General features: G+C 44.2%; 2 protein-coding genes across 4 annotated transcripts in view; one reads left to right on the top strand and one right to left on the bottom strand.

Moving 5' to 3' along the window:
• Positions 1 to 49,146, top strand: part of NDRG1 (N-myc downstream regulated 1) — a 59,478-nt gene extending 10,332 nt beyond the window's left edge. For 2 of the 3 annotated variants that reach the window (XM_050941064.1, XM_050941063.1), the window contains 15 exons: positions 3,099 to 3,177; positions 12,437 to 12,472; positions 25,611 to 25,716; positions 28,046 to 28,166; positions 34,179 to 34,241; positions 35,913 to 35,973; positions 36,420 to 36,506; positions 39,138 to 39,194; positions 40,506 to 40,609; positions 40,966 to 41,022; positions 42,469 to 42,520; positions 43,340 to 43,387; positions 46,181 to 46,216; positions 47,112 to 47,163; positions 48,464 to 49,146. In XM_050941064.1, coding sequence (XP_050797021.1) covers positions 3,115 to 3,177; positions 12,437 to 12,472; positions 25,611 to 25,716; positions 28,046 to 28,166; positions 34,179 to 34,241; positions 35,913 to 35,973; positions 36,420 to 36,506; positions 39,138 to 39,194; positions 40,506 to 40,609; positions 40,966 to 41,022; positions 42,469 to 42,520; positions 43,340 to 43,387; positions 46,181 to 46,216; positions 47,112 to 47,163; positions 48,464 to 48,729 — 1,209 coding nt within the window. In that variant the 5' untranslated portion in view covers positions 3,099 to 3,114 and the 3' untranslated portion in view covers positions 48,730 to 49,146. The remainder of the gene's footprint in view (positions 1 to 3,098; positions 3,178 to 12,436; positions 12,473 to 25,610; positions 25,717 to 28,045; positions 28,167 to 34,178; positions 34,242 to 35,912; positions 35,974 to 36,419; positions 36,507 to 39,137; positions 39,195 to 40,505; positions 40,610 to 40,965; positions 41,023 to 42,468; positions 42,521 to 43,339; positions 43,388 to 46,180; positions 46,217 to 47,111; positions 47,164 to 48,463) is intronic. The other variant, XM_050941065.1, reaches the window with a different exon arrangement.
• An 18,338-nt stretch (positions 49,147 to 67,484) lies between these two features.
• On the bottom strand, positions 67,485 to 120,782 carry CCN4 (cellular communication network factor 4). Its single transcript, XM_050941144.1, has 5 exons — positions 120,632 to 120,782; positions 74,593 to 74,872; positions 71,955 to 72,212; positions 69,641 to 69,834; positions 67,485 to 67,861 (listed from the first exon to the last, which is right to left on the bottom strand). The coding sequence occupies exons 1-5, from the start codon at positions 120,677 to 120,679 to the stop codon at positions 67,562 to 67,564; spliced, it is 1,080 nt and encodes a 359-aa protein (XP_050797101.1). The 5' UTR covers positions 120,680 to 120,782; the 3' UTR covers positions 67,485 to 67,561.
• Between the last annotated feature and the right edge of the window lie 23,397 nt (positions 120,783 to 144,179).

The following is a 144,179-nucleotide window of genomic DNA, read 5'->3' as shown; positions in this document are numbered from 1 at the left end:
AGAAGGAAAATGTACTAAATCAGATATGCCTGAGCTGATGCAGAAGCATGATCCAGTAGATTTCCAGAGATCAAATCTTGTTACACAAAGCTTTTTCTCTTTAGAGCTTCATAGAAGTAGTGGAGAAGCATGTTGGTCAGCACTTCCTAGCTTTAGATTTTACTAAACATAATGTAACAACTTTGAACTATTGTAAAAACAATCATTTCAGTGCCAAAAGATACCTAAGGTACTCTTTCTGGCATGGCTTTTTAAATCCTTTGTTTTCTGTTCTAATGTCCTGGAAGCCTAAACCATTCCATGTAAAAACTTGTGGGTATTTCTACCACAGAAATACAAGTTGTGATGTGGTTCCCACTTAATACTGGGAAAATGCAGTCTTGCATGCATGTCTTCATGAGGGACTGTGAAAGGCATTACTTTTATGAACTTGAACTGAAACTAATGGATTTGTAGCAAAGCATGACAGTTTTGTTTTGTTTTTTGCACTCTTCAGTCCATATTGTAGAATTCAGTGAAAGGTTAACTTTATTTCACAGTATCCCAGTTTTAGCTAGATTTATTTTTTGGCCATCAGACAACAGAAATGTCTCTAGCTTTTAAATAGTGCATTTATTGTGAACAGTAGCTGACTATGTATTATGGATTGCATAGATTTCTGTTCAAGGTTTCCTAACTTTCTCTTGCCTTCATTTGCTGTTGCTTGTAACTGACACTACTTTTTTAGATGAAATTTTTTATTCCTAGTCTCTGCCTTAGGTTGAAACTCTTCTGAAAAACTTAAGCAAAACTGGTAAATCCATTTTAGAGAACAAGATTGAGTGGAAAATAGTTATGCTAGTAATTTTTTTGGTCTCCTGACCACTTTGAATAGCTTTAGTATGTCAGACTGTAGACTTGGTGTCAACTCACTGTCATAAACTTGCCTAGGCTGTTTCTTTCACCATGTGTATCTTCTTTATTCCTCTGCACTTCTACATGCAGAACATAACAAGCATCTTGTAGCAGGAGCTTTCTATGCTGCCTTCCTCCGTAGCCCAGTTCTCTTAGCATCCTGTTTCTTCTACTTATGTTGTCCCAATTACATCCTTAGCCCAGTAATTACCACCCAGGTGTTCATAATTAAGGCTTTTAGTTGCAGGTATTTTTAGTAAGTCATGGGCAATAAACAAATTCATGGCCCATGACCTGTCCATGACTTTTACTATATTTCCCTGACTAAAACTTGACAGATGGGTGTAGTGGTGGTGCGGTGGGTTCCCCACTTGGCTCTGTGCTTCCCTCTGTCCACTGCAGCAGCAGACTCTGGGTGTGGGAGGAGGCAGGGGGTTGGGCACAGGATGGGGTGAGGCGGCCTCTAGGTAGCACTTATGGGGGGGCTCCCTGGAAGCAGTGACATCCCCCTTGCTGAGCTCCTGGGCAGAGGCATCGCCATGCAGTTCTGTGTGCTGCCTCCACCTGCAAGCACCACCCCCGCAGTTGCCATAGTCTGCAGTTCCCAGCCAATGGGTTATGCAAAGCCATCGTTGTGCATGCTGCCTCTGCCCAGAACAGCTTAGTCACTTCTTTGCCTAGGAGCTGAGCGAGGGGGATGTCCACTTCTAGGGAGCCCCCCCCGGTAAGCATCACCCAGAGCCTGCCTCACCCCAAACTCTGCTGCTGCTGGGGGGGATGGGGGTCACAGTGATCCAAGACTGCCCCAGCAGCAGCTGGGGTGACTGGTGCAGGGACTGCCTGAGCTGCCCCTGAGCCAGGTGCACCAGCTGTTGCAGAGGTCACAAAGTTACAGAATCTATGACTTCCGACAAACCCGCAGGCTTACTTGTAATCCCTGAATAGAAAATAGTTGGTTTCCTCCAGCTGGGCCTGCAGTTTTCATGCTGTAGAAATGTCTGACCAGAGTGCTTGCTGCTACTAGCACTTGATCATACTTGGATTGAAAGCTCCTTAGGGTGGGGCAGACCAGTGTATCTAGTATAGTGAGGTTTTCTCCTGGTGCTACCAAATACGAACGACTTAATCAGGAGTTTGGAGCAGAAAATATGGAACTGAAATTTGACAGATGGATAGTTTTCATAGAGGATACTAAGATTCCCCAAAGTCATCCAATTTGGATAATTATAATCCAGATTCCTAAATTCTAGAAACTTGCTATGCATTTGCACAGCTGAACTTGTTCAACACTTGCTGCTTCATTTTCTGGAAATCCCATCACCACTGCTCAGGGTCAAGTTTTAAACTGCCTGTACCAGCCTATTTTCCCACATCAAAAAAAATTAGCCTAGGTGTACTGGTCTGGGAACCAGATGACTTGAGTTCAGATTGCGCCTTTACCACTGTTAAGATTACTGTGCACTTGGTGTCTAATGGAATAAATCCAGAATTGTATCCACTTTTAAGATTGTGCCAAATCCATATTCTTAGCTATGCTGTCATCTAAGAACAGAAGTAGGAGACATTCCCTTTCCACAACCAGGAACAGAATGCAAGTATCCTGATTCCCACCTTTCTTCTACTGTCCAGCAAATAGCAGTGTGTTACACCCCTCTTGTGACTGTCTGCATGGAGGATTCCATTAGCTAAAGTGGTAGAGTTCTGTGCTGTGAATCTGTCCAAGATTCAAAAACTGCTAATAAGCAGGATTGCTTATACATGTACTAGATTTGGTTCCCTCCCACTCCCATAAATATAGAAAACTACATGGGTAAAGCCTAATTGGGGGATGAGGATGGACGGACAACTAGGGTTACAAAATCAAATATTTGAATTGGGACATATCAGAAGTAATTACCCCTGCCATGCAACCTTGATTCTGACTCCTTGTGCATATACTTTGATACACCCTTGAGTGACATGGACACATTCTATCTTTTGCTATAGAATCATTGCCTCACTTCTGTGCAGTGTTAATTGATTTTTTTAACCTTCATATTCTACCTAGGAAGGTGTGTGTGTGTGTGTGTGTGTGTACTTCCCAGCAGATTCACAATTTTTAATCTGCGACTCTAGGAGGTGGGAAGTGGTCCTTCCCTCCTCCCATCTGTTTAAACCTCCTTTGTATAAAATAACAAATGCTGAAGCTTTCTTGATCTTTGCAGATATCAGCTACTAACCATGTCGACAGAGCTCCAGGATGCTCGCCTCGCAGAGGTGAAACCTCTGGTAGAGAAAGATGAGGTAATTTTAACTAAACAGTTACATGCTGTAATCTGGAACTTGCTTGAATTGCATTTTTTTCTTCATAGGAAAAATCGTTAAATTCTTAATCCTTTTAGAAAAAAGCAAATGTTGGGTATATGGAAACACTGGGGGCTAATCTTCTGTCTGAAAATAATCAGAGTAGGATTGGGTGGTGTTATCCAGTCCTCTAATTAAAAAACCACATATACTCAATTTTTTTTGCCCCTGCCTCCTTTGGTGTTGGAAATGTCATACAAGTGATGCTCTGACCCACAGAGCGAGGAAGGTTGTCATTCTCTTTTCCTTTCAGCTATTCCTCATGCTTAGGGCTGGTCTGCATAATTTTTATGCTACTTTGACTATCTGTTTAGAAACTGATAATTATATTGGTGCAATCCTCTAATGTGGATGCAATTATATATTTGTATATATTTACTGATAAATTTACAGAAAGAAGCTGTACTGGTAGAAGCATTTTAAAACAGCACCAAAACTGTGTAAATGCACCCTTACTCTGTTATACCACTCTTTCTACTTTAAGAGTAGTAGTCTTCCCCCATGTATTGAAGTATTTTTCAATTTACTCTTTCGTCCACAGCATTTAAGTTTCATGGCCATCCTAATCATGAATAGCACTAGCACTCAGTGTGCTTCAGTGGCTCTGGTTCCACATTCTATTAAATATTCTAGATCACCTGTATACTTGGATGGAAAGCACCAGTATTCCTAGGACATCTCATCCCAGTGATCCAATGTCTCAAAGACATAGGCCAGATTGTTCTGTTAATCTGTGCCATTCTAGGCAAACAATTTTGCCTTCTTTTTCTGAGTGGAAAGTTTCTGTAATGGGAATACATTCTTAGCAAATAGTTTGCTATTGCCTGTGAATGGATCTCTCAAATTTGCCTTTCTTAAGGGCTTGTCTACACCATGCAACTTTTAGCAACAAACAGCCTTGTTGCTGAAAGTCAGTGTGTAAGTGCTCTGTGTCTGCACTTTTGCCAACAAAATACTTCCAGCCCAGTGGCGTAGCCAGGTTCTAACATCGGAGGAGTGAATGTATTAAAAAAGGTGCCACCCAACATATCAAATTACTAATTACATACTTCTAAATTCATTATACATATTTTGTATTAAAATAAAAACACAAGAACGATCCAGCCATGGAAGGGTTTGCACAGCTGGTATTTTGCAGGAGAACTTTAGATTATACTTTAGATTCTAGAAAGTAAATGACAGATGACAGTAGTTTATAATTGTCACAAATTTTAAAAAAATACTGACCATTTTTTCTAGTTACTTATTTCATTTTAAAATAATCAATGAAATGCACTTTAGTATTACAAGCTATTATAAATAAAGTCACCAAAAAGGCATGACGGATACAAGTTTTATAAGAATTGGTGAGCAAAAATCTCATAGCTTTTCGGGTTGGACAAAGTAGTAATTTCCCTTAAAGTAGCTTTATTCATGCATGTTCTTTTTTTTAAAACAAGACATCTCTATGACACAGGTTGGCATCTAACACTTTTGGAACACTGAATACTGAAAGTTAGGGTTGTTAACCAATTTAAGCTGTACACATGCTGCTTAATTTGTGCAAGAGTTTGCCAAGGCTGAGTCCCAGCACCTGTAGGCTTGGTAATTTGTAGCCCTGGTACCTTTGGGCTTGCTGTGTCAGTTATGAAAGTAACAAAAAAAAAAAAAAATGCTTGAGCCCTGGCACCTTTCATTACGAATTAAGCACTGATCTAGCAACTTTTATTATTCTTTTTAGAGCCTCACCTTGTAGAGGCCTGTGAGTATGAGAATCTCGGCTATCATTAATAACAAATACAAGATACTAGCCCTCATGGGAGAGGGGCAAGCTAGAAAACAGGAACCCTAAAAGCTCAAAAAGCAGAAGGCGAATAAAAAGAACCCCAGTTGTATTTTAAAATCTCATGGATTTTTAAGCCAATCTTGTGATATTTGGGGGCTTGCCTCAAGATTTTTTTTGAGTGCTTAGTATTAGCATTAGTAAGGGAATCACTTGCTTGTCAAGGCCATCCAGGATATATCCCTAAGAAAAATGGCCAACAATGGTTATTTTTTGGGAGACCTGGCACCATAAGATGTTGTGTGGTAAGTCACAGGCACTGCTCAGAAACCAGGAAGGGTGAAATCCTGCCCCTTCCTCCATTGAAGTCAATGGCAAACCTCACATTGACTAGCTCCAGTGCTTGGGGGGAGCCTGTCTGTGCTGATCAAACGCTTGATGTGCAGCAGGGTCCTAACGCACCACCTCAGTGCAGGACCTTGGGCCCCGAAGGGCATGCCTTAATATAGGCCAGGTGACCCTTTGCATGGCCCCATCAGCCCCATGCAGATCAGAACAGAGTGCTGCGGGGCCTACTTCCAGTGGGGACAGGCTGGGGGAATGTGCTTGGGTGGGGGCAGGAAGGAGGCTGCGGTGTGGGACATTGGGTCAGATGGAAGAGTACTTACCTACAGAATAACCAACGCCATATTCAGCAGCACCTACTGTAAGCTAGGCATTTGTTGGAGGTCTCCCCTATAAGTCCTGAACCTGGCCAAACCATGCTAAGGTTGAGAGAGCTGACAGGATGCCAGCCAAAGGTAGTATTGTTGTAGGCAGGCAACTTCTCGTTTGTAAAGATTGTCTTCCAATTTTTTCCCTACACTGCCCATCCTAGAAATTCCACTAAACAATTTGACTTGAGCAGAGAACAGTGAGGTGCTCTTTGGTTCTTTGAGTCTCACTTTGCCTAGTACAGAATCCCTGCACTTTGAGTCTGCACTTTGAGTCCCTGCAAACAGTGTCTCACCGCCTGCTTGGGAGTGCAATTTAAAGGAAGTTTCTTTTTAGGAAACTGTAGTATAATTTTACCACTTGACTGCTGATAAATGTGCTGCCATGTATACCTAGGGCATTCATCTTTTGTGCTGCTGCACTTAGCAGTTATGGCCCTGCATGTCACTGATTTTTGTATCAGCAGTACAGTCAAGGAGTTACAAGATGGGACCTGTTGTGAAGGGTCTAACCATATGAGATTTATACATGAGTCTATTGATTCAGAGAACTTGGGCTAGCATCACAGATTTCTCTCTTGCACGTGCGCGTTCTCTGTCGCACACTCAGATGTTGGTGACCTTATTGATTAGCATTAATTCAGACAGTCTATATAGTGGAGTTGTTTTCCATGTCCAGGATTGGTCATCTGAGTTGGGAATTAATGCCAATTCTTTGACCCTTTCTCGCACGACACATAATTAACAAGGAGAATTAAAAAACCTGGAACCAGAAGTTAATCAGTCATGTTTCTGACACTGAAAGGTAATCACCTAAAAGCCTTTGAAAAACTAGGCAGACTTATGCCCAGTATCTTTAGGGTTGCCAGCTCTCAAGGATTGTCCTGGAATCTCCAGGAATTAAATATTAATCTTTAATTAAAGATTGTCATGTGAGAACCTCCAGGAATATATGCAACCAAAACCAGCATCCCTGTGCCTTAAACCTGCAAGTCCCCTATTTCTGTTTGGAGAGTGTTAAATCTGTTTTTTTTCTGTGCCATGTTGAAAGCTTCCCCATTCATATTTTCTCCTGTTCTGCAGTGATTTACAATAATATATTAATAACAAAGACTCTGCTTTGGCAAAGCAGAAATGGTTTAATATGTGAATCACATTGCTGCAGGATAATTAAAATAAAAGGCTTTCGGACAAATGCCAAAACGTGACCTGCTTAATAACGATGGGGGAAATCAGGTCACTGATGTTCTGTGTGATGTGCATGTTATGTATATTTGTGTTAAAAGCTAGAGCTGACTTACATCGTCCAGGTCAGCTATGTAAATATAAGACTGCAATGGCTCAGGAACTCAAGATGCTTTTCCTCACAGCTTGTAAGAGCTAGTGCGGGGGGTGTGTGTGTGTGTGTGTCCGAAGCCCCCGCCAGGCAGAGGCTGCAGAGTGAGCGGGGGAGCAGGGCAAGGAGGAGCAGGGCAGGCAGACAAGGTGACCCTGCAGCAGTGCTGAGTTACCTCCACAAGCCTGCTGCTCCTCAGCACCCCCCACTGCCGTACTGGGGGTCTGCGCTGCTGCCCCTTCCCCTCCTGGCAGAGCCCACCCCTGCTGGGGCTCAGCTTAGCAAGCTGGGCAGCTGCAGGCAGGCAGGAGCTGCTGCCTCCTCTAAGCCAGGCAACCAGCCGCTGCTGCCTGCAGCCCAGAAGTGAGTCAAGCTGGGGATGGGGGCCGCATGGAGCCGAGAACCAGCCGGCAGCCACATGCAAAACCTGGCTCTGGACTCCAAATCAGGAACCCAGTGCTGGCTGCACAGAAAGGCCCTGCTTTTCGGAAATGTCCTCAGAGGAGCAGCTGCACCCCTGCTTCCCCCCAGCTACGCTACTGTTCCAGCCCCCTGAGCAGCATTAGCTTTGTCATCAGGAGAGTGCTCCTGCCAGCAAAACTGCATTCGCACTGCCACTTGAGCAAAATTTGGTTTTCGTGAGGGGCACTTTTTTAAATACCCGTGAAAGACAAAAGTTTTTTCAACAACTTTGCAGTGTAGACATACCCTGAGTCTTAACATGTGGCTGTAACTCCTGGCAACAGTAAATCTTGCACAGCTTTCTGCACTATTTTCCATGCTTGAACTCTTAATTCCTATATTTGTAACTTTCATCCACCCACCTTCATTAAGCTTAGTTACACACCTCAAACTTTGGAAATCCACTCACAAACCATTTTGTTTCAGTTGTGTTAAAATAGTTGTCTATTCTCCTTTATTACGAGAAATGCTTGCATGAAAACTATTTGGAATCTGGGTAAGAGGAGCAGCTCATCTGTTCAGGAATAAAGATCCTCTTTTCATACTTTAAATTCTCGGTTATATTTGCAAGAGGAGAAGCGCTGAGCTTTAATGTCTCACCACTGAAGTCTCACCTTAAGCATGTATTTCTAAAAGGTGTTGACGACATCTCTAACAAAACACTGCAGAACTCTCTGGATCTCTGTCATGGGCAGATGAAAAATTGGTCTTATTGAGCCAGAGGACTGTAGTACATGCTGTGACCCAAGATACTACCTTAGTTCTAAACACACAGTCTAAATAACACACAGGCTCTCTGGATGCATATTTACCTCCTTTCTAGCTCTAGAGTACCACAAAACCCTGTGGTGAATAAATGAATTAGCTATGCTTTCTAACATTAACATTTCTAGAGCTATCTGTGACATCTGTTCCTATGTATAACATTGTTCTTGGTTATAACAAAACAAAACCCATTTCCTTCACTCACTCACTCACGCCCATCACCCCAATTGGGGTATAGGCCGCCAACCACAGATCTCCAGAGCCCTCTATGCTGGGCCATTCGCTCTAGCTGGTTCCAGGTATAGCCTATGGTAATCTTCTTGCAACCAGGAGGGGTAATCGGCTTAGTGGCTTCCTCACGGCTTTTACCACCCAGCGTCATGCATCTTCGAGTTGAAGACCGTTCTTTTTCCAGGGTAAAAGTCTCTATTGTTGGCATTTCTGTAGCAGGTTGATTTTTTACAAGGTGGAGTTGCTAGCCCCATGCCCAACCCTCCTCCTTTATCCTGACTTAGGACAGGCAGATGGCCCCAAAGGACCTCTCTGGTGGAGTTGATTTCCTACAAGAAAGGACTTTTTTTAACAGGACCAGCTCTCGGAGGCTTCAGAAACGTCTTACCCTGCAGCACTAATGCTTTTTGGGTTACAAACTTTACATTATATTTTACTGCACAATGAGATTGCCTAGATACCAATATAAATATCTTGGTTCTGTAGCCCTCTTGTAATCCAGACTCAGACTTCTGATAAAGCAATCATTCCATTGAGGTCTCATTATATATTTCTAATTGATAGTTTATCATGATGCTGTTGGTCAAGACCAAAATGTTAGTCACTAAAGCAAGGGTTCTCAAACAGGGGGTTGGGACCACTCGGGGTCATGAGGTTATTACATGGGGAGTGGCAGCCTGTCAGCCTCCATCCCAAACCCTGCTTTGCATCCAGCATTTATAATTAATTTAACACTCTTTTTTATATATTTGAGGGGTGGTTTCACTCAGGCTTGTTTGAAAGGGGTCATCAGTATAAAAGTTTGAAAACTACTGCACTAAAATATCCTGCTTTAGTCTTCTGGGGCCTCATTGCCTCCTGTGGGGTCTCAGTTTGTTCTTTTTGCATGTGTATTTTTCCTTTCAGCTCTTCCCTGGTGTAGCTTCATATTCATCAAGTTCTAGATCCTGCTGTTCTTATCCATATCCTCAGCTGCCATCTCCTTCCGAGTTAAATTCTCTGTTCTCAAAATATATGCAGCTAATATGTACACGGTTTATTTTTTATTGCATGTAGAAATATTTAAGATGGCATACATGTAGCTCTTGTCTTAAGGAGGTTATAAAGCCTCTCAGCTTGCAGGTGGGGGGTGGTGGTACCATATGCCTACTTTGTGTTGAGCAGCCTTTAATGACTTGTTTAATGTTAGGTGGACACCAGGGTTAAGCATCACTATCCTGGTTTATGCTGAGGGTTAAGTCTCTCCTGCCTTATGCAGACAAGTAGTCCCATTGACTTCAGTGGAAATTCACAAATGAGTAACAGCTGCATAAACATGCACTAACATTTCACAGCTCATTCAAACATGGATTCTCAATCTTCCTCTTTTTGAGGCTCCCCAACATGCTATTAAAAACCCATAGCCCACTCGTGCCACAACTGTTCTTCTGCATATAAAAGCCAGGCCTGGCATTAGGGGGTAGTGAGCAGCACAACTGCCTGGGACCCATGCCACAGTGGCCCCTAAAGCTGAATTGCTCAGGCTTTAGCTCCAGCCTTTGGTGGCAGGGCTTTGGCTTTCTGCCCCAGACCCCAGCTGATCCTGCTTACAGCCCCCTACGGGGCCTCAGACCCCTGGCTGAGAACTATTGTTCTAACAGAATCTCTTTCCAGGGTAGGCAAGCCCTACAAGAGTGCTACCTAGCTGCTAGAACAAGCAATGAGTTAAGTATCAGAGGGGTAGCTGTGTTAGTCTGAATCTGTAAAAGCAGCAAAGAATCCTGTGGCACCTTATAGACTAACAGATGTTTTGGAGCATGAGCTTTCGTGAGTGAATACCCACTTCGACAGATGCATGTAGTGGAAATTTCCAGGGGCAGGTATATATATGCAGGCAAGCTAGAGATAATGAGGTAGCTCAATCAGGGAGGATGAGGCCCTGTTCTAGCAGTTGAGGTGTGAAAACCAAGGGAGGAGAAACTGGTTTTGTAGTTGGCAAGCCATTCACAGTCTTTGTTTAATCCCGAGCTGATGGTGTCAAATTTGCAGATGAACTGAAGTTCAGCAGTTTCTCTTTGAAGTCTGGTCCTGAAGTTTTTTTGCTGCAGGATGGCCACCTTAAGGTCTGCTATAGTGTGGCCAGGAAGGTTGAAATGTCCTCCTACAGGTTTTTGTATATTGCCATTCCTAATATCTGATTTGTGTCCGTTTATCCTTTTCTGTAGTGACTGTCCAGTTTGGCCGATGTACATAGCAGAGGGGCATTGCTGGCATATATTACATTAGTGGACGTGAAGGTGAATGAACCAGTGATGGTGTAGCTGATCTGGTTACATCCTGTGATGGTGTCGCTGGTATAGATATGTGGGCAGAGTTGGCATCGAGGTTTGTTGCATGGATTGGTTCCTGAGTTAGTTACTATGGTGCGGTGTGCAGTTACTGGTGAGAATGTTTCAGGTTGGCAGGTTGCCTGCGGGCGAGGACTGGCCTGCCACCCAGGGCCTGTGAAAGTGTGGCATCATTGTCCAGGATGGGTTGTAGATCCCTGATGATGCGTTGGAGAGGTTTTAGCTGGGGACTGTATGTGATGGCCAGTGGCGTCCTGTTGGTTTCTTTCTTGGGTTTGTCTTGCAGTAGGAGGCTTCTGGGTGCACGTCTGGCTCTGTTGGTCTGTTTCCTTATTTCCTCGTGCGGGTATTGTAGTTTTGAGAGTGCTTGGTGGAGATTTTGTAGGTGTTGGTCTCTGTCTGAGGGGTTAGAGCAGATGTAGTTGTACCTCAGTGCTTGGCTGTAGACAATGGATCGTGTGATGTGCCTGGGATGGAAGCTGGAGACATGAAGGTAGGCATAGTGGTCGGTAGGCTTTTGGTATAGGGTGGAGTTAATGTGACCATCACTTATTTGCACCGTGGTGTCTAGGAAGTGGACCTCCTGTGTAGATTGGTCCAGGCTGAGGTTGATGGGGTGGAAGCTGTTCAAATCGTGGTGGAATTTTTCCAGAGTCTCCTTCCCATGGGTTCAGATGATGAAGTTGTCGTCAATCTACTGTAGGTAGAGAAGGGGCATGAGTGGACGAGAGCTGAGGAAGCGTTGTTCCAGATCAGCCATAAAAATATTGACATATTGTGGAGCCATGCGGGTGCCCATAGCAGTGCCACTGATTTGGAGATATATATTGTCATCAAATTTGAAATAGTTGTGTGAGAGGATAAAGGCACAGAGCTCAGCAGCCAGTTGTGCTGTGGCCTCATCGGGGATTCTGTTCCTGACAGCTTGTATTCCATCTGTGTGTGGGACGTTCGTGTAGAGAGCCTCTATGTCCATGGTGGCTAGGATGGTGTTTTCCGGAAGGTCACCAATGTATTGTGGTTTCCTCAGGAAATCAGTGGTGTCACGGAGATAGCTGGGAGTGCTGGTGGCACAGGATCTGAGTAGAGTCCACATACCCAGACAGTCCTTCAGTGAGAGTGCCAATGCCTGAGATGATGGATGATGGGGCGTCCGGGATTTCCGGGTTTGTGCCTCTTGGGTAGTAGATAGAATAACCCTGGTCGGGGCTCTGAGGGTATGTTGATCAAAACTCCATAGCCCACTCGTGCCCCGACCAGGGTTATTCTATCTACTACCCAAGATCCACAAACCCAGAAATCCCGGACGCCCCATCATCCATCATCTCAGGCATTGGCACTCTCACTGAAGGACTGTCTGGATATGTGGACTCTCTACTCAGATCCTGTGCCACCAGCACTTCCAGCTATCTTCACTTGTTGAGTATAAATCCCATTGAAGGTAATCGAATTCTTACTGTATTTTGGTAGAGGGGGGGCTATTGAATTTGGTCTCTTTTGGTAAATTTGGGAGCTTTACATAAGAGTGTACTTATTTAATTCAGACTAATTTTGTAGCTACAATGAATATCTGTATTAATATGTTACAAATCTCTCTTCACAGGCAATCACTCGCCTTCTTCCAGATTTTGATGTTCAGGCAAGTGAAAACACTTTTTTCCACTCTCCCATTTGGTAAATCAAAACGTGTGCAAAATCTGATCAAAAGTGTGACTTATTCAAAAACAATGTAATTACAAAGCATGAAGCTGAATAGTATCAGAATTATTTCATAATCTTGTAAAGAGGACTAGCAGGAGAGGTCTTCAGAAACTGGTTCTGACGAAGTATCCACTTAAAGGAAAAACCATTGCATTTTGCTAAAGAGGATGTGACTGGCAACCTGGTTGAAAGTGAAATCAGTTGTTCTAAGAATTTTGTTACTACAGTGAAGTATGTGTATTTCCTCTTGGCAGGTAGGTCTTATGTCTTCAGTTGTATATAGTATCTAGTTTTCAAGAGATTCTTGGCACTTGTTAAGCAGTAAGGAGCAGACAAAGTCCCTGGTCTTTGGCTGTAAACTTGCAAATCATCCACATCCAGTTCAAAGTGATGTCTTTCCCATTAGCCACACTTCTCTTTGAAGGCCTGAGACTTCCCAGATTCTTCAATCTCTTTACTGCTTAAAGTTGTGGTGACTCTTGTGTGTTTAGTAGTATCCTCTTTCGCCAAAGATAGTTAATCAGACTAATCTAAACAAATGTCCAGAAACACTGCTTCCTATTCTTGCAGAGATGTAACTTTGAAACAATGGAAAATGAACATAAATGGAAAAATATATTTTCATCTTACACTTGTCTCAAATGAGTTTTTTTCGGAGTAAGGACTGTAAGATTGTTCCTCTGTTCATGCATCAGAATTTTCCAGAGCCCATAGACCATTTAAAAAAACCCTTACCTTTTGGTGGTGGACCTTAACTTATCATTCTTGTCCAAGGGATGCAGTTTCCTCAAAAATGAGAGGCATTAAATATGGTGTCAGACTTCTGCTGATTACTAAATTTGGGGAAGTAGATACTGGAAAGATTTGAACTTGCAAAGTACAGTATACTTTATCTGTATCCCTTTGCATTCTCACTTGAGTGCTGTGCAATTTTGCTATGAAAAATACAGCACTTAATAAACTAATTTTTTTTCTTGGAAACCAGAACCCCAAACCCTCAAGTGCATCTTCTCATGGGGGCTTGTTCCTGTGTTTTATCTACAGTAAATCTGTTTTATAGCACCCATTGAAGTCCTTTATGATTTTTTGACATTCTCTATATTAAATCTGAAATGTAGTTAGCTGAAGAATTGTTGCAAAAGCAGGCTTGGTGATTTTTGCAACAGCTGATAGAATAAACTAGTTAGCATGTGATTTCCTATTGTGTTTTTTTTAAGCAGCACATGGAAGATAAGCTTCCTGTTTGGGTCCAGATTGATCAATTGTTCCAAATTAATCTGAATCCCAGATTAAGTGTGCTAACTGGAGTTTTGCAGTATTTTGATTAAATATGACTAGAAATGACCTTTTGTGTCCTGTCTGTATTCTACTTTAATTTCAAATTTGCTTGGTTTATAAATCAGAGTATTGACTGCAATAAAAAACCAAAAATGAAAAATTCATATATCAACTTCTAATCCAACAATGTCCTGACTGTATTTAGCCAACAATAACTGTCAGCTCCTGCTCTGATCTTTCTTTGCTCTGCCTTGCAAGACATCTGCCATCTTCAGTAGCAATTATCTTTCTTTTTGAAACACAATAGTCCAGTATGTTGAATTGCTACTAGTGATAATTAGCAGCACTTGTGCTCTTTCCTTAAGGTAACTAAAATTATGTATTTAAGTAGCAATATTTTTTGAGGTGCTGAGCATCCACAAGTCAAATGTTAATGGGAGCTAATCTGATCAGCACCTCAGGGTGGGGGGAAATCATCTTATTTTTTTTCATGCCTAATTATGGTTTTGGGTGCCTACCTTCAGATTCAGAAGTGTTGTTCAAAATCTCATGGGGCTATCTAAAATATTTGTAAATTAGTGACTTTATTTCTTCCAGTTAATGAAAACTTCAACCTTTTTTCTGAGGCCCCCCAACATGCTATAAAAATGCCAAGCTTACCAGTGCCGCAGTGGTTTTTTGCATATAAAAGCCAGGGCTGGTGGTATTGGGTAGCAAGCAGGGCAATTGCCTCAGACCCTGTGCTACAGGGTGCCCTGTGGAGCCAAGTTGATCAAGCTTTGGCTTCAGCCTAAGGGCCCTGGGATTCAGTCCTGCAGGGATTTAGCTTTCTGCCTTGGGCCCCAGTGGGCCCAACACTGGTCCTGCTTGGTGACCCCCTGAAACCTCCTTGTGGTCCTCTAGGGGCCCCCAGGCTCCTGGTTGAGAACCACTGCTGTAGACTGCTTTTGCAATGAAATTTGAATTTCAGGAGACATTTTAGCTGGCAATTCAATTTATACTTGCTCCCAAATCTGTCTGTTTTTAAAAACCCACCTGAACTGTAGGACTTAGGAGAGAAATAACCAGATTATGATAGTGGAAATTAAAACAAGGGAAAAGTTGGTGACATAATTAACTCCTAAATTTTCTCATTTCTGGATCAGACATGCCAAACTTGTGGGGGGGAGGGGAGTAGAAATTGGGTTTGGTTTTGGTTTAATTGGCTTGAGTTACTTTTTGTTAATCAGCTCTGGGTAAGTGGCGGGGAGGGGGAAGAGTCAGAGGTGCACAGTGGCCTACCATGGTCCCAGACTGCATACTGGGGGGATCGAGTCACATGGTGTTGGGGTTCTTAGGGATTGGCTTGTGTTGGCCTTGTTTTTAAATGGGATTTGCTTGATTTTTTTTGTCTTCCTGTGGAAAGTCAAGGTGTGTTTGCCCTGTGAAAGCTGGCAAACGTCTGGATGTTAGTATTAGTTGGGTACTTAACTCAGGTTTTAAGGTTATCACTTGGAATTGTTAGACATAATTTCATGAGCACTGAAATTCTAGACATGAGGGGAGCTGTTTTAACACCAGTCTATGCTAAAACTGATGCAGAATAGAGCATAACTTTATGGTTTTGCATCATACATTTAGGACCTGTCAAGCTGGTAAGGGTTGGTAGACATTATTAGTCATAATTCTTTTCCTAACAATGATCACAGTTCAAAAGTAGGTTGTCAGCCATCAAACTTTTTAGTTACCAAATAACTAAGTTCAACTTTCAGCTGCACTATGAGTTGCAATCGTTTCTTAAAACTCCATGGCTATTAGCCATCATTGTTCACTGGTAAAGTGACTGTCTGTTCATCTTTCCCTACTGCTCTGTATCTTTCTTACAAAAAGACATGCCATAAATTGACAAGAGCCAATCTCCTTTTTCAGTTCTTATGGGGCAGATCCCCCAACTGGTATAAGTAGTCATAGCTACAGTGATCAGCCCCATAGCTGTGTTCTCCCAAATGGATGGATGGTTGAGGGGAGATGCATTGAAACACTATCTTGGCAAAACAGTGTAACCCATTTGCTAATTACAATGTGAACAATCACTAGCCAGAACTAGAGGGCCTGCAGTAAGGTACCAAAATGTCATCTAGACAGTGGTAATACAGAATGTTATAAATGGCCTGACAGAGGCACTGAGTAACTAGGATTGCTGTGGAAGACTGGTGCTCAGCACTGAAATCAAGCTGTTTATTAAGGTGCCCAACTCTATGCAACTGAAGTAGGGAGATGTGGACCACTAACTAAACACTGTCAACTTAAACTTAGGCCCCATGTTTAAACTTTGACCAAGCTTTTACACAGAACTAAACATCAGTAAAAAGTGGTGACCATTAAAAAAAATTCAGTGAACAGTTTCAGGCCAACATTGCCCTGCAAGTAGAGAACCAAACATTGTGTGCTAAACTAGAAGTAAAAACGCTTTGTATATCTTAAAAAAATCAATGAAAGAATATAATTAAATTAAACAGAGCATAAACAGTAGTTAGTAAATGGAATTTTAAATTTTCACTTACAATCATCCAAGAAGTTATAAGTAATATGGGTTTAAAACAAGCCTAAAGGGAGGATACAGTTTACACAAGTTTAGGTTAATAAGCCCCTTACTTTATATTAAAAAGGCTGGAAAGCTGCTTCCTTAGAATTTCTTGAAGGTGGGAGACAGTGTGTGCATAGAATGAGGGAATGGTACATTTTTAAATAAATCCAAATAAAAGCTCTTGAAAAAAATAGGGGATTAAGGATAAGCTTAAGCTTTCAAATAGTGTTGATGTAGCACTAGTTTCAGTTGAAACATCAAATATTTGGCTTCAAGCAAAATGCCTGCTTTATTTCTTTATTTTTAGTGTCTACAATGGTCTGAGCATAGATTCCAGTTTAAAAATATAAACATCCAATTTAACCATCTTCTCAACAGTCTAAGGCTACAGCTACACTATGAGGCTTTTAGTGACACAGCTGTGCCGCTACAGCTGTGCTGCTAAAAGGCACGCAGTGTGGCTACTGTTTGTCAGCAGGAGAGATCTGCTCACAAAGCACTGTTTTTCTTCAGTAAAAACTTTTGTAGTTCAGGGGCAGTGTTTAGCACCCTGAACAACACAAGTTTTGCTCTTAGAGAAGAGAGGGAAATGGGCTTCTCTGCATGCATCAATGTACAAATTGCTTCATTCTAACCTTATGACTGCACAACAATGTCATTTGATGACCAAAAAGTCTATTTTAAAATGATCACCTCTTTTCAGACTAAGCTGTCTTCTCTCAAATTGCATTTTATAGAAAGTTCCCATAACTTTCTGTGTAGCTTGTTTTCTTTTTTTGTTTAAAGAACACTCAATAAGGATGTGCCTTTTTTAAAAGCTAGAGATACAAGACCAGATGGCATGTTTCTTTTATTCTTCTATAGGATTAGTGTACCTTGGATTTTTTTCCAAGATAGTGTTTTTAATACAAATTGGTCATTGAAGAGCCTCTTAATATAACATTGATGTTGATTGGGATGTGCTGCCATCTGTTTTTGGTGCTCTGCGTTTTAAAACGCTCATACCCCAATATCACGTAGACCAATTTCTGGATCTGTAATGAGGATCAGTAGAGATTTGAAGTAGTTAGCTTTATATAAAGGACGCTGGCTTGATTTGGCCAGGTATATGAAATTCTGGAATTCTTAATGATTAAACTCTTGTGGAGAAAATAGCCTAAGTCAGGTAAAAATCTATACCATAGTCTCCTAATAAAGACTGAAGAATTGCATCTCCTGTTAAGAGCAGTCTTATTCACATCAGCCATTAGAATCTTGTTTCCCTATCCTACATATGCCAAAAATAGTTTTACACTGACGGTTGAAGTTGAGACAAATTTTAGATTGGGGAAATTGGAATAGTGAAGGGTCAGTAGGTTGCATAGGTTAAATGTCAATGTCTTTGTTTAGCTGAAGTCTAAAGATCTTTCCATCAAATGGATAAAACGAAGGAAAGAGTCTACATTTAGAATTTAAACACCTTTTTTTATAAAAGGAGTTCTTCCAGAGGCAACCACTAAACTGGAGAGAATGTGTTTACAGCAGCTACCATGCAGTAGTATCTCATACCAGTTATATCTCTAGCTAGAATAAAATAGTCCGATATGTGAGATTACTGGTATTGAAGTACAAAATCCATAAATGCTATAGTTCAGGGGTCAGCAACATTTCAGAAATGGTGTGCTGAGTCTTCATTTATTCACTCTAATTTAAAGTTTCAAGTGCCAGTAATACATTTTAATGTTTTTAGAAGGTTTTTCTGTAAGTCTATAATATATAATTAAACTATTGTAAATAAGGCTTTAAAAATGTTTAAGAAGCTTCATTTAAAATTAAATTAAAATACAGAGCTCTCAGGGCCAGTGGTCAGGACCTAGGCAGTGAGTGCCACTGAAAATCAGCTTGTGTGCTCAACACTTATGCCGTATGTTACCTACCCTGCTATAGTTCATGCCTTGTTTAGAAAACAAGTCATACATGTGCAGTGTCTGCATGTGTAACAAAAAAGTAGCCCTTCTGATCATTCCTGTTGGAAGAAAAAGTGCTATTTTAAAGTCACTGTATACCTTCAAATTCTTACTAGAAGCTTCTTCAAACTCAGTTTTTTCAGAAAAATATGTGCATCTAATTTTACATGGGGCGGGGGGGGATGTAGACTTTGAAATTAAAAGCCTTGAATTTTCTTATCTGAAATAGTTCGGTTTGGAGTTGTGCTTCCACCAGCATATGTGACACTTAACAGGAATTACATCCAAAATTATTTGACTTAAGTATATTAAGTGTGGTGGTTTCTCTTTTTGGTTTTTTGGTTTTTCCCTCAGAACAGATTGTTCAGCCTTATGTACAGTGAACAGCTGCATTTTCCCCTTTATCTGAACTGTATTGAATAGACATGTCTTCTGGTCAAACCTGACTCCAATCCTATTTAAGAATGATGTCCTCCTAAATTAGTTGGTTTTGGTTTTGTCTGTAGCATCACGGGAGCTGTGAGCTTATGCAAAATAGCAGCTTGTCTATATAACCCGGTTTTCTACAGAGTCAAACTAAAACCTGCTACTTGTTTCTGCCTGGTCACTTGTTGGATTTATATCACACTGCTGTTTCTAAAAATGGTGCTGGATTTGGAAGATACTGTTTACCTAATAAATAATGCAGTAAGTATTGAGATTTGGGAGTGTGTTAAAATACTTTTGAGACTGAATGATAACATTGAACATAGGTCAGATAAAGTGTTATCTAAGCTCACTTGGTGTTTGTGGGGCTTGTATCTGCACCAAAAATGCAACCAAAAATGTGACTAAAAAGAGAAACTTAATGCTAGAATTTGTAAGTTCTACTTTAGCTTTAGATGTCTGTACTGTATATTTTTATATTACTGAGTTGTGAATTAGATTAAAGGTGAAGGTTTTTACCCTACTTATAAGTATTTGGTATTTTGGCTTTGCACTGTAAAGGTGTTTGGATGTAGATGTGTATTCATTTCTCTGTGCAGTCCTTTATTTAATTTGAGAGAAACAGTGCTACCCTGAAAGTATGCCTTAAGGCAAAACTCTTTATTTTTATATTTAAGTATAAAAGACAATTTAAAAAGAAAATGCATGCCTGGAGCTGGCAGGGTGTCAAAACATTGGGTGTTTCTATACCATACAGTACAGTGATGGGATATCTAGGAATAAGGTTCTACTAAGCACTCTTGCTCTTACCTGAATTTCATTGCTTGGCTAGTCACTCATTACACTTGCGCATAGTCTTTTGTAGTTTACCTTTCTTTGAGGTTTTTATTTCAACTATCTTTAGTACTGATTTTCACAGAATCCTAAAAGTGTGGGGCTGGCAGGGACATTGAAGTAATCAAATCCAGCCTCCTGTGCTGAGGCAGGACCTAGTAAACCTAGACCATCTCTAGCAGGTGTTTGTCTAACCTGGTCTTAAACCTCCAATGATGGGGATTCCACAACTTCCCTTGGAAGCCTATTTCACAATTTAACTACCCTTACTACAGATTAAGCTCCTTATTTCTGGTCTTAACTCCAGTAGAGATGGAGAACCATTGATCAGTCCTCTTGATAACAGCTCTTAACATATTGGAAGACTTTCTTAGGTCGCCTTACAGCCTTTTTAAAGACTAAACATGCAGTTTTTAAACCTTTCCTCATTCATCAGGTTTTCTGAACCTTTCATCATTTTTGTTGCTCTTCTCTAGATTCTCCAATTTGTCCACATCTTAAAGTGTGGCACCCAGAATTGAACACAATATTCCAGCTGATGGCTCACCAGTGTAAAGCAGAGAGGAACAATTGCTACCTGTCTTACACCACACTTCTGTTAGTAGAGCTCAGAATAATAGCCCTCTTCCACAACTGCATCACATTGACTCATAATCAGTTTGTGATCCGTTATAGCCCCCAGGTCCTTTTCAGCAGTACTACTGCCTAGCCAGTTATGCCCATTTTGTAGTTGTACATTTGGTTTCTTTTTCCCCTTTCCTAAGTGAAGCACTTTGCACTTGTCCTTAATGAATTGTATCCTGTTGATTTCAGACTAGTTTGTCAAGATCATTTTGAATTCTGATCCATCCTCAAAAATGCTCACAACCCCTTCTAGCTTGACTGGCAAATTTTTATAATCATACTCTCCATTCCATTATTCAAGTCACTAATGAAAATATTGAGTAGTACCAGATCCGGGACTGACTCCTGTGGGACCCCAGTGGATAAGTCCTCTGTTAGACTGGGCTCTGATAGCTATTTGACTAGTCTTACAACCAGTTGTACATCTACCTCATAACTTCATCTAGACCCCACTTTCCTACTTCACATATGGGCATGTTATGTGGGACTGTCAAAAGCCTTGCTAAAATCAAAGTATGTCTGCTGCTTTGCCCCATCCCCTAACCCAGTAACCCTGTCAAAGAATCAAATTAGGTTGGTTTGGCATGATAAGTTGGCTGGCCTGTAACCCTAATATCCCTCTAGGTGTTTACAAATTGATTGCTTAATAACTTACTCAAAGATGCTGGAACATCAAAATTAGGCTGACTGGTCTTTAATTTCCCAGTTTCTATTTGTTCCCCTTTTTAAAAATAGTCTTATGTTTTGCCCTTCATCTCTGTGGGAAGCTCGCTTACCCTCATGAGTTCTTGGAGATAATTGCTAATGGTGCTGAGATTGCTTCAGCTAGTTCCTTAAAATTCATCTTAAGGTACTTATCTGGCCCTACTAACTTGACTGTATTTAACTTATCTAAATATTGGTGTAACGTTCCCCTGCTGTTATCTAGTCCAGTGATCTACTAAGCCACTTTAATCCTCAATTCTGGGAGCCAGCTTTACCCTGCTCTGCTATGAGAACCCCCACTCCCAGGCTATTCACACACAGCCTCTAGTATAAGCTGCTCCCAGCTATGTGAGTTAGCACTTTTGTCTAGCCACTACTTGGATTGTACAGCCAAATGACACTAGCCAATATCTCCAGTCCCATCTGTCTTGCAGTGTCCACTTATGCCTGCTGGACACTGTGTAAGCTTATGTCTTTGTCATTTAACAACAAAATTGATATGTACCAGGCTTGTTATTCCAAGGGGTGTCTCTGACACCCTTCAAACCAAGTGTAGAGAATTTATTTATTCAGTGCAAAAGAGATTTTAAGTGATTATAGTGAAAACAGAAGTCAGATTTGGTCAAATGAAATAAATGCAAAACAGATTCTAAGCTGCTCTTAACACTTTCAGTGCCCTTACAAATTCAGATGCTTCTCGCCACAGGCTGGCTGGTTGCCCTTTAGCCAGGCTCTGCCCTTTTGATCAGTGCGTCAGTCTCTTGATGGTGGCTGTAGACAGAGGTGGAAAAGAGCATGGCAAACATCTCTCCCTTTATCATGTTTCTTCCCTCTTGGCTTTGCCTCTCCTCTTTCTTGGCCCCACCCCCCCTCGCTTCAGAGTCAGGTGAGCATTACCTCATCATAGTCCCAAACTGACCAAGGGAAGGGGGGTGACTCACTTGAGTGTCCAACAGATCCTTTGTTGCCTAGGCCAGTGTTCTTTGTTCCTGTGAGACTGCTCTGTTTGTCCAATACATGTTGAGGTGTGAACTGCCCTGCTGCTCCTGGGCAGTTTTTGCCTGGGCTTGTTTTAAGCCATAAGGACACATTTTCAGCCTCAAATATATTTAGTAACTCCTCACTTAAAGTTGTCCTGGTTAATGTTTTGTTACATGCTCACTTAAAACAGGCAGCTGCCATGTGACATATGTTCCCTTCTTGCACTAAGAGCAACCTGTTGCAGCTAGCTCGTGGGGGGCTGGAAACCAGCATGAACCAGTAGCCCCCCATCAGCTCTCTGTCCCCTGTGAGGCAGCTGCCTAGTAGGCTCTCAATTGCTGGCAGTTCAGTTGTCCCTCCCCCCAGTACCATGTAGTGCTCCTGTCCTCTGCCCCAGGGCATCCTGCTTGCTATCCTGCTGTGCAGAAGGTGGGGACAGGGAGGCTAATGTCAGGGTGTCCCCTCCCCCTGCTCCTGCACCCACTAACATCTTTCATAGAGCAAGGGGGCACACAACAGGGCTCAGGCTGGAGGGAGCTTCCTGGCAGCAGCTGCTGGCTCAGCTTGCTGATTAACTTAAAGACAGTTTACTTAGAGTGGGGTCAGCAGAGCAATGCACATCTCTCTCACACCCAGGCTGTGTCTGTCTGCCATGCTATCTCCCCTCTCTCCATGCTGCCTTGTCAAGTGTGAGGCTACATTAACAGTCAATTAACCCTTGAGGGCTCAGCCCATTGCTAGTTCATCATTTAGCAGTAAGGCTTCCCCTGGGAAATATCCCACCCTCTGACTTCACCACCTCATCCAAGCTTCACAATCATTGCTGTGTACCATATTAAATTGTTTAAAACTTATTGTGTGTGTGTGTGTGTAAAGTGTCTTTGACTGAGAAATTTCCCTGGAACCTACCTCCTTATTTACGTTAATTCTTCTGGGGAGACTAGATTCACTTAACAGGGTTTTGATTAAAGTTGTGTTTTTTAGTAACAATTACAATATTAAGCAAGGAGTTACTGTACATGAAATTACAACCTATATCATTACTTCAATGCTGAGTGCATCATGAGCCTTCCAAAGACACCTAACGACAAACTGCATTGGATACCACATAATGATTTTATAAGGATGAATGGAGGGAGGTGCAGGGTGTTCCCCAAGGTACAGTGTCAACTGTTTAACCTGTTCTTTCCCTCTTTTGGCTTGCATTCCTTCCCCCTTCTAGTTAATATTAATTAGAGCTAGGGTGGAAGAGTGTGCCATGGGACTGAAAACATTGACATAATCTCTTAGTGTAAGTCCATATTGCTGGATAAGTATTAAGTTGACCATAATGTAGATGGCTAACATCTGAATAAAATATTTCACAAACTGCTGTATTCCCTACTGCCACCACCTCTTTTGCTACTTAAAACATAAGGAGACTTAATTGAGAATTTAATACTAGTGGTGGGGAAGGGGTGTGGGTGTAAAATTGGCTGAGAACTTCAAACTATTTTTTTAAATCATGCAGATATTAGACTTCAGTACAAGGTTGAACCACAACTTACAGCTGCTGCTGCTCCTGGGGACATTATGTAACAAATTCTGCATACAATTTTAAAATTCTGCAAATTTTCTTTGTCAAAATAACATTACATAATCACACTAGTTTCAATTTTTGGTAATTTTATTTCAAAATACCATCTGCAAGTATGTTGGTAACAATATTAATACACAAAATTCCCCCACGAATAGTATTAAAGAAACTCCATTCCTGTTTCTCTGCCTCCTCCCTCCCCTAGAGACCAGCTGGGGGTCACACATACAACTCTCTCCCCTCCCCCCAGCCAATACACCTAAACCTGTCACAGGGCCCCCCAAGCCCAGGTATCCGTGTTCTCTTCGACCAGACACCTGCCTCCCCCCATACACCAGAGCCCAGAGGGAGAAACAGCCTGATAGTTGGTCCCAGGCTTGCATGGAGTTTCTGTGCATCACTGTTTCCTTCCCTCAGGGCATGCCGGGAACTGCAGCTGCCAGGAACGGTCAAGCTCTCTCCCCCAAGCAGTGTCTTCTGTGCGATCTGGGCTCTGTTGGATCCAGTGCACCCTAGTGGTGGCCAGCAGCACTGCAGCCTATTTATGTAGGGAAAGGAAATTCTGCACCTGCTAAACTTATGCAAAATTCTGCATTGTGCTGTGGTGCAGAATACCCCCAGGAGTAAGCTGCTATCTGCTTAATGAGAAACATAGCCCCCTAACAATGGCCTTCCACAGAGTTGCTGTAAGATGTTCTAAACTTCAAACTAGTACAGTATAAGGGTTTGTCATTTCGCACTTGCAGGCATACCGAGGGGTGAGTGGCCTTTTTTTATTTGTACTACTTATTTGTATTTTGTTTTTAGTGTCTCTTCCTCTAGTGGAGTTAAGATTTAGACTACCACTGGTTATAACAACACTCATGGAATGGCTTTCTCTGGTACTGACCACAGATATATATAGAGATGATGCAGTCAGCCTGATAGCTGAGTGTGACACTCTTTTGTGTGGATGCTTACAGTAAAAAATGAGGTTAACAGGGCACTTTGCCATATTGAAGGTTATTCTTTAAAGTAAAGGGCTATGTTGTAATCATCACTAGCACCACAGTGTAGAAATTCTGGACAAATGCTATCTTACTTACCTCACATATCTTGATCAACATGGCTACAACAGCACTGCACATGACTAATTCTGACTTCTGTACATGCTGTTGAGGATTATTTATTGGCCAAGTATGCAAGGCCTAATAGTCACTTCATAGCCTTTCTCTTTGGATAATGTAACACTAACTTTTGAACACCATGTCCAGTCGATCCCAGAACTTCAGGGAGTGTTCAAGGCATTAGAGGAAAATGTTGCTTTTGGTGAAAAGTGGAAAACTAAAAGGAAGAAATAGGGTGTTGGGGGACATGATACATGTACCCCTTAGCATCTGGTTAACAGAGCTAGCAGCTTCAGCTTCCTGTTTAATTGTTTGTAGATCAAATAACCCGTTGATGGTGTCCATTAATGCATTCCAGTATAACAATACCTTTCCCTTTAGGTCTGCCCCTTTTCTCAATACATTTGAGAGATGTTGCCATCCTGAAAGATCAAAGAAAGGGGAGAAAAAGAATGATTGGGGCAGGAAGAGTGGCAGGCATGTGGGATTGGAGATGCATGTAGAACCCCTGGTGGGAGACCCACAGATCCTCTGGCATGGATGCGGGGGGGAATGAGGAGCACACAACTTGTGGCATGTGGGGAATGATCAGTTCTGGTATGGTGGGGCATCCTGGCCTTGGCATGAAAGAGGGTTGCATTAGGCCCCTAAAATAAAGGGGAATGGGAGGATGGCACATGGAACTTTGTGGTGGAGAATGGAGGAATACAAGGAACCCTTTGTGTGTGCAATAGACTTGGCCTACAGAAGCAACGAAGTGTATGAGCCCCCTCCATCTCCCCAGCCCCCATCTTATTTAGTCCAGTTTTAAAATGCATCAGACACCCATCCAGTGCTCTTGACATCTATCCCATATAAAAATGACCATGAACTTGGTGTCTGTATTAAGAATCTGAATATTGCTGTGAGTTCCTTAAGGTTTTTCCTTTCACTTTGAATGATGTTCAAATTATGCTGGATGTGCATGATGTGAAAGATCTAGTAGCATCTACTGAGTGGAGCATTAAAATAAGTAATCAATTGTTTCTTTGCAGGAGCAAGATGTTGAGACTCTGCATGGCTCTGTCCATGTTACCATGTATGGGACTCCCAAAGGAAACAGGCCTGCCATCCTAACATACCATGATATTGGACTGAATCGTAAGTGTGATCTTTCATACAACAGCATAGTGATGGTCAGCTGTAACAGCTGATCACTTTGTGGTTCTTTACCTTACAGTCTGCCATGATCCTTGCAGCACATAATTTTCAAGGGTAAAATTAGGATCCTGGTGTGGCAGCTTGCCAGTAAATTGTTGCACAGTGCAAGTCGATCCAGATTGGCCTTTGCTGCATCCCAGACTTTGCTGTGAGCCATTGTGTGCAACAAACCAACATGGAGGTACAGATGAACAAGAGGCCCAGATTTTGTTCCTGGTAGAAATGGGCTAGCTGGCAAGTTAGGAGGAGGGAAATGAGGCTGAATGCTGGCAAATATGAGTAGAAAGTGGTGCCCTTTGACAAACTTTCTAAGATAAAGGGCATCAAAAAACTAATTGTTGGCTTGTGTGGAGCCACTCTTTTTCCTCTCATAGACATGACTTTCTTAACCTGATTTAAGGGAAAAAGTGGCTTGAGTTCTGAGTGGATTTTCCCTCTTTATAAATCCTTGTATCTGTAAATAAAATCTTTCTAGATGAAAGGTGAAGGACCTCTGGGTCAAAATTAGTCTATATTTGGGGACCTTCCAAGCACCATGCAGCAACATGTACTTGATAGGGATTTTGGAGCAGGAAAAGGGTATGCATCAGAAAATGACACAAGGGTGGAAAGAAACTTGTGGAAGATTCCTTTTTAAATTGTCCTAATACTGTTGAGAGCTTTTATGTATTTAACTATGTATGTGTCAGGATGTCTAAACTTTGTATATATTCAAACTAGAATAAATCAGTGGATGATGAAATGGTGTCAGCACAAAGTGTAATGTTTCTCCTCAGTGCTGCATGGTTTAATCTTGTATAGATGTAATCCTATGAAATGCCAGTTAGACAAAGTCAAAATCTAATACCAAATATGTTTCGGCCACTGTCACTCCACAAGACTTGGCATTTCTTTACTCAGTTATTGATGTTTACTGATGGACCTGTGGGTACTACCACAATTAGGATTAGGGGGCCGTTGTGCTGTGTAAACACATGGAAAGTCACGGTCCCTGCTTCAAAGAGTTTACTTTTCCATCAGTAATCCTATTGTAACTCATTTCTTCATGGTGGTTTGATAGAAGCATCCCTATATTTTATTTCCTGTTTCCATGGATTAGGGACAGATGGCCTCTGAGCCTTAACAATTGTTGAGATTGTAAGACTTCTATCTAGGAAAGAATAAAAACCTGTCTTTATGCTATGTAAAGTTTTATTGCTCATCACATTTTATACTAAAACTGCTCAATTCTTAAGTTATATGTGATGTTAAAGGGGTTGATACATTTTAATGCTAACTTTGCTGTTACTTACCTTGCATTTTAACATTTTAATTTATCCATTTGTGGTGCATTGCCTAACTTCTGAATTTGTTTTCATGTTGAACAGTTTAAATAAGTTTTCTGTCTGGGTCTCACCCTAATGCAATACAGCTGGCATTAGGTTTTAAGTTCAGGAGGAAATTAAGAAACCTTAATGTGAGAAGTTCATATTTCTAAAGAACTCTAAATTTAATGCCTAATCTTCTTGATAGCATTCCTGTAAAAATTTTCATCTTCAATGTATTCTGCTTGTAGCTACCATGGGAAACATCAGACTAGTTTGGTGTAACTTGCAGTCCTCTAACATAAGGACAAGAGAATACTGCAAAAAAGATGATTTGACTTTGGATTGTACTTTGGATTTGCTTTTCTTTTTCACTCTTTATTTATTTATATTTTTATTTATTTATATTTTTATTTATTTATATTTTTATTTATTTATTTATATTTTTATTTATTTATATTTTTATTTTATTTATATATATAACCCTAAGAAAGATGATTAAAGTGAAGTAAAATGGAAGTTGTTTTAAAAGCTAAATCCTAGGATAAACACTTCTATCTCACCTGACTTCTAGTTCAACTTTCATGTCCGGAATTTCCTTGAGACTTTGGTCTGCCACAAATTTTGACCGTGAGTGCCAGAATTTAACCACTTACATGAAAAAGTTTCTTGGGAAACTGTTCAGCTTTCTGTTTCAAGGTGTTAAATGGTAACTTGCTTTATTACTTTATCTTTCGAACAGGATTTTTAATCCCCTTTCTAACAAAGTGTAAATTGAGTCAGTTGAACCATACTGCAAATTACTGAAATTAAATCTGCAGAGAAACTTGCAGAAACTCAGACTAAAATACTCAAACTACAATTTGAGAGTTTGTATCTTGTGATATCTGGATTAAAACTGTATAAGCCATTCAGTCTTTCATCTTAGCGCCTTACGTTCTTTTTTTCTGCTCTGTTCCTTGAAGACAAAACTTGCTTCAACCCCCTCTTCAACTTTGAAGATATGCAGGAAATAACACAACACTTTGCAGTCTGTCATGTTGATGCACCAGGACAACAAGATGGAGCAGCATCTTTCCCAGCTGGGTGAGTTGGAGCTGGGGAAAGATCTTAGTGCTTGCAGGGTTGGCTTGTTAACTAGCGAGAAAAAATATTCTTGATCTGCAGTTTTAATTTAAAAAGAACTTTCGTGGAAACTTCTGTATGTTCTGAACTGGTATCTGTAGAGAATCTCCACTAAGTCAGTAGTGTGATTGCAGACCCAGATTCTGATCTCTAATTCACACTTTAATATCATGTTTTTTCCTTAAAACTGTAATGAGACTCTGGTCCCAGAGTGGTACTCAAAGCAATCTATGCTTTGATTCATAATTTAAACTGACCAGCTAATTTAATCTGTAAAGAATGTTTTCCAGCTCTTTATTTCTACTTTTGTGGTGGATCTGTATCTTGTTCCCTCATAGCTATGTCTATCCAAACATAAAATGAAATCAGAGTTAAAAACAATATAGGTATTTAACACTTTCTAAAGACACCACAAAAATTGAGAAATTACTTTTTAAAGAGGATAAAACAGATTTGATAAACTAAAATGCTAGTGCTACTTGGAAAATCCAATTTGCTGAATATTAACAAAAATAGTTCCTTAATAGGATGCCTTATACATCTTAACTCCTGAGCGTTGTCTTGTAACCCTACTGAAAATCCTTTGTCCTGTTCAGTGTGAATCTCTTGTACTAGTAAAGCCTGCCAACGCGTAAAAGGATTATCTTGGCCAAAGTGTGTCTGATGTTTTAGCCAAATAAGACTGGATTGCCCTAAATTAAGATGTATTTTGGATAATACTCAACATGATATAGAAGGAATTGCCAACAGGCAAAGGAAGTAAGAGTTGTGCTGTGTAAGAGCTAGATATAGTAGTACTAGTTCATGAGCTTACTTTTACCCATGTTAAGTGAGTTGGGCTAGATCCCTTCCTTTTAAGATGGTATGGCAGTGAGAAGTCTTGTTGCAAAAGATTGTGGGACAGATTCTTAGATGGCTTAAATTGACATAGCACCACTGATGTAAGTGAAGCTACACAGATTTTTACAACCGCTGATAATCTGGCCTTGTGTAAATTCAGTGAACTTCTTGGTGCAATAGCTTTGTCTCTCATCTACTCAATCTTTAGATTTTTGTGCATCAAAGCAACCTAACTGCTAATGTTGCCTAACATATCATATAACAGACTTAATTTAAAAAAAAAAACACAACCACACAACCTCAGAGTTAAAGGCTTCATAGACGAACTAATCTAAGCTAGATAGCTCATACCAGTTTGAGCAAAATCAGGTATACTGGCAGAAAGCAACTATAGGACAACTATATCTGCACTGGGGCTTTTGCTAGTATAGAAATGTGGTCCCACAAAAAAAAAATCACACCCCTAGCGACATTTCTGAAAAGACTACGTTTATCACAGCCAACAGTGTTGTTGCTTTCACTAATTAGGAAACAGATTCAATTTGTACATGTTGTTGTGGAGTATCTTCTCTTTGGTGCTTACAGTCGTTTTGACTGGCCTGTCAGGAATGTCACATCAGTCTCTGGCAGGGCCACTGGATTAGATTCTTCCCCTGTGCCAGTTTGTCTTCTGTATATATGTTCTTAAACCAGACTGGTAGAAATAGTTAAAAACACTATTTGGTTTTTTTTACTAACACTTTTTCTAGCCCAAAGTGGGTAGTGATAGCAGTGTGGTGTCAATTCAGATATTTCTTGCTGGTGGAGTGTGGTGGCAAATTCTAGCCCCTGCCTCCCTGTCAGGGACCTCATTCTAATCCCTGCTCATCCCTCCTCCCAGTCTTCCTGGTTGAGAGACAGGAGTCTCTGCAGGAAGTCCCCCCTCTTTTACTCTCAGTGCATGAGCCAGTGCCATCAGGAGTTGAGTTCTCTGTGGACTCCCCTGTATGCTGCCGTAGAACAACACTTTGTATACCAGGTTGCAGCAGCATGTGACCCAGCTTCCCCTTTATCTGGCGTGGTATTGCAACCTCATGAGCCAGTTTGCAGTGCCACCCACTGAAATTTGGCCTGGTTGCCTGTCCTGTCTGTACAGAGGGATGGTGGGTCAGATTTCAGTGTCATTACAACCATGTGGCCAGAGTAATGCTCCAGCAGCAACTGTATTGATTAAGCAGGATTCTTAAAAGTGATCAGGTCATGGCCTATGGAACTTGGAACAAGTACAGAAACTGGCTGGGGACAGATGTTGGCATCACAGAGAGAGAGAGAGAGAGAGCCTCCTTTGTTCAAAACTTGTAAATGTAGTTCTAACCTACTGTTAATTGAGGGCTTGTGGTTCAAGGGGAAATAGGAAGCCGAATACCTTTCCTCTCCCTTGCCCAATATACAAAACCTCTTTCATGACCCGGTATAGCTTCACCTCAAGGAAATTGACAATGGATGAAAGTAGGAACTTCATAGGAGATAGCTGTGGTTGTCTGTCTAGTGTTTTTAAGATAGGTTTATCAGTTGTTCAACACTAGTCAGCAGCAGGGGCTTCATTTTGCTTACCCCAGTAGCATCTACTCTGGTGGGATATTTCTTGGATTCCAGAACACAATCCACTTGGACATCTTCTATAAAAGTCCTGTATTATTGGCTTTGAACTAATCAGTACTTCAGGGTTTTAAAATTCTGGCCAGTTAGTAATGAGTTAATTCCTAAAATTTTTGCCCAGCTAGTCATTAGCTGATTCTCTTAGACTCACAATAGACAAGCTGACTGTTAGCATTAACCTATGGCAAGTCTAATAAGGAAGCACGCTTAAGGCAAATGGGCTTATTTTAAACTTTGGGGGCAAGCTGGCATAATTCTGGCTTTAATAGAGCTGCACCAATTTATATCTACAGTGAATTTGACCCTTAAACTTCTCCAGTCTATTCACTGCATGATGGGATTTAGGGCACAAAACTTATTTTAATGCTTTTTTAGGCTTGTTAGACTGTAGGCAATAAACCATATGGAAAAATTACACCAATACAACTTTTTTTTGCTGAAATGTGCTCTAAAGGGGGAGTTTGTTTGGTCATTGAACTTGACAGTAAACAGTCTCTTCACTGAGGAAGCATCTAATGACCAAAGAACAAGACTGAGTCAAGGGGTATGTCTACACTAGAGGATTATTCCGATTTTACATAAAGGATTATTCCAATTTTACATAAACCAGTTTTGTAAAACAGATTGTATAAAGTCTAGTGCACGCAGCCACACAAAGCACAATAATTCGGCGGTGTGCGTGCATATACCGAGGCTAGCGTCGATTTCTGGAGTGTTGCACTCTGGGTAGCTATCACATAGCTATGCCATAGTTTTCGCAGTCTCCCCCACCCATTTTAATTCTGGATTGAGATCTCAATGCATGATGGTGCAAAAACAGTGTCGCGGGTGATTCTGGGTAAATGTCATTCCTTCCTTCCTCCATGAAAGCAACGGCAGACAATCATTTCGCGCCCTTTTTCCCTGGATTGCCCTGGCAGATGCCATAGCATGGCAACCATGGAGCCCGTTTTGCCTTTTGTCACTGTCACCGTATGTGTACTGGATGCCACTGACAGAGGCAGTACTGCAGTGCTACACAGCAGCATTCATTTGCCTTTGCAAGGTAGCAGAGACAGTTACCAGTCGTTCTGTACTGTCTGCTGTGCCATTGTAAATTGGCGATGAGATGACGGTTATCAGTCGTTTTGTACCATCTGCTGCTGTCATGGATGCTCCTGGCTGGCCTTTGCTGAAGTCAGCCGGGGGCTCCAAGACAAAAATGGGAATGACTCTCCGAGTCAATCCCTCCTTTATGGTTTGTCTAAAAATAGTCAGTCCTGCCTAGAATATGGGGCTCGAGTACTAGAGAACCAGCGAGCACAGCCGCTCCATGTCAGATCCCGTAGAAATGATGAGCTGCATGCCATTCACGGGGGGGGTGCCCCCGCAACAACCCCACCTGTTGCTTCCCTCCTCCCCCACTCCTACTGGACTATCGTGGCAGTGTCCCCACATTTGTGTGATGAAGTAATAAAGAATGCAGGAATAAGAAACAGTGAGTTTTTAGTGAGATAAAATAAGGGGGAGGCAGCCTCTAGCTGCTATGATAGTCCAGGCAGTACAGAATCTTTTCTTTAGACATGAAAGAAGAGAGGCTGATGGAACTCAGCCCCCAGTTGCTATGATGAGGACAGTTACCAGCCGTTCTGTACTATCTACCAGGAATGACCGGGAGTCATTCCTATTTTTACCCAGGCGACCCTGGCCGACTTCACATGAGGCCAGCCAGGAGCACTCACGGGTTGATGATGAGAATGGCTATCAGTCCTTTTGTACGGTACCGTCCCCCACCGGGGAGGGGAGAGGATGCTGCTATTCAGTGCCACAGCACCATGTCTACCAGCAGCATGCAGTAGACATAGGGTGACATATAAAAAAGTCAAGAAATGATATTTTTCCCTTTTCTTTCATGGAGAAGGAGGAGGGGTAAATTGACGACATATACCCTGAAACACCCCGGACAATGTGTTTGACCCTACAGGCATTGGGAGCTCAGCCAAGAATGCAAATGCTTTTAGGAGACTGCGGGGACTGTGGGATAGCTGGAGTCCTCAGTACCCCCTCGCTCCCTCCCTCCCTCCATGAGCGTCTATTTGATTCTTTGGCTTTCCGTTATGCTTGGCACACAGCACTGTGCTGTGGACTCTGTATCATAACCTGGAGATATTTTCAAATGCTTTCTCATTTCGTCTTCTGTAACGGAGCTGTGATAGAACAGATTTGTCTCCTCATACAGCGGTGGGATCCAGTATCTCCCATACAATCCATGCTGGAGCTCTTTTTGGATTTGGGACTGCATCGCCACCTGTGCTGATCAGAGCTCCACGCTGGGCGAACAAGAAATGAAATTCAAAATTTCACTAGTCTTTTCCTATATGCTTGTCTTCCTGTCTACCTGGCCAGTGCATCCGAGTTCAGATCGCTTTCCAGAGCAGTCACAATGGTGCACTGTGGGTTACCGCCTGGAGGCCAATACCGTCGATTTGCGGCCACACTAAGCCTAATCCGATATGGTAATACCGATTTCAGAGCTACTCCTCTCGTCAGGGAGGAGTACAGAAACTGGTTTAAAGAGCCCTTTATATCGATATAAAGGGCCTTGTTGTGTGGACAGGTGCAGCGTTAAATCGGTTTAACGCTGATAAATTCGGTTTAAATGTGTAGTGTAGACCAGGCCAAGAGCTCTGCATTTAATTACTCCCACCACAAAACTAGTGGCATTAGGCAAGTCACTTACCTTTAGAGTTGGTCAACTTTTTTTTTAAATTAAACTTTTTTCTACCAAACATGGTCTGGGTTCACACATTTCAGTTTCAACAGGGATCTGGGTGTGGGGAGGAGAGACACTCTGCAATAGCCAGTAGTATGGTTGGCACTCACCTGGGATGTGGTAGGTCCAGGTTTAAATACTGGCTCTGCTTAATTCCTGCAACCCAGGTCAAGTGCCCTAATCCCCAGGCTATACAGTCAGTTTCTCTGGCCCACTGAGCATTTAATTTCCACACAGTGGAATGGCTCCAACTGGAGAGAGACTGCTGCTGTAGCCTGGTGGTTAGGGCACTTGCCTGGGTTGTGTCTCAGCTCCAAATCCAGCAGAGCAGGGATGTAAACCTGGGTTTCCTATGTCCTGAGTGAGTGCCCCAACCACCAGGTTGTTTGTTTTTACAAAAACTTATAATGGCTTTGGTTCCATATCTGAACAAAAACAAATATCAAAACTTTTTCTTCATGAAATATAACTTTCCTTCCAGTCCTACTTACCCACGCCGCCCCCCCTCCCAGTGGCTCTCCTTACCCCGTTTGCAAAATGACTACTCTATTGTACCAGTGCTGAGGCTTAATTGTTTCTAAAAGCACTTACAGATCCTTACCTGAATTGAGCCAGAAATGCAAAGTGTTATAGATGTAACACCTACGTCTTTTTACTTTAGTCTTAAATGTCTGTCTGCTCCAGTGGATGAAAGCCTCCTGGCATGGGTAATTACCAATGTTACCAATACCTTTTTCCTGTAGATACATGTATCCCTCTATGGATCAGCTGGCAGAAATGCTCCCTGGGATCCTAAAACAGTTTGGGTGAGTAGAGTTGTTTACTAATTATTCACTCTCCATTTTTGGTCTTGAAGGAACTGTCAGAACTCCATAAGCATGTGGTGTACTGAATAGATAAGCAACTTCACCTATCTTTTGGGCAAATGTGTCCAGCTTCTAAACTCAAATGTTCATACATGCTGTTTCTCAATGTGTCCCAACTCTTTACAACAAATCCTTTATGGAAAGATTGATTCACTGCTGTTCTTTGTTTTTGATTTCCACCTTATTCTCTAAATAATTGCACTTGTCCTTTTTTTCCTAAAAGTATTTAATTTTACTGGCACTTCTCCTTCTTTTGAGAAGTCTTGTTCAGTTATTGCTAGTTGAAAATCTTTTAAACTATTTCAAATTTGTCCGTGGGTAGACTTTTTTCTCATTTAGTTTAATTTAAATTGTTCATGGTGCAGACTACTTACTGCAAGAATTTGAACAGGACTCCTCTTGTCTTACTCTTTCCCTGCCCCAACGGTGATAAAGTTGTCTTGAAAATGTAATGTGATCAAATGTATCAATATTTTAGTGTAAGACTCTGAATCACTGAAATGCCTAGTAACTTTCCTCTCAGAGAGCAAGACATTCTAAGATGGATTCTGATAAAGGTTAAACAATAAACCTATTTGGTGTATTCTAATCAGTGACATTAATAAGTGGAAATATACCAATCTCATGTCAGCTTTTTATTTAAAATATTGTATGATTTGTTTTTGTGAAGGTGTTTGTCTTGTGCTGATTTTTCTCCCCTTCTACTGGTTTTCAAAGACCCCATTGCAGTAAATGCTTTAATTTGCACCGAACTGAAATTGCAGCAGAGAGTCCTGGGGCACCTTAGAGACTAACAGATGTATTGGAGCATGAGCTTTTGTGGGTGAATACCCACGTACATGCATCCGACAAAGTTGGTATTCACCCACGAAAGCTCATGCTCCAATACGTCTGTTACTCTCTAAGGTGCCACAGGACTCTTTGCTGCTTTTACAGATCCAGACTAACACAGCTACTACCCCTGTGATACTGAACTGAAATTGGCACTGTTCATGCCTAACAGGTATATGCTGTTCAAGTTATTCATAAGACTAGTTTCAATTTAGTGTATTCTAGTAACTTTATGTATTGTCTGATAACTGGCATAGTAGCCTTTCACTTTCACTTCTGAAGAAAGAAAAGATTGGGGTGACATTGTTCAGTAGTCATAAGAGGCTGTTAAAATAAGCCTTAAAAGTTTCAGCGCTTGGTATTTTTGCAAGACTTCCCGGACAATCGGGGCAGCTGATTTCCCTTCCAGAATCAGAATAATACTGTAGTTCACCCAGTATATTTCCCTAAAGAAATACTGTAACTGTCACAATACTGGAAAGCAACTGGACAGATGTGCCATGAATATAACTACTTAGCTGAAACCAAAAGAGCACTGAGTTACTTTGCTAATTGCTAGGAGCAGATCTGTTAATAGTGTAAATTTTTGAAAACCCAATGAAGTCAATACAGTTGTGACCATTTACACCAATTGCAGACCTGCTCTATAATAAACATGAACTGGCATGTAGTAGTTGTGACCTAAAAGGGGAGAAATTGGTTGTATGGAGCTTGTTTATTTTAATGCACTTTTACTGACGCTTTCTCTTTTGTTTTATTGCACATAACTGCTCTGTGTAGACTGAAAAGTGTTATTGGAATGGGAACTGGAGCTGGTGCCTACATCTTAACTAGGTTTGCTGTAAGTTTCATGGAGCTTTATTAAAACCTTGAAGCTAATCTACATGACACCTGTAGCCTATGCTAATATTTCCTACCCTGCCATACCCACTTATTTAAGCAGTCAAGTTTTTAAAGTGGAATAACATGATCTTCAGGATGGTTAATTCAAAAGATCAAATCTGTTAAACCAGGGCTCTACCCAGTAAACTTGTGGATAGTTGTTTCTTAATGGAAATTATCTACTTAAATTTAAGGTGGAGAAGAAGTTAAATATTATCAAAGGTGTCCAGCCAAATTAATTTGGCTAAAGACACAAGCTTATTGCATATCTTTCACATGATAAAATTAGACTTCCCAATGCCCTGCCTCAAAATGATTATCCCTCTAATTTAAATTCTGTATTGTTAATCCGTTTACAATATGTAGCTGGCTACTTGCATGTTCACATGATTACTTAAATTGCAGCTGAACAATCCAGAAATGGTGGAAGGACTAGTTCTCATCAATATAAACCCTTGTGCTGAAGGATGGATGGACTGGGCAGCGACTAAGGTAAAAAAATAAAATATAAAAAAAAATTGTTTAAAATATCTATCTTGAGATTTCATGTGAAGGTTTGCGTTTGAACAATAGGCTCTTAAAATGTTGCATCAGATTTTAGCTAAGCTTTTTTCAGTATGTATTCCCTATTAAAATTTTGGCTGAAATATTGAAGGATAATTGCTTTTGATTCCATTCTTCAATTTTAACTAGAGTATTTTCTGTAGGGTTGATAAACTTTAGCTCAATGGTCTCCAACTTTTTTATGCCCAAGATCATTTTCTGAATTTAAGAGCAACCCAGGATCTACCCCATCCCGTTGCTCGCATGGGTGGATAGACTCTCTGGAGCCACAGCTGAAGACAGCAAAGGTGGAAGCAAGCAAGGAAGGTAGTGATGTATGTGCAGGCTGATATGTGGCCAATGAGGAATTGGCAAATGCTGACCAGAACAGAAGGACCGCGGACCACTCAGGCCAAGTTGGCAGTCTCCCTGAACCTGCAACCCAAGTTTCTACCAGAGGTTGTTTCTTGGTTTCATCTCAACCAACCCATACTTAGCTGCTTTCTTTATGAAACTTCAGCAGAGGAGCAGCGCCTTCATTCCCTCAATGTCCACAGGACCTTGGCCTTCTACGAAAGTGCAGAGGAAGAGACCAATCAGGAAATCGCCTAGACTGTTTGTCACTATAGCTGAAAGGATTAAGAGACAGGCCATCTCCATACAGGATTTCTAAATGGATTTTGGGGTGCATTGCGCTTTGCTATTGGGATTGCCTCCACCCCTTAGGTTAAGAGCACATTCTACAAGAATGCAAGCATTGACTACGGCTGTGTTGTGCAATGTGTTGCTTCCAGACATGTAGGGTAGTACATACCTTCAGAGTCTTGTGCAAAGACGTAATGACAGATGCCCCGTTTGGCGTGGCTGTCCTCTGGTCCACTGTTCCATCCTCTTCCTTGCACCTTCCTCCAACTTAGGTACTGCTTGTTAGTCACCCTCTGTGGAATACAATAGGGACCATCGCTCAAAGAAGATGAGGTTACTTACCTGTAACTGGAGGTTCTTCAAGATGTGCGGTTACACTTCTGCAGCAGAGGGGAGGAAGGGTGGGATTTGTTCATTTGCTGTGGAGAAGAAACTGGAGACTCTGTCAGTCTGCTCTTCTCGTTATTACCTCAGTTGAAACCAGGAGGTAAAGCAAGGGCACATACATGGACCAACGGACACTAGTACTTTCAAATTCTCTGGCTCCAGATGCATGGTATTCATGTGTAAACCCTTAGTGGAATACAGATAGGGACCACACATCTCAAAGAACCTTCAGTTACAGGTAAGTAACCCCTTCTTGGCCCATAGCTTTGCCTGCCAGCCAGCAATCCATGATGTGAGCTAAGGTATTGAAAATTAGGGGGGAAGTACATGTTTCAAAATGTTAAGGGAATCAAACAAATGCATTAAGTAACTAAAATAGCAAGGAGGGTCATGACAAAAGATTGTCAAGAATGTGCCACTGTTTTAGAAACACCTCTGTGTCACTCAGTCTTCATCATCTGACCACATTTTAATCTGAAGTCTAAGGAATAGTAATGACCGCAAGCTTCAAGGTCTAACATTTAAATGAATGAGGAGTAATAGGTCTAATGTTACACTTGTGTACCATATGCAAGCCTAAAAATTGTATGTCTGTACAACCTAATACAAACATGTCCAAAAACATGCATCTTGCCCGCTAACATGTTTATATTGACGTGTCTGGGCACACTTGCACCACAGAAAATAGGTGGGTGGCTCTAAATCTCTACAAATAGAACTTCTAATGGATAAATGCAGGAAGCTACAAAATCTCTGGTATTTCTAGGTTAAACAACTTGTCTGCCAAGACCCAAATTAAGCAAATCAATGCACACTTTGAAATGCCATGACAAAATGTGCTCTGGTTCCAGAGATGGGGGTGTAGGACAGGCTTTCTCAGAAGATTGAGAGCTATTTACCTCCTTGATTTAACAGAAGAGGGTTTTTTGTACTTTACTGGATTAACACATTACTTGACCTGGGAAGGACTGAAAAGCTACTTATAAAGATGGGCTGTCTGCAAAATAGGTGATTCCTTCACCCAATAGGCTTGACTCATTTAAATTCTTCAGTGTCCCAATCCCAATGCTTCTCTCAACATTCATTCGGAATCACTGAGCCTAGCAGGTGGTATCATTTGGATTTTGCTCCTTTCAAAATGTATTTGCATTTGTTCTGGGAACTACTACTGCGTGTGTCTTGGGTACTAATTTAGGAATGCTATCCAGATGCAGGTTGTTTGTCTTAAGGGTAGGATTTTCTTCACAAACTGCCCATATGTCAGCTAGCCCAAAGTTCTAAGGGATGATTACATGAGTATGGGGCATTCTTTCCCCATCTATGCGTTCATTATGTTGACGCTTGACTAGGTAAACTGCAAGGATAGTCCAAGAGTTCTATCCTGTGGGCACTTCAAGTGTGATTTGTGCTACTTGCACTTGTAGTGCCTTCTGACATAACTAGTGTAAATATCTGGCCAATCATGGGAGAATGGAGATATATTTCCAGCTGACCAATCCTCCTTTTTGATTATGCTGTTCAATGTTTCCTGTTTAACTCTTTGTTTAGATTTCAGGATGGGCTCATGCGCTTCCAGATATGGTCATTTCACATCTTTTTGGGAAGGTAAGCTACTCTGAGGCTCCACTTGTTTAGCTCTCATATTGTGGGGAATGCTAGATGGGTCCATCAGCCCTCTCAGGGAGAGCGCCAATCACAACATGTCATTCATGTTCTAGCCATTCCTTCAGCTACCCGCTGGCCAGGCTGTCAGTGGCAGCAGACACGTGATTGGCATAGCACACTGCAGCCCAGAACTCAAGTGATCTGCAGCCTCCGCCTCCCAGGTAGCTGGGAATACAGGTGCACACCACAACACCCTGGAATGCTAATCTGTCATCCCTCAAACATTGGAAACTTGTACCTTTGTACCATTTTAAAATACCAAAACTAAAACATAAGTTGTGACTTCTGTCTCAACCACAAACTGTTCATAACATTTTAAATTCAAATGTTTCCAGGTGCAACTTGCCCCATCACTGAAGTTTGATATGCAGTATATGAAAGGCTGCATATAGCCATAGTGGAGAGATTTAATTGGTTGCTTAAATAAAGTTCTAAGCAGAACTCCTCATTGGTTTCAGTGGCAATTTCTGCTCTAAATGGTTGATAGTACAATATGGCTTATTGTTTGAGCTCCTGATAAGAGCTCTCCTGCTGTATTTTGGCACCGTAATAAGTCATAAATCTGGGAAAACAAGTTACTGGTATAAACTAAGCCTTTTTGGTGCCTACCTTAATGTCAATACTTCTGTTTTTTTAAGGCTTGTGTAGAGAGACTCTAAAGTAACTTTCGAAGACGACTGTTTTAAAGACCCTGAAGCTCTGCTACTTGCTCTTGTCTTGCAAAATCGAGCTTAGTTTTGTAGAAGTTCACTAATTTTTGTCACGCTTTGAACATCTGTTTTGGTCTGAACATAATTATTAAACATTTTTTTACTTGACTTGTTTTTACAAGTCTGTCTCTCAATCGTGAAGTCTCTCTCAGCAGTTTCAACTCTTTCCTTTATACTATATATCTCTCAATGACTTTTCTTTGCTTCCTTTGGGTTGTTAGAAAGAATGTGGATTTCAGGTTGATCATCAACACTGCACAAGCAAACTGCAAACCATGCAGCGTTATGAGATTAAGTGCCTTGAATTAACAAAACTGTTGTACGACATATTTAAGTCTGGAACTAACTTTCAGACAACTTGCAGTACTTCAGCCCTAAAAAAACAGATATTGGTACTAATGGTTTGAGAACACTAATACCTGAAAAGCTTCTTTAAAGGGGCTTGCTTGTTTTAATAAGCCTTTATTTGTAATTAAGCAATGCTACAATGCCATTTATCATAGTAGTATCTTAATAGTAAATGACACTATTTTTAATCTAGGAAGAGATTCATAACAACCATGATCTGATCCATACTTATCGCCAACATATTGTCCATGATATGAATCAAACCAATCTTCATCTCTTTGTCAACTCGTACAACAGGTAATATACTTTGTTCTCCAATTAGTCTTTACAGTGAAACATGTTAAGCAATCACTCAAGGGACCAGCAAATATCATTTATGCAGCAGAGATGCTCTCTAACGAAAAGGAAAGCAGAATTGTATTGGAAACCATAACTCCATCAAAGGGTCATCTTGAGACACTGCCTATAGTGTGTCCTTTTTTAACTTCAGGGGCTGACTATACTAAAACTACAAATCCAAAGGAAACTCAGCTGTATCTTTCATTTGATACATACCTTTCTTTAAGTAACGTGTATATTTTCATGTTTGGAAATGTGTAGAAATTCATGTGAATCCCAATGTATCAATAAGCTTTTTGTCTCTCAATCTTCAGTCGAAGAGATCTTGAGATTGAGCGTCCTATGCCTGGAGCAAATGTTGTTACTCTACAGTAAGTATTACTGGTTCATATGAATTGGAAATGTTAAATCTGTGCTAGATTTGAGTAACTATCAATGGCATGGACACTGTTAGGGGACAATCATTAGAGCAGTGATACTCAGACCTCAGTGGTTCAGGAGCCAAATTAGCAGTCAGCATTGCCCAAAAGAACCACGTGAGCGTGAACTCATTGTTTCATTTACTATAATACTATATATTAATATTTAAACAGTATGATGGGAAATATATTTTTATAAAATGACTGACCAAGTATTTTACCAATTACAATTGGTTAGTAACATAATAAAAGCATCCTGATTGATTAACTTTGGTTAATAAGTGTTTTAATGTACTGCAAGGAGACACATTAACCCAGTGATATTTGAAAGGTGCTCTTTAAAGGCCTTAAAGCAATGGTATGATTTGGTGAGTGTTTTGCATATACATGTTCCAGGTTTGTAATTGAAATAAAAGCGTCCAGTAGACTTTAAAAAAAAAAAAAAGCGCTCAGTATTGCAGATGCATGCTGCTGCTTATGGGGACAAAGGGGACTCAAAATTTGGATTTGGGGTTTAAAAACTTGCTTCATATCCTGGACTTGCTTAGGAAGAGTTTGTTGTGCCTCCTAAAGTTGCAGTTCCCAACTTGGGTGTAAAGTGACCCTCAAACTTGAATCAGCGAATTAGCCTGAAGGGAGGAGCGATTGCAAGCATTTAAATCTCTTTGCGTGTGTTGTCACTCTAATTCTCCCCCTGTCCCCAAGTCTAGTTAAATTTGTCACAGGGGAAGCATGCCCGTGATGGGTAGCTCTTCAAGTGGGATTAAATAGTGGAGAAGATGGTGATGCCTGGTGGTACTTGTACTCTTACCCATGATAGATTTACAAACCTGAGTTTAAGGTATTTAAAGTGGGTGTAATTGTTTTCTTAGGTGGGGTAAGGCTCCAAATTACCAATCACCTTGCAATTTGAACATAAATGTATGAACAATATATGACAAAGAAGCATGAGTGCTTTTACAAAACTTTTATTTACTGGAGTTGGGGAAGGAATAAGAGGACAAATTTGCACATTAGCTAGTAGAAAAAACAAGTTTCATGAAATGTAACATGTAAATAAAATTCTATAACCAAACTCATTCCACTTTTTTTTTTTAAAAATAACCATTTCCCTGATAAATGCTTAATAAATAATTTTTAAAAAGCATAAGAATTCAGGAGATAAGTAGAGAACAAGCATGGCTGCTCACTAATATAGAGGATTCCAGGAATAATAATAAAACTAGTCAGTTACATCTTTGGGACAGCAGATGCTATTTCTTGCTTCTAGTCACTTAACCAGGTCAGGATCCTTCCATTCATACTAACGGACAATTTTGAGAAAAGCGAGGGCCGAGGCATAGAAAAGTTGAAATGATCATAGAAGTAACCACTGTCTTGTGGTTTTTTTCTTTGCAGATGCCCTTCACTGTTGGTGGTTGGTGACAGTTCTCCTGCTGTTGATGCTGTGGTATGTATAGTCAGACTTTCATAATAAGAACATACTTTTCCTTTGTATTAATCAGTATGCAGACTGGGAAGTTATGCTGGCATTGCAGAAATCACACCCCACATAGGAAAGTCTCCTGCTATTGACCCAGCATAGTTAATGCTTCCGTTTCAAGACAGAGCTGTCACTGTTCCTTAGATATCTATGCCTCTGGATACCGTTATGTAATGGCTACTGTTCTAGGACAGTTGCCACAGCAATACTTTAGGCATATAAGGAGCTGGTTGAGAAAAATGTGATCTACAAATGTTTTTCCTTTAGAAGAGAATCTGTATGCAGTATTATAGAGTGTTCTCTGCTGTTAAATGGAGTTTTGCACTCCATTACTCTGGAAGCAATGTGTTGCTTTGGCTGATACAGCTAGCCTCAGTGGCTGAATGACTTAAAGCATTGTGCCTTAATGGGTATGTCCACTCTTTGGCCATATGACTGCTTATCATCTGGGATTCTACCACATGATCCACAGTCACATGACGGCGTTTGTTGCCACTACAGTGTGTGAAGCACAAAACTGTCCTAATTCCTTACTAATGGACTTGCTTGTACATGTGGGAATAGACTATTAGAGCAAAATTTGAATAATATTTTAGAAAAGCTTCAGCGGGGGAAATCTAACATGTAATTTTTAGGATATACCAAACCCTTTTGAAGAGCCAGGTATTAATACAATTAAGTTACGGAAAAAGTAGTTAGATGAGAGAACCGCGAAGAACTAACTGTTTAAGAATAATGGTCTTGGAGATGAGAATAAGATGCTAATACTACTATATTTCCATATAGGTAGAGTGCAACTCTAAACTGGACCCAACAAAGACCACACTCCTAAAGGTAATAGGAATAAGAACTGTAAAGTGCATATTTGTGTTACAGTGATGCAGCCCCATTGGTCTTAAACAAGTGAGACAGCACAATTAGCCCAGTGTGTGCATGCCAGTACATACTGAGCATTTGTGTAAGATCAGTTTTAAGTAAACAGGGGAAAGTGTTTTCTTGAGCACAGAGCAGTGAGCACTAGTGAATGAAATCATTACTGGAGGGGAGGATGGAAAATAGGTCAGTAGTTGTAGAAACAATATTGGGGGAGAAAGCTGTTTGCATGCTTCAGACTTAGCTGGGAGGGGGAATAGCTGTGGGCTCACACTTTTTCACCTTCTGTTTTTTTAAATTAAAACCATTTTAGTTATACAACATATGTACACGGTACTTTAAACTTGTGGACAAAAGTAGGTTTAACCTGCAGACTCACTATTCATGAACGTGTAGAACCTCAGGGGTTGAAACCCTGAGCTAAACATTCAGAGGAGGATGATACTGTCTGTATATTTAGAAACTTATCCTATAATGGATTTTAAAAACTGGCACTTCACTAAATGACCCCCTAATCCTGTTAAGTAAAACTGTATTGTCAGTGCAAAATACTGCTGCAGAGTGAACTCGTCAGGCTTCTGCTAATAGGATATTTTTGCCTCAAAGGAATAGTCACAAATGTCTTTCCTCTTGGATTTTAGTAGCTGGACATTTCGTAGAATCTATTAATCACAAGTGATAAACAACTTTACCTTAACTGCCTTATGTCAAGACCCAGGCTAGATCAGAAGTAAAATGAAAACTCTTTTAATATTTTACATATATAAAGAGACAGAGTTAAATCAATAATTTTTACTAAATTTGGTAGACATGGGCTTTGACCTGTTGAATGGTCATTTTGGAGTGGCAAAATAGTTCATACAAGCCTGAAACCTCAAAAGAGGGTTTGAGGGAAGAGAATAGGGATGGAGGAGCTAAACCCTAAGTAAATAATGTTAACTTTGGCTGAGGGAATGACGTACCTGATTATGAGCATCAACTACATTTGTTTAAACTTAAAATTGGATTTAATAGCTCTGTTCTGGTCCATAGTTGCACCTATGTACATTGTGCAGTCACTCTGTTCTTTGTCTGAACACTTTCTGTGAGCAGACAAGGCATCCACAAACATTCTGGGCTCAAGCACACTGCAAGTAGCATAAAGTCACTGCATAATGTGTCCATGATCATATCACAAGCCATTGTCCGGGATGGCTGAGTTGCTACACCTAAAGAGTTGTTTCTGCTTTGTTTCCTACACAAGTTTCAGGTTGTGTCTACCCTGCCCTGCGGTTTGCATTACATGGTTGTAAATTACTGCACTCAAGGTGCTGCATTGTAATTCCCCTATGTGGACGCTGCAGATGCGAAATGAAAGGTACCTAGTTTGCATTAACATTACAGCCCAGATCAACAGCATAGCCATGGTAGCTCTGGAAATGGCAGTGGAGGCATTACTGGTTTATACCAAGTACAAACCCACCTGCAACCAGCATTTATACTTGTGCTAGCTTGATGTGAGTTAGGGCTGGGATGCCCTTGTTTGTGTACACATACTCTCACTACCTCTTCCTGCAATAACACAACAAGCTGTAATTACTCTGTAGAATAAATACATAATATTCTGATTTACATGCACTGTCATACCTGGCTGCCTTTTCTGTACTTGGGGCTACTTTCCAGCATAGCTCAGAATCAGAAATGTCTTAATATTTCTTTGTTTGGTAGTCATGGAGTGGGTGCATCTGTAGTTTGCAGTTCTTAACCATTGTTAAATAAAAGTTAATAGAAAAAGTGTCTCCTCAGGATTGGGAGTTCTTGCCATATTCCCTACTAGGATATAATTAAAGAATGCAGTTACTCAGTGCTAATGTCTAAGCAATAAACTCTCAATGTTTTTTGTTTAACATTAATAGAGAATTTTAACCATCCAAATCCTCTCCTGCACCCTTCACCCTGCAATCATAAACTTTCATCTCTACCATTGTTCAGCTGGAGACCTCCTTACATGACCACTCTTTCCGAGGTTGAGGTTCTGAATTATGTTATAGTCCTATTTCTAGACTATTAGCAGCAGGGAGTTGGAGCTGTGCTCCGGCTCTGCACCAGCTCCAGGCAAAAGCCTGCAGCTCTGCTGCTCCGCGCCCCAGCTCCAGTCTCCACTCCAAAGCCCTGATTAGCAGGATTTGTTTTACTGCTAGCTAATCCCAAATAGGACTGCAGTCTTTCTGTAAATCATAATTTGGCGGTTTCTGTTCATTGCTTTCACTGGAATAGCCCTGTTCTTGTTGTTTGAGGGGTGAACAAGCAGGAAAACTGAAGTGGTACAAAAAATGTGAAGACAGTCAGACTGCCTTCACAGACCTGGCTTCCCTTAACAAATCTACCTCCTGTTGGACCTGTTGGAGTCCTCCAGCCATTGCTGCTGGCTTTTAATACCCTCACCTATAAGGATCTTCAGTATTTTCTTTCTTCACCAGTGTGCCATCTCCCTGTTCAGAGCCAAGACATACCATTGAAATCCAGTAAAAAGAGCTGGATATCCAGATTTCTAGGGTAATGCATTAAGAAAGGTGTTCACTTTATAAAAAGCCTTAAATGTTGCCTTCTACTCAAGCTTTCCTATCTATGATGAGAATAAATGCTTGTCTCTAAAGTGCTTTGATGTTCCAAATAAACATACCAAAGAAATATATTCAAGGTTTGATCTCTGAATTCAGAAAGGAACTCCTGTTCTGGCATTATGCTGACCTACCTTTGTTTACTTTCTTGTAGATGGCAGACTCTGGTGGTCTCCCTCAAGTTTCCCAGGTATGATTTGACTGACTGAAAACTTGCGAACACTTCTTACACGAGTCCGTGTTGCAAAATGTGACCAAATTTTTGTTACTCTGAAGAAACTGGAATTTGTAAACGACTACAATTGAAAAGAAGATGACTGCGCTAGCATTGTATTGTGTGATTAGTGACAAGGAGGGATGCAAGAAAGATACTCCATCCTTGTTGGGGTTTTTTAAAAGTGGTTTAGAATGGAAAAACCTTAAGTAAGAAGCTTAAATACCAGTGTAGCGCTTATTCGGCCCCTCCCATTGATGTATGTAAAGTTAGACCAAAAAGAGCCATTATTCTCAGATTTGGGGTGTAAAAGAAAATGTTGCCTGTACTGTAAAGTACAATCTTGCATAAGTTCAATTAGAAATACTGTCACCTCAGTTTATTTGAGTCCCTGCTTTGCCCAGCAGCAGAGGAAGACATTCTTGTCAGTGCAGCAGTTCATGAGTAGTAGCAATCTATTAAATTAGTCTCATTCATTTTATGGAGGCAAAACTTTAACTTCAGCTAGTTGGAATTGTTCTAGAAACTGCTGTGTGCTTTGTGACAAACTGTTCCTTTGAACCTTCTGCTTCAGTAACTGCATTAGCAAAACTTGGGCCTGGTTCAGGCTGAGGTCAGTTGGAGAATTGACTGAGCTAAGATGCTACACGCTAATATTGATGTACAATAGGTGTATAACGGGGTGGGTGGTGGAAGCAGGGAAGAGGAGGAGAGAACAAAATCGGAACTGGGGAATTTTCTCAGTTGTATATTCATTCTTACATGTGTAACACTATTGTGTAGAACCCAGGGAGAGACTAAGACAGCATATACTACAGTGTCTCTCATTTGACCATTACTGGATTCAATATGTTTCCATTTCCTTTTACAGCCTGCGAAGCTTGCAGAAGCTTTCAAATACTTCGTTCAGGGAATGGGATACAGTAAGTATTTATTAAAAGAAAAAATTACTAGCTATCGTTCAGTTGTACAGTGGGCTAATAGAGGAACCTGTTTGTGAAAATATAGATTTCACCACAAAATTTCTGCTGTCTTTGAGGGAGGGAAGAGCTTGTAGCAGAGTAGCATGAGGACTCTTAGTCCAATCAGTGATTGGTGCCCACAGATATTATTTGTAGTGATATCTGAGATATTGCAGTTCTCCTGTCTTGTCCCTGCTATATCTCAGTGTGACTTGACTGTGACCATTGGTATGTATGTACTTCACTGGTAGTAAATTGCCATGGTGCCAATTCGGAGGTTGTTTGGATGCATGTCTTGTAAAGATGCCCTTAAACAAAGGTGCTCCTTTCCAACTTGAAGACAAAATGAAATATTCTCATACTGCTATATCAAATCTACAGAGATGAACTGAACTAAGTTGAATCTCTTTACTGCCTTTTATTCCTCTTTCTCTGTTTTTGCCTCATGGACTGGAGAAATGAATCTCTTGCACAATTTGAACCAGTATTTTCAGAGCCTGACTCAAACTGAGCATGCAGCTTGGGGCAGCTTGGCACACTAGCGGCTGTGCACAAACTTGCAAAGGTCTGACTTGACTGTATAAAGGCCAGGTAGATGGGACACTGGCTGTCTGTGCACCCAGTTAGAAATATGTGCGAATTAAAAAAATGCATTCACAACTTGGTTGAAAAGCAGACATTCTGATATTTGGTTTCTGTGCATATCCCCTGTATTCACCTAATACCTGGATATTTAAACTGAATTTTAAAAATAGAGGGGAAAACTTAACTCTCCTGTAAATTTGTGTTAGCATCTTCTGTATACAGCATTAGCTCTGCTGTGACTTGCAGAATACCTGTAGTATGAATCTAAAATTATTTAGCTTTAGAAATTACGCATTCTCTTACATTGTAATAACCAGCAGGCACAGTTGACTTGAGAAGTGTGTAAATTGGAATTGAAGAATCAGTGTCAGTTGTTTGGAGTAAAATTACTAGTCTGCTTTAAGCACATAGGCATGTTTAACAAAAAAAAAGACTGCCCCATAAATAGCACATCTAAGACGTTAATTAGTCCTGTTTGTTCAGTTTATACCCGAACTGTTTCACTTCATGCATCATGAATAGTGGGACTACTTACATGTGTAAAATTAAGCATGTGCAAAAGTGTGTTCAGGATCAGGGCCTTAGTCTGTCAGCTTGAGAATTCAAGACAAGGGTTTGTTTTCAAGCACGCTAAATTGTTCTAAATAAATCCACTAATACAGGACTCTTCTTTCAGTGCCTTCAGCTAGTATGACCAGGCTTATGAGGTCCCGTACAGCATCTGGTTCCAGCGTCACATCTTTGGAGGGACAGAGAAGCAGATCCCACACTGGGGAAGGAACAAGAAGCAGGTCCCATACCGGTGAGGGTGACAGGAACAGATCCCATACTGGTGATGGATCCAGGAGCCGCGCGCACACAGACACACGCGTTGAGCTCACTCCTAACTCTGCGAGCAATGCTGAACAAACTAGCCCCAAATCCATGGAAGTTTCCTGTTAAATACCTTTCAAAAAAAAAAAGCACCAAAAACCTGGATGTAGTTTGAAACTGTAAACCTTTTAATGGTTGCCCACTGTGTATCACAACACATAGTTGGTATTAATATCAGGCTTTCCTGTAAGATGAACTCTGTTCACCAGAGTTTTTGAAAGGGACCAAAGAAAGCAAACATCTCAATTGCTCTATTTTTATTACTTAATACAGATGGTTGCTGCTATTGTGCCCTCCAACTGATGCCAAAATTTAAGGGCTGCTTGCCAAAGTTAATATGGCTGTGAACGTTTCAAAATCAAACCAGACTTCCCGTTCAAACAAAGTTTCAAAACTAGGATATGCCCACTTCTTATCTCTTCCCCCTCACCTCCTTTGGCTAAATAAAGTGACCCAGTTTGTGGCACGTTTAAAAAAAAAAAAAAATTAGGTGGGGGAAGGGAGAGATGCAGTGTTTTATGGGTGACTTGAAAAATGGTACAGCCTCATGTTGAAGCTGGAGTTTAAACTCAAACTGTATATAGTTTAATTTTTTCCTGCTATTTGAAATTAAACTTGTGCATTTATAGGCCTTCCAATTAGTATTTGATAATAATAGTAATATGTTACTAAAATAGGCATCTTTTTTTATTTGATGGGAGTTTTGAGATTTAGTCCCTCCCCCCCTCCATTCCTAAGACCTGCTTAACAAAGTGAAGACCAGGTTTAACTTTTATAAGCAGGTTAATGTTTTCTCTTTGGCAGGATCTTGAACCGAAGAGCTCACAACACAGCAAAGCTTGGTGACATAGTTGACACTTAAGTAGCTGTACATGACAATGATGACTGCTCAGTGGAAGCAGTTTTACTTTCACATTCCATGGCTTTAATCTTTGGAGTTTGAGGTTTTTTGTGTATCCAGCACAATTATAAAACTCAGAATTCTGTAAACAAAGCCAGATGCAGCTGTTAATTGTAGAAAGATGGAAAAACTGAGGAATGGCTTGTAATTAAATACTGTACATTCAACTGTCACTAATTACTAGCTCCTAAAACCTCTGATTTTTGAATTTGCTGGTGCTGAGAAGTTTATTCCACAGCAGTGGGAAGGGCAACCTTGTAATTGATAAACATAATATTTAGTGACTGTAAATTTAGCAATGTGTGATTCTGCATCTCAGTGTAACCTACTGATATCTCCCAGGTTATCTTCTTTTGGAAGTAAGTAAGTGGGCATGGCACCCACAGGCTTTCATAGTGTTCTTCGGCTTTTCTTCCGTACATACTGGGACAGTCTTTCTCATGCTTGATACATATTTGCTACGTCACAATTCTTATGTAGCTATGAAAAATCAGATACTGAGTAATTAAATAGCAAGTGTTAATACCTAAATATTTTGGGTAGTTCTCTGTGTTCAGAAGAACACAACTTAATTTAGGTTACTCCACACTGACTAACTTACACTCTTGTGCAGAGTTTCCATGGTGGTTGGTAAGAAGAACCGATATTCAAGAGAATGAACTATTGTGTAAAGTCTATCAAAAGTTTTCTTAATGAACTATTGGTATTTATTTCAAACCAAATAAATTTGTAACTTTGCAGTGTCTTGTGTCTTAATCCTGTATCCTGACCACAAATCTGTAAAGATGATTGCATTTATCCTTTCCATGTGCCTTAACTCTCAAGCTAAGCTTATCCTGCCTGCTGTCTAGCCCAACTTTTTGGCCCAAGGGCCACATCTGGGTATGGAAATTGTATGGTGGACCATGAATGCTCACGAAATTGCAGGTTGGGGTGCAGGAGGGGATGAGGGCTCCAGCTGGGGTTGTGGGCTCTGTGGTGCCTCCAGAAATGAGGAATTCAGTGTGTGGGAAGGGGCTCTGGGCTGGGACACAGGGGTGGGGGGTGAGGGTTCTGGGGATGAGGGGTAGGAGGGGGTGCCAGGCTGGGTCAGGGGTTGGGGCATAGGAGGGGTTCAGGGGTGCAGGCTCCAGGCAGCTCTTACCTCAAGCAGCTCCCAGAAGCAGTGGCATGTCCCACCTCTGGCTCCTGCAGCTCTGCATGCTGCCCTGTCCACAGGCGCTACCCCTGCAGCTTCCATTGGCTGTGGTTCCTGGCCAATGGGAGCTGTGGTGGTGGCATTTAGGGCGGGGGCAACATGCAGAGCCCCTTGGCTGCCTCTACATTTAGGAGCCTGAGCAGGGACATGCTGCTGCTTCCTGGAGCTCTGTGGAGCAAGCCCCCAATCCTGCTCCCCAGTGGGAGCTGAAGGGCCGGATGTGGTCCCCGGGCTGTAGTTTGCCAACCCCTGGTCTAGATAATACTTAGTCCTGCCTTGAGTGCAGGGGACTAGACTAGATGACCTCTCATGGTCCCTTCCAGTTCTGTGATCCTCGTCCCCCTTGTCCATTGTCACTGTAAGCTGTTCAGTGCAGGGATTGTTTTTCTATGTGTAGGCATAATGGGGACTTTAGACTGTCCCACACTATCATTTGAATTTGAGATCCTGTGACAGAGTACTCAACAGAAGTTGAATTCCACAACACCCCTGGGGAAGGGAGATGTTATCCCCATTTTATAAATAGGGAAAATACTTGGCCCAGGTCACATGCGAGTAAAGCTTGGAGTGGAATACAGGAGTCTGGACTTGCATTCCCTTTTGGAGATCTGGAGAAGATCCCTTTGTCCTATGCCTGCAAAGGGAGGGTGGAGGAGAGACTATGGTCTTGAGTGCTAAACTACAGCTCCTTTTCTCAGTCTCATTAATAGACCTGTCCAGAACATCTCTCAAATACAGCTTCCTGATAACTAAAACTTAAGTCATCTTAAACCAATCTGTGCCCAACTTCATTTTAAAACTAATCAGAATTGTATGTTTTTCTAGGGCGTAGGATGTTACAGACATTGAGTGCCTGTCTACTGCAATACCCTAGTTTTTATTCTGCAATGTAGTGGCAGCATAAAAGTCACATGAAACCTGAACTGGAGTCATTCTCCCTGGGACAGCCATGACCTTCACACTCCATTAAGGAGTAGTCCCTACAAGCTCTAGTTAGCAGTAAAGTTAAAAAATGTTAGGGCAAGTGAGTGTTTGACATAGGGAAATATTGATGAAGTTCAATGTGTGCAGGTTCTGTAGAGAACTGAAGTAGGTTAACAGAAGAGGGGCACAGGTGTAGGGAGGTAGAGGGGTGTGTGTGTGTGTGTCTTTTGGATAAAGAGCTTAGTAAGTACATGTTGGATAAATCAACTGTCCTTACATGGGGAGTGATTTAAGGATCAGGATTTTCAGTAGATGGATTTTCAGCTTTGCTCTGACTTCTAGTCCCATTTTTCCCCAGCCTCTGATCTAAGTATAAACCATTTCAAAATCATTAATGTATCTGAGCCCAGTAACAGCATTTCAGGCAACAGTGCTTAGACAGCATGGATCATAGAGTATCAGGGTTGGAAGGGACCTCAGGAAGTTATCTAGTTCAACCCCCTGCTCAAAGCAGGACCAATTCCCAACTAAATCATCCCAGCCAGGATCCTAAGAGCTGGACTTGTGTAAAGCCGTCTGTAAAAGCTGGGTATGAATGTGTGTCAAACCAACCTATGAAAGAAGGGTACAAGTGTGCCCTTCTTTCATCTCTTCCAGGAATGGGTAAACACTCCCACCAGGGTGTATAGTCTGCCTGTTAAACAAATTAACTGCTTGACTTTGAGATAAGCAGGAACCTATCCAATCCCTCTTGCAGTAGAGAGACCTGCTGCTCAGGGCCTCTGTTGCAAAGTTGTCATTCATCACAAAGGCACTCTATTTGGCAAGGAACAATGCTGAACTGTACAAAGAGCTAGGCTTCATGCTACTGAAGAACTGTAGCTTTTAGTTTGAGTTAGCACTCAGATCTCAAGTTAGGGTATCTTACAGATATTTAATCACAACCTGAATCAACATGCACTTTTTCTCTCCATAGTTCTTAAGTAACTCCTCATGATCCTGCACCCAAGGCTCTGCGGTTGTACTTGGGATCCTTTCATCTCCTACTCTACAAATTGTGTCGCTAGGATGAATTTTGTTCAATATGTACAAAAATAAATAATCTTACCTAGAGTCAAGATTTTTGAAAATATTATTTTTTGGGTACCCAAATTAACAGGTCTTAATGAAGCCTGAAGCATCCAAAATTCCCAATCATTTTTCCAAATCTTGTCCAGAGGACTTTTCCTCTTAAGCTACAGCAGAATTTACCTAGCATGCATCTTATAGTGATATGTCAGACCACATTACTAAGGCTTTTAGTGTGTGCCTCTCAGGCATTAATGCCAGGGTTAGTAGATGTCAGTTTTCAATAGTTACATTAGCCAATACTATACATTTAAATGCTTCTAATAACTTTATGGCATAATGTAACTAAGTGTATACAAAAATTGTCAGTGTTCTCCAGTGCTTCAAAAAAGCTTACATTACTAAGAGAATGTGACTTTTATCAGATTAACAAATTGTGGGACTGGCCTATCAAAGTTTACTTTGTTTCCAGATGGTCAGTAGAGCTGATTTTAAGAAGTCTCCTGCTCAAAGAAAAAAGGAGTATTTGTGGCCTCTTAGACCAACAAATTTATTTGAGCATAAGCTTTCATGGGCTACTGCCCACTTCATTGGATGCATAGAATGGAACACACAAGATATTTATACATACAGAGAACGTGAAAAGATGGAAGTACCCAAAGCTGCTGAACTTGAATTAATATGCAAACTAGATGCCATTAACTTAGGTTTGAAAAGAGACTGGGAATGGCTCAGTCATTACACTAATTGAATCTACTTCCCCATGTTAAAGCGTCCTCACACCTTTGTGACAACTGTCCAAAATGGGCCATCTTGATTACCACTTCAAAAGTTTTTCTCCCCTGCTGATAATAGCTTCCCTTAATTAATTAGCCTCTTACTGTGTTCTCCATGCTATGCATCTGAAGAAGTGGGCTGTAGTCTGTGCTCAAATAAAGTTGTTCGTCTCTAAGGTGCCACAAGACTCCTGTTCTTTTTGCTGATACAGGGTATGTCTGCATCTACAATTTTGCAGCGCTGGTTGTTACAGCTGTATTAGTACAGCTGTATAGGGCCAGCGCTGCAGAGTGGTCACACAGCAACCAGCGCTGCAAGTGGTGTTAGATGTGGCCACACTGCAGCGCTGTTGGGCGGCTTCAAGGGGGGTTAGGGGAATGTGAGAGCAAACCACGGGGAAGCAGGTCTCCTTCCCCGCGGTTTGCTCCAGTGTTCCTCGAACCCCCCTGCAAGCAGGTCTCCTTCCCCGCGGTTTGCTCCGGTGTTCCCTGAACCCCCCTGCAAGCAGGTCTCCTTCCCAGCGGCTTGCTCCGGTGTTCCCCGAATCCCCCTGCAAACCGCGGAGAAGGAGATCTGCTTGCACGGGGGTTAGGGGAATGCGAGAGCAAACCGCGGGGAAGGAGACCTGATTGATTACCAGAGAGGCTTCCTCTGGTATGCTGGGATACCTGTTTATTCCACGGAGGTCAAGAAAAACGCTGGTGAGTGTTTACACCTGATGACCAGCGCTGGATCACCAGCGCTGGATCCTCTACACCTGAGTTTCAACGGGTGTACGGCCAGCGCTGCAAATGGAGTTGCAGCGCTGGTGATGCCCTGCAGATGTGTACACCTCCTAAGTTGCAGCGCTATAACTCCCTCACCAGCGCTGCAACTTTGTGGTGTAGACAAGGCCACAGACTAACACGGCAGCTACTCCAAAACCTGATCGAAGATGACAAACTAGTCCCTAGGTGACTTATTCTGTGACCTTTCCTTCAGCAAGTGTCTTGTTGTGTAAATGAGTGGTTTGGGATGGGATGGATCTGACTTTCTGCCTGAAAAATGACTTTCCTCTGTGATCATCTGCAAGAGGTTTCAGGGCCCTAAGAGTGAAGATGTGTGGTAACTCTGAGAAAGGGTGGGTATGTAGACTAAAGTAGTTCAAAGGGTGGGATATAACAATTTCTGCAGTGCTGGTCTTCAAGTGACTTGCCTTTACTCCACCTGAAGGTAATGGGGTGGTTATTGGATGCATTTTCAAATATTTTTAAGGCCCCCACCCACAGCTTAGAAGATGTGTGCTCTGTGTTGCTTGCCTCATGGGAGGCAGAGGTTAGGCTGGCTACTTCAGTACAGAGGTTTCCTATTCATTCACTTAGCGCTCCACTCTTCCTGGCCAGTCTCCAACAGCCCGTTCTGGAACAGAAGCAGTTGTAAGAAAGGAATAAATTGGACTGTGTATCGGGAACCACAGGGTAGGATCTTACCTGAAAAGAAGCAGTAAGAACTTTGACACACAATTTCCCACCCGCCTTTCCCAGCAATCCTTCCGTGCCTGCTACCTGACAGCACCAAAGGCAAGTGTGGCCCTGCAGGCCTACTGGCAGCTCTGTCATTATGCTTGTTCCCAGATACTATACTGAGGGGGCCTGTGAGAGAGATCACTGGTTGCTATCTGGTGTAGCTGAGCCATCGCACTTCCCCTCCTAAATCAGGAAAGGAGAGGTGTTATGTCTGAAATCTGGGGCTGAATGTTTTCTCTCTCTCTCCCTCCCTCCCTCCCCAAAAGCCTCCCCTCTGGACAGTTCTGAATAGATTTTTTGGCCCAGATTTCCCCCTCTGTCCTTTTAAATGCATAACAGTAACAGCCTCAGGAGGATGTGAGTTGCTACCTATCTCCTGTTGACACGGCAGGGAGTGTGTGTTGAAGTGAGCTAGTGTATGTGTTGCTGCAGGTCAAACAGCTGGAGAGCTCCAGTTCCAGATAAATAACCTAGATGTGATTTTTTAGTAGTGTCACATGTTGCTGTGAATGAGAGGTCAAGCCGGAGAAGCCGTTTTCAGTAAAGCTGCTTATTTTTCTCCCTGCTATTTGGAATCCTCTTTGTGTCTTCTCGGGCAACTAGCAGCTGTTGCAGCATTTGACATGGTTTTAGTATGTTCTGCTTTCAGCGATGCTGTCCTGTGAAGCTGTGACTCTAACATGTATAGGTTATAACTTGGCATTGCACTGCCATGTCTCGTGTGCATTCTGCTTTCCTGGCATCATCATCTAGTACGTGTTACTGACATTCTCAATATGAACCGGGCCCCTGCATATGTGAACAGCTGTTGCTATCACAGTAGGCAAGGTTTTAACATGTGAATATAGAATTTCCACTGAGCCATATATAGGTTTTATGTTTGGTAATTAGTGACCCCTATGCCTAATATTTAAACAACTCAGAGCATATGCACCACACACACACACACACACCCCGTTGTCTAGTAATAGCCCCAAAGGTCTTCTGCTTGCCTCATCTGCTGAACAGCCTAAGTCAGTTTTCTGCAAGTGGGCATGGGGGCTGTCTGACCTGCCCAGAGCTAATTGGACTGAAAAGGAGACTTGCTGAGTCTTTTGGAGTACGGTCAAGGAAGCTTCCTTCCCTGCTGCAGCTTTCCAGAGTTAGGCATGGCTGGTGATGGAGCTCTTATCTCAGATTAAACCCAGCCCAGCCAGGGCCTAAGGGGATGGGGAGGGGTAGATGACAACACTCTCTCCCACACCACCTCCCAGACCAGTGGTTCTCAACTTCTTATGGTCTGCGACCGCCCCAAGTAGCTGAGAAATGTTCTCTGGCGACCCATCATCCTCTGCTATTGTTTGTGGTGGCAATGGCTGGTGGCGTTTGGGTCATGGTCATTTTATGAGGGTATGGGGCTGTTGCAAGCTGTGAAGCTGAGATGCAGGCAGGGTAGGGAAATTCCAGGCCTCAGCCCAGTGCTGCCAACCTCTGTAATTTTTTTGCTGACTGGGCTACTTTTAAAATGCCTTAGCAATAGCCAGTTAAGCTTGAAGTGGCGACGGGTAACTTTTGGGCCATCACTTTCTCGTGGTGAGATTTGGGCAATTTTACCTAGCTCCTTGCTGCTCCCTGGTCCCTGTCTCTTTGCTGCCACCTGGTGGCCTTATGAATGAGCAGCCATGCAGGTGAATACACCAATGGACCAAATCCACCTTCCTTGGCCAGCAGAAGCCATGTGGCACATACACTGTTGGCAACAGAATCCCTCTGGCTGTGGCAAAGTGAGGCTTCCTATTGGCTGCAGGATGCAGCCATTTGGGTGGGGAGGCAGTCAGTGGGGAAAAAGGGAGTAGAAACCCAGAAACAGTTCTTTTGAAATGGCAAAAATGTGGCCTTTTGGAAGTAAACTGGCGCTTGGCGAGTTTTGGGCTCCTCATCGCATCCAATCAGCAAAACCTCGAGCCGTGGGGTTGGCAACACTGCAGCAGCAACAACAGAGGTGGTGCAGAGGAAGTGAGGTCTTGAGGGATGGGAAGAGGGAGAGCACAGTGTCCTTTGCATGTAGAGGGAGCTGGTGATTACAACTCCCCTGTCATTTCACAGTGTGGGAGCCAGTGGGGAGAGCAAGGCTTCTAAATAGGTGGGGGGATCAAGGGAATGTGTGGGGCAAGAGGAAGCCAGAGGGGAGTGGCTGGGACTGTGTGGGGAGTAGAGGAATAATACAAGGATAGGGATCTGTGGGGACAAGGGAAAGGTGGGACAGAGAGGAAGACTATGAGAGGCACCTGACTGATGGAGGATGGGAGGGAGGGAAAATCTGGTGGCACTTAGTATATGGGAGCAGCTGTGGCACAGGAGATTGTGGAGCAACATAAGGGGAAATGTGACTGGGGAAGAGACGGAGGGAGGAAGTGACTGGAAGATTAAGGAAGGAGGCTACAGAGCGATAAGGAAGGCACCAGCTCTCCTCCTCCCAGAGATTAGAAAAGGGGAAATTCCTCTGAACATGCAGCTGGGGAGCCTGCAATTTTGGGCCTGCAATTCAGGCTGACTCTTGAATCCGAAAGGATCAGCCACAAATGGGAGGTGGGCTGCTCCCCACCGAAGGCTCAAAGGGCAGAAGGCAGGCATCATACAGTCTGCTTTAACAGCCACAAGGTTCTGTATCTATCTCGGGAATCTGACTGGTACATTTTGAATGCTTGGTCCTGACAATACTGGCCTGGACAAAAGCTCACCTTGCTCATCCAAAGGGCCTCTCCCGAGGTTGTTCTTCATCCGCACTAATTGTATTATCAGTGTAGCTGTGCTCCTCTTTTGTTTTAACTAGTTGTGAGCTCTGCAAATAGAGAGGTTATGAGGCCGTGTTGTTTTAGGTGCCCCGTCCTTGTTGTTCCTTAGTATTTTTGTGTTTTGTTGTGGTTGTGTTCGTTGCATTTGCTCATTCTGAGGATGGTGAGTGAAATAGATTGTGAACTCTTAGGGTAAACTAGGGATCGGCAACCTTTAGCATGCGGCCTGCCTGGGTAAGCCCCCTGGCGGGTCAGGCTGGTTTGTTTACCTACCTCGTCCGCAAGTTCGGCTGTTCACGGCTCCCACTGGCTGCAGTTCGCTGCTCCAGGCCAGTGGGGGCTGCGGGAAGCGGCTCAGGCCACAGGATGTGCTGGCGTCTGCTTCCCACCATCCCCATTGGCCTGGGATGGCAAACTGCGGCCTGTGGAAGCCCCGATTGCCTGAACCTGTGGATGTGGCAGGTAAACAAACTGGCCTGGCCTGTCAGGATGCTTACCCTGGCGATCCACATGCCAAAGGTTGCTGATCCCTGTGATAAACGCTTGTCTCATGTGCAGGGCTTAAATTCTTATAATTTCATGCCTCCCCCCCCCACCCCAATATGCTATAAAATCTCCAGAGGAGTTGAAAATATTTACTGAAGTTCCACTCTAGTCAGCTCCTGCTCTTTCAGTGGGCCCTGTCCTGATAAAAACAATTCATTGTGATATCATTGGAAGCACCTAAAGGCCCCACTGAGGATCAGAGTCTCACTGTGCTAGACATGTGGGATTTTTACCACATTTGTGACAGGCATAATTTGGGGAAACAAAATCTAAACTAAATTCTCTTTTTGCAAGGCCAGCTGAAGAAATGAGACCTCTCAGTTCTGTGACTTCGAGAGACAAGAATAAAGCCTTGATCCCACATGGACCCTAAGCACGTGGGGCTTTATTTCCAAAGACACTCAGGCGTGATGATGCTGAGCTTTCCCACCCCTAACTGTTGGGTGCTTAGAAAAATCCCTGGGATTCAGTGCCTCGGCTCCCCGTACGACAAATGGGGAGAGACAGGCTCCTCAGAAGGGGAGTCACAAAAGCCAGCACCCTCGGAGGCTCCATGCCTAAGATAGCTGCCAAGCCATGGGGTGTATATGCCAAGCTCTACCCCTTTCTCAGATAGGCTCCCAAGTTGGGGCTGGAGGGAGGCACCTCTCACTGCTTGGGATTCTCAACTGCAAACCATCTCTTGGTGTGAGGTGCCGATTCCATTTTAGCAAGGGTGGAGGAGGAGAAGGCAGCAGTGGCAGCCCCCTACTCCCTATAACTTTAGCCTAGTGGTTAGGGTACTCACATGGGAGGTGGGAGGCCCCTGGTTCAAGTCCCATCCTCCACCTGCAAGGGAGAAGGGATATCAGATGGGATATGCTACTTCTCAGGCAGGATCCCTAAGCACTGGGCTATGGGTCATTCTGCTGTGGTGGTCTCAGTCTCTCCCAGTGAAGCTGTTCCACTGGATAAGCAATGAAAGAATTGTTTGAGAGAGAGAGGTCCCTGCACCAATAAGTTTTTGCACTGCACATGATCTGAGGCAGAAACACAGGCACCCAGAGAGATTTTACTGCAAAAAATGTATGGGGTGCTCAGTGATTTTTGGCACTTGTGGGTTCAGAGGATTTTGTGAATCCCGGTGGGTCCTGACTCTGGGATTTAGGCACCTAAAGGGGCAGTGAGGCACCCAAGTCCTTTTGCGAATCTAGCCCAGGCTTCACTTGAGCAGCCTCATTTGGTTCAGTGGAACCTTACACACTTCATATTTTGTGCATGTGATGTCACCGTTTGCAGAGACGGGGTCTCTGCATGCAAAGTGGAGACGACCCAGACTCAGGTGGTTTCCATAATCTGGTTCAGATGTGGCCAGTGAAACAAAAGGCCAACGGCTGTCAAATGGAAGCCGCATGCTTTGGGAGCTGCCACGTGTCTGGGAGGGAGAAGCAGTGGATAGCTGTTTCTCATCTCATTTGAGGACCTGACAGAGAAATTAGCTGAGAACCTAGTAGTGACATGAACAGTAGTGAATGTGGTTGAGAGCCAGCCAGAACTATGTGTTCAGTATCTGGGAAATCAATTTGCTGGAGCAAGCTCCAGGAGTGGTTGTTGCAAAGCAGTTCTGCCCACCCAAATGTTTAATAAATAATACGTTTAGGTCTCTTATTTGTATTGCAATGCCACGCAGGAGGCCCAGGCATAAAGCAGGCCTGCATTGTGTTTGGCTGCTTGATGCTTTCTGGATCTGAGCCCTCAGGTTGTATTTTCATGTTTTTCCTTGCAATGACCAAATGTCTGGGCTTTGACTATGGCAATGATCCACTGAATCCAAAGCTGGCTTGATTGAACGAATGAATGAACAGAGTCTGCAAACAAAACCTGGGGAGAGAAACTCAGGCTGCTTCTTTGCGTGAGCATCCAGCCGTTTTCCACTCTTGGGGTACATGCATCTCCACTCCCATGTACTCGAGATCAGACTCTTTTGGCCTGCAATGTTCAGTAAAGCTGGGCGGAAATTTTGTAGATTAATAGTTTATTTGAGGGAAAATGCAGCTTTGGTCAACCTGAAACTGTTTGCAAATTTGACATGAGTAGTTTTGGCTGTTCACAAACTGGCCAGAGAGGGAACTGAGGGGTGGTTGGGCAGTGCAGGGTCAACCACCCCTCAGTTCCCGTGGCTGTGAGTCAGAATGCCACAGTGTGCACCTCCCAAGGCCCTTTCTTTTGAAATTCAGTGTAAATACGTGGGTCCCATCAGTTAGCACTAGTGTATTAGTGCAGCCTGTCCACTGGCAATTCTTTCATAGTGGCATGGTATTGTTTGACTATTGGCTGGAAGATTTTCCCTCGAACATGGACAAGCCTCGGTCCTCAGCCTTTCCCTCTGATAGTGGCCACACTAGTTACTGTTTCTGCCTTGGGGAAAGTTATGGCCCTGAAAAGCTCTGTTTGTAAATTTTTCTTTTATTAAAAGTGCCTAAAGGGCAAGAGAGGTCAGCCTTAAACTGTCCTAGTTAGCTCACTCTGTGTGGCCTTCCTCTCATCCAAGCATGATGCCCCCCTGACTTTCTCAGTCGAAGTCCATAATTGCATCAGTGAGTTCCAGATCAGCATCTAGGTTCTAAGCCTGCTATGATGGGGACTCAAGTATGACTGTTAGCTCCTTGGAGAAAAAGGCACATCACTCCTCTGGGGAGAATGGGGACAAAGATCCACTGGAAATTCCCCAGCAAAAAGAGACTCAAAGTCACTTCCCACTCTAAGAGGACTTCATGGTGTGGGATGGGTACTGCTGGAGCCCTGAGGGTGCACAGTACATCCTTGGCACCATCTCTGGCACCACGACTTGCTGCCTTGGATACCAAGCCCATAGTGCCATTCTCTGCCCTGGTACCACTCACTTCAGTGCCAGTCCCTTCAAACCCGATTCCCAGGCTACCATGCACCTTGACACCATCTATTTCAGCATTGTTCACTTCAGCACCACCCATCCTGGTACAGTCTATTCCTGCACGGAGATTTGTGGCACCATCACTGAACTGAGGACCTTTGTGGTACCTGGAGATCTACATGTGACAGCGGACATGGCATTTCTATTAATCTCCATGGTGCTGAATATTCCCCCCATGGTGGTGACTGACACTGCTACTGGGGCACGTGCCACCACGTGGTACCATTGGTACCAGTTAGGACTCATGCTGTAGTGCAATCAAGGCCCTGAATTTGGAGAAGGTGCGTTCCTCCTGTGCATCTGATTCCCAACAGTGTTATATATTCTGCAATCTCCTCCGTCCCTTCTGAGTCTTATGGGTTGGAAAGAGGGTTGAGTGTGTCTTATATGCCTCAAGGAATAATTAGAAAAGATATTACCTCGCCCACCATGTCTCTCTAATATGCTGGGACCGACATAGCTATAGCATGCCTTGGTCATGGAAGAATTATATAGGCATCATGCTGCCCTCTTTGGCCTCCAAGCGCTTTTCCATATAACAGTCGCTCCCCTGCAGTTTCCCCTGGGTTGGGTAGCTTGGCTTGCGATGGGGAGGGGATGGTTAGTAAAAGCTGGTTTTGAGGCGAAAGGTGACCAACCCTTACACAGTAATGAGCTTTGTCTCTAGTTAAGCGCCTTCTCTAGCACAGGAGAAATGTAAATCTGAATACAGTAAGTAAATTGCTGCTTTTAATTCCTTTTTCTGTCTGTCGTTAGTAAATCTTGTGTGGGGATTGCAAGCCGTTCCTCCCCAGTGAGGAAAAACCCTGCAGTGTCCAAGGGGAGATGTTGAAAGGCATTACGGAGCCCAGACTACTCACTCAGGCTTGGCAAAGGGTAGGGGCAGGATTGTCCTGGCCCAGTGAGATGTGTAGAAGGCAGGAGACAAGTGGATACAAATCAAAGAGTATTTGGGGCATGAGGGGCTTTTTGCTAGAGGAAAGGATCCTGCTGTGTTTTAAGTTTCCTGAATGATTAATTTTTTGTGTGTCTTTCATTTTGGGTCTTCAACACACATGACACCTCACACACACACACTCACTCTCTCTCTCTCTCTCTTCTAAATGCTTCTAAATAAGGAGGCAGTTGTGTATTAATTCATTGTTTTTGCAGTTATTTATTCCCTTTAAAGTGTGGCTGTAGGATTTCAGCCAGGAAAACCACTACCCCCCTGCCCATGTTGTACAGCCAAGTGCTACGTTTACACTTGTTATAAAGCTAGCATAATGCAAAGGCTTCTTGACCTCAACCAATTGCACCTTCCCAACAAATTGCTAAATACCTCAGAAAATGATACTTACAGCTCTGGCAGTTATATCATTTCAAACTGTGATTGCATTATGTATATATGTGTATGGACGAGGCTGTGCTTGGATTTAATTTGTAACACTGAGCATTCTATTCCCATCATTTTAATGTGCTGCTCTTAAAGTACCTTGCACTTTTTGGTCTTACATAACAAAGCAAAACAAAAAGCGGGGGTGGGGGGCGGGGAATCAGAGGCTTAATTTAAAATATTGTGTAGTATTTATGAGCGCTGTAACTTCCCACACTACCTATATACAATACTGTCAGTAATATGATCACTAGCATTGTAACAAACAGAATGCAATGTGTGTGCATTTTAATTATGTAACACAGAAGACCCATAACGGGTCTTCAGCAGCAAGGATCAAACCTGGGACCTCTGGAGCTAAACAACAAATGTCTGTTATCCAAGGCTGTAGCAGGCTCATAGAGCCCTAGGTGGCTTAGCCACCATTAGAGAGGAACAGAGCACCACTTCCAGCAAGCAGGGGTTACAATTTCATATACGTTTCTCAGTATTTTTAAGTTATAATTGTCTCAGTGCAAAGGCACCTCCTTTAAGTTATATATTTGGTACTTCTATTTTTGCATCAGATGTACTTATTGCTTTAAATGGTGCCAAACCACTGAGGCTCGTGCCTTCAGTCCATACAGAGGTAGAGCACCCACAGAGGGCGAGACATCACAATTTACTGATCTCAAAAACAACTGGAGGTTTGCTGCGGATGACAGCAGCAACAGACCCTCAAATTCCACACACACCTCTCCTCATACAAGTACATGAATGTCCATGGGATTATGTGAATGGAGTGAACAGGGTTTGGGCCAAAGGGCCTTGTCTTTGCCCTCCCCCAGCACATAGTATTTTAGCTTTATCTTTGCTGTAGAACGTAGCACCAAAAGAATTCTAGCACCTTCTCAGAGATTGGTATTTCCTTCCTAGCATTATTACTGTGTTATTTGTATCACTGTAACACCTCGAGGTCCTAACCGAGATCAGCATCCCATCGTGCTAGGGCACTGTATAAACAGATGGCAAGAGACAGTCCGGCCTCAAAAAGCTTACAATCTAAATTAACTAGACAAAGCACAGAGAATAAGATTCTTGCTGTTCCTGTTTCACAAATGGGGGAATTGAGGCACAGAGAGATTAAGTGACTTGTCAAAGGACATAAGAAGCTTGTGGCAGAGGCAGGAAGTGACCCCAGATGTCCTCAGTCTTACACCACAAGGTTCATCTTTCTCTCGAAAGTATATTAGGAGAAGGTCTCCATCTCAAACCAGAACTGGAGTTTACCTGCTTCCACCGTTATTCTCTCAGCTGGAGTTCTGGTACAAATGAAACACAGAATTGTCTTGACAAAAGCTCTGATAGGCATTCACTTCACTTGAGAACATCTGTATCCTGGAGATGATGGGAGTGTATCAGTTCACAATCGCATCTTTCAGCCATTGATGTAAACAGCGCATCCAGTCCACAGCCAACAGTTCATTCTGGCATCTCTGGCTAATCAAATGCACTGTGGAACAGGATTCTGGTTATGTTATATCCTTTGATCCTTTTGCCTGGTCCTCTCTTTGCCATTGTAAGTGTCTAGGAACATACGTTATGGTGCATTGTATGTAAGTGTGTGTATATAGCCACAAACAAGTACCCAGGGTTATGTACATGGTTTTACAGATTGGCCTGAATCAGAACACTGGATTCAAACTCTCTCAAACTTTGGGAAAGTTTAGCACCTGATTTTCACTTCATAGCTCAGGTACAGCTAGTGCGAGAGATGACCTGGCAGCATAGACACAAACCTCTTCACCCTTTGGAGGCCTTTGGATCAGGGCTCAACTTCTTGGTTCTGGCCATTCTGCATTATAGCACCATAAACCTTTTTTGGTGCATTATGGAATTTTAAGTGGAAAAATGCCTGCTCATGTGGGTGTGGTAAGAAGGTTCATGAGCACTGATTTGGGATAATTGGCACAACTCACACCTGTCCCCCATCTCCCCCTGACAGCAGTCCTCGCAGTCACTGAGTTCTAGGGCTCTGACATTCCTTGGCTCCTGGACGTTTCATGGGGGGTGACGGGGTAGCATGGCTCTTTGCACCTGCTCCGCAGCTAGTGCACCCAGGCAGGAGTCAGGTGCAAGCGGGTTAGTTTTCTGGAGCTTGTCTACACTAGAAATGGTACATCTGCACCACTACAAATACTGCCTATGCTGCCAGGAGGGGTTATCCTTTTGGCGTAGGGAATCCAACTCCCCGCCAGGTGAAGTCTGGAAGAATAGACAAATTCTTTTGTCAACCTAATGCTGGCTACACTGGGGGGTTAGGTCAGCATAACACCGCTCAGGGGTGTGACTTTTTCACAACCCTGAGCGACATAGTTAAGCCAAGAATTTTCTAGTGTAGACCAGGCCACAGTGAAGCCTCAGAAAGAACTAATAGAGGCATCTATACATTAAGAAATGACTGACTGCTAAGGAGAACCGAGATTGGGGCTAATCCTCACCTACTGATACAAATGTATGGACCAAATCCTTAACTCTTTGCCCCAGAAGAACTCCTATTGCAGGGCAATGAGAGTTTTTTTCCAGAATAAGGATTAAGTAAAAGTAAGTGCATCAGGATTGAGCCCAGTGAAAAGCCAGCAGCAGCGCCTCAGCTGGTGTAGCCTGTTATAGCTCCATCAATCTGACTGAAGGATCTGCCCCACCAGCCCCAGCTGGGATTTGCAGTGGGCTGGAGGCCAGATTTTAGCTGCTTAGCTCCCATTGATTTCATTGAGAATTAAGCATCTAAATATCTTTACAAATCTGGCCCTTGGAAGTCACCTCTTCAAATACAGACAGGATATAAGGAACTCAAATCACAGGGCGGGTAAGGACTGATAGCTTAATTAATCTGGATGCTGTGGACAAGGAGATGGCGAAAACTGTCCAACGCAATAGAGACACCTCCCAGCAGAGAGGTTATAAAAGGTTAGCAGCAGGGCAGTGAGAAGGAGAAAGAGAGAAGTTACAGGGATATGTTTTGAACTGAGATGCTCTAGAGAGTCTTTCCTCTGGATGTCTTTCTAAGTGCAATATTCATCCCAGCTTCTAATTTGTGCCCACAGTTTTTTTTTTCCAAAGTGCAATTTATTTCTAGTTATAAAGTATTATTTACATAGGAATTGCATCAACTGGACACTACTGATAGGAGTTACAGATTTGGCTTAAAGAGGATGAGATTTTTTTTTCCCCTATGGCTAAACTACCTTGGCCTATTCACACTCTGTCATTTATATCCAGCTGCAGAGAGACTGTTGCCAAACAAATGCAAAAGAAATGAACTGCTGCAATATACGAAAGTCCTCTAAAATCCCTGCTGTATTGGGACTGGAAGTCAGGGCTAGCGCCTGCTCCAATGACAGACATTGTTGCCTGGAATGTTAGTGACTGGCCTTTTCTTCTCTCCGCCGGTATTTGGACTTTACTTTTGGAGAATTTTAAATAGATGTTTATTTTAAATTTGCAAGCAACAGCCAGCAGTCAATGCAGCTGTGAAGCCTGGGTCAAAACATTTTACACTCCATTCATGTACACTCGTCAGTGGAGTGGATAATAATGTGATGAACCAGATTCTCCCATAGGCTACACGCTATGCTGGAAGTGTAATGTGGATATAAATTACATTTACTCACAGCTGCTCCAAGAGCCCTCCGTGTAAATGAGAACAGGGCTCAAAGAGTTTAGCTTTGCCTGTTGGTTACAGTATGGAGAAGGGCATTATGCCCTTCATGGCTATGCATGGAGGGCTCCGCCAGGCATGGATCCCTGGTGGAAGGAAGGGGGTCAGATACCTCCCTGGCACCATTTTTCATCTCTTGTCCTTTCCTTATGCAATTGCTCCCTGGAACTGAGTGAGTGGGAAAGAGAAGAGGCACAACCTTCCTCCTCCAGCCCTGCAGAGCTTACCTGGAAACAACAGTGAAGTCTGGGGCTGCATTACCCTTCCTGCAGAACCATGCTGTGGTGGAGATCTGCTTGGAGTCCATGACCTCACATTGCCAAGGTTCCAGGGATTGGGATCCGAGCTGCACCAGATGTATAGGGGTGCCACAAGAATGTTCCTGGCCTAGATCCCTAGGAATCCCGAAGACACCTGGGCAGGACCCTGAGTTTATTGCATGGGTGAAGCTTGGATTCCACCCAATGGAATGACATGAGGACAGTTCTGCAGAAATTATTTTCCCTTTAAGCCTTCCTCCTGGATTTTACTATAGGGTATGATGCAAGCCAATGGTAGCCCAGGACGTTCTTCAGGCTGATTGCAGCTACTGTGGTTACTTTAGTGAAGTGACTCTGGACTAACATTGGTATAACTGAGACCAAAATTTGGCCCAGAGTCTTATCAAAGGACATGACCCTGAGGCCTTATAGACAAAAGGAAAATCAGTACCCATTTTCCATCTTAGAGAATGCAAATACCTGAATCTTGTCTATGCCCAGGCCTAATCCACTGGTAGCCACCATTGCTGAAATAGTATGTACTAATTCTCCTAGCCTATAAGCCCTCTTTGGGCATTAAATTGCTGGCACAATGCATGTCTTTGATGCTTTTTTAACATGTTCATCATCCCTGGTGCACCAATGCCAACAGGCAGGTCGTTTAAGTCATGACATCTGAGCAACATGCCTCAATATAGATACATTTGATCATATAGGCACTAACAATGAAGGGATACTTCTGGTCCTCATTAATGGATGGAAGTCTGCTATAGCAGAAAATCCTGCCTGTTTAAAAGTCTCTAAATATAGCAGGATAAACAAAAGCAACTTAATCCTGACTTTGAGAAACAGATGTTACATTGGCACTGGATGGAAGATTCTCCTTTATTTTAAAACCTCTGTGAAATCAGAGCAGTGGTTCACTCCAGCATTCGGCCAATTTAATTCGCTATTTCAGAGTAATCGTGGTAATGTGCCAAGTCAGCAAAGATGTCGTTGGGGTTTTTGCAACTCAGGTTGCAAAAGCAGGCGTTGATCCACATGATATTCCGGAAAAATCCAGTTCCATCCGGGCACTCAAACCTCACTTCAATAGTCTTCGACTTGTACGGAGAGCAGCACCTGTTGTCTGTGCAGACACCACAGTATTTTGGCCTGTATATACTTTTGCTCACGCAGCCCGATATGGTGTAGTTCATTGGTTCATCTGCCCTATAAACGGCCAAGCATTTCTTCCCAGGCTAGATTGGGAGAGAGGACAGACAGAGAGGCAAAGATTAATTTTCATTGCTTTGTACTCCCAGATACTACTTTGTCCCCCGTCAGCAGCACTTCTCTGAGGGTGGCAGTAAAGATGGTCAAAAATAGAAAACAATTAGTGAAAAATGCTGACATTTCCAAATGGTTTCAAATTCGCAGGATTCAAAACAAGTTCGCATTTCAAATATGTTTTTTTAAAAATCCCAATTTTTAAAATTTCTTTTTCTCATCCATCCCCCAGAGTGTGATGAAATGAATAATGCCTATGATTCATTTCTTTTCATTTTTTCCCCCTTCCTTTTTCAACTCTAATTTTTCTAAACTTCTCCTACTTTGGAAAAATGACCGATTTTCTTTTTTTTACTCCTCAGATACTTTTCCAAAGTTGGAGAAATTTTGAAAAGTTCAAGTAAGAAAAGGAAAACATGAAGAGACAAAAAAGAAACTCAATACCTCAACTCTCCTCAATTTGAACATTTTTCAGCTTTTGAAAAAAACAAAATTTGAGTCAAAGCTAAACAAGCATTTGTTTCATTTCAGATTTTCCCACAGAAAACAATTGAACATTTTAGTCAAAGTATCTTTTCTCATGAAAAAACTAGCTTTGGTTAAAAAGCAATGGGAAAATTTCTCATACTGATACATTTCTACCAACTCTAATTAGCAGAGTGAGGTTAGCATTGCCACATCAAATACCGCTCTATGCAGAGAGCCAACACCCTTTAAATCCTGCACAAATCTTCATTTCAACATATGAACATAGGCACTTGCCGTTGGTTGCATGTTTTTTGCAACATTTCTCAAGGAAAAAAAGCACATATTTTGTTTCAAGCCGCTTTAAGGCCCAAAAATCTACCTGCTCAAAAGTTGTTCACAAAATGGCAATTTTTGCCTCAGAGCATGAAAATCTTTTCATGTGTTTATTGCAAAGACAAATCAATGGAAAGTCTTCAGTGATGAAATGCTGACATTTTCTGCTGAAAACTGGGGCCGTACCCCTTGAGTGTGGAAAAAAGTATTCTCCACTCTTTTTGATTTTCACAATGCAGAAAAATCAAAGTAAAATGTAAAATCTCCTCTAATTTCAAGGATTTTTAACTCCATCGCCCCCCCCACCACCACTTTCTCACAGAATATTCCACACACCTGTCTCTTGAAGGTGCTCCAGATTTACATGCAGGGACTTACAAACTCACTCATGACAGGCTGGATGCTTCCAAATGGCAGAGTTCATTCCAGTGGTTCTCAGCCTATTTACTATTGTGGGCCACAGATGCAGATGTCTCTGTGTTATGTGGGCTGCACCCACACAATATATATACTACTTGTATGGCTCTGGGGATGTCACATGGGCTGCAGCTGTGTGTGATTGGACCGCAAGTGGCCCATGGGTTCAGAACCACTGCAGAGAGCATTGCATCACCACTTTCCTGCTAGCCCAGTCACAGGCACATCTCAATGAGTGGCTGGCATGCTTTCCCGGCAGAAAGTAAATCTTCCCACAGTGGGAGTTATTTCCATCCTGCAATGGAAGAATAGGGTCCCTACTGGCCCAAGGAGGTGAAATTACGCCTATCTGCACCACCCAGAGTGTATTTAGGCCACAGGCTGCAATTGCTAATCAGCAGGTTGGTGTTTCCTTATTTCCCATCCCATCCACCTTGTTTCACTCTCAAACAAGTAGCTCTCAGTGCCCAGCACCTGGGCAGGGAGGGGCAACCAACCAGCGAACTAAAAGGTGAGCAGTGAAATGGGCCCACCTTAATGTGTTTGGTTATATCCACCTCACAGGGCCGCATGTTGCAGAGGCGACTCTCTTTCACGAGCCGGCACTGGTCGTTGTCATTGGAAATTCTCGTCGAGATCCCCAGGCCGCAGGTTTTCGAGCAGAGGCTCCAGGCTGAGGTGTGAACGATGCAGTTTTTCTGCCAGGATTCGTTCTCTCCTTCGTAAGCTACAGACCAAATTCATATGACTTCATTTTACCTCACAAACATCCTTTCTAAGGCTCATTCTAACTGCCAGGCCAATGCACTGAATGACAATTAAATCAAATGGAAAGGGCTCCGTTTTCCTGCTCAGCTCTGGTCGTACAGCCCAGGTGACCTCCTAGATTGTGACATCTTTGGGACAGGGGTTGCCTTCTTTATTGGTCTGTAAAGTACCTAGCAGAATGGGGTCCTGGTCCAAGACTGGGGCTCCCACATTCTACCACAATACGAACAATTAACAATGGAACACGCACCAGTCAGCGTAGGAGTGAGATAAGATTTGAGCTTATTGTGAAAGTTTATTTCTGTACCAATTCAGCTGACTCAGGGAATGGTCCGCAGTCTTTGTGGAGGGCTGGAGTGGCCCAGAGCCTTTCATTTGTAGATAGGGCTGAGGGAATAGCCCACAGAGAACTTAGAAGGCTCTCAGACTGACGATGGGCTCAGGGTTTAAAGTATTCGCAGCCCTTAGCTCAGGTTTCCACGCAGTTTGCAGAACTGGGGCTGGTCTTATCTGTAATACAGGACAGCCTCCAGGCCCCAACAGAGAGAAGCCCCATTGTGCTGTACAAACACAAAGCAAGAGACAGTCCCTGCCCTGATGAATGTATTTTCTAAATAGACAAGACAGACAAAGGCTGTATTAGGAGAACTAAGTGACTTGCCCAAGGCCACACAAGGAGTTGGATAGAGGCACGATTTGAACCCAGAGAGACCCATCCAGGACCTTAATCACACTTTTTGGGGGTTCAAGGTTGTTTGATGAAAAGGAATGACACTAGTCTAATCCATAGGAAACCTGGACTCAAGTCCTTGGTCCACCACAGATTTCCTGTGTGACTTTCGGCAAGTCCCTTAGCTTCTCTGTGCCTCAGTTCTCCATCTGTACAATGGGGATAATAGCACTATGCTACCTCACCGGGTGTTATGAGGATAAATACACTACTAAAGACAGTGAGGTGTCCAGCTGCCATGGTAACGGGGGTTATCAGTACCGAAAATAGCTTTGGGCAGTCACCTCTCCTCTTGTTTTCTCAGCTAACATGCTTTAGCTGATGCTTGTACAATCCAGCCTTTTATGGCAAGATGCTCCATGCACTCCAGAGAGCAGGTTAGTCTGACATGGTGATGTTGCAATGCAATGGGAGTGCGGCACAGCTACACTGCCTAATGCGTCAGCAGCAGAATGCAGTAGCACAGGGGTTAATTGGAGGGTGGAGCCCCATACTGCAGTTTGGACCCACGCTGTCCTGAAGTCTGGGGGAGTTCAGATTATGGGGTGTACATTCGGCCAATATAGTGATAGGCACCAGTCCCAATCCAGATGTCTCAAAATTCAGGGCTGCATGGCTTTGGAATGTGCATGTTTCTGGGTATATCTGCACTGGAGTTGGAGGTGTAATTTCTAATCGAGCTCGTGTGCTAAGAATTGGTGTGCAGCCATGGCAGCGCGAGCGGTGGGAGGGGCTAGTTGCACCTGTATGATTCTGTCCGAGCCCCTAGGCCCCTGTGTTGACAAACTCTTGGATTCAGATGCCTAAGCCTGACTGTGACATGGGCAGAGTTAAACGAGCAAGAGGTCTATTGCACTTTCCCAGCGCTAGAAGTATTAGCTTCAGTGACAGCTCCCCCTTTCCCCTCTCTCCCTCTTTTGCTGTGGTGAATGCAACTGTCAGTAGCACTTGGGCATTTTGCAGAAATCTGTTCAGCAGCTGTGCTACAGGGTTTGAACACAGCAGTGGCCTGCATGTAGGGTGACCAGATGTCCCGATTTTATAGGGACAGTCCCGATTTTGGGGTCTTTTTCTTATATAGGCTCCTATTACCCCCCTACTCCCTGTCCTGATTTTTCACACTTGCTGTCTGGTCACCCTACCTGCACGTAACCCACTCTGCAGGGTGAGTTACACAGCACTCTCTCTGCCTGATTCACAGAGGATAGGAGCCTGCTGCAGCTGCCAACTAGGGGGACTTAATTTTTTAGTTCAAGCTGCAGAGGCTGACACTTTAGCTCTGGCAGTCCTGGGTTTCATTTCCCATGATGACCAAGGTGATGCCCATTAACCCCCCCGCCCCACTCTACCTGCAGCGGAGATATGTCGTGGATATGTCTTCCTGATCTTCTTTGAGTCATCACAGATCCACTGCTCGCAGCACTTGCCTGCTATCTTTATTAGCTTTGGGTTCGGGCACCAGACGAGTGGGGGGCGTGAGTTGGTGCACAACAGCAGGCAGCCCACAACTCCATTAATGCATGTGCAATTGTACTTGCAATTGGGCTGGAAGGTCTCCCCGTTTTTATACCGGATTCCATTAAGGACACAGCCCACGCCCACAATTTCTAAAAGGGGGGAGAGGGAGAGAGAGAGAGAGAGAACAACATGAAATTAAGAATGAGGGATAGCTTAGTGGTTTGAGCACTGGTCTACTAAACTCAGGGTTATGAACTCAGCCCTTGAGGGGGCTACTTAGGGATCTGGGCCAAAAATTGGGCCTGCTAGTAAAGGCAGGGGGCTGGACTCAATGAAATCTTAAGGTCCTTTCCAGTCCTAGGAGATAGGTCTATCTCCAATTATTATAACAGTATTCAGAATAACAAGTTTTTTTAATGGGGAACTCCCCAGACTGACAGGACCAAAGTGTAAGTGCCAGCACCATTCTGCTGCAGAACAAAGCACATCCGTATAATTTTAGGCCTTATTATTACTAATAGGGTAGCTCCCCCTTATGAAGCACAAATGTGGCAGTTTCCTTCTCAGAGATCTGACCAACTTATTTTATTCCTTGTTGGATCTGCCAGGAGTCTCACAGGCAGCCATGGAGGTTTTGTTTGAGTTTCAAGTTCCCCTTACAAACAAGCAAACAGACACAAAAGGACTGTAAAAATGATCCAGAAAATTGCAGCTTATAACTGCAAAGTGTGGGGCTCTGATGGCTGAGTGCTCCATTATTTTATAGGACATGAAGGAATTCCCAAACTGAGAGCCAGGAACAATAGAACTATTGAGTTTTACCTGGCCTCATGAATGCTCCGCGCAACTCTTACACGAATAAATCAACACAGATGCTCTCGGAAACAGGGCAAAGTTCTGAGTTTGCAAGGAAAAACAGCCTTAGACACGTTGTGGGAGCGCTGTCCTTCTGTAATGAAGGGTAGCTCTACAAGGCTCTGATCGGAATCAGCTGGAAGTCAGGGGCTTGTAATAGGAAATTAAGGCTGCAATTTCATCATTAGCCACATGGAGGCAGTGTGCTACATAAAGCTTTGCTGTCTCCCTTCTATTCTCTTCATTGATGAAGATAGTCCCAAAGCAAGCATAGCACAAAGTTTTAATGTTGGTTAAAGATGGGCCTGAACCAAACCTCACTTCAACTGCCAGGTGATTTGAAGCTTTAGATTCACATTTTGCAAAAGCCTCTTATTTTTAGAATGGATTGAACAAAATCCCTGAATCCAGCGTCCCCCATCTCCCTTCAATCTGAGTTGCTGGAAATCCAAATCCCGATTCAAGATGCTGTGTCCTGTGCCCACCTGCAGCTCTGAAGAGGGTGTTTCTGAGTGAGAGCACAGAGACAAAACTCAGCCAGAGAATTCCAGTGATACGCTGCAATCCTTGCATACACACTATCGGGGAGCAAGTCCGCGGCTTCAATTTGCTGGGGGATTTGTGGCAAACCTCTCCCCTCTCGCCCCACTGTATATAAGCTCACACCACCCTGTACCCCTCACACTGAGAGCTTCATTTGGAGTGAGCCCAAAGCTCAAACAGAAAAACCCATCCAAACCCTCAGAATCTTGAGGGTTTTGACTTGAAAACTGTGTTTTCCATAGGTTTCACCCCAAACCGCAAACTCATCCCAACACCCATATATCTCCTTCAGGTGTTATATTATTATAAGATTATACTATATACATTGGACGGACATGACTGATCAGATGCATAATACTCTCAATGAGCAGAGACAGGCGCTGCTGCTGAATAAGGAGCTCTTCATGGCCTTTGCGTAGAAGGGCCGATTCCTGGAACATGCTGAGTGCGGTTAGACCCCAGGGTCCCCAGTCCTCTGAGTGTGTTCGCAGTCAAGCTGGAAGGCCGTATCGAGAGAGATCCTGCAGGGGTTAGTCCTGAGTCTGGTTCTGTTCAATATCTTCATCAATGATTTAGATAATGGCATGAGAGTAGACTTATAAAGTTTGCGGATGATACCAAGCTGTGAGGGGTTGTAAGTGCTTTAGAGGATGCGATTAAAATTCAAAATGATGTGGACAAACTGGAGAAATGGTCTCGGGGGGGGGGGAGGAGAGATGCGGACAAAGGCTAGGGTGGAGGAGCAAGGTAAAAAGTCTGGGGACCACTGTGTTAACCTCTGAGGATAGGACAAGATGCAATGGGCTTTAATTGCAGCAAGGGAAGTTTAGGCTGGACATTAGGAAAAACTTCCTAACTGTCAGGGTTGGTGAACACTTGGACAAATTGCCTAGGGAGGTTGTGGAATCTCTGTCATTGGAGGTTTTTAAGAACAGGTTAGACAAACACCTGTTAGGAATGGTCTAGTTATTACGTAGTCCTGCCTTGAGTGCAGGAGACTGGATTAGATGACCTACTTCCAGTCCTACACTGCTATGATTCTATGTTAATAGACAAGTCTCGGGTACATTCAGAGCAATAGGAGCTGCCAATGCTGTTTATCTAAGCCAAAAATATATGTACATCACTTACGTGCACATACTCCTATTTCGTACCTAGGTCTGTCTCCACTGTAGTCACAGTACAAGCCCCTGTGGAAGTCACAGGTATCAGCCTCCGTGCAGTTCTCTCCAATCTGTTTGGCACATGCCTTGCAGCACTCACAGCCGTCGGTGATCAGGCTGACCCCTGCTGGGCACTGAGGGGGCCACTTGGGACACTCGCATGGCCACTTACAGTACTGAGTCCGTGTGTAGCCCTCAGTCACGACAGTGACGGCAGGGGGCATGGTGATGGAGTCCTGGGACACAGCCTACAAATGAACAAACAAGGTTCACAGTCCTTTCAAGAAGGGCTTTGAAAGGTTTATACATTAATTAACCCATGACAAGTTCAAAGGGACCGAGAAGGAATGAAGGGATCACAGCAAAGAGCTATGGAGTGGACCTCATTTGGAGAGCAGCCACCTCCCTCTTGTTGTGTAATCTCCATCACAAGTCTGGGTAGAGGGTCAGGAAGTACCCAGCTTGGATGGCCTTATCTGAGCGATGCTCAGCCTTTTCCACATTGAGACCCTTCTCCAACTCAGCTGGGATGTCTGTCCATTCAGCAATTGGAGAAGGGCAAAGATGTGACCCCCTGACACCTCTTCATGATCTGAAGGTCAAGGAGCCCTGGCTTATATGAAACTACTGGGCCTGCTACTGTGCTGGGGTTCCTGTGAGGACAGGCTGGTCTTCTGAGATCCCTGCCATTTTTCATTTACAGTAAGGCTACAAATTTCCTTGTGTACAGTATTTCAAGACTTCAGCTTCCAATACTGACCTGCCATGGGAAGTGCATTGGCTAGTGAGAGGGGTAGATATGTTCGTTCATTCTCCATTACCCAAACATTTAGTTCTTGTTTTACCATGCTGGTATGACCATGCAGGTCCACGAATTCTTAGCTCTTCCCCCGCCTCCAATGTCCCAATCGTAAAACAAGTCACAGACAATCAAATTCCTTGGCAGCATCCCACATCTATGTGGCTTTGATTTACTCTTGCTGTAACAGTTACTTTAAATCCTATGGGTGGGGTCCATGAAGGTACATAAGTCCCATTGACAGACACCACTGCGATCCACAAAACTCTGGTGGTGCTGCTACTTGGCACCCAAGTTTTTCCTCTGGGAATGCCTGGGTGCCTGTCTCCTGCCTGAGCATGCGCACTGCTGCCTCACTCCAGGTATCCAGACCTATCTCCCACCTGAGCCCCAGAGCTATTCATAAGCCAGGAAAGATGAGTGTTTGGCCAGTGAAGTAACATGCAGGGGCCGAACCTGGTGGGCAGACAACCCCCCATCAGAGCCTTTAGCCCAGTGGGTAGGGTACTCAGCCAGGATGTGGAAGACCTCCACCCCCCTCTGCAGTTCAAGTCTCCTCTCTTCTAGAGGTGGAGAAGGGATTTGAACTGGGCTCTACCACACCTCAAATGAGTGCCCTAACCACGGGGGCTAAAGGATATTCTCGTGTAGGGCTTCCTCACTCTTTCCTATTAAAGCTGTTCCACTTTAGCTAAACAAGTCAACAATTACATATCAATTGGGGCAGTGAAAATGACTCTCTAGGCCAGTGGTTAGAGCACTAACTCCCTTTCTCCCCAGAGAAAGAAGGAATAGAACTAGGAGTCACCCACATCCTAGGTGAGCACCTTACCCCTGGGCTAACGGCTATACAGGACACAGGGCCGGCTCCAGGCACCAGCATTCCAAGCAGGTGCTTGGGGCGGCAAGCTGCAAGGGGCGGCAGTCCATGTGTTTTTGCCCCAAAGCAGAGCGCCGAATTGCCGCCACGTATGCATTTCATTGTGGAGAAACTAAATGGATTCTTTGCTTCAGTCTTCACGGCTGAGGATGTTAGGGAGATTCCCAAACCTGAACCGGCTTTTGTAGGTGACAAATCTGAGGAACTGTCACAGATTGAAGTGTCATTAGAGGAGGTTTTGGAATTAATTGATAAACTCAACATTAACAAGTCACTGGGACCCAATGGCATTCACCCAAGAGTTCTGAAACAACTCAAATGTGAAGTTGCAGAACTATTAACTAAGGTTTGTAACCTGTCCTTTAAATCGGCTTCGGTACCCAATAACTGGAAGTTAGCTAATGTAATGCCAATATTTAAAAAGGGCTCTAGAGGTGATCCCAGCAATTACAGACTGGTAAGTCTAACGTCGGTACCAGGCAAATTAGTCGAAACAATAGTTAAGAATAAAATTGTCAGACACATAGAAAAACATAAACTATTGAGCAATAGTCAACATGGTTTCTGTAAAGGGAAATCGTGTCTTACTAATCTATTAGAGTTCTTTGAAGGGGTCAAGAAATATGTGGACAAGGGCGATCCAGTGGACATAGTGTACTTAGATTTCCAGAAAGCCTTTGACAAGGTCCCTCACCAAAGGCTTTTACATAAATTAAGCTGTCATGGGATAAAAGGGAAGATCCTTTCATGGACTGAGAACTGGTTAAAAGACAGGGAACAAAGGGTAGGAATTAATGGCAAATTCTCAGAATGGAGAGGGGTAACTAGTGGTGTTCCCCAAGAGTCAGTCCTAGGACCAATCCTATTCAATTTATTCATAAATGATCTGGAGAAAGGGGTAAACAGTGAGGTGGCAAAGTTTGCAGATGATACTAAACTGCTCAAGATAGTTAAGACCAAAGCAGATTGTGAAGAACTTCAAAAAGATCTCACAAAACTAAGTGATTGGGCATCAAAATGGCAAATGAAATTTAATGTGGATAAATGTAAAGTAATGCACATTGGAAAAAATAACCCCAACTATACGTACAATATGATGGGGGCTAATTTAGCTACAACGAGTCAGGAAAAAGACCTTGGCGTCATAGTGGATAGTTCTCTGACGATGTCCATGCAGTGCGCAGAGGCGGTCAAAAAGCAAATAGGAAGTTAGGAATCATTAAAAAGGGGATAGAGAATAAGACTGAGAATATATTATTGCTCATATATAAATCCATGGTACGCCCACATCTCGAATACTGTGTACAGATGTGGTCTCTTCACCTCAGAAAAAGATATTCTAGCACTAGAAAAGGTTCAGAAAAGGGCAACTAAAATGATTAGGGGTTTGGAGAGGGTCCCATATAAGGAAAGATTAAAGAGGCTAGGCCTCTTCAGCTTGGAAAAGAGGAGACTAAGGGGGGATATGATAGAGGTATATAAAATCATGAATGATTCGGAGAAAGAGGATAAGAAAAAGTTATTTACTTATTCCCATAATACAAGAACTAGGGGTCACCAAATGAAATTAATAGGTAGCAAGTTTAAAACAAATAAAAGGAAGTTCTTCTTCACACAGCGCACAGTTGACTTGTGGAACTCCTTACCTGAGGAGGTTGTGAAGGTTAGGACTATAACAATATTTAAAAGGGAACTGGATAATTTCATGGTGGCTAAGTCCATAAATGGCTATTAGCCAGGATGGGTAAGTAATGGTGTCCCTAGCCTCTGTTCATCAGAGGATGGAGATGGATGGCAGAAGAGAGATCACTTGATCATTGCCTGTTAGCTTCACTCCCTCTGGGGCACCTGGCATTGGCCACTGTCGATAGACAGATATTGGGCTAGATGGACCTTTGGTCTGACCTGGTGAGGCCGTTCTTATGTTCTTATGGATGGTGGGGTCAGTCCGTGCGTCGTTAGGGTGGCACGTGCATTTCTGCGGCGGCGGTAATTCGTCGGCAGCTTCTGTGTTCAACTGTTCGTGGCGGCGCAGCTTCTGTCTTCCGGCTGAAGACAGAAGCTGCCTCTGAATTGCTGCTGCCATGGAAATGCACATGCTGCCCTAATGGCACATGGACTGCCCCTGCCTTCCGTGGTGGCAATTCGGCATGCTGTTTGGGGAGGCAAAAACAGTAGAGCCGACCCAGACAGGACTCTGTTCACCACCCCCCCTGTTTTGTTTTGGGTCCCTCATACAGCTTGGGTGACTAACTGCCTGTCTTCTCCTAATTCAGAGGAGGCACCTCCCTGCAGCCTAGGCTTAGGTGCCTATCTGCATGAGAGGGATGGGGCTTAGTAGACCATGATGGCTTTGTGGAATGCAGTCTGAGATGCCTGTCTCTCCCTATTCCTTGTACAGGGAGCCTAGCTGCCTAACTCAGGCTTTGTGGATTACAGTGGTTTCCTGTGATTCTTTTTGTGGAGTTGGGCCTATGTGACTTAGACCCTTATTTGTCCGTGTCAGTGTCAAAAATACCATAGGTGTATTGCAGCCATCTCTGCCTAGTTGTGATTCACCCTGAAGTCAGGTTGCTGTCACAATTGCATATTCCTCTTTGATGGGCTGTTGAGGAACTCACATTGGGTGCAGTGTTGTCTTGTTTTCTCTTTTTCCCCTAAGGCTCCACAAAGCGCCGTTGGGACATTAAAGAGGCATCAGCCCCTGCCTCTTGCACGTGGCTGAAATGCCCTGCACATTGGAATAGACAAGTATCATTGTTTCGAGACGTCCCCAAGTTACTGGGCATACACAGACCTCCCAGAATGGGGCATGCTGAGTCAACAGATCGTGCAGTGAAGGTGCTGCCAGGGTTCCATTTCCCAACCTCCCCCTCTCTTACAGGTAAGAGTTGAACCAATATCCTGTGAGTGTGTAAGACCGAGAGTCTGTAAGCCTTCCTACAGCCAAGAAAAGGAGGGTGACATCACTTTCCTCAAGCAGGAGAGAGGCTGGGGTATGGAAGAGATGGGTGTAAATCTCGACACTGCTCTATTATATAATGATGTCTCACTGCAATAATGTATTAATGTAACATCACATTGCAATGTGATATCTGGTTGTCTTGAGAGTATGGAGAGGCCCTCAGCTACTACAATAGTTGAATTTTTCCTCAGCTGTTACAAGGTGGAAGATCACTTCACTAGGGTAGTCAAGACAGAATCAGAACAGGAGACAGTCAATGGAGAGACTGGGAAAAAGGGTTTGTGCTGCAAAGTTAAGCCTTGAGAGACTGCTGCATGGCGCATTAAGGGCTGCTATCCCATAGAACTTTAATGACAAGTATCTAATATAACCCAGCCCGCTCTACTTTCCATTTGAAAAGACATATTAATTACCGCTATTACCAATGCTGGCAATTACAGGAGTTCCAAATCCCAGCCAACCCTTTGGTAAGGAAATTCTGCACGGCTGTCTGTGGCCTACAGATTGCTCTCTTCCTCGCTCTACAACTTACTAATCTCAGCAAGTTGCCTTCTCAAACAGCCTGCTCAGTTCTCTTACGTTTCATCACTACACACAGTGGCTTTGTAAAAACGTCTCCCATCAATCAGAACTGGACAAGATCCACTGGGCCTGGCTGTTAGTGGCCTCCAAACCCAGCCTCCATTTGCATGCATGTCAATTTGCAAACGCTTTCCAAGCAGGTCGACACACAAAGGCCCTGTTGGAAAAGTGCGTGCATGTGCACAGAACGTCACTGGCACAAGGGAAGGGCAGGGTAAGAAAACCAGGCACTTGTGCCCTTCTAGCCCAGTCCTGTACCCAGGCAGGATTGTTCCCTACATATATTCCTGTTTCAAATGCCTCAGGTACAGATGATTGAAAAACAACTTTGTAAAAAAAAATTCCCAATCAGAAAATGCCAATTTGGCAAAACTGAATCTTGCTGTGGAAAGGGTCAGTTTTGATGAATTTCTCAACTCAAAACATTTTTTGGAGAAATATTCCAAAATTGTGGAAACAAAAACTTCCTTTTATTTCTAGTTCACAATCACTTTTTGCTTAGAAATTGAAGCTAAACCATTGGGGCTTTTAAAATTAAACAAAAAAGCTTATCAATTGACTAGAACCACTTGGGTTTTTTTTAAAACTTTTCAGAATTTCAGTTCACAGAAGTTTGAGATTTTTGACTTTTCATCCCAATCTGGAAGAGGAAAATTTTCAAAATCTAAAAAATTTTATGGGAGAGGAAAACTAAAGCCCTAGCTTTAAGTAATGGATCGCCCGCTACTCCGCTAGAGAGACAGGCAATCCCACAGCTAAAGCCATCTCACTGTTGGGAGACTTTCCTAAAGAGTAACACCAAAGTCTCCCGTCCCTTGCATCTCATTACTCCACATTATGGACTTTGGCCCACCGTAAGTAAGTCTTTTCTCTCTTTGGGGTAATTTGTTTGCCAGGGTAGCCTGTTCATGATCTCAGGAGTTATTAAACACTTATAAGTCTGTTGTAGAGACATGTGAATATACATATACGTACCTTCAACGTTAGTTACGCTTTATTTAGAGGCCCAAACAGTTAACACATCACCAATCACAGTCAATATATGTAATGTATTTGCTCTGGGCCCAATCCTCATTTCTACTAACATCCCTTTACACTGCTTTGCTCTTAGAGCTGGTAGAAATTGCATTTAAACTCGTGCAAATAAAATATAAAATACGCCAGAGTGACATCAAAGCAAAAATGAAAAAAGCAAAACAAAGCAGGCCATTTACTTTAGCACTGCCTATTCCAATCTGCATAGTTTCGATATGTACAGCGAGCTATCACCTAACCAGAGAAAATCCTTTCAAATGAGAATCACTAGAACTGTTAATGATCAAATCCAGGTATAAAAAGAACTTATACAGCAATTTAATGAGTGCATTATCACAGCGCAACCCTATAAGCAAATGCATTTGCAGTGATTGCTGCCAAGCGATTGCTGGTTTAGACAAGAGTGAGCCAGCAGATTGGCTGACAAAGGTTTCATCCTGTGCAGCTATGAAATTACAGTTCAGTCAACATAAATAGCAAAGGAGAAAACAAACAAAAAAACCCTGCAAACCATAGTTCTGCTGTTTTTAGTTCATAGAAGATCAGTTTTATGTTATAATTTGTGCGTGCCCGCTCTCTTTGTCCCCCACAGCGGGGCATTAAAAATGTCCACCTCTGACAATAGGTATCGCATAGGGGCATCATGGTTTCTGGCCATCCTTAGGATAGGAAATAACTGGGGTGGCTCCTAGCATCAGATGTGGAGCTGAAGCATATGCAATTATTTGCTCAGATGCCATCAGTAAAATACAGCTTATGCAGTAATTCCTTCAGAGCTCTAAGAACTCCTCATTGCATGAATGCGCTGGAAAAGATGCATTAGCAGCGGATCTGAGCACAGGCTCCAGTTCCTGGGATCTGGAGATGCTATGCAAGATTCAGGAGAACCTATCCATAAGGTAGGTAGATACAGCAGAACCTCAGAGTTATGGACACCTCAGAATGGAGATTGTTCTTAACTCTGGAATGTCCATAACTCCAAACAAAACATTATGGTTGTTCTTTCAAAAGTTTACAAATGAACATTGACTTAATACAGCTTTGAAGCTTTACTATGCAGAAGAAAAATGTTGCTTTTCTTTAGTTGTTTACATTTAACACAGTACTGTACGTATTTGTGCTGCTTCTTATTTTGTCTCTGCTGCTGCCTGATTGTGTACTTCCAGTTCCAAATGAGGTGTGCGGTTGACTGGTGAGTTCATAACTCTGTTATGCACAGCTCTGAGGTTTGACTGTAAATACAAGGTTGAGTTAAGTACATCAGTCTCCAAAGACAATCATGTGGTGAAGGCGCTGGACTGGGACAAAAGAGAGGCTGCTAGCTTTCTGCCTGATCTTGAGTAAATCACTTCCATCTCTCTGCCTTGGCTCCTTCTCTGTAAAATGAGGGTGTTAATAATGCTCCAATACTTCTCAAGGATGTTGTGAAGATAAATCCACCAATGTATGTGAGGTGGTGATGTAACCCGTGCTAAAGCAAGGTGGCTCTGGGTAGGCCACAGATAGAGCTTTGAGTCTGCTAATGTGTCTGATGTTGTCCTGAGTGACAGAGATCCACAGCAGTTCAATTCTCCATGTAAGACACAACTCCCCTGCTCAGGTTGTAGATGCCTAGCATTTTAGGCCAGAGGGAACCATTAGGTCATCTAATCTGACCAGCTGTGTAACATGGGCCACAGAATTTCACCCAGTCACCAGGGTTGTTTACAGGACTCAAACCTGGGACCTATGAATGTGAAAACATAACCAGAGCCATTAACCTGAAGCCAGTAGCAGACTTATAAACCTCACTATGCCATTATAGGGGGACAGAACTACATTGCGTTAGTGTGGGGGCTACATTTTGATTCAGGGCTCAGGTAGTAATGGAATACTCCAGAACACCGTTCTGACACTTTCTGGGGGAGTCGTAATGGCGTTACAGTATGTCTGGTACTATCACTTACTGGAAGTGTGTTCTGACACTTCTGTTTTTTAGGACCGGAGCACTGCTCTGCTGCTACAATTATACTTCCTGTGAGAAATTACGGTAGAACCTCAGAGTTATAAACAGAGTTACGAACTGACCAGTCAAGCACATGCCTCGTTTGGAATTGGAAGTATGCAATCAGGCAGCAGCAGAAGGGGAAAAAAGCCAATACGACACGGTGTTAAATGCAAACTACAAAAAAGTAAAGGGAAAGTTTAAAAAAAAAAAGATTGGCCAAGATAAAGAAATTGTTTCTGTGCGTCTTTCATTTAAATTAAGATGTTTTCAAGCAGCATTCTTCATCTGGCAGTAAAGTTTCAAAGCTGTATTAAGTCAATGTTCATTTGTAAACTTTTGAAAGAACAACCATAATGTTTTGTTCAGAGTTACAGACATTTCAGAGTTACGGACAATTTCCATGCCTGAGGTGTTCGTAACACTAAGGTTCTACTATTGCTGTGACACTCTGATTACCTTTCCCAACCTGAAGAAGAGCTCAGTGTATCTCCAAAGCTTGTCTCTCACCAGAAAAAGTTGGTCCAATAAAAGATATTCTCTCAAATGTCTTGTCTCTCTGGAGACTGATGTCAAACAACAGAACAGGTATCTTCCTCCTATTGCCCCAAAACATACCTCAACCTTACCATGGAAGAACCAGCTCTGGGACCAGAGAGGAGCTCAGCTTCCAGCCTGTACAGTCAGCTGCTGCAACAAATTATCTATAATGCATTTAAGCATTCATTCAAATACCCATCCCTGTAGCATTTGAGAAATATGAAGGATGCCTTTCAGTCCCCACAGTAGGGGCCTGTTTTGTGATGCAGACAATGACCTGCTAATAACAGCTGTGCCTAGATACAGCAGGTAGTGACACTTTATGAACACCTCAACAGACAGAACTCCTTTCACATATGCCACCCAACAGGCACCATGATGGTTCTGACTTTCATTCATTGCTTTTAGAAATCCCTTCATTAGACCATCAGTACATGCTGTGTCCATAAGATTGGATTACAGAGCGATTTAAAAAGGCAGGCTATGAGGTTGACTCCAAAGCCCCAAAGGGCTGAGTTCTTTGTCAAGAATATTCTGGAACTCCCAGAATGCCAAAAGCAATTTCTGTTTTCAGCTTTCAGTAATTATTTAGCATGATTACTCTCCAATCCTGTAGTCTGGAAATATGTCATCTTGGATGCACAGGAGAAAATATTTCAACACTAGTTATGTATGATGACTTCTGATTTTATTTCTTACAAGTTACCAGCCTGTGCTCCTGTAAGGAAAACACAAGGCGCTTCTCACCCTGTTATGGCTGATAATTCTCTGTTAAGGTCACTCATGACTTCTATTTGGCAGGCTCCAACTGCCTTTTGCACCTGCAGAAAATAACACATCTCCAGCCAACAACAGCTAGTATTTACTATGTACCCATTCCGGGAGGGAAGAAAGAGAAGATGATAAGTGATAGCATAACAGCATCAGTGTTTATAATGGCCAACCATTTTTATGCACAAGTCTTATTTAAATAAACCAAGTATATGGCAACCGTTCAGTGGTATGTCTTACATACTGGCATTGCTTTTTACCAGTTCCCTAGGAAGCACTGTTATTGTAAATTTGTTTTGTTTTTGAAACCTTGAAGGTTGGAGTTATTTTGCTGAAACTACTGTATAGCTTGACTTTCAAGCCAGTCACAGCAATAACAGGAGGCCTTTACACCAAGCATAAGGGAATCTCCATCCTTCTTTCTTCAGCAGCAAAGTCCCAGGTTTACTGTGCAGTATCATCATTTTGCTTTCAGTTGTTATGGCCTTTTAAAACAACTTTCTTCACTCAATTGCCTCTGTGTCGCTTGCGGTGTTCTTCTTTAATGTTATTATTTCTCGAGCTAAGCCTAGACCAAACCCTGAGTCACGTGGGAGACCAATGAGATATAACAATCTGCAATGCCTCTCGATCACGTTAACAAGGAAAAGCTGTTTACCTAAAGAACATTAATACTTTGCACTTACTGGGCAAAATCCTCAGCTAGTGTAAAGTGGGGGAACTCCAACGATCTCGCCCTATATATGTAGCCCCTTTCATGGGAAGATCTCTAAATACTTTACATACATTAATTCAGCCTTGTAATATCACTGTGAGGAAGGCAAGGCTTTTTATCTCCATTTTATAGATGGGGAAATGGAGGCATAGAAAGGTTAGCATGACTTGCCCTAGATTATATTCGCCATATCATTGACAGAGCTGAGACTAGGATCTGGACAGAGCTTGACAGTGCCTAGCTCAAATCCCATCCTCACACCTCACTCTTGGTTTGCTCCTTGGGATGTAAATATTAATAACCATTCAGAAATTACTGACACTCTCTTGAAGATGCAGTTTGTTGCTCTACCAGGAGGATGTTGCCAGAGCTACCTGTCAATTTTGTAAAGACTAGCTAGAGGTTCCCAAATCGGTCTGTGGAGCCCTTGCTGGTGGTCTGTGGAGAGCTGGCCATGCATGTGTTTCCAGCTGTAGGCAGGTAATATTTATAGTAGGAATTAGTAGATAAAGGGTAAGGAACCAATAGCGGGAACTCAAGAGACCTGCAGGCCAAGACCTATAAGAATAGTTTACACAGTTAGCATAAGGCCTTATAGCCTGAGTAGGAGTAGCTGCTCAATAAATTCATATAAGTAAGTAAACCAACTGTGACCTTAAGTCACAAGATGGCACAAGAGTTTGTTTATTGTTTTGTAATAATCACAAATGCTGCAAACTGCAGGAAGGCAAGAAGGCAGTTTGAACCAGTTTAGAGTATTTTTGGAGGGGAATATAAGCAGATGCGTAGGTAACCGTAGTAATCCAATCGACATCTATATTAATAAGCATAAGCTAATTAACATACTAACCTATGGAATAAGGACTCCTCAACCAGGTGTGAAAGTAACTGAAAGGACTTACCGGTACGCCGGAGTCCTGAGTGGGGGTGTGGCCTCAACCGGAAGAGGCATTTAAAGGCCTTGGGGTTCTGGCTGGGGCTGGGAGCCCCACAGCCTTTAAATCACCCTGGAGCTACCAGTTGCAGAGGCGGCTGGGAGGCCCTGGGCTCAGGGGTGAAATAAAGGGCCCAGGGCTCTGGCCTCTGCAGAGCTCTGGGCCCTTTAAAGCACCGCCCGAGCCCAGCTGCTTGGCTCTGGTGAGGATTTAAAGAGCCAGAGGCTCCGGCCGCTGTGGGGAGCCCTGGGCCCTTTAAAATGCTGCCCAAGCCCTGCTGCCGGAGCTCTGGTGGGGATTTAAAGGGCCTGGGGCTCCCCACAGTGACTGGAGCACCTGGCCCTTTACATTCCTGCCCAAGCCCGGCAGCCGGGCTCCCGCGGTGATTTAAAGGGCCTGGGGCTCCCCACAGTGGCCGGAGCCTCTGGCCCCTTAAATCTCCACCCGAGCCCAGCAGCCGTCGGTGGTACTTTAAAGGGCCCGGGGCTTCCTGCAGTGGCTGGAGCTCTGGGCCCTTTAAATCCCCATCCAAGCCTGGCTGCCAGAGCTCTGGCAGTGATTTAAAGGGCCTGAGGCTCCCCGCAATGACAGGAGCCCTGGGCCCTTTAAATCACTACCCAGAAAGCCGGTCCAATCCGGCACGGTGTACCAGCTCTTGCCGGTACGCCGTACCAGATCGGACCGGCTGACTTTCACCTCTGTCCCCAACACTATAAGGGTGAGGAAGTTAAGATATGGTAAAGGATGGAACAGCTCTACATACATATGTATCGGGGAGAACAAGGCCTATAGCACATCTGATCTCCCATACAGCCACTGGAGTTCCCACAGACATGCCAGAGTCGGACTAGGATCTGTCTCAACCTTTAGCACTCTCCCAAAGGCTAGAGTGAGCATGTACATGTGTAAGCAGAGTCAGGATGAGCTCTACCCTGACATCTGGTGGAAAGAATTTCAGAGAGTGTATTTGCATAGGCACACCTACCCCATCCCAGGCTGCCGAGCTGTGGGACTGCTTTGTGACAGAAATGACTCAACCTCAGTTGAGTGGTACTTGCTAGACAAGGGACATGGGTTCCAAAACCCAGTGAATTGAGAGAGGCTGGGGACAGGTATCTGTGCCTGGTGGTGCAGTCCCCTTGTGGAGCCAGAAGCACCCGTTCCACCCCCTCCTCTCTCCACTGTGGAATGTCAGAGTTGATTTTTTTATTCCCTCAAGAATCTAAATACAGGTTACTGAGCTGAACTCACTTTGGGCTAATGGTGCACTAGCACTGGAGCTCCCCTACTAAGAGATCACTAAGAGCTGAAATCACTAAAGAGCTGAAATTACTGAGCTGAGAGCACTGAGTACTGTGCTAACTAGTGGAGGAGCCTGAAGCTATACTGTGGAACAGAGCAGCTGGCGGAGTGGAGCAGTTGTGGGGACGGCTGGAGCGGATCATGGGACAGCTGGTGGCAGCGGAGCGGCTGGCAGAGCGGAGTAGCTGTGGGACGGGTGGAGCGGCCCACAGAGCGAGCGGAGCCGAGCAGTTTGCAGGGAGAACTGGAGCAGCTCATGGAGCAGAGCAGCTGGTGGAGCGGAGCAGTTTCTGAGGACGGCTGGAGGAGCAGAGTGGAGCGGCTGGTAAAGCGGAGCAGTTCGTGGAGAAGGCGGAAGCAGAACCCACGGAGACGCAGGGCAGTTGGCCCCGGACCATGTAAGGTGGCCCTTTCTACCCAGGCTGGGGGGAGGGACCGCTACAGATAAACTCTCGAACTCTGGGGTGGCATTGACCAGAGACTTTTGGGTTGTTGGACTTTGGGGTGATTGGACTTAAAACCCTAAGGGGAAAAAGGACAGTGCCAAACGTACTTGGAGGTGGGTTTTTGTTTATGGTTTGTGTTATAACCCTGTTTGTGGTGTTTCTCCAATGGTATGCCACATTGATTCCTTCCTTTATTAAAAAGATTTTGCTATACTTAGACTCCGTGCTTGCGAGAGGGGAAGTATTGCCTCCTAGAGGTGCCCAGGGGAGTATGGTATGTGAGTGTCCCAGGCCACTGGGTGGGGTCTCGAGCCTGTTATGCATTGTGTTACTGAAACGGAACCCCTGGATACTGAACCCGGCCCTTGTTGCTGCCAACTCAGAGGGACAGAAGGGTTACACATGTAATGGTGCCCGTTGCTTTTACAGTATTATATTATCTCACTTTACGTGTTGAGCTTGTTTAACTTATTGGACTGATCATTGTAATACTAAAACTTTCACAAATACTAAAGGTCTGCTGTGAGTGTTGTTGTCATTGCTGTACCCATGGGGCTTCCAAAGCAGTAACGCTGATAATACTGGGCCTGATCTTGAGACAAGACCTACCAAATTTACAGTGTGTTAATAGGGCAAACTAAATCAATAACCTAATCAATAAACAATCAACTGATCAGGCAACTCAGCTCATAAAACACATTACATTTCCACTATTCCTTTTCCATGTAAGCACTTGCTATAGTTGATAGAGGGTTGCTATGGGATCAAGAATGGGAGAGGAGGTGGTCCGGACAATCACAATTCGAAGTGGTAAATAGTGGAGGCTCTAAGAAAACTGTGGTTCCACTATAAAGGAGTTGGAGATTCCCTACAGAGACTATTCATTGAATTGGACTGATTTGCGGTTGGACCCTACAAGTCCTTTGACCTACAGAACTCCTAATGGGAGGAGCATTTGCCAAGGGCTTGCAGAATCCGGCCTGTTATTAGTTACAACATTACTCCGTATTCCTCCAAATTTGCTGTCCTAAGTAATTATGAAGCAAATAAGCCTGAGATTTCAAATCATTCAAGGTAGTAAGGCAAGTGAAACCTCAGAAAAAGGTCCATGTTTTTATGCTCTATATCCACTAGTCACCACATACAGTAGAACCTTAGAGTTACAAACGCCTCAGGAATGGAGGTTGTTCGTAACTCCGAAATGTTCGTAACTCTAAACAAAACATTATAGTTGTTTTTTCAAAAGATTGCAGCCAAACATTGACTGAATACAGCTTTGAAACTTTACTACGCAGAAGAAAAATGCTGCTTTTTTTTTAGTTGTTTACATTTAAACACTATACTGTACTGTATTTGGCTTTCTTTTGGGGGGAGAGGGGATGTCTCTGCAGCTGCCTGATAGTGTACTTCCGGTTCCAAATAAGGTGTGTGGTAGACTGGTCAGTTCATAACTCCAGTGTTCATAACTACGAGGTACTACTGTATCCCTTTGCTATTGGTTCCACCTAGTGGAATGAAATATCCTAAAATATATGTGCAGAAAGTTTAGTTGAACCAGCTGTAATGTGACGCAGCAGCTGCAAGCCAGGTCTTCGATGATTTAGAGTTGGTGAAAAAGCACCACATCCCTTCTGTACTCATGGAATTGCATGTTTCCTAAAGCTGCCCTGACTTGGCCCATCTGGAACAGGGTTGTTCCTTGGAGTATTAAAATAGATGGATAGGTCAAACTATTTGATGACATAATACATCTGCACTTACCCAGCTATTACCGTGACTAGAGTCTCAACCTTTCTGCTCAGGCAACAAGGTGGCCACAACAGTGCTAATTTTGGTGGTGGTTGGTGATGTGAAGGCTTATCCCTTCAGTCCATGTGCTCCAAGACAAGTCTCACTCACTCACTCATGCTCGTCACCCCAATCGGGATATGGGCCGCCAACCACTAAAGTACACTGTTGTGATTCAAAACCTCTTCTATCTCCACCAGCTGCCTTGTAGTTGTCGAGAGCATCAGGAGACAGCTGTCCTAGATTCCCCAGGAATGCTTGGTAGATCTCAGGAACATTGCATCTATACCTGTGCACCCAACTACCAAAAGTATGTTGGCGTTTGCACTAAGTATGAGGAGGGCTTTGATCATGATATACCACACCTGTTACACAGTAAGAAACTGAAAAGAAAAGCAATAAAATAATAAAATAAATACTAAGAAACTTGCAAAAGCTAATGAATGAAGGCGGTTTCAGTAGGACTATACAGATTACAGAATGTCTGAGCACTCTACTGTCACAGAATCAGTGGAAATCTGTCTTGATCTGAACTGAGAACTGAAACCACACACATGGACAAAAATAAAAAGAAACAAAGCAACTGGAGCTCTCCATTACTTAGCCAGTATGACTGGTCTCAATATACAAAGGTTGCAGGTTCAGCCCACAACAGGAGGAAAAGCCTGGCAGCGCATAACCCCAAGTCTCTTCCTTCCCTACTAACATTTAAAATTAAAGATCTAGATTTCCACTTCCAGTCTATATTTGCAAAGGAGTTTGTGTCATTATTCAAAACAGAGAAGGTGACAGATGTCATAGAAAACAAGACAGCGAAGTCAGAAGGTAGTCACTTTCTAAAGTATGTGCATTCGTATCTGGCACTGACCGATGCTATTTTTTTGCACATTTGTATTGGTTTGGGTGAAACTTCAGGAAAGTCTGTGCTAGGTAGGGAAAAATAATTTCGTATAAGTGTATTGCTATGTAAGGGCCTCTCTTGTTGATATAGCAGGGACTCAGTCATTGTCATCTTATTTTAGTTATATAGACTAGCAACATTTGCATTCGCTCCCATAGTCAAGGAGCGGAAGAAATACCATGTGACTTAGCTGGTCAGTCACACAGCACGAATAATGAGTTACAAATAGTGACCACTCTAATCAATAATCATAACAAATTGGTTGCAAACCACTAGACCCTGAAATATGTTTGTATAAACCTAATCATGTAAAATAATGAATACATCTGAAGTAGTTAAAATCTGACCAAGGATGATTTGAAAACAGAAAATGTGGTTGAATGTGTCAAAAACAAAGCAAAAATAACCCCATCAGTCCCCCACTCCCACCCAAGTTAAGCATCAGCTTCACCAGTGATTAAGAGTGAGACTGAAGGCACGAATATAACATACCCACAGATGACCTGCTTGTTGTAAATACTGATGCCAACTTAAACAGACCTTTTCCACACTTAGTGACAAAGACACTGAACCAAGTATCACATGGCCAGCTTACATCAACTGTGCATAAATGTAAGAGCTAATTTCACATTCACGTCAGGGCAGCTCGGTGGTTTCAAAAGAGTGAAAGATAAAACAGAGAAGACATCATCGGAGGCTGCTGCTCCTTGAAGAAGCACTTCCACATAGCAAGAAGTCATCCAAGAAACCCTGAAAAGTTGCCAGTTGTCACTATGTAACCTACAGGAGGGAACATTTCAGAGAGATGCAATAAGAAGTGACCATCTCACATGAGAGGAATAGCTCTCCCTTCAATGAACGAGGGGCACCGTCTAGGGTGACTAGATGTCCCGATTTTATAGGGACAGTCCTGATGTTGGGGGCTTTTTCTTATATAGGTGCCTATTACCCTCCACTCCTGTCCTGATTTTTCACACTTGCTATCTGGTCACTCTAGCACCTTCTGAGTGAGGGAGTCTCTCTCCCCTGGGGGGAGATGGGGTAGGGTCTGTAGGGGATAGGGCAGGGGCCATGTGAAGGAGTCTCCCCCACAGCAAGCAGAGGCAGGGCAGGATCTCAGGGATTATGCCCAAGAAGGAGGGGGAGGCCACGGTACCCACAAGGCACTGGTTCTCCCAGGGCTTGGGAGGCGATGGCTGAGAGGCCATCTCCTCTGCTCTGGTTCTGCTGCATATGCCTGACGAAGCCACCCCAGCCCAGCCTCCTCCCTCCCCACCCAACTCTGGGCCAGGCTGTGCCTGCAGATTGACATTGCCGGCTGCCGCCGCTCAGGCCTCCCTCAACTCGGCGGGTTTGCTGTATCCTGTCCAGACACTGTGTTCCCCAGCTCAGGGCTGAGGGCTGCCAGCAGGATCATGTAGTTGAAGAGCCTGAAATGGATTTTATTATGATTTTGTGACTATACACATTGGCGACTTCTTTCTCTGAATATCACGGTAATCCACAGTGGAAGTCGCTAGATTTGTCGCTGATCATTTTGGCACTTATTTCCTCACTAGGGAAACCAAAAAATCTCTAAGTCTGGCAAAGAAATCATCATTAAGTTAGCAACATCATTTTCTGCACCTAACCTTACAGCCTTTTCATGGCAGGTGTGGTTCTGTTACTCTGACAGCAACACGAGGCCAAACTACTCAGGCCCAGAGCCTCCGAAGGGATTTAGGCACCTAATTCCCAGATTCCAAAGCCTGTCACTCAGTAGGTAAGGGGCAGTCGTATAGAGTTATCTAACTTCAGACAGCAAGAGGGGGGAAGGATAGCTCAGTGGTTTGAGCATTGGCCTGCTAAACCCTGGGTTGTGAGCTCAATATTTGAGGGGGCCACTTAAGGATCTGGGACAAAATCAGTACTTGGTCCTGCTAGTGAAGGCAGGGGGCTGGACTTAATGACCTTTTAGCGTCCCCTCCAGTTCTAGGAGATAGGATATCTCCATTAATTTAATTTATCCTAGCTCTGCACTGCACATTGTGCTAAGTAGAAGGGAGGGGGCAGGGAGAGAAGAAACAGCGTCTGTCTTTACTGAAACAAAATCTCACTAGGCTGAGAAAATAAAATCACTTGTCAACCCAGTGATTAATATTTCCATGGATTTGATAGCAATGCACAAATAATTTCCAGTAGCAAGAGCTGGGAAAGATATCTGTGTGAAAAATGCAAGCCAATGCTGGGAAGTATTCATCGCTACTGGAACTCATCTATTTAAAATGTACGGATTACATATGTTCAGCTGTTTGCCAAAAAATATTGCTTATGCTGGCACAAGCACTGTGGCCTCAGAATTCTTTCACATTTTCCCAGAAAAGTACCCTTGCCTATTTTTCAAATTGTTTAGACAGAAAGAACTTGGCCATCAAAAAGGAGACTAAGATGCCTCCTATAGTTTTTCCCAATAAAGAGCAGCATTTTCTTAGATCAGGGTCACCTAAAATTCTGTGGCATCCTTGACAGGTTGACAGTCATACAAAGAACACACCTAATGTGCATATGAGATGGAATATTTTATGTCCTAGAATGTGTATGTTTCTCTCTCTGGATTTGTTTGGTTTATGAGCTTGTCTGGCAAAATCAACAGAGATGATAAGATATTTGCTCTGCACAGTTTATTTATTCGGTAACAGGATGACTTTGACAGATACAAGTCAATTGGGAAAGTCTGAGAAGCTGCAAAGAAAAGTCTCCAGTAGGGATGGGTGAATCACATGCTAAATGTGGAGAGCAGCACAAACTTTGGTGCCATTTGGCAATTCAAGTATTATGAATAGGTTACAAATGCTCTCCTTAAACCTGCCAAGAACACGAGGGTGATGAATGAGTCAGTGGCAGATGCTGGGTTTCCCTCCTAATTCCAGCTCCAGAACTAGACCACACTGCTAGTTCATTGGGGCCTAGGGATCATTTGCACGGTATCTATGTGCTGCATTTACTTCTCCCTTTGCCTTGCAATCACTGTCCCTCTCCAGTTTCAACAAGCCGGAGGAATTATTTCTCTGGATCACCCCGTCAGGTGGTAAATCATCAAGGCACCATCAAGTAGGAATTTTCCTCTCTCTCCACGTTTCCACCACTGGTCAGTTTATTTCAACATTGGTTTCCTGACTTGCCCCCATGTTGCTTCGCTATTGTCTATACCTCTTCCTTGCAGATGGCTATTCACAGAGAAGGGAGCTTGCTTTCATTTTGCAAGTGGCTTAATCATTCAGGCACTGATGGGCACAGCCTCACACAGTCCTTCCATCCCCCGTCTTTGAACAGACTGTCAAGTTACAGACTGCAAAAACACAGCCATGATGAGACTGGTTAAAGAGGCATATGGAAATCATCCATCACTGTGATGTCTAGCCCAAAGCAACCAACAAAATATCATTAGCCATTTGGCCTTGAATGACATCATCTGCAAGGTGAGCCTTGCAGAGAACAGTAAAACAATCCTTTCTGTTAAATTGTACAATAGATGAGACAAAGTGCAGCCTCTGCATTAGGTCTCTTGAGAGAACTGACATTCCAAGAAAAAAAAAACTCACTGTCAAAGCAAAGTCTTTGTTTTCTCTGTGTGTAGCACAGTGGGGTCGTGGTCCATGACGGGGCTCTCGGGCACTATGATAATACAAATAATAAATCGTTTGCTGTTTAAGAGAGTGACACAAAGAAGAATGTCTGCCTGGCACAGGCTGTGCACAGATTCTGCCTGACTTCAACTGGGAAGAGGCTCCCATTTGGCCTCTGAGAATAGCTGCTGTCTTTGGGTCACCAATAGCCTCACTCAAATCCTGGCTGAGGCAGTACTCAGAACACAGCAACTTCTGCCACCCACGGATAGAACCCTGCTGTCTGGTTAAATCTGCTCCAGTGTGTGTGGTCAAACACAAATTGTGCAGGTCTGGCCTCAGATTTTTTTTATTTTAAAGCCTGAAAACATGGAATGAGCTGGCTCCTACTAGGATTTGAACTTGTATTTTTCAGGGACTGGAGAGATGCTTAAACCACTTTACTATCCTCAACAGCTTACATTCAGTCTCTCCCCCCATTGTACTCACTGCTAGTTGCAAACCTGTGGAATGCCTTATTTGGGGTATCAGTTTCTATGCAGAATGGGAGATACAGCACTGACCAAATGTATACTTTCCACAAAGGCCCTGAAATCCTCTGCTTTAAGCAAAGAGCAGAAAGGCAGAAGGTGGAAAACATGCCTTAAAAACCAGCAACTTTTGTCAGTTGGACAGTAATGGGAAAAAACACAAGAAGCCTGCTGGGCTAATAAAAGGAAACAAAACTATTTCAATGTTATGCTATTACTCATTGTAGATCCCCTTTGGAATAGGGGGGCATGTGTGTGTTCTTCCATAAAGCACGATTGCAATTTAATAGGCTACCCGCCTTATCCCCATGCCAAAGACATCTCAATGCCCTTTGGTAAAAGATGTACAGAGAGTAGAAACAAAAGGAGTCTGCAACTTCTGACTGAAAAGCGGCAGCATCTTTGGGATGGGAGCTCCAGAGGGAGACTTGCTCAGTGGGAGAGATATGACAATCTCCTGGACAAACCTTATGGAATTACGTTAAGCCTGTGTGGATTAAGTATTTTAGGAGTCCATTGTATTGTGTGTGTGTTATTGTGGCGTTTGTCAAGCTGTCTGAAGTAGCTCATGACCGTGAGTGCCAACTTCAGGGCAGACTGTTAAGAAGCAGGGCAGAAACCCCAAACTGCTTGTGTTCTATAATTAGATGTCACTAACTCAGTATCACATGTTCACTCTTCAAGCATCATAACAGCCTTATCATGGAGTCACAGACTGCATCCTTCGGTACTCTGGTCTATCTTGAGACCTAAGCAAGCCTGCTTTTGTGATAGATGGTCCCTTACACCAAAAATCATGTCAATATTCAGGTTACTCCCAATCTCTAAGGACCAGACATTTATCCCAGGTCAAGTGCACACTAGATCTCTCACCAAAGACAATGCTTGTGGCCAATCCTATAATAAACTAACTAAAGATTTATTAACTAGGAGAAATAAATGAGATTTACAAGGTTAAAGCAGAGAAATACACACACACACACACAAATGAGTTACATTCTTAGGTTTCAAAAAGTAACAGAAGCTGCTGTAATGTGCAGGCTCTGTATGTCCTTTAGGGCTAACCCAAACTAAACAGCTGGGGATCCCTAGCTTATGCTTAGAAGTCTTGCCCTCTCTCTGATGTCCATGCAGCACAAGGATAACAATTTCTTCTTGACAGAGATTTTTATTCCCTTCCCCCAGCCTTCAAGCTGTTATGAAACGAGTGTTTCTGCGTGTCTCCCCTTTGTGGGTGTGGGGGTAGCAATGAACAACAGATTTTGTTCACTGATTGGTTTCTCTGGCCTCTATAGGCCTTCTTTTGTTGGCCTGGAGATGACACCTCCTGCGGTCATCTAGTATTTCATACTTGGTAACGCTTCTTTCCTGTGTGTGTGTGTGGGGGGGGGTTTACATTTTTAGAGCAAACACTTTTAGAGTTACAGAGCAAACACTTACATATTACCTTATAACATGGGGTACACGATCTAATACATTTGGCATCCTACAAGCATTTCATAAAATCTATGAAAATCTAAACACATTCTTATAACTCTAATATCTCTGTTAACAATACCAATACACATAATGTACACTGGTTTTCAGCTGTGCATTGGTCAGTGTTCAGTCAGTCCTGGGGGGCTTGGCATGATCTGACGTCTGCTCTGCCAGCATCACAGAACTGAATGTAGCTTCTCTAGGAGATGCGATTAATGCAATTTCTGGGAAGTGTTAGGAAGTTCAAAGGTCTTTTGGGGCCAGTACATGTGAAGTGGATTTCCTACCCAGGCAATACTTGGAGCAAAGGGAATTCAAGTGAATGAAATCTTTTTGAAACTTCATCTTGAGCAGAAAACCATTGTCTGGCTGCTTACTTATTCATGACGTCATCAAAGACTCAAACTGGATAAACGAGTGACTCAGAGTCATGAGTGTGCTCGTTCTGAGCTGAAGCTGTGGTGAACTTTGACCACAGGAAAAAACCCTGTGTGGGGTCTGAAAGACTCATCACCACCCAGAGCCCATGTTGGAGTTGAGATGATCTCTGATAAGTTTATTAGCACGCGTGTAGGTTCTTGTGTTGTTTTAATATTATTTTTCTGGATTGCCTTTACCTTCAGAATAAAATGTTCTTGGTTTGAAATAACTGTGTTCCTTAACTATGGCCATTATACTGTGCACCATCTCTGAAGAGAAGACAAAACAGCCAGTCTTTTGCTGGGATATCACAGTTCAGTCAGGGGGCTATGCAGCCTGGAAATATGTTGGTCAGAAGGGAGAGAGATGGGTGACTGCACCCAAGAGAAGCTACAGCTGGGGAGCCAGGAGCCTAGAGTGGGAGCCTTCGGTGGATCACAGAGGGAGACCACAGGTGCAAGTGCCTTGAACTATGACATTCAGTTCCATTAAATATGGCATGATTTGGTACCTGTAATTCAAGCATCAGTCAAGCTCAGATAGTATTTTATAGCTGGAGGAAGTGAGGAGAAGGATGAAAGGGACGTGCAGGTCAGCAAAATATCTGGAACCAAGATAAAATTATACTTCAAGAGGCTCTGAAACTAACCCAGAATCTGAGCCTGCAAGACCCAACATGAAGTTCCATGGCTCATTCCATCCTGCACCAGGCAGAGTTGTGGCAGCAGTCTCTCAAAGCAGCTGACTTCTATTAACTGTGAGTGCAGAGAGATCTGTAAAACAGCATTAACGTGTCTAAAACAAGACAAATCACAGGCATTCACATGCACCAGCTCGAACATCTGACTTTGGTGTAGTCTGGTCATATTCCTGAGATGAAAGCAGTTTTCATCACAGAAACATGGAAGCCAAATCTTAAACCAGCATCCAGCCGGCATCTTAGGCTACTAGCTAGAAAGCTGCATAAGGGATCCAATGAAACAGAGGAGGAGATGAGTGATTGCAGATTGTGTCTAGAACCCATAAAAGGGTTAGCCAGGCAAATGTCCAGAGACTATGGCTCGATTCTCCATTACCTTGTACTTTCTGTAGCCATGTACACAGGTGCAAGGACACTGTAACATGCTACCAAATCCAAAATTGTTCACCGCACCCAGGTAGAAGTGATGATACAAGGTGGAGAGCAGTGGAGAAGCAAGCCTGGTTCCTGCGGCCAGCACTAATAATGCATGACGTGGTCAGCCTGCATACTATTGCAAAGATATAAGGTCTGATTCTCATCTACACTGCTCTGGCAAGGTAAAGAGGCCTCAAACTGCATGTCAGTTGGGTATAGGGGCCTTACTGTGAGTTCAAATCAGGTCTGCTGACAAGTGGGAAGGAGTTCAGTGAAATCTAGTCAAAGTGATTGGTTGGCTGGGGGGGATAAATTGATGAGGAAGATTGAAAGTTATGGACAGGTCTGTCGCATCTTACGCGCATTTAACACAGCTTTACGCAGTCGGCAAAAACAAAAAAAAGAGAAAAATAACAATTTTAATACTGTACCTGTAGTGTGGAAGAGTCTGCCCGCCATTCAACTCAATGTAATTTTGACTATGCGTGGTTTTCGCTTTACGCACTAACCATGGAATGGAACCCCCGCGTAAGATGAGACTCACCTGTATACAGTAGGCAACCCTTGGCTCAGCAATGACTATGCAGTCCTATCTACCGAAACTTGGAAGGAGAAAACTCAAGGAGGGAGAGGAAGTATGTAAGGTGTTAATTAGGAGTGATGGGATTCCATTAAGCAAAGGAAGAACATTAGCCGAGAAGTACGAAATACTTCCAGGCATTGAGAATATCAGGCGGTGGAATAGTCTCCCAAGGGAAACAATAGAAGCTAAAATACCTAGAACTAGACTAGTTTAAGATAGTAAAATATGTGATTAGGGGATGGATGAGATGACCAAATTAGACATTTCAAGAAGGAAAAGGATGCATATAATTCTATGTCATTAAAACCCCCTTCACAAATACGTATGCTTGGTAACAGGAAAGAAAAAAGATTCTTCCAAAAGACCTTTAGGGTTTGCATCAAGTCCTGAGAGAACAAAATGACTGTGTTGCTATGGGCAGAATGATTATTCTGGACTAAAAGAGAGGTTCGTTTACCCATTGGGGCAGAAAGGCTGCAGCCTACATCTCCTGTACTTTCTACTCAGGTTCCATAAGGCTCCATGTCCTAAATTCCTTCTGATTGCACATTTTTCTAACTTAGCTCCACAGGTAAATTTTCCCGACAGCTTTCAGAGCCTTGCTGAGTATTTCTATCCCATGTCCCAATTTCTGTAAATCCCTGTGCATCTGCTACATTAGAAGAACCCGCTGAAGATTCAGTGATCCGTAAAACAGTATAGAGAAGATATGGCATGAAGTGGATGCTGCTTTAACCACTTCCTTGAAAACATGCATCATCTGATTTCCTGGAAATGTATCTTCCCAATCTGCTGTGTGGCTAGATCTCATAACAAGCTTTCTGTTCTGGTACAAGGATACCGATGTTGAACCCCTGCCTCTTAAAACCTCTGCTGCTGGATTTAATTATGTTTTTTTATCAGAGGGTAGCCGTGTTAGTCTGGATCTGTAAAAGCAGCAAAGAATCCTGTGGCACCTTATAGACTAACAGACGTTTTGGAGCATGAGCTTTCGTGGGTGAATACCCACTTCCTCAGAAGTGTGTTTTTTTGTCATCCTCTTTTAGGACATGCCAAAACGAAGAGTTAAAAAGGAAATATGAAGCCCCATGTGACTCTGGTCTTTGATATTACAGGGGAGCAGTAAGATGCAGAATGTGAAGCATACAGTCTGCTGAGTTCTTTGTCTTTTGACTCATGAAAACATAAAAGAGGACAAGTCAATGGAATCTGGGAGCGATTTTCTGATTTCAGGTTCCACTGAAAATGCTGGTGCAAGCACTGGGCGAGGTAAGGCATCCTCTGCCCCTATCTTTTTGCTCTACTGCTTATTCCTTCCAAAGTGCAGTTGTGGAATTAATGCACTTTGACATCTGGTGTCCCAATTATTTTTCAAAATTGGATTTACTAGATTCTGCCCTCACTTTCACCAGGTACATCAGAAATCAAATCAACCTCAATATTCCTCCGACCAACACTGGCAAGGCAACTATGGAAACACTGAATCGTTGCTGGAACAAGTTATAAATTAAAATGAGATCCAAACATAGCTGATTGTGAAACTAACCCCTTAATTTTAATGTGGTTGTCATGACTAACTGGAAACCACCTCCCTCGTGATTCTATTTCCCTCCACGGAGCTTGTCTGGTCCTAGTTTTTAATACTAAAATGGCCTTACTAAGAGAGGCTGTTAGCTAAGTGTGTTGAGATTTATGCGTCTCCTGCTGTGAGGTCTGCACGAAGTGTGTCCATACATACTACGGTGGAAGTCGTGTGGGTTAAAACCATATAGACAGTGATTTTTTTTCCTGAGAACTGTGCTATCTAAAGCCTTCTCTGTAGCAGGCAACACCCCTAAGCTGTTTACAGAACAGTTTTTTAACCATAAAGGGGTGATTGTGAACGATGCTTAGAGGCCAACCAAACTCAGCGCCCCATTGTGCTAGGTATTGTATGGATACGTAGTAAGAGACAGGCCCTGGCCCAAGGAGTTTACAGTCTAATAGACAAGACAGACAAAGGGAGGTAGAGGGAAGTGTTATCCCTGTTGTACAAGTGGGGAACTAAGGCACAGAGACACTAAATGACTTGCCCACAGTGACAGGAAGTCCATGGTAGAACTAGGCCTCTTTATCCAGATCTCTCATATACCAATCCAATGCCTTAACCATAGGAGCCTCCTGACATAAGAACGTAGGACTGGAAGGGATCTGCTGGGTCAGTAAGTCGAGCCTCCTGCTAATACAGGCAGCCATGCTGTATAATCCTGTCCTTAAACTGATCAAACCCCATTTTAAAACTAGCTAGCTAGCTTGGCTGCTCCATGACCGATCCCTCATTAAAGCCTCTGACTTGTCTGGGTAGTTAAAGCATGAAGGAAAATATTCCTGCTCCTTTTTCTAGGCGCTGTGGGGCCATCATTTTGCAAAAAATGAAACACAGACACAGCTCTGATAGCAGGGAAAGAACATCAAGCTTCATTTTCTCTGTGAAACTTCTGAATGTCATTATTAGCTATCTCTCAGTTAAAGAAGAAACTCCCCCATATCTTAGTTGGGAAAAGGCACTTGGTTAAGAGGCAAGCGTTTGAAAGGGCAAAGCCTTTGGGTCACACAAGGTTCTGCAGCGTAATTTGTTCCATCATTTGAAGTGACATTTGACTTGAATAAATTTTTTTTGTTTTTCATTTTGGCGAGAAAACCTAAAAATAATAATAATTCACTTTTGGTTAAAAACTAACTGATTTTTTGGGGGCTGGGGTGGAGGGTCAGGTACTGACCTGAAAAAAGTCAGTTATTCCCTCAGCTTTACTAACTAAAGTTGTATACAGAGGTAATGCTACCTCTCTGCTCCTACCTGATAGTCCCCTGTTTACACATCCTAGGATCACATTTGCTCTCTTAGCCGAGTATCGCACAAGAGGGGCCTGTTCAGATGTTAGCTAGGATTACACTAGAAGGAGGGAGCAGAACAGAGGTACAGGCAGCCTGGCGTTGTCGATGAAGAACGATGTTGGGGAAGAGCCTTCCCCCATATGTGGGTCTAGTCCCACCATCAGCAACTGTCTCCTTTTCCCTCCCAGTGCAGTTCTCAGCAGGTTCCCCTTCATTTACCGCTTCACAGAAGTGAGCCAATGGAAGCCACTGCTGCTCCTTAGCAGAAAGAGTGAGGAAGATATTTCTCTTCCTGTCTGCTTTGACGCAGCCTGCCCATGACTTTACCAGAGCAGCAGCCCCTACTCCTGTCTTTGCAGAGCCTGGAAAAGGGAATACACAGTCTCAAATGGAAGAGATTTAAAGAGCCACCCACACAACTGGGGCTCAGAACACAGCTTCTAATCTGTGCAGTTGTGAGGGGTGAACTGTCTCCTACCAAGTGCTATTAGTGACACAGGCACAGGATTTTTGGTCATCTTAAATATTATTTATGTCAGAAGTGACCCTCTAATTAGAAAGGAAGCACCATAATATTCCACAAGAACAAACACCCAACTGGGGAGCAGAAGCAAAAAAATCATCCGTGTATTCGAAGACAAAGGATACCAACACTTTCGCCAGTGGACCATTAGCAGTAAAGAAGCTAAGAATCCATCACATAAATACTATTTTAATGTTCCTTTGCTGTCTCAGGCAGAGGGGAAGGATAGGAGCTAGCTGGGGACTCAGGAAACTCAGGTTTGTGTCCTGGCCCCACCACAGATTTCCTGTGTGACCCTGAGCAGGTCAGTCTCTCTGTGCCTCAGTGCCCCATCTGTACAATGGGGATAATAACACTGCCCTCCCTCGCCAAGGAGTTGGGAGGACTAATTCTTTGAAGACTGTGAGATGCTTAGATATTATGGTGATGGGGGTCATTAATGTCTCCGATAGACAGATAGGCACAGATGGAACACTATGCAACCATCAGTGTGAGAGGAGGTGACTCCTGCTACTGCGAATAGGAGGGGAAGTGCCTACAACACTCCTATTAATACTGGTAATATCTAGCTATTATATGGTACCTTTAATGAGCAGATCTGATGCTCACACTGTAAAAAAATGAGAATCCCTGAGCTATTTTTAAAAAAAGCTTTGTAGGTGAAGCTATGTTGGCCACATACCAAACAAGTAAACCCCTCCTCTCTGTTTATCCATGAACACCACTATTAGACCCAGCATTCAGTTTTCTGCAAGGTAACCTGTGCAGGATGTGATTTGCAAAGGTGCTCTATTGACTTGAACAGAAGGAGACAGACCCAAAGTGAATGCTTTGGAAACTTTCAGCCCTAGGCAGAAGACAGGTCTCCCATCTCCCATCCAGAATTCCAACATTTCGTGTAGTAGCAACACTTGTCCAGGGTAGGAAACATGAAGTTCCCACTTTGCCACCGCAGCCACTCACAGCTCCACAGCAAAAGCAGAGTGTGACTGGTCGGTTCTAGTAAGATGCTGAAGCTGACCATGGCAGGTCTGCTCACAAAATGTGTGTGGATATGGCAATGGCAGCGGGATCGTCCATGGAGCCAGGCACAGCCATGCACAGGTCTGCTTGGGCCTAATTTTTAGGCCAGAACCAGATCTGAGCCCACCAAACCCAACCCAACCCCAGCCCTTTCCCCCCTGAACTAGAGTCAGGGCTGGCACCACCTCCTGCCCATTGGGCTGGCGTGGCAGTCGCCATATGCCTTGCTCCTACCAGCCGCTGCCCCCTGCTGAACTGCATGTGCTGCCAAGCGAGAGGCTCCTTGGCACACTCATGCCACAACACAGCAAGGTGGCGGTGGCTGGCAGTAGTAGGACATGCAGCCACTGCTGTACCAACCCTAAAGGCTGGAGGAGGAGCGCTCACCCCACCTGAGCCCAAGATGGTCCAGTTTTCTTCCCATATGACTCATACGCAACAGCTGTCATCAGGTCCCCGAGCTCTACAGCCATAATTAAGTTAATTTTGGTATGATGAAGGTCTATGAAATATCTAGCCCCCTAGAGCTCCCTTTCGTATGAAACTGTGCTAAAATCAGTATAAGACCTATGCACCACTCAAGTCCTCAAAAGAAGGCCTCAACCCTCATATGGCTTCAGGTCAACTTCAACAGCTCATAGACCTCTTGCTGCCCCCCTCACATGAGCGAATTGTTTAAAGAACAAATGTGATTTAATTTAATTACATTTTTCCTCAGGGAACAGGACACCAAAGAATGAGAGTTGCAGCTATTTTCATCAAAGGATGGAAGCATTTTCATTGACAGCAAGAGAAAATCCTGTACAGTTTGATCAGGTTTTACATCATGCTGCAGCTCAGTTTGAGTAACAGGTGTGGGGTTGTGCAAGAAGAGAAAGAGGGATGACGGGAGAGGAGGGACAGAGAAAGAAGAGATCACTATAATGAGAGAGTCCCAAAATAGCGAAGTAGCAAAAAAAGAGGAATTAAGAGCTGAACTCCCTTTCTGATCTGTTGTAAGTTTGCTAAGATATTAAGTGGCACTCATACAGCTGTATCAACAGGAAGATGGATTCTGGAGTCAAAACCACATTTTTAAAATTGTCCTTTTCTTTCCCCCTTTAAAAAAATTAACAATGGAGATTTGAAACAGAGATATTCAACAGGAAACTCAGCAGCAATACTGGCTGTGCTGGAGCTGCACTGAGGGGGTGGAGGTCAAGGTTCAGAGTTGTGGCTTTTGGACTGTACTCACCAGCACTGGATTCTGTTTTCTAGATCTTAACAAAGAAAGTGTTTTCTAGATCTTAACTAAGAAAGAAATCTTTGTAACAGGCAGGCAAACCCACTATGGGAATTTACTGGCCTGGCGACTGGTTCAGAACTAGCAGAGGCAGTAGATCAGTACTTTTCTGATGGCTCTCCACCAAATTCTGCGGGTGCCATTTGAACGTTTCCCATTTCCCAGGAAGGAGAAGAGAAAAGATCTCTCAGATCCTTTCAGGATGAATGCTGGTTTGGAACACTATGGAAGATTTGGATTAGTATCAGACATGCCAATATGATACCAGGACCAGAGCTTGCAAGGCTCAGCACCATTGCCTAGAACAGACACAAAATGAACAAATAGGTTAAAACCAAGTGAGATGATATTTTGTCCTGTCCATACCAAAGAGTAAACCATCAGTGCTCCACTCTGCTAGGACTCTTAGGGTAGGTTTACATGACAGCTGGTAGTAAGGCTCCCAGCACTGGTAGACAGATTCATGGGGCTTGAGCTAGTGCCCTAAAAATAGCAGTGTAGACGTTGTGGGTCTGGCAGCAGCTTGGGCTCTCAAGCCCACCTAGCTCCCTGAGTCTGCACTCCAGTGGCTAGGCTGAGTCCCTGCCCAAGCCACAACATTCACACTGCTATTTTTAGTGCACCAGCTCAAGCCCCACTAGCAAGAGCCTGTCTGCCCAAACTCAGACTTGGTCCCAGCTGCAAGGCAGATATACCCTTAGTGCATGACTGCTCCCCGGCTCTACTAACGATGCCAGCTTCAATGGCCCATTTGTCCATTTCTTCCACAGCCACCTCTGGACCTTTCCCCCAAAGCATGGCATGCCATTATTGAAGTGACCTGCCAAAACACAACCTTCCACTCATTTAGATCCACTTCCCTCCATGACTCTTGCAATATGCAAGTCAAACAATAAAAAATACGTACCCACCCAGCCACATACACCCTTTGCCGAGTCCCCTTGTAATCTCAGGACTGTGATCTCTGTTCCTTCCTGGCCAAATTGACCCAATGTTTTGTTATGATATTTACTCCCTGCAATGAGCTTTCATTAACTTCCCAAAAAGATGGTCTAAGTTCAGTTTATCCTTATTTGTAATTCACCAGCTTCTAGGGCACAAAAGTCCTTCTCTGCTTTTCTACTGGAAATTACTTGTTGGCCTAATAATAGGTAATGCTCCTTGTATACTTGTAAGGAGGGTAATTATTCACTGTTTCTTTAAAACCTACACATACCTGGAAAATGTTAGTGAAAGGCAAGAGATGCACTTGGCTGTCATTGGGTTATCATGAAGGCAGTATCGAATATGGATTCTCTCACTGAATTGCATGGCACTCTGAGTCTCTTTCCCACCCAGCCTCTCCAGGAGAAGAAATGTTTTTACAAAGGGATCACCATTAAAATGAGATGAATCTTAACATGTTCAAATATATTACTGTGCCTCTCTCTTGTGTTCACAGTTCATGATTTCAAAGTAGTTTCAAATCAAGGGGAGTAGGATCAGACCCCACATTAGCAGAGTGCACAGCCATTGTGCATAAGAACAGAAAACAACAGATCTTGGTGTCTGAATGAGGAGATACTGGGAGTCAGGTCTCGTGGACTCTATTCCCACTCTGCAGTGTGTCCTTGGACAAAGCAACCTCTCCTTGCTCAGCTTATGCATCTTTAAGACAGATTTGGGGCCATATTCTGTTTGCCTTACACTGGCAAATATTAGGGCTGCCAATTTTGGTTGAACGTGTTCCTGGAGGTTTCATCACATGACAATCTGTAATTCCTGGAGATGCCAGGAGAATTCTGGAGGGTTGGCAACCCTGGCAGGTAACCTCACCGAATCTAATTCACTGAGTAAAACAAGCAGGATTTGGCCCTTAATAAAACCTATGTTCTATGTTTGCCATGAAACTTAAATAATGTTTGTCAAGCTTATGTGCAAATAGAGCTTATTACCCTGCTAGCAAAGAGCAGACACACTTTCCCAGTAAGCACTTGTGGTGTTTAAAAGTCTGGGCTCCCCTATCACTACTGGGACAGAATCATCATCTCCAAGTCTAGGCCATTCATACAGATCTCTCAAAATGCCCAGTGCAAGTGTTAAAGCAATACCGTTCCCCCTGCACCTTAGAACTGGAGAGACTAGGCTTTATAGTAAGCACCATTAAGGGGCAACAATCATCAGTTTGGTGGCTGCAGAGAGCATGGAGTTGTGTAATATATATTTTTTTAAAAGGTAGGTGAAGAGTCAATGTGGGAGACAGAACAGATTGTTCCTGAATAGCTGGCACAGAAACAGCAAAGGAACAAACTCAGACACTGGGAAGAAGGGGACTAAGAAGTGGCCAGATTAGGCTGTCAAACCATCCTTCACTTTCAAATTCAAAGGCTCAGGACAAATGCTATTCCAGAGCTGTTTTGAATTTGGATCTTATTTCTGTGTGCAACAGAGAAACCAAGTATTTATTTTTAATATATATACATAAACCATCCAAACAAACGAAAGTTGACACACTGGGAAAAATATAACTGTAGATTAGCCTTTGGCTTGTATGTGGCTTTTGGGACAAAACGGTTGCTTTTCGATTAAATACAATGGAAACTAGAATACCACCTGGAATAAATTCATGAAAAAGGAGCAAAGTTGGAAAGTGACAAGCAGCACTGGAGACTCCCTCCCACGACCAGTGAAGTCAGTGGAAACAGAACTGAAAAGTGGCATTTAACTAAAAAGATGCCAGATATCAGACAGCCTGAAATAAAAGGTGATAACTCCAAAATGAAGTTCCAACTAGACAAGGAGGATAACTGCCTTCCAGAGAGGTCTGTGCATGAATTATCTGAAAGGGTGACTAATGTACATCAAAATGCTTCACATTTTATTAATGTCTTCTCACTGGAGGAATTCAGATCACTTCATACACATTTTCCAGGCGTGTCACTCTTAACTTTGAGGGAAGAAGTATTAAATACCCCTATTTTATGGGTGAGGAAATGGAGGCAGAGAGAGGTGAAATCAGATGCCTGTGGTATAACCTAGATTTTTTGCTGTCATGCCTTACCCACAAAACCAGCCTTCCTCCCACACATATTTAACAAACTAAGTTGTTGAGTTCTACTAGTTGCAGAAAATAGATCCACTCAGTCAATCCTCACAAATTTTAGGTGCAACACAATGAGGAAATTGCTTTATTTTTTGCACCTTGTAAACAAACAGCATAGGAGGGTCTGAACGGTGAAGGGATTAGAGCCATTCAGCACCACAACGCTGGTTCAAATCCAGCACAAACTGGCAACAACAAACAAATTTACATCTCAATGGCTGTGTGAAATGGGAGGAGAGGGGGGTGCTTAGTCCATTTCCTGTTAGACATGCGTCCACCACAATCTGCACAGGTCAGTAATGTCAGTAGGTGCCCAGGATTAAATGGACCTGGAGATGAATTCTCCTCCCAGCACAAGAGATACTCTGATGCCATGGTGACAAGCATGGCATAAATACCAAGGGCCAGGTCCTCAGGTGAGTTCCATTGAGTTCAAACAAGCTGTGTGAATTTATAGCAGCTAGGGATCTGGCCTCTAGAGTAAGTGGTCCCTCCAGGTCAGAACTGAAGCAGACAGGTGGATCACATGGATCAGTTGTCCGATCAACAGAGGTCTTCGGACTGGTAACTGGGACATCTAAAAAGCACTACATTCATAAATGCTATAATTTCTCCACTGCCCTATATAGCCACGTTCCAAGTGAATGGAAATATCTCAGTATTTAAATGGTTAATGTACCAGCAAACTTTCCCAAGGGACAGACAAGCTGCGTTAGCTCCTTGTGTTTTTGTCCTAGCCCAGTAAAGAAAACTTCTCAATCATACGAGCACTGAGATTTTTCTTTTTTAACATGGAATTTTATTGTAAAATTGGCTATTGCCGGCTGTCAGTAGCCCACAGCATTTCATGTTGCAGTCACAATTATAAACAAAGAGTCTATGAATCAACGCCTTTTGTTGTACCAGGACAGTCTGTTTCTTAATTTCACAACACCTAAACACAAGGGGGCAGTATTGAGGTAGAAATGACAGAAAGCTGAACGGTTTCAGAGTGGTAGCCCTGTTAGTCTGTATCAGCAGGAACAAGGACGAGACCTCGTGACACCTTAGAGCAGGGATCGGCAATGCTTGGCATGCGGCCTGCCAGGGTAAGTGGTTTGGGATGAGGGATGTGCTGGCCGCAGCTTCCTGCAACCCCCATTGGCCTGCAGCAGCGAACCGCTGCCAGTGGGAGCTGCAATAAGTCAAACTTGCGGATGCCGCAGGTAAACAAACTGGCCTGGCCCACTAGGGGTCTTTACCCTGGCAGGCCACGTGCCAAATGTTGCCGATCCCTGCCTTAGAGACTAACATGTTTCTTCCCAGCTAATAGTTTATAGACTAAGGCAGGAGTAGTCAATTATTTTTTTGTCAAGGTCCAAATTTCTTGGTCAAGGTATAGGCAAGGTCCAGACTCCAGAGTAAAATAATAAAAATAAATAAATAAATAAATAAATAATAATAATAATAATAATAAGTAAATAAAAAGATTCTGGGGTCTGTTCAAAAGTATCTGGCAGTCCAGATTTGGCCTGTGGTCTGCCTATTGACTACCCCTAGACTAGGGCCTGAGCTACCCTCAACAATTGTACAAGTATAACTATGTTGGTTAGGGGTGTGATCGGCTATTGCAGTATTTATACCAACGGTATAATGAGGATGTGGTTATGCCTATATATCTTATTGCCCTTCCCATGTGGGAATAAGATATACCAAAATAAACACCTTTCTACTGAAATAACTAAGTCCACAGTGCAGGTGAGGGGTTGCATTGCTTTAACTATACCTGTACAAATAAAGTGGTACCACTTTCTAGCATAGACAAGGTTTTAGAGAAAAAACGAGAGATTTTGGCTGTGCAGCCTGCATGTTCCGTTCATTTATCTAATTAGATGCTGTTGCTTCACTCCCTTAATCGAGAACACAGAGCTTTGCACATCAGGATGGCATCATGGATAGGATTTTGATCTACCTCAAAACACACACAACCAAAAATAAGTCATGAATAGTGTCTTTGCTGAAAAGCTATTGGCTCTGTTTTAGGTTTACATAGGAGACCTTTTAAATATCTATCTGCTCATTAAGCATCTCCTCTGTGAGAAGCAGAAGCTTTCATAGCTGAATCTGAAAGCAGCTGTGTATCACATACACATTACAAATGCAGAAGTTAGTCTAGGTTCAGGGAAGTCCTTGAACTTAGAGATGGGCAAGAAGTCAACAGCCTGCTTGCGTACCTGGGAACTTCTCTTCGCAGGGGATCCCCATGTGCAGATGGGGCACTGCTGAAAGAATTAAAATACAGACTCTGGGGTTATGTTTCAGTTGGGTGAGGCAGAGAGAGACATGCACACCCTCATCTCCTGCACACCAGTTTCTCATGCCTCCAGATCCACAGAGAGCCTTCCTTTATAGAAAAGCCCTATAGAATTTAATAGGGATTAAACATACAGGGCATTATTCTAAAGCCAATGACAGGGGTGCTGGAACAATTTGTATAGTGGGGGTGCTGAGAGCCATTGAACCAAACTGTAAACCCAGGATATAATGAAATCCACTTCAAGCCAGGAGGTGCAGCAGCACCCCCAGCACACCTAGTGCCAGCACCTACAGCCTATGAAAGCTAATAGAAAATGATCTCCTTAAATCATTCTATAGCTTTGAACAGCAAGGATAGCACTCTATATTTGTAACCCTTCTGCCCCTCTGAGTTGGCAGCAACAAGGGCCGGGTTCAGTATCCAGGGGTTCCGTTTCAATAACCCAATGCCAATCACCCCCAGGCGCCTCAAAGAGGCAATGCTTCCCCTCTCGCAAGCACAGAGTCTCGGTGTAGCAGAAAAGGTTTAATACATGAGATAAACAACAAACACTAAATTGAGAAAACACCTCACCTAGAGTTCATAGACGAAACCGTGAGCAAAGACCCACCCCAGGAAATTGGGCTGTGTCCTCTTTCCTGGGCTCCTGAGTCCAGCAACACCCCCCAAATCACTCACAGTCCCAAAAGTCCCACAATCCCAAAAGTCTCTATCCTGGGTCAGTGCAGCCCCAAAGTTCGAGAGTCTATCTGCAGAGGTCCCTCCCCCCAGCCTGGGTAGAAAGGGGCACCTTATGTGGTCCGGGGCCAACTGCCCTGCCTCTCCGTGGGTTCTGCTCCCGCCTTCTCCACGAACTGCTCCGCTTTACCAGGCGCTCCGCTCTGCTCCTCCAGCCGTCCTTACAAACTGCTCCACTCCACCAGCTGCTCTGCTCCACCAGCTGTCCCGTGAGCTGCTCCAGTTGTCCCTGCAAACTGCTCGGCTCCGCTCGCTCTGTGGGCCGCTCCACCCATCCCACAGCTACTCCGCTCTGCCAGTTGCTCTGCTCCACCAGCTGTCCCGTGATCCGCTCCAGCCATCCCCACAAACTGCTCCACTCCACCAGCTGCTCTGTTCCGCAGTATAGCTTCAGGCTCCCCACTAGTTAGCACAGTACCCAGTGCTCTCAGCTCAGTAATTTCAGCTCTGTAGTGATTTTCAGCTCTTAGTGATTTCAGCTCATAGTAGGGGAGCCCCAGTGCTAGTGCACCATTAGCCAAAAGTGAGTTCAGCTCAGTAACCTGTATCTGGATTCTTAAGGGAATAAAAAATCAACTCTGACATTACACAGTGGAGAGAGGAGGGGCTGGAACTGGTGCTTCTGGCTTCACAAGGAGACTGCACCACCAGACACAGATACCTGTCCCCAGCCTCTCTCAATTCACTGGGTTTTGGAACCCATGTCCCTTGTCTAGCAAGTACCACCCAACTGAGGTTGAGTCATTTGTCACCAAGCAGTCCCACAGCTCGGCAGTCTGGGATAGGGTAGGCGTGCCTATGCAAATATACTCTCTGAAATTCTTTCCACCAGATGTCAGAGTAGAGCTTATCCTGACTCTGCTTACATATTCAATGACATCAGACTTTTCCTTAATGTTTCTGCAGGTTCCAAGAGTAAGAGGAAGAAGACACTGCTAGAAAGATGGCTGAACTTGGCTTGCCTTCCACATGCACAGGGTCCATCCATGCCATGCCCAGGGACTGAGGGTATGATCCAGTGGCGTTGGGAGAATTTGTATAGTGGGGTTGTTGAGACTCACTGAACCAAACTATAAATCCTGTCTATAATGGAAACCACTTCAAGCCAGGGGGTGCTGCCACACCCCCAAGACCCCTAGTTCCAGCACTTTTGGTATGATCTGGCCTTGAGTGACTGTCCAAATCCTCACTTAACAAGCTAGTCAATTTCCAGGAGTTTTGCTGGCGAGGCCTATATCTTACTTGTTAGTGGCCAAGCTCTGATTAATGGAATAGGGATATTTTCCTAGTTGATATTCCACCAATTAACTCATTACAGTGGAACCCAAAAGGTTTATAGTGTAATACATTTGAGGACTCTAGGTCTTGTAGCACTGGCTACACATTTTGTGCTATATTTCTTCCTTGCAGCAGCTAAAATTCCACAGCTGTTACTCTGTCAAATCTGCACCTCTTTCTTCCCCATAGCCAGCCAAACACATGTAACCACTTTCTTGAGCAGCATTTAGTTTTTCCCATATGAATTCGGATTTCTCTGCCTGCTTATCAAACCAGAAATACACCCCAGCGAGTGCAGAAAACTCCTCAGTGACTGTAGCAGATCTGCTTTTGCCAAGTACAATCCAAATTCAAGATAACAAGTAATTAGTTATGATTTACATCCAGCAGGATTCTGGAAGATTTAAAAACCCTCTGATGGTACAGACAGTCATTTACCATCTCACTCAAAATAACCAGCTAATATTCTAACATATTTGTGGCAACCAAGTATATCATGGTTGTAATAATGCTGAATGCAAAGACCTCTTGGAACTTAATAGTGGCATTGGTATTTGAATTCTGATTTTCTTGCTATAAATGTAGACTCCTCTTTCATGTAAGGTGAAGGAGACTCTCTCCGAGCAGTTAGCTTTATAGGTCCATGCCATGCTGTTGAGCAGTTCTGATTTGAGACAGTGGTACATAACACTAGCCAGCTTGTTACAACATGATTTTAGTGTAAAGCAAATAGGAATTTTGTTCTATTAGTTCAATGTGAAAGGTATCGTATTTTCGCTAGAATCATCTAGGCATAGAGCTGGTCAAATGTTTTCAGATTTTGAAGAAATTTTCATCAGTCCCTGCCTCCTAGTTCTACATAGGCTTTTCCTCAAAAGGACGTTTCAGCGTGAAAATATGAAATAAGCAGGCGCATTCGTAATCTAAGAAAGCGTACAGCACATAAAGAAATCAAGATTATAAGCAAAGCAGAAAATAGAGTTTGATTTGGTGATGCAACTCCTAGAGAAGGGGGAAAGTGCTGTCTCACATACACAGCTCATTAAAAAGTTGCTGCATTTTAGTCTAGATCATCCTTCTCTGAGTCATTCAGGGCAATTTGTGTCAAAATTGTTTTGTCTAATTCAATTGTAACAGTCCTGGTAGCGAGGGACATATTTTCGGAGGGGTTTTCTACACAACTAAGCACAGCGCTGTTGCTCAACTTAGGGCTTGTCTACATTACACGCTGGATTGACGAGGAGCGATCGATCCAGCGAAGGTCAATTTATCATGTCTAGTCTAGACGCGATAAATGGACCGCCGAGCGCTCTCCCGTCGACTCCGGCACTCCCCCAGGGCAAGAGGCACAGGCAGAGTTGACGTTATTCACATAGCTGAAGTTGTGTAACTTAGATCAATCTTCCCCCTCCCCCCGCCCCAGTGTAGACCAGGTCTAAGTCCACGTCTACACTACAGCATAAAATCGAAATTATTAAAACCGGTTTTATAAAACTGGTTTTATAAAATTGATTTTATGCGTCCACACTAGGGCACATTAATTCGGTGGTGTGCGTCCATGGTCCTAGGCTACCATCGATTTCCGGAGCGGTGCACTCTGGGTAGCTCAGTAAAAGAATGAGACCAATAACTTCGATTTCCATCCACACTAACCCTAAATCGATATAGTAATATTGATTTTAGGGTTACTCCTCTCGTTGGGGAGGAGTACAGAAATCGATTTTAAGAGCCCTTAAAATTGATTTAAAGTGCCTTGTAGTGTGGATGGGTACAGCGTTAAATCATTTTAACCCTGTTTAAATCGATTTAATGCTGTAGTGTGGACCAGGCCTAAGTAATGTATTAAAGTCAGTAAATACTGTAGGCAGTAGTCTTGTACATCTAACTCTAACTGAATACCTGGTTAAATTCGGTTAGATCATTATATATTTGGGTGGGTGAGGGAATACAGTCAATACTTCAAGTCCAGTGTGGTTTCTTAGTTGGGGATGAATGGCTCATAAAACAAGAAAATAAAGACAAACCCCACCTAAAATATTTGTGATCATTCAGTGAACAGCAGGAGCAGATGTTTGACATGTATATAAGCCATTCACAGCATTCCAGGTGCTGCAAACTTTGTCCACTTGAATATAAATGGCACTGGATTACTCTGCCATACATCCCCATCACTGAATGTGTGTAAGTTATTTTCTCTTATGACTTTTCCAAAATGATAAGCCCTTAGATTCCAAACCAGGCAGACGGACCCCTGTGCCTGCACGGAGCTTGGTGCAGAAGGCGAGACTTCCTGTGCAGAGCTGACTCGGTCCCTAGTGCACTCAAGACCCTGCAGAGTTTCTTTGCACAAACCCCTAAAGTCTTTCTTTGGCCTTGCCACAAGACATCCCACAGGACATGAACCATAGGCTTCTTCGCCCATTCATCTCCCATTATCATTCTAGCCCACGAAAGCTTATGCCCAAATAAATTTGTTAGTCTCTAAGGTGCCACAAGGACTCCTCGTTTTTTATGTATAGATATATTGATGTATAGATGACCGCATAGGGCTGGAATGTGTTAGCAACCTGAGTATTAGAAATTCATTATTTGGGTTTTGTTGCAAAACGTATCCTTAATGTCACTTTTCTCCTGCAGCTGTTCCAGCTTGAGCACTCCCCTCCCCTGTCTACTCATGTGGACAGTTAACACTCACAAACCTTCTCTCCCTCCCCCCACATCTGGGACAGAAGTGAGGCTCAGAACCAGTAATAGCCCAATATAGGTCTATTAAAAATAATATATGGCACAAGAAGTTCAGAGACCCCTGGAAATACAGTCCTCACATCAGGAATAAGCAGCACCTAGAGCATCTAAGAAGGAGACTCCTAGGGCTCCTGGATAGAAGCAATAGGAGGAGGAGGCAGCAATAGGGAGAACGCTTTTCAACAGCTTTGGGGCTAGGAGGGTAGGTAAGGATCAGGGCTTCCAACCCAGAACTAGCAAGGAGATCAATTACCCCTGGGTATTGCAGCATAAGTCCCACCCTAGACGGGTATCCTTATCAATCAACCCATGCTGGGCTACTACTGACTCAGAACCTCCATTTTTTCTTTTAAATTAAACACCCAGAGAGTGGGGATCAGGGAGCCAGCCATACTCTAAGGAAGCAGGGATTGTGTTTCAGGAGACTTGCATTCTATTCCAAGCCCCAGCACTGCCTCATTGTGTGACCCAGGGCAAATCACTTACAGACACTTTTTTTTAGAGCCTTGATTTTGAGTGCCCAGCACGAGTTGCCTGATTTTCAGAAGTGCTGAACATCACTTGTCTTTAACTGAAGTTGTGAGTGCTCAGTTTTTCTGGAAAAAAAAATCAGGCCACAGGAGACAGATTTTCAAGTGCTCAATACCGATTTTTGAAAAGAAGTGCAGCTCCCCATCAGGTGTCTAAAGCTATGTCTACACTGCTGACCTTACAGCAGCACAGCTGCGCCAATGCAAGGTCTCCCATGTAGCTGCTCTCCACCAGCAGGAGAGACCGAGCCCTCCTGCTGGCATGACGAGTGGGGATAGCTGTGTCAGTGGGAGAACGTCTCCCGCCGACATAGCCCTGCACACACCGGCACTTTTGTTGCGAAACTTATGTCAGTTGGGGGTGCACGTATGTGTTTTTCACACCCCTGTCCGACAAAAGTTTTACCAACAAAAGAGCTAGTGTGGACAAAGCCTAAGCAAGAGACAGGCAGACAAGTGTGCTCAGTACCCAGGAGTTCCCACTGTGATACACAGAGCCAGATTCAATAAGGTCACCACTCAAAATGCTTGAGGGTTATTTTTTGTTTTTTATTTATTTATTTTGAAAATCTGACCATTCATTCTGGTCCCTAAAGTGGAGCCAGTGTTTATTTAAAAAAAAAAATCAGACCTTAACTGCATGGTCTGGACCCTTCTGAAAACTCTGTCCCAGGTCTCCCATTTTAGGTTCCCAAAAATGGAGACTCTCAAAACCAGTAGCCACTTTTAGCAGTTTTGTCCTTAATCTCTCTGCACCTCACTTACCCGTGTGTAAAATGAGAACAGTAGCTAGGAAACTGTCATCGAGATCTTTCCATGACCACGCTATGTAAGTGAAAGCAGGATTATTAAAACCAAACCCTCTTAGCATATTTCTTCAGAGAATCTCAAGACATCTGGAAGGAGTTCCCCAAAGAGGCACAAGTAGTCAGAAGCAGAGCTGGGAAGAGAATCAAGGAGTCCTGGTTCCCAGGCCTATCCTACTCTCTCTAACTGTGATCGTCACACTCTTTGCGGAGATCCAGCTGCTACAGAATGAAGTTGAAGGCAATCAGCACAATCCCAAGTTTAGAGATGCATGACAGACGGTATGAAAAATACAAAGAAGCCCTACTACTGTGCTGAAGTCAGTGGGGATTTTGTGAATGGTTTCAGTAGGAACAGGACTGAGTCCTAACTGAACTTCAAGGAACCACCTTAACCTCCAGGCAGTGACACTTCCAGGACTTTGCATTTGAAAAGGCTATTATTTGCTTGTGCACGTGCGTGTGCAAGAGGGGTTTCTAAGGCTATGCCTACACTAGAGAGCTTACAGTCTTGCAGCTGTGCTGCTGTAAGCTCTCCAATGTAGCTGCTCTAAAATGACAGCTCCTGTTGGCTTAACTTCTCCAGCCCCTGCGAGTGTCAGTAGCTATGTCGCTGGGAGAAGCTGTCCACACCAGCGCTTATGTCGATGTAACCCCCTGTGTGACAAAAATGATGCCGACATAATCTGTAGTGTAGACATAGCCTAAGTCAAAAGCAATAAACACGGTGCGGTTAGTAGGTGCACTTTCGGGATGCCATTTACCAGGTTTCCACTACAGCACACACATTTTCAAGGCAGCTGAATAAATTAGGTCTGATTCTCAGCTGGTGTGACTCAGTGTAGCTCCAAATGGCACCTTGTCATTTGATACCAGCTGAGGATGAGACTTGTTGTCAGGAAGTGAAGCCTAACTGCCTTATGTACCTGGGGAGTAGTCACTATTGAAGCTGTATTATTTGCATTGCAGCAATGCCTAGCAGACCATTGTGCTAGGTGCTGTACAAACGGAACAAAAAGACGGTCCCTGACAGAATAGCAGTGGCAGTGGAGATGCTCTGGAGTGAGTGTGACACGTCAAGCTGTCCTCACTTTGAATATACACCGCACAAAATTATCCAGGCCCCAGGAACCAGCAGACTGTAAGCTCCAATTACAAATTTATTGGTGACCCAACCTGAGTTCATCTCTTCCTAACATCTGTGTTTTGCCAGGTCCCTGGAACTCATGAAATGATTAAACACTAGACAAGCTGCCAGTGAAAAAAATAAATAAAATCCAGGCTGTTTTTTTGGTTCCAGATTGGTCAAAATGTGGTTTCCTTTGGAGACGGAGTCCAAGAAATCATGATCAGATTTTCCTGCCACTCATTCCAAATATTTTAAAAATGAAAAAGTCTTGGACCCAAACCCCTGGCGGTAAATCCTAGAAAAAGGAGAAGGAAAAGTTACACATTAATCTTCTCACCCATCCTTCCCACAGGTCTAGTTACAGCTCAGATCCGTGGCAATAATTGTGAAGATCTAGGCATTTAAAGGGAAGTTAGCACATACAGGTCTGTCTCATCTTACGCTGGGGTTATGTTCCGCAGTCAGCGTGTAAAGCGAAAATTGCGTATAGTCAAAATTACATTGAGTGTAATGGCAGGCAGAATCGCCCACACTATAGGCAGGGCCGGGTCTGGCTGTTTTGCCACCCCAAGCAAAAAAAAAAAAAAAGAAGGCAGTCGGAGTGGCAAAGCAACAACAACAAAAACCAGGGTGCAGAGTGGCCGGAGCGAAGAACCAAAAAAACGAAAAAAACAGGGTGCAAACTTTCGGTGCCACTTACTTGGCAGCTCGCGGTTGCCTCCCCCGGCCATGCTGGTGAGCCTCTGGACGGCTGCGTTCTGGCTAGCGGGACTCCCTGCGCTGCAGACATGCCCCAGGCAGAGGAGTGAGTGCCCCGGCTAGCGGGGAAGGGGGAGGCAGGGGGGTGAGAAGTGGGGCATCCAGGGCTCCCTTCAGCTGGGGCGCTCGCCACTCAGCCCCTCCCACCGTGCTGCCTGACGGGAGGGCTCCGTGCTGCTCCCGCCTGCAGGTGAATTGAAAGTTGTCGGTCAGTGGGGAGGGAAGGACGTGGGCTGCCAGGCTTGCTGCAGACCTGGCACCAGCTGGGGCAGATGAAACGTGCAGCCCGCTCCCAGCAGGGTGCAGCTGCTCCCCTCCTCCACTCCCTACAGTGGCGCACTGAAAGTCATTGGCGAAACAAACAAACAAACAAAAAAAACCCAGGCGGGTACCGTATTTAAATTATTTTTCTCTCTTTTGTTTTTGCCAACCGCGTAAAGCTGAATTTGCACATGTTAAATGCACATAAGATGCGACAGACCTGTCCACCCCTGCTCCCCACAAACAAAACCACAAAGTCAATGTTTGATTGGTTCTCTTTCTGCTGTCCACATCAGATATAAGTGATGATGCCCCCAAATAAACTACTATCTTTCCTGCGGCTTGAATAACTGCCTGCTTATTTAGGGGGGCAATAGCACCATTTACTCTTTGCTGTGGGACTGTTTATCAATGTGATTTCAGAAAAAAAGTCTCATGCACACCCCCTCCCTCCTTACATCGTGGTGATATCCATACAAAAATCAACTGCATGGATCACACACCATTGCACTCTAACCGCTGACCATCTCCAACAAGACCACTTCTGACATTCCAAACCTCTGAGCAACTTCAAAGAGCTTCCTATCCCCCCACCCCCTAAATTTTGATTGCTTTATTTCTCCTTATGTGTGGAATTTCCCCTCCCCAAAATCACCCTGCTCTGAGGCCCAAGATAGGAAATATTCAGTCCTGCAGGAACAAGAAGATACAAATCTCATGACCCGTCAGGGCTAGAATCGGAAGAAAGGGAAGATTCTTGGTCTCCTAGTGAGAAGCACAGCACTTGCTTCCAGCGCTGAAAGGGGTCATGTTATCAAACTTCGAAGTCCTGCCATTATAAGTTCCACTTTCAAAAGTGACAGACACTTAGAAGCATCAGTTTCACTGAAAGTTAACGGGAGTTGGGAAGCTAAGTAGCTAAGGTGCTTTTTAAAGTTTTACCCTTTGTCTAGAACAATATTTTAGGAAAAGCTTAGAAATTTTAAAGTCAGTCGATTTTTTTTCTCTCTCCCTGTACAGTTGCACTCCTAGTACTAGGAAAGTTTGGTCTTAGAAGTGGAAGGGGAAAAGATAGTTCCAATATAATGTTTAAGAACTCACTAAAACATTTATAAGATGGAGTAGAATGTGATACATATACAGAATACATCCACTGTGGTTTGTATGCCATACAGGGCATGCCAGTCCTTCTTAAAAACACTTCTCTGCACTGCCCACAGCCAGCAAATTTAGTCAGATTAGGAAGACTAAAAGCTGAAAATCACGCTCACCTTTGGATTTTCCAGAGCACCCTGCTCTCTCTCTTCTTTAGGCCACAATCCTGAAACTGAGACATGTGAACAGTCTGCTGTGCTTTGGCACAATGCAGGTGAAATCAATGGGGTGCTGCATGTGGAGGCAGCTGTCCACCCTGCAGACCCAGGCCCTTATACTGCAGGTGTCTTGTGGCTGGGACTTACTTTACTCGTGTGCCTTGACAGTCACTGCTAAAAATCGACTAAGATCCCAGGTGGCGTGCTGTGAGGGTTTCATTAGCACTCGTTTGGGACAGTCTTACTGGCTCACCTGAGGCTTCTTTTATCAGTAGTGCAGTCATCCCAAGCCCATGCCAACCAGAACTTTATTGCAATCCAACATTCTCATGTGCTGTCTCATATGCCGACATACCAGCCTTGGTGTCCCACTATGCTCCCGGCATTTTACCACGCTGCCCCCTGTGCAGGGAATATCTTCCCTGTCACAGTCTGCCAAACCCCCTTCTTTTTTCATTCAAGACCCTCTCTGCAGAGGAGGCCCACAAGAAACAAATGCATTATGAAAGTAGTAGTTATTAAAAGGAAGTCTTCCCCACCTCTGGATTTCCACATACAGCCTGTCTTTGATGGGTCTGCCTTTTAGGGCCTGATCCTGCAATACGATCCACACAGTCAGACCCACCTAGAGCCCCAAAGATTTCGGTGGGACTCCCCACAGGCACAGGGGTCCAGCTGCCTGAATCTCATTGAAGGATCAGGGCTTGAACTGGAAGGTCTCCTGGCCAGGGACTGGCTTTACTTTTGTGGGCTAATCAGACCCAAACATGGTACCAGCAGTAAACAAATAACATTTACACATTCACCACTAGCCAGCCCCCTCAGACTCATATTGTGTTGGGTTTTTAAATACAGAGCCCTTCAACATCAAGAAAGTGGATTACAGCAGGTACAAAACCTATAGTCCTCACCCACACCTACTATGAGAATGGGAAGGGGAAATACCGGCTCATATTATGTTACCATCAGAACAAGTTACTTGCCTTAGATGAACAGGCAAGTAGAATTTTTTTTCTAGGGTGGACCTCATATCTGTCTGTCTATTGATTTATATCACGCTTATCATCTTGGTATCTGGTCTCACACAGGCACATTGGACACACTAGATGAGTGACGCTCAGACCTCAGTGGTTCAGGAGCCAAATTAGTGATCAACATTAACCAAAAGAGCCAGATCTGGAGAGATCAGAGCCAGAAATACAGAGGGTGTTTGGTTGAGGCCCACTCCCTGCACACCTGTAAACAAAACCGCAGAGCACAGCTGTCCCACTCCCTCAATCATTAGCCATCTCTCTCGTTGCCAGCCAGGTGGCTTCTGCACAATGCTCAGGACAAACCCTGCATCTTTAACCATTTTACATGGCTCTGCAAACTCCTTTGATCTCTGCTAGCCGCTCTCCTTTCCTCCCGCGGCCCCTCCAGCAGGGCTTGCAGTCTGGGCCTGCCCCACTTGATCAGTATCTCTTCTCCTCTCTTGTGTACCAGGAGCTGCTGCCACGTGCGGTGTGTTCTGATCCCTTGATTCACTCAGCAGGCTGTTCCTCCCCACCCCATTCAGCGTTGCTGCGGGACCTTTCCTAAGACACACACGTTTTGCTCTTGATTCCCTTAGACTCTTAGTTCCCCCACTAGCTTCTAATCCAATTCCCACAGTGATGTTCTGCTGGCACATTTAAGCTGTCAAACAAGAATTTATTCTCTCTGTGCAAAAGGATTGAGCAACTTGCATTTGCTCCTGCTTTTGTGTCCGCAAAAACTGGTCCCAATTTTGGGGTAATGAAGGATTAGGGTCAGAGGGGCAGCTCTGCTCTTCTTTAGATATTCCCCCTCCCGCCTCATCTCGCCTTTACCCTTGACACTCTCAGATCCGATCTACCCAATCCTTAGCAGGCGGCTCTTGCGTTTTCCAGCATACACCAATTTATGAACACTAAAATCATACCAATAATAGTTTGCAGAAAACATTTCTCTCCTCCACTTTGCCAACTCACCTGCAAAATGCTGCTTGCTGCTAGAAGCCAGGGCAGAAACCACCTCATCCCTGGAAGCCAGGATTAAATACATTGATTGAACCCAGATTTAGAGCCGTTTTGTACAAAAACCCCACGTTGGGAATGCAGAGCAATCCTCAACTGGCAGCCTAGCGAGTCAGGCAGATCTGCATTTTTCTCCTGGCTCTTCAGGGATTTTATTAAAGACAGATCTGACGTCAGGGCAAAGGACAAACCCTGCATTTTTCCTCTGAAGAAACTTTCCCTGCCTTCACATCGTCTTCTTTTTTTTTTGTCACCACCTCCGCATTTCACTATATTGCCTTTAGTCAGGGGTTTCTTAAAGGGAAAGTTACAATGCAGTGGTGCATCAAACTATAATTTTAACAGGGGGAGTTAAATACTCAGTGTTTACTCATCATTACGTTTATGTCTGTCCCAGGCCTGCAGGCTAGGTGGCATGGCTATAAGAATCTGCAATAGTCTCGCTGATTGCAGTAAGCTACCGCCCCCCTCAACTGAAAATGCTTTTATAAAAATTCTGGTTATTTTTTATTTGAGAGTCAGGGAGAAGTTCGGGTCTTCCATCCTGCAGACACACACAGGAGGAGACTGGACAAGTTCAATGGAACGATTTGCTTGCACAGTTACCCACATGTAAATACATGGGGAGGGCCGAGGTCTGATCCTCCACACGGCTATATGCTGGTGTCACTTCATTAATTTCAAGTAGAGATCTGGGCCCTGTTTTATACCTGTCATTTTATTGCCCTGCTGTTTCAAGTCAGTGAGATTTTATCAGCATGATGAGCTGTACTAGGGGTTGCCAAAGTATCCACGAGAGAGGCAGGCCCTTGGGATCTCCACTAGGTACAAACCTCCCAAGATAGGACTGGCCACCCTGCCTGGGGTTTGGTCCCGTGGTCCATTTGTCGTTACTGTCTGCTCCTGGTGTGGTGGCTCCCTAGTGTGATGCCATCCCTTTCATCTTTCTGTAACCCTTCTGCCCCTCTGAGTTGGCAGCAACAAGGGCCGGGTTCAGTATCCAGGGGTTCCGTTTCAATAACCCAATGCCAAACCAGCTCGAGCCCCCACCCAGTGACCTGGGAAAATCTTACACACACCCCTAGGCGCCTCAAAGAGGCAATGCTTCCCCTCTCGCAAGCACAGAGTCTCGGTGTAGCAGAAAAGATTTAATACATGAGATAAACAACAAACACTAAATTGGGAAAAACACCTCTACTAGAGTTCATAGACCAAACCGTGAGCAAAGACCCACCCCAGGAAATTGGGCTGTGTCCTCTTTCCTGGGCGCTTGAGTCCAGCAACCCCCAAATCACCCACAGTCCCAAAAGTCTCTGTCCTGGGTCAGTGCAGCCCCAAAGTTCGAGAGTCTATCTGCAGGTCTCCCCCCACCAGCCTGGTAGAAAGGGGCACCTTACGTGGTCTGGGGCCAACTGCCCTGCCTCTCCGTGGGTTCTGCTCCCGCCTTCTCCACGAACTGCTGCGCTTTACCAGCCGCTCCACTCTGCTCCTCCAGCCGTTCTCAGAAACTGCTCCGCTCCACCAGCTGCTCTGCTCCACCAGCTGTCCTGTGAGCTGCTCCAGTTGTCCCTGCAAACTGCTCAGCTCTGCTCGCTCTGTGGGCCGCTCCACCCGTCTCACAGCTACTCCGCTCTGCCAGCCGCTCTGCTGCCACCAGCTGTCCCGTGATCCGCTCCAGCCGTCCTCACAAACTGCTCCACTCCTCCAGCAGCTCTGTTCCACAGTATAGCTTTGGGCTCCCCACTAGTTAGCACTGTACTCAGTGCTCTCAGCTCAGTGATTTTAGCTTTTTAGTGATTTTCAGCTCTTAGTGATTCCAGCTCATAGTAGGGGAGCCCCAGTACTAGTGCACCATTAGCCCAGAGTGATTTCAGCTCAGTAACCTGTATTTAAATTCTTAAGGGAATAAAAAAAGCAACTCTGACATTACACAGTGGAGAGAGAAGGGGGTGCAACTGGTGCTCCTGGCTCCACAAAGAGACTGCGCCACCAGACACAGATACCTGTCCCCAACCTCTCTCAATTCTCTGGGTTTTGGAACCCATGTCCCATGTCTAGCCAGTACCACCCAACTGAGGGTGAGCAATTTGTCACCAAGCAGTCCCACAGCTTGGCAGTCTGGGATAGGGTGGGCGTGCCTATGCAAATACACTCTCTGAAATTCTTTCCACCAGATGTCAGTGTAGAGCTTATCCTGACTCTGCTTACATCCTCCCCCCAGCCAAGAATTTGTCGTCCTGACAAATCACATTCCCTACTATATCAACTTATTGGTCCCCTCCAAAAGGCATTAGATAGCCCACTTTAGCTTTCACAAACCTGTGTGCTAAATGTATAGGCTCCTCACTAATCACCCCAGGTGCATCGTAAGTTAACCGTTTCACTGGTCTTATTATCCTGTCTCGCCTATTGAGAATCTCTGTTGCTATGGTAGAGGGGACATCCTCTTGAGTGATGGATGGGGAGGTTTCCTGTGAGTTCCCCTCGGGTACTGGCATAGGCCCCTGCATTTCTAGTTCTAACAGTGGAGGGTCGCAGGTGCTCTGGACATCCTCCATCTGTATGTCACCACTGTCCAATAGTCTGTGTAAGTCATTACACGGGGGTCCCACCAGTGGCTGAGGGATGTCAGGAATGGACCTAAATACTTCTGCCATAGGGTTTAGGGTGGAAGAGGATGTGCTCTCTTCTGATTCAGTGGTTCGAGACTGAAATCTTGTCTTCATCCCAGGATACACCATGGTTGTGTCTTCCTCCTCAGACTCACTCTCAGATGTGCTGAGTAGGGGTAGGTTAGCTGCAGGGAGCCGGCTGTCCACGTTGGAAGGCGGTTTTGGCACAGCACCTTTGTTCTGCCCAGTTGCCCGGTTGTGGCCAATCTCATAAGGGCTGCCTACCAATTCCCCCACAGGGAGCAAAAGGTTTCTGTGCACGGTCTTGGTCTGCCCTGTACCCTCTTCAGGTTTGATCTTATAAACCGGCAGGTCTCCTAGCTTTTCCATCACTAGGTAAGGTATTGCCTTCCACCTGTCAGCTATCTTGTGTTTGCCAGCAATACCCAAATTTCGCAGCAGGACTCTGTCCCCTGGCTGGAGCTCTTGCAGACGTACCCTAGCATCATATCGATGTTTGTTGCGGCCTGCATTCTTCTGAGCTGCAGATGTAGCTAAGTGATAAGCATCCCGCAGCTTTTCTCGTAGTTGGGATAGACATTGCTGGTGAGTGTCATAGCTATCTCCATCCTCGGATACACCAAAGCACAGGTCTATGGGTAATCTTGGTTCTCGCCCAAACATTAAGAGATATGGGGTGACTCCCGTAGCGTCGTTCTTTGTGGCGTTGTAGGCGTGCACTAGAAATGCGACATGTTGGCTCCAGGTTGCCTTCTGCTCTGGCCGCAAAGTCCCTAACATATCTAACAGGGTTCGGTTGAACCTCTCTGGCTGCGGATCACCCTGTGGGTGATAAGGCGTTGTCCTTGACTTTTTAATTCCTGCTATCCTCAGCACCTCCTTCAGAAGGTGACTCTCAAAGTCTCGTCCCTGATCCGAGTGTATCCGGGCTGGGAATCCATAAACTGAGAAATATTTTTCCCACAGTACTCGAGCGACGGTAGTGGCCTTCTGATCACGTGTGGGGTATGCCTGCGCATATCGCGTATAATGGTCGGTCACTACTAGAATGTTCCCAATATTCCTCTTGTCTACTTCTAAGGACAAGAAATCAATGCAAACCAGCTCCAGAGGTTTGTTGCTGGTGATGTTCTTCAGATATGCGGCCCTTGTGGGCAGAGTTTTCCTTTGAACACATCGAGCACAGGTATCACATTTTCTGCGAACATCTTCGGCCATCCGAGGCCAATAGAACCTACTATGGATAAGTTCCAGGGTCCTCTCCATCCCTAAATGTCCAAAATCATCATGCAGGGCCCTCATGGCCAGGGCTCTGTACTCTTTTGGCAGCACTAGTTGATTCCGTTGCTTTTGTAGAGGGTCTGTGGTCACGCGGTGTAGCACTCCCTGAATCAGTTTCAGTTTGGTCCATTCTCTCAATAGTAGTTTACCCTCTGGGGTAGGTGGGACAACCTCAGCTGGGCCTCGCCCCTCTCTTTTGGCAAGTAGTGTATCACAAATGTCAATATCTTGCAGCTGGGCTTCCTGCCAGTTAGCCGCATTGAGCATGGGCAAGGGAGATTGGTCCAAAGCAATATAGTTCACTGAAGCAGAAGGCACGCATTCAGGGGGCAGGCCCAAAGCTTCAGCAACACATCCATGAAGGCTCTCAGGGGCCTCTGGCTCTCGGCGACTCACACTGCAGATAGCTCTCACGCCATCCGTGAGTATCACAGCAACGTCAGGTGCCTGCGGACGTCTGGACAAGGCATCTGCATCTACATTGCTCCTCCCTGATCGGTATTGAATGCTGAACTCATAGCTAGCCAAGGCAGCCACCCATCTCTGGCCTGTAGCATCCAATTTAGCACTTGTTAACACATAGGTCAGTGGGTTGTTGTCTGTCCACACCTGGAACTGAGCACCGTACAAGTAGTCTCGAAATTTCTCAGTGATGGCCCATTTCAAGGCCAAGAACTCCAGCTTGTGGATGGGGTAGCGAGTTTCACTGTCAGACAGTCCTCGGCTGGCAAAGGCTACCGGTTTGCGTTTGCCTTCCACTTCCTGATACAGTACTGCTCCCAGACCCTCCAAACTGGCATCAGTATGCAGGATAAACGGTTTGCTTGGGTCAGCAAAGACTAGGATGGGAGCATGAGTTAAGCGAGTAATGATTTCCCGAAAAGCTCTCTCACATCTTTCATCCCACCGCTGCCCAAATGGTTCGAAGGGGCCATAGTGTCTCTGCAAAGGAGTCTTTGGAGGCCTTCGCTTATTCTGGGTCTTAGATTTGTTCTTGTTGGACTGGTATCCCCTGGTAAGATCATTCAGAGGTTTTACAATCGTAGCATAGTTCTTCACAAATCTGCGGTAGTAGCCACTAAATCCAAGAAACGTCTTGAGTTCTCTGTAGTTAATGGGACGTGGCCAGGTAGTGAGTGTTTCTATTTTATCGGGGTCAGTACTCACACCCTCTTGGGACACGATGTGACTTACATACTTCACTGAGGTTTGGCAGAACTGGCATTTATCAATTGAAAGCTTCAAACCGTATGCCTCCAACCTATCGAGCACTTTAAGAAGTCTTTCTTCATGTTCCTCCAGGATTCTTCCAAACACAATCAGGTCATCCAAGTAAACTAACACCTGCAGTAAATTCATGTCTCCCACGACTTTTTCCATAAGTCGTTGAAATGTGGCAGGGGCCCCAGAAATCCCTTGTGGCATGCGTTCGAACTGGTAGAACCCTAACGGGCAGATGAAGGCTGTCTTCTCCTTATCCTCTTCTCCCAGAGGGATCTGGTAGTATCCACTCCGAAGATCCAACACAGAGAACCACTGGCTACCCAGCAAACAGTCCAAGGCATCTTGTACTCGAGGCATGGTGTATTGATCAACTGTAGTGCGCCTGTTTAGGGTGCGGTAGTCAATACACATCCGGATTTTTCCACTCTTCTTACGAACGACCACAATGGGTGAGGCATAGGGGCTTCGTGACTCTGTGATGATACCATTCGTGATCAGCTCTTGAAGATGATGGTGCACGTTTTCCATCTCAGAGAGGGCAATCCTCCTAGACCTCTCCCTGAAGGGTCGGGGATCTTGTAGCCTGATATGGTGTTCCACTCCCTTTGCACATCCCACGTCCCACTCATGTAGTGAGAACACCTTGGATCTCTCGCAAAGCTTCTTCCTCAGGCAATCCTTCCACTCCTCAGACAGCGGTGAGTCCCCGAAGTCAAACTTCGCAGGATCTATCATTGGAACTTCAGCTTCACACTGGGGTCTCACAACGCTTTCAGGCTCAAAGATGTCTGCAATCTTCTGCCCTGGTTTTACAAACACATCACGGCGTGTTTCATTAGCAACCAGTATCGTCACCTCCTCCTGGGCTTCAGCAGGTAGGGTTATGACTCCACTGAGAACCAGCACTCCTTCTGGGAGCCCTCCTTGGGTTGGCTGCTCTACCACAGCTAATGTTCCCTTACTGCCTTTTAGGCAGGTACTCCTGACAATCACCTCCTTTTCTGACATGGCAGGCACCACTAAAGGGACTGGGCCCGCATACCTCAGTGCTCCTACTGGCAAATCAGGCATCACTTTTCTTGTGTCCTCAATTTTTCTGTAAGCCGCGGCACAGTGTGTGTGTATCACCAAGGTGTTCAGATATTGGTCTCCTGCTTGCTGTCTGCAGTAATCGGCCAGTATCCTAAAGAGGCTGGAGTTGGTCCCTATTAGCACAGACACATCAAAGGCTCCTTTGGGGTCAGGGCATATTAAAGCAGCAGTGTCCACCTCCTGTCTTACCCCAGCAATCTCTTCTGGGAATTACAGGTGTACTATGACATAGCCCTGATAAGGGTATTCATCCATGCTGAGGCCACATAGGCCAAGCCCTGTCAGGGGCCGTATAAGCAGATGCCCAAGCATCTGCTGGTAGAAAGACTGGAATATGATAGTCACCTGGGATCCAGTGTCAAGCACTGCTCTACATTCTGTCCCTTCAACCTTTACAGTGACTTCCGCTCGGGGTCCTATCAATCCTGGGGGGATTCGGGCCGCATGGTTCCTTCCAGGGGAGCCTCCGCATCCTGCAGGCCTAGGAGGCTCCCTTCCCAGGCCCTGGGGCCGTTTCCCGGCTTTCCCCAGGTGGTCCTCAGCTTTTGATATACCAGCATGGGATTCTCTGCATTCTGATACCTTGCAGCAATGTGCCCACTCTGGCCACACCGGTAGCAGAAGAAGGATTGTCCTTTCCCTTGCTGTCGAGGGGGTGCAGATGTTCTAAACGTAGTCCTCTGGACCATGGTAGCAGAGGGTTCCTTGCACCTTGAAGTCTTTGCTGAATCGAGGGTACTCTCTAGTTCAGTCACTTTCTGTGTTAAGGCCTGCACTCGCTGAGTAAGTTCCTCTTGAGGATTCACCATTAGTGCCTTGGGTGTCCATGTGGATGTTGTGCCAGATGCTTGGTGTTGCTGCACCTCCCAAACCTCGCCAGCTGCCTGCCTCTCTTCTTCTTCTTGGACCTCTATTATCAGGCGAGAGTAACTTGGTGGATTATCTTGCCGTTCCCTTAATCGAAGGTGGAGAAGGATTGGGTTCTGATATTGAATTCCTCTCACAATCTGAGCCAATCTAGTCCGGTCCATTTGCTCAATGGCTACTGCTCCCCTCATGATGGCTCTCTGTAATAATTTCTCCAATCTTTGGACATAGGCAGAAGCCTTCTCTCCCTTTTGTTGCCTGGCATTGAGGAATTTGCAATAAACATCCTCTGAACCCTCAGTTCTCCCAAAGGCATGGTCCAGGGCCTCTAGGCAGTCCCTCACCTTGACCCCAGGGTTACCGAGTTTCAGGGTGCGAATCACATCTAGAGCTGGCCCCCTGAGACACTCTACTAGTCGCCTTCTCTTTTCAGCCTCTGGCACCACCCACTCCTGCAGCATCTCTGTGGTGTGCTCCAGCCAGGGTTCAAATGCTTCCTCCCCAGGTATTGGGGTGGGACCCCAGAAAACAACCTCAGTTTATGATAGGGGCCTGACTCGGGGTGGGGTGGCATGACCTTCCCTAATGCTTGCCCCAAAGCCTTCACCCACTCATCAGGTGAAGGAGCAGTCTCCTGTTGTGGGGCTCTCGGCTTAAGGCCCGACAGACCCGGCATATCAGCCAAAGTTTTTCCCTCTTTCCCCAAAAAGTCTGACATTTTCTTTAAAAACTCTACATCAGCAGTAGGGGCTGGTGAGGGCTGGCTCCCAGTGGTTATTACCTTCCACTCACCATCATCCACTGCTATCATGCCTGGAACCTGTAGAGGGTCCACAGCCGAGGGCAGCTCACACAATACAGCAAAAGCGCCCTCTTCCCTCACAAAAATGCGCCCACGCATTTTGCACTTACACAAGTACTCAGTGGATGACCTTAAGATAGGTTCTATTGAGCCCTCATCGACTGCCTCCAGCACCCCCGTTACCAGAAGACAGTTCCTGGGGTCAATATTCATCCCCTTGCACCAATCCTCTAACAAGTGTAGAGCCATTATACAAACTCTAATCTTTTCCCAATACAACAGATCAAAAACAACAAGGTAATTAGGGGTTTTCCCAATTCAATGGATCACTCAAAATGTGCTTGCGAGGGGTACTGACCTAGGATATCCCGGACGAGCCCCCAAAATGTAACCCTTCTGCCCCTCTGAGTTGGCAGCAACAAGGGCCGGGTTCAGTATCCAGGGGTTCCGTTTCAATAACCCAATGCCAAACCAGCTCGAGCCCCCACCCAGTGACCTGGGAAAATCTTACACACACCCCTAGGCGCCTCAAAGAGGCAATGCTTCCCCTCTCGCAAGCACAGAGTCTCGGTGTAGCAGAAAAGATTTAATACATGAGATAAACAACAAACACTAAATTGGGAAAAACACCTCTACTAGAGTTCATAGACCAAACCGTGAGCAAAGACCCACCCCAGGAAATTGGGCTGTGTCCTCTTTCCTGGGCGCTTGAGTCCAGCAACCCCCAAATCACCCACAGTCCCAAAAGTCTCTGTCCTGGGTCAGTGCAGCCCCAAAGTTCGAGAGTCTATCTGCAGGCCTCCCCCGCCCAGCCTGGTAGAAAGGGGCACCTTATGTGGTCCAGGGCCAACTGCCCTGCCTCTCCGTGGGTTCTGCTCCTGCCTTCTCCACGAACTGCTGCGCTTTACCAGCCGCTCCACTCTGCTCCTCCAGCCGTTCTCAGAAACTGCTCCACTCCGCCAGCTGCTCTGCTCCACCAGCTGTCCTGTGAGCTGCTCCAGTTGTCCCTGCAAACTGCTCAGTTCTGCTCGCTCTGTGGGCCGCTCCACCCATCTCACAGCTACTCCGCTCTGCCAGCCGCTCCGCTGCCACCAGCTGTCCCATGATCCGCTCCAGCCATCCCCACAAACTGCTCCACTCCTCCAGCAGCTCTGTTCCACAGTACAGCTTTGGGCTCCCCACTAGTTAGCACTGTACTCAGTGCTCTCAGCTCAGTGATTTTAGCTTTTTAGTGATTTTCAGCTCTTAGTGATTCCAGCTCATAGTAGGGGAGCCCCAGTACTAGTGCACCATTAGCCCAGAGTGATTTCAGCTCAGTCACCTGTATTTCAATTCTTAAGGGAATAAAAAAAAATCAACTCTGACATCCCACAGTGGAGAGAGAAGGGGGTGCAACTGGTGCTTCTGGCTCCACAAGGCTGCTTCACCACCAGGCACAAATACCTGTCCCCAGCCTCTCTCAATTCTCTGGGTTTTGGAACCCATGTCCCATGTCTAGCCAGTACCACCCAACTGAGGGTGAGCAATTTGTCACCAAGCAGTCCCACAGCTTGGCAGTCTGGGATAGGGTGGGCGTGCCTATGCAAATACACTCTCTGAAATTCTTTCCACCAGATGTCAGTGTAGAGCTTATCCTGACTCTGCTTACATTTCTCTTTTCCTCAGGGCAGAGGTGCCATTTCAGAAAAACTCAGGGGTGGGGGAGAAAAATTGTATCAGCATCCCTAGTTCCCTCTCCCAACAGAGACCACTACTGCTCATGGGAGATTAGCAGGCTGGTCCCATGCCAGAGAGGGGCGGGGACGTGGTGGGCAATCCTATCATGAGGAATAGGGGACACGGTGGGCCAGGGCAGTTGTCCCACCAATGGCAGCCCACGGTGCTTCCTGTCCAGTTGGTGGAGGTTGGGGGTGGGGCTGACAAAGCAATGATTAGTAGGCCTGGTCCACCCCACAGCAGCCTCTGCAGGACCAGGAAAGACACTACAGCACCAGCTGGCGAGGAGCCATGAAAAGCCTAGGGGGCAGCCAATGATGCTCCTGCACCAGGGCCAGGCACAATATTCCCTCACACCTCCTAATTTGTGCCTGTGTGAATTCAGAGTCTGCCTCTTCCTTAAAGTGCGGAAGAACAGTACATGGTCAATTCAGTCCCCCAAGGATGAACCAGGTTAAAATCGCTTTTACCGATCCAGCTTAAACTGACTACAGCCAGGGGAGTTCAAATAGAGATAGCAACTCTGAGCCAGATCCTGCAGCCCTACAATTAGTACCTTCCTCCACAAGCAGCGCCATTCTTTTCCATGCAGCTGCAAAAGCTCCAACTTTAATGCGAGTATTGCTGCAGCGGTTGGCCCTCCAGCCCCCTAGTGTGGCTGCACTTGCAGCCCTCTGGCGGGGTGGACAGGGGTGTGTCTCAGAACATAGGGCCTAACGCCACTCATCTGCACCAGTGTAAGGCCATGGACTTCAGTGGTTTGTATTAGCATACGTGAGAAGAGAACAAGGCCCAGGATCTCCACTGCTGCTGGAGTGGCCTAATCTGGTGTCATAAACAGATAGCTAAGGGTTAATGTTCTTTTACCTGTAAAGGGTTGACACAGGGAACCAAACACCTGACCAGAGGACCAATCAGGAAACAAGACTTTTTCAAATCTGAGTGGAGGGAAGTTTTAGGTGTGAGTTCTTTGTTCTTTGTCTTGGTTCGGTGACCCTCTCAGCTCCGAGAGTGATTTTTCTATCTCCAGGCTTTCTAATCTTCTGTTTCCAAGTTGTAAGTACAAGGATAGTAAGACAATAGGTTTATATTGTTTTTTTGCATTTACATGTGTGTAGTTGCTGGAATGTTTTAAATTGTATTCTTTTTGGATAAGGCTGTTTATTCATTTTTTCTTTTAAGCAATTGACCCTGTATATTGTCACCTTGATACAGAGACCAATTTTATGTCCTTTTTCTTTCTTTTTATATAAAGCTTTCTTTTTAAGACAAGTTTGAGTGTTTTTCACTGGTTAAGGCTAAGAAACGAAGGGAGGGGGAAAATCTCTTTGTGTTAGATTTACTAAGCCTGACTTTGCATACCCTCTGGGTGAGGGGGGAGAGAGATTTGATCTCTCGGTACTTGTGTTTCAAAGACTTGAAGCAGGGAGAGTGGAATCCCTTTGTTTAGATTCATGGAGCTTGAATCTGTATATCTCTCCAGGAACCCAGGGAGGGAACACCTGGAGGGGAAGAGGGAGAAGGGAAGTGAGTTATTTCCCTTTGTGGTGAGACTCAAGGAAACTGGGTCTTGGAGTCCCTGGGAAGGTTTGGGGGGACCAGAGGGTATCAGGCCCTAAAATTTCTGATTGGTGGCAGAGCTATCAGATCTAAGCTGGTAATTAAGCTTTGGAGGTCTCATGCTAGCTTCCCATGTTCTGAACTCTAAGGTTCAGATCTGAGTAGGACAGTTATGACATCTGGGCATTGCAGGAAAAGATGGAATCCTCGGTGCACTTAAGTGTGTTGTAAAAGGCGCTTTGTGCTCATGAAAGGTTGGGGTTGGCCAGCATGGGGCCAGGACAGGTAGAGCATGGAGACCAGGAGCAGTTGTAAGCTTCCCTCCATATGGGGACAGATTTTCCTTGTGAAATACTAGGACACTTTGGTGCACTGAGGGAGAGCTCAGCCGTCTATGAGTTGGCAGATGGCTTGGGAAAAATAGCTGTCCTCTCCTCTCTCCCTTTCCTCAGCCAGCTACACTCCTTCCCCCTTCCACAATGAGAGTCAGGCACACCATAGGGAAGAGTGAGGTGGGAGAAGTGGCTCATTGTTGTGACTGTATTAGCTTCCTCCTTTAAAATTGTTATTTGTCTTCTGTGCTACCAGTGTCTAGGTACAGACTCTTATCCACCTGCGTTTTCTTCCTGTTCTCCATTTTCTATGTTCTTCTTCTCCCGTTCCTCAAGTCAACCACTACTCATCTGTCCTCTCTCCCCCTCAGTATTTACTTCTCTCTGTGGCCAGCCCCACTCTCTCACCTACTCACATTCCCTCTCATCCACCAGCAACACTCCGTCTTTTCTTCTCAACCACTCTCATTCCTTCCATTTGTCTTGCTGCGTTTTCACTCCCACCTGCCTACCTGACCCAAGCCCTTGTCTTGTCTGAGGCCAGGAGATAAGATCTACAGAGAAGACCTGAATGCCAGGTCTGAGAAGCAGCCCACAGTCTTTGCACCTCCTCATACCCCTGAGCCCTCAGCAGTAGTGCCCCTCTTCTGCTCCCAGACGTGGCGGCAAGCAGTGCCAACAGCATTCAGCAGGAGAGTCCTGAGCAGATGCGGGAAACACAGCAACACTGAGTCCCAGTCCCCATCCTGGATTACAAAATCAGGGGTGTGTGCAGAAGAACCATTTTTGTGTATGTAACCAGCTGGTTAGGACAGACCCCAGACATTGGGCCATCGTTTTTCCAGGGCATTTGATCATTCTATTAATCTCTGACCATTCATCCTGAGCGTTTCATTCTCCAGGATCATTCATTAATTTGCATCTGTCCAGAGGCTGCCAGTGGTAATGGCAGTTTTTGTAATATGGACAACTGTTCACTGGGAACTCAACAGCTCAGCATACACAGACCAGTGGATGGTCATCACATGGTAACCATACTTCAGTAAGAGCTTTCAGTATCTATTGATTTGGCTAGGATTAGAGCCAGTGTAACCCCATTACAAATCCCCTGGGGAATCCAGCACCCTTACCAATATTTTCAATGTACCGATGTGTTTGAGTATGAATGCTTCAGTCAGCATAAGCAGTAAATGGTTATGTTGATCCATTAAAACAGACAATGACTAGGAAATTCAGGTTCTCATTTAAAACAGACTGCAGCAGTTCATAGTTTGCCGCCTGCTGCCAAGAGCCATTAAGAGTTTTCATAGCTCTTCAGACCAGTAGGGACCATTATGAGCACCCCCAGTGGGAGCCCTCACCCTCCACCTGCACCCCACCCTCTGCCCCAGCCCTGAGCCCCCTCCTGCACACTGAACTCCCCATTTCTGACCCCACCCCAGAGCCCGCACCACCAGACGGAGCCCTCACCCCTCCTGCACCCCAATCCCCAATCTTATGAGCATTCATGTCTCACTATACAATTTCCATACCCAGATGTGGCCCTCAGGCCAAAAAGTTTACCCACCCCTGCTCCAAAGCAATGACATTAGCATCCTACTTCTCCTTAAATAAGGTCACAGATTCTGCTGGACACACAACAGATAAGTATTTTCTTGATTTTTAATCCATTTTACAAGATTATCTTATTTTCCTAACTAGACAGAAAAGTAGATGATGTTCTACTGATAGTCAAACACAAGTTGATCAGTGCTCCACAGCTGGTAAAAGAAAAATAGAATCCATTAAGAACAGAGATGGAACTCATCTGATCTCAGTATTTTTTGAATAATAGAAGTGTAGGTCTGGAAGGTACCTCATTAGTTCATTTAATCCAGTCCCCTGCACTCATGGCAGGACTAGATATTATCAAGACTATTCCTGACAGGTGTTTGTCTAATCTAATCTTAAAAGTCTCAGATGATGGAGATTCCACAGCCTCCCTAGGCAATTTATTCCAGTGCTTATCCACCCTGACAGTTAGGAAGTTTTTCCTAATGTCCAGTCTAAACCTCCCTTGCTGCAATTTAGGCCCATTGCTTCTTGTCCTATCCTCAGAGGTTAAAAAGAACAATTTTTCTCCCTCCTCCTTGTAACAACCTTTTGTGTACTTAAAATCTGTTATCACGTCCCCTCTCATTCTTCTCTTCTCCAGACTAAATAAACCCAGTTTTTTCAATCTTCCCTCATAGGTCACGTTTTCTAGACTTTTAATCATTTTTGTTGCTCTTCTCTGGACTCTCTCCAATTTTTCCACATCTTTCCTGAAATGTGGCACCCAGAACTAGTCACAATACTACAGTTGAGGCCTAATCAACATGGAATAGAGTGGAAGAATTACTTCTTGTGTTTTGCTTACAACACTCCTGCTAATACATCCCAGAATGATGTTTGCTTTTTTTGCCACAGTGTTAACCCAGTTAATGCAGTACTTCTTCCTAGGCAGTAATTTCCCATTTTGTATCTGTGCAACTGATTGTTCCTTCCTAAGTGGAGTACTTTGTATATGTCCTTATTAGATTTTATCCTTCATTACTTCAGACCATTTCTCCAGTTTGTCCAGATCATTTTGAATTTTAATCCTATCCTCCAAAGCAATTGCAACCCCTGCCAGCTTGATCTCAGACTTTATAAGTTTACTCTCTATGCCATTTTCTAAATCATTGATGAAGATATTAAACAAATCCGGACCCAGGACCAGCCCCTACAGGACCTCACTCAATGTGGTCTTCCAGCTTGATGGTAAACCACTGATAACTACTCTCAGAAATGGTTTTCCAACCAGTTATGCACCCATCCTATAGTAGCTCCATCTAGGCCGTGTTTCACTAGTTTATTTATGAGACAGTCATGTGAGACAGTATCAAAAGACTTATTTTCAAGATATAGCATATTTACTGCTTTCCCCCATCCACAAGGCTTATTACCCTTTCAAAGAAAGCTATTAGGTTGGTTTGCCATGATTTGTACTTGACAAATCCATGACTTCTACTTATCACCTTCTTATATTCTAGGTGTTTGCAAATTGATTGTATGATTATTTGCTCCATTATCTTTCTTGGGTACTGAAGTTAAGATGACTGATCTGTAATTTCTTGAGTTGTCTTTATTCCACTTTTTATATGTAACCCTTCTACCCATCTGAGTTGGCAGCAACAAGGGCCGGGTTCAGTATCCAGGGGTTCCGTTTCAATAACACAATGCAAAACCGGCTTGAGCCCCCACCCAGTGACTGAGACAATTACATACCACCCCTCTGGGCTCCTCTAAGAGGCAATACTTCCCCTCTCGCAAGCACAGAGTCTGAGTGTAGCAAAATCCTTTTAATAAAGGAGGGACACAATGTGGCATTATGTTGGGGAAACACCACAAACAGGATTCATAACACAAACCATGAGCAAAAGACCCATCCCCAAGTAAGTTTGGCAGCATCCTTTTCCCCTCAGGATCTTCAGTCCAACACCCTAAAAAATCACCCCAGAGTCCCAAGGGTCCAACACCCCAAAAGTCTCTTGAGTCCAGCAACCCCAAAATCATCCAAAAGTCCAACAACCCAAAAGTCTCTGTCCCTGGTCAGTGCAGCCCCAGAGTTCAAAAATTTATCTGCAAAGTTTCCCATCCCCAGCCTGGGTTTAAATGAGAGTGGGGAGAATGGGTGCACAGGGTGTTAAGGGGCACCTTACGTGGTCCAAGGCCGACTGCCCCTCTTCTCTGTAGGGTTCTGCTGCAGCTTTCACCACAAGCCGCTCCACTCCACCAGCCATCCCATGAGCAGCTCCAGCTGTCCCACGAACTGCTCCGCTCCACTACACTCCACTCGCCAGCCTGTAGGTCGCTCCAATCATACCACAAACTGTTCCATTGTGCCAGCCACTTAGCAATATAGTCAGGCACTCTCACTAGTTAACACAACACTCATTGATCTCAGCTTTTAATAATTTTAGCTCATTTGTGATTTCATCTTGTAATAGGGGAGTCCCAGAGCAGATGCACCATTGGCCCAAAGTGAATTCAGCATAGACACCTGCAACTAGACTCTTAATGGAATCAAAAGCAGCTCTACTATTTGAGAAAGGAGAAGGTACAATTGATATTTCAGGCCCTCAAAGGAGTCCATACCATCAGATATAAATACCTACCCCCAGTCTCTCTCAATTCACTGGTTTTTGGAACCCATGTCTCTTGTCTAGCGAGTGCTACTTAGTTGATGGTGAGTCCCTCTGTCATAAAACAATTCCACTGGCCTTGATTCACATAATCAGGGTAACAACACTTTATTCTTCCTGCCCCAATAACAGAGAAACTGGGAATCCCACAGCAGCCAAAGTGACCATTTGGGTGGCTGTGGGCTCATGCAAGGCGAGGTGGGTGTGCCTACGCAAACAAGATCAGCCTCTGAAGTTCTTTTCCATAACTCGCCACAATTCACCACCAGATGTCAGGGTAGAGCTCACCCTGACTCTGCTTACATATAGATCGGCACTATATTTGCCCTCTTCCAGTCTTCTGGAATCTCTCTCATCTTCCATGAGTTTTCAGAGAGAATCTCTAATTGCTCAGATACCACCTCTGTCAGCCCCTTGAGTATTCTAGGATGTATTTCATCAGACCCTGGCAATTTGAAGACGTCTAACTTGTCTAAGTAATTTTTAACCTGTTCTTTCCCTATTTTAGTCTCAGATCCTACCACATTTTCACTGGCATTTGCTGTGTTACATGTCCAATCGCTACTAACCTTTTTGGTGAAAACTGAAACAAAACAGTCATTCAGCACTTCTGCCATTTCCTGTCATTGTCTTTCCCACACCCCTGCATTGAGTAATGGGCCTACCCTATCCTTGGTCTTCCTCTTCTAATAGTTCATTGCGTTTAGTGGAGTTACTCTGCTCTTACACCGGTATAACTAAGATCAGAATGTGGCTCTGTATGTCTGGGGAAAAGAGGCCATCTCTGAGTTTATTGTCTCGGAGAAGGTAAAGGCAAAGAGACATTCTCTGGCTTTAAAAGAAACCAGACAGGTAGCAGAGCTGCTCTTTCAACTGGGTTCCTCCATCTGTTGTTGCCTTTTTGCTGCAGCCAGTCTGAGGGAGGAGGCTTCCTTCTTATTTAATGTTTGGCTGCTTAATAGAGGGAACAATTTAGCGCTTGCAACTGGCAGTCAGTGCTGGGGCACCTCCTACTGCATTGGTTCCAATAAGCACAGAACTGAATGGAAAAGGGGAAATTAAACCATTAATATAAACATCAGGTAATGGCAAACAGGGGAACATGAGTCCTCGCCCTTAGAGATACCAAAAAGGGCCTCACAGACAAGAAAATGTCACCCCCACCCCACGCCAATAATAACAAGCCTGTGAGCACCACACCAACACATGCCAATGTTTCATTTCAACTTCTCAGGGATAGTAGTTATCTTGGCCAACAAGAATCTGTCCCACAGAAGGCAAGGAGCTGAAATACAGCAGGAGGGCTCTCTCGTTTGCCTGTTAAGCAGCTATTTCTCAAGGAAAAAATGGTGCCAAGATGGCTATATGGGCTGGTAGCCATGAACTCCTGCATTCCTGGCTACCACATGGGTTCTCTCAGTGGGCTGGCCCAACTTACTTAAAAGCTGAACTTCAAAGCAATAGAGATGTTGAAATCCTGACCCTATTGAAGTTAATGGGAGTTTTGCCAAGGGCTCCCAGGGGGACAGGATGTTGCCCATTGCCCTTTACTGCTTTGTTATGTCTAACAATGGCCTCAAAGCTCGGTTTTTTTTAATAAAATGCCCCACTTGTTTTTACCACATCTAATTCTCACTTCCCTCCCTTTTCTGGAAGGCCACCGGTGGTCCTAGGGGAGACCTGAGCAGTGCTGTCACTTGTTCATCTGAGCTGTTGCCTGTCCTCCCCACAACTGGAGGCTGAAAGGATGCACAGCCTGAGAGTCAGTGATCCTACCCACTCAGGACCTGCTTCTCTTCTCACAGATGCTGGTGAGAATCAGGAGTGACTCCAGTGATGTCAGGAGAGTTGCACATGTCTGAATCCAGAACAAAAGGCCCTTACTATTTAAGTAGTTCATGCAGGCAAAAACTGACACATTCCAATTAAATTGCCAAATGTTTACTAACCAAAAACAGAGACTAGATGGGGGTTAGACTATATGATCCTTGCAGTGCCTTTTCACTCTATGATTCGAGGACAACAAACATTCAGTCAGATCCCCAGCTGGTATACAGGGGCACAACCCGATTGAAGTCAATGGAGTGGCACAGATTTACACCACCTAAAGATTTGGCCTATTATTAATCACAAATAGTTTAACCCACAAGACAGCATGATATGGTGGAAGGGAATTTAACTTTGGGTTTGTCTCCTGTGAAACTGTTTCTCTTTTCAGATGAAAGAGTAGGAGAAAAATGTTGACTAAGCCAATGTGTTCAGCTGGGAGCTGAATGAGCGCACACATGGACACATATTCCCAAAGCTGGGCCCGTGCACTCCTCAGTGATGCGATCCCACTGCAGAATCCTACTCTCCTTGAAAAAGAATTTCTGAGATGCCCAGTGTGGGTGAGGTCATCTTTTGGAATGTATAACACACATCTCTGGTATTAGCCATTTTGTAGAGCAGCAACCACAGAATCTGTTAGTTCATCTGGTACTTTTCCCAGCCTCTAACACAGGAATATTCTTTAGGCTTTGGACTGGATTCTGATCCCACACTACTGTGATCTCGTCCATGCTGGCAGAACTCTGTAGGCTTCAGCACAGTTGCTCCTGGCTTACCTCGGAGGTGATCAGAGTCAGGCTCTGTTTTCAAGTGCCTCACAGTATTACATGCTGGGTTTGTCACAGGTGCAGCTGTGACCAAATGAGAGTTGCCAGCATTGTGGGTATGTCAGTGTAGCTACAAGGATTATTTTAAATCCCACACAGTTTTATTCAAAAATGCCTTCAAAATAGCATAAAGAATATGTGAAGGTGGACCTCGCTGCAGGTGGACCTTCTTGAGGCTAGGTCTGGGAATTAGCTCTCACCCCATCTGGTGCCACTTTCTGTCAGTTGCTCATGCTACAGTCCCTCTCTCTCTGTGAATCAGGGTTCTCCCTCATCATGATTCAGCCCTCTGGCCAGGTCACCAGGCAGTGCCCACCCCCCTTCTGGGGTACAAAGGTTCCAGCAGAAAAGCTGTCCAGATGCCACCTCAGATGTCCTTCCATTCCACATCTCCAGGTCCTATGCCACTTCCCAGTGGCTGGTAGGGGACCTGGGCCCACCTGTTATTTTAGATTTTACCCTGTGACTAGCAATCCAGCTCTGCTCAGTCTCAGACCCTGTTGCTGCTTCCCTGGGCTCCTTCATACCGCACCTCTCTATCTCCTCTGCTCCCTGTGGCTACTTCACCCCTTTTGTAAGACTTCCCAGAGCAGAGCAGAGCAGAGCAGACCAGACCAGTCCAGTCCAGTCCAGGGCAGGGCCAAGCTAGGCTGGGGTGAGGCCCAGGGCTCACGTGCCTCCCTGGGTCTCCTCCTTGTCTCTGGTCAATGCTCTTTCCTTCTAGGGAGTGACTGTATACCTTCTCTCTGCAGTCCCTTCCAGCTCTCATTTCCTGGCTTTTATGCCTAGCCCAACTCCTCCTCCAGCTGAGTTTCATCATCCATTAGGCCGTGTCAATCTCTGGTTCCCCTCCTGATGCAGCATATATGGTTAATTGGCCCCTCCTGGCCCACATTAACCCACTCAGGGCTTGTGTAGGGTGGACATCCCATTACAGAATAGAACTGGGGCTGGAAGAAATAGCAAAATTCATCTCTGATCTCACTGAGCTTACTGGGAGGCAATGTGGCCTAGTGGATTAAGCCCTGGACTGGGACTCCATTTCTGTCAGTGACCTTGGGCAAGTCACTTTGCCTCTTTGTGCCTCAGTTTCCCTATATGGAAAATGAGGATAATGATATTTTGTAAAGCACTTGGAAGTCTACTGAGGAAAAGCACTATATAAGAGCTGGGTATTATTATTACTAGTGTTATGATTTTCCATTCAAAGAGCACTCACGTCCTTTAATCTAAAATCACTTGTTTTATTATGTATATTATTATATTAAGGAAGATAAGTAAGGACATGATGGGGCAGAAATAGATTAACTGGAATTGTGCCATGAGCAGAGTCACTCAGGAGGAAGGTCAGCTGATGCCCACAAGCAGATTTCTATTTGTATGCAAGAGCAGGCTATAGTCAACTACGCAGAGGCTGGAAGGGACATCTCCAAACCCAGCTGGTCAAATGTATAAATGCTTTTATTCTTAAAGGAAGGAAAAACACTGGGTCTCTGAGTCTGGCAGCAGTTCTCCTGTTTGACTGATGGAAACATGGCCTCAATCTACCACCCTTTAATCATTTCTAAACTACCCCTGGCAATTGGTAATCAACATCCTTAACCCAGCACAAGATTCAGCACATCTGGAATTCTGATCGAAGAGGTGGAATTCCTAGGTTCAACACATGCACAGAGAAGGGCGGTGAAAGGCACCTGCTCACATCATGTTTACCTCTCGCCAATGTTTTCAGTGTCTCCTGTTCTCAAGCACCAAACTCACGTGGAAGGGAAATTCCTGCATCACTCATAACCTTCAAAAATTGCAGACCCAGCGGTCCATTTCCCCATATCTGAGATAACTGCTACTTCCTAATCGTTGTCATCTTCTTCTTCTTCAGCTATCCCTTGATGCAAGGATGATGTCTGGCAATGGAATTCATTGGTGGCTTTTTAAATGGCTGAGGAGTCCAATTTTTGCCTTGCAGACTTTCCCCAAGAAGTGACAGGTGTAATCTAGGAGGAGACATAGTTGTTGACTGGACTGTTGTGCCCTTTTTTGCCTCCTTTCTCGCTTCTCTAGCTCATGAGCACCCTATCTCTCAAGTGCTACAATATTGAAAGTTCAGAGTTCAAGCTCTGATGATGATGCATGATCATGAGAGCATTACAGTTGCACATAATGCAATTTGTCCTTATCTTTTTTCTCTTTAAAAGTTAATAAAAAGGGGACAAAAAAGTAAATGTTATATAAATCAATCTATGTAAGTGCTCAATGTTCCGAATTTAGACACCCCTTTCATGTTAATAAAATAGCTGCAAAGAAGCCAGAAGTGACTCCTTTACTATAACACCCAGGGAGGAAGGAATCAAACACTGCCCCTTAAAAAATCTGCAAAGCTGTTACCTCACCTCCTGTCAAATCTCTGCTTAAAACGCAACTTTGCCATGACACCCACCATTCATTCCACAGCAGTGTGTGCTGACACCAATTTCTTATTCTGTTAATTGGGTTTGTGTCCCTGTTTACCAGGTCCTCCACTCCTTTGTTGTCTCCACCTGTTGCTATTATGTCATACGTGAAGACAATAAGCTCTTTGGGCCAGGAACTGGTATTTGTTTGTACAGGACCTTGCACAATGAGATCCCAATTCTTAATCAGGGCCTTTAGCCACTACTGCAATAGATATAATAACTGTGCTAAAACTGACCCCTCTGTTTACTTAGATTCCTTTAGACTTTTTTTCTTTTTTACTCCCATGCATTCTCATTCACTATATTCTATTCGGTTCATTACAATGTGCTGTTTTTATGTCCAGCTGTCAGGGGATCCTTGAGAATACCTGTCTGAGCCAACTGTACACACTCCAAATTTAGAGGAGGAAATTGGAATGGCTAATTCAGTTTAGTGCATGTGAAAGCTGCCGCATTTCGCTCCTGAGGAATCTCAGCCTTCTGTTCATGCAGTGCTACTATTCCCACACTGCCCTTCCAACGTGCCTTAGACCTGCTCTGAAGCACCTCTATGACTACAGCTACACCGCAGCCGGAGGTAGAATTTCCAGCTTGGGTGGACATACCCATACTAGCTTTGATCTAGCAAGTGTGCTAAAAATACCAGTACAGCTGTAGCTGCATGGGCAGTAGAACAGCTTAGTCTCTCCCCTACTATATACCCTGCCTCGCAGATGGGATTGTCCTTGGAGCACCTAGCCTGTGCTGCTGCCCACATTGCCTCAGCTACACTGCTATTTTTATCATGTTAGTTTGGTCAAAGCTAGCTCATGAAGATCTACACAAGCTGGCAATGACATCTCCAGCTGCCGTATGGACATACCCTAAGAGAACAGAACAGTCGCTAAGCCTTGCAGCTCAGACTACCAACAAGGTGGCCAGTTCTGATGGTGGCTTTCACATACTGGATCCTTGTCCATCAGCAACTGAATAGAAGCCGCTTGCTCATTTCTCATAGACCAGCAAAGAGCTGCCAGACAGGAACAATTTCCAGCCATTACTAACCCAAGCTGGATTTTCACCTCTAGTTTGCAGGTTCAAGGATCTCTGACCCATTGTCAATCCCTCCTCACCATAATGAGGTTTTTGAGAAGAAAATATTTTAAGGCCCCTGCTTCTCCAGGTAAATACAGGGCAAAATTATGCCTCGAGTGTCACACAGTGGTCTGCTGGGATGGTGAAGATGTGCATTGCCCAAGTGGAGGTGCCATTATGCCTGAAGAAGGCATCAACTGTCAGTCACTCTGCATCCCATTACCCGTGCCCACCCAGTCTCCCCACAGAATCAAATTCTCAAGCAAATTGCGGCCACATGCATTCTGAAGTGCAATGGGACATTTGGTGATCTCATTTGCACACCAATACACAGCATGCTTGCCTAGCTTACAGCTGTTTCACAGAAGTGCTGACGTCTCAGGGATGCTGGCAGATGCTTCCTCTGCTGTAAGAATCCTGCTGTGCAAGGTGAGATTTCATAAGTGAGCCTGTGGAGTGAGTGTTACTCCTACTGTATATCATGCCAGGGTCAACCCCAGTGCACACCTCTTCTGTTGCCTATTTTCTAGCCCAGGGGTTCTCAAACTTCATTGCACCATGACCCCCTTCTGACAACAAAAATTACTGTGTGACTCCAGGAGCGGGAACCGAAACCTGACCCCGCCCAAGCCCTGCTACCCTGGGCAGGGGAGGGAAGGCAAAACCCGAAGCCCAAGCCCCGCCACCCAGGGCTGAAGATCTTGGCTTTGGTGAACAGTTTGAGAACATAAGAACATAAGAATGACTGTACTGGGTCAGACCAAAGGTCCATCCAGCCCAGTATGCTGCCTACCAACAATGGCCAATGCCAGGTGCCCCAGAGGGAGTGAACCTAACAGGTAATGATCAAGTGATCTCTCTCCTGTCATCCATCTCCACCCTCTGACAAACAGAGGCTAGGGACACCATTCCTTACCCATCTTGGCTAATAGCCATTAATAGTCTTAACCTCCATGAGTTCTCTTTTAAACCCTGTTATAGTCCTAGCCTTCACAACCTCCTCAGGCAAGGAGTTCCACAAGTTGACTGTGTTCTGTGTGAAGAAGAACTTCCTTTTATTTGTTTTAAACCCTGCTGTACACTCTCCTCAATGGACACTAAGATGAGACTTGGGGCACAATCTTCTCTAGCACTGAAGTTGAAGGAAAGATCTAGCTCTAACTAATTATTGTTGAAAAGAATTTTTTTCACTCATTTTAAATGACGCTGCCAGTTGAGCTCTAGTTTGTACATACACCTCTACCTCGATATAACACTGTCCTCAGGTTATAGGTGAAACCGCGTTATATTGAACTTGCTTTGATCAGCTGGAGCGCGCAGCCTCACCCCCCGGAGCACTGCTTTACTGCGTTATATCTGAATTTGTGTTATGTGGGGTCGCATTATATCGAGGTAGAGGTGTATAATTATACGCACTAATTCTGCTGTACACATTTTCCAAGAACCTCAGCTCAGGAGCCACGTGTGCCCAAACAAGACTGCAGGTGCAAATCATTTGAATATTTTATTTTAATGCAGTTTGTGCAAAAAATAGTATTTACTGGTCAGATTGATCAGGGTACTCTAGTCTAGCTACTTCATGCTGCCCTGATGTACAAAGCAATTGC

Source organism: Gopherus flavomarginatus, chromosome 2, assembly GCF_025201925.1.
Source record: "Gopherus flavomarginatus isolate rGopFla2 chromosome 2, rGopFla2.mat.asm, whole genome shotgun sequence".
Taxonomy (NCBI): Eukaryota; Metazoa; Chordata; order Testudines; family Testudinidae; genus Gopherus; species Gopherus flavomarginatus.
The sequence above is the reverse complement of the archived record's forward strand: the minus strand, read 5'-3'. Positions and strand labels throughout refer to the sequence as shown.

Coding starts and splice junctions, on each gene's coding strand:
- CCN4 (XM_050941144.1), bottom strand. CDS start 120,679: ATGAGGTGGTTTCTGCCCTGGCTTCTAGCAGCAAGCAGCATTTTGCAG. Junction 72,213..74,592: donor CGAAATAGGAGTATGTGCAC/GTAAGTGATGTA, acceptor CCCCCCTTTTAG/AAATTGTGGGCGTGGGCTGT. Junction 69,835..71,954: donor ACGACATATCTCCGCTGCAG/GTAGAGTGGGGC, acceptor TTTGGTCTGTAG/CTTACGAAGGAGAGAACGAA.